Raw genomic sequence first — 144,179 nt, forward strand, 5'->3', positions numbered from 1 at the left:
TGTTCCTGCCCGCCCTCACTAACTCACTACCCACCCCCCGCCCCTCTCTCTTAAAACAACATACAAAATGCCTCAGTGGCAGCTGACTGTGGACGTGATCCCTCACCACTCTGCTAATCTGGGACGGGTTAATATTTTTCAACTTTTGAAAGAAGCCTGTCACCAGTTTAGTTCTGTGCTCAGGTGACTTTTTTTTTTAACTCTTTTAAGAGGGGACAAGGAATGCTTGCCTAGCACGTATAGAGGCAGTTAGAGACTTCACAGAGAGCAAAATGAAAAAAAACCTCTCGATGAGTCCTCAACCAGAGGAGACTCAGAAAGATCCAAGAAGCCCGTCATGATGACAAGGCACCCCAGATTGCAAGGAATATGGAGAGTCCATATTAATATGTAGATGTTTTTTGAATAAAAGAAATATCTGAACTGGGAGACTGACTCAAGTCCAGAACTAAAATCCAGGCAAGAAAGGTAAAGGAGTGAAGGAGCAGCAGTGTAAAACTGATCACGGCTTGTCACACTCAGGGGTCATGTGGTATGAGACGTTTTGAATAATAACCTCCCAATCCAATGAAGAGAGTCAGGAATGACTTCAATGACAATTGTGTGTCTTTCAATGAAAATGGCCAGAGTTTAGTCAAGCAGTTTTTCTCCTTTATTTATTATTATTATTATTTTTGTTAGATAAGACTCCAGAGAGTATAGTGCAAACACTCAGTAGAAAAGTTGCAGTTAAGAAATGTACATTCACATTAACATTTCAGTCCATTCACTTTTTAAATAAAAATAAGACAAATTATTCAATTACTTGTCTCAATTTAACAATCTTGAAAAAGACTGGAAGGTGCTCTACAGAGTTGACATAAAAATAGACCCGTATTGATTATACAAATCTATTGTGAGAGGTTACCAGTGCTATTGTTATTGTGAATATAACCATCGCGTTCTCATAGCTATGGACGCCTCTGGTGGGTTTTATCGTGTGGGAGAAAATGCCCCCCTTAGTCCATGCACCGTCCATCCCACTAAGGGACTCAAAGCTTTCTTGATAAACACAGGACACATGTGCATACATGCCTTTTTTTTTTCTTTTTTCTTTTTTTAAAATAAGGAAATCCAGATGTGGGTTTTGGGCTTACTTTAAATCAAGATGGAATTACTGCTAAGACGTGATCATAATGACATTCCCATTTGTGCAAATTGGTGAGCAATCAGCTTAAGTGAGAGGATGGTGGGGAAGGAAGCACGGGCTGAAGGGAGACGCTGGATAGTAAGTGCCGGAGCCATCTGGGGATCCACAAAAACTGGGGATTGGCTGAGAGGAGCGCTGTGCTCCCAACAAGCAAGAGGGGTGACTTGAGGACAAGCCGAAGCCCGTCCATTCTTTTGTGCATGCTGCCTAATGCCAAATTCAAACTAAGGTGCACACAATCAGGAATTTCACGGCATGCAATTCCATAGTGCAAATGGCTTGCATATACTCATTTTTAAAAAGGGATGAAGGCAACAGAGGGCAGGCCCCTCCTCCCCAGGCATGTGTGCTCCTGGTGGCCATTTGTGCCCACACTGCCAGTGGTGTATGCAAGAGATGCCGCCGCCGCCAGGGGGGGGAAGGAGGGGGGGCTTCCTTGGGCTCCCCCACAGCATGGGGACGGTCCCCTGAGACTTGTGCTTCATGTGCCTGGGGTCTGGGGCTTGAGTGGAGGTTGCTGGTAGGAGATGAGAAACAAGTTCTGGCTGCTGTCAGGCTCACTTCCCATTGCAATGCCATAGAGTGGGGGTCTCCACCCCCAGGAAGATCCATGGCCTGCAACTGTCCTTGCAGGCAGTTCTACATGTTTATTTTTTAAGTCTAAGAGATTTCTTAAGTCGGTCTCAGATAGCATCTCTATTGAAAGGCCAATTCTCAGCAAGTGGCTAGAAATGTTTGGAAAGCAATGTATCAATCAGAAGTGGATGTTGCCTGGTGTCAGCAGGGACCAATGCTTGGAGGGCCGCCATATTTCTTACCACCTATCCTGGTCCCTGCCTTGCTTTCTGTGCACTCCTGGTGACCTCTCTCAAAACTTCCCTTTAATCCCCGGGAAGGGCACCCTCACCGCTGTGCCTGCCGGAGCAGATAGTAGAAGTGGTTGTAGAGCACTGAAGGTAAGAGCTGTAACTGTAGCCAGGTCGGTTGGGTGAAGGGGAGAGACAGTCTATGGCTTGGGCTCTACAGCGGTGGCACAGCTCTGTCCCTGTTTGATATCAGGCCTTTCGAAGGAGATTTTTAAGGAGATTCCACTAGACACAATGACATTTCGTGTTTCAAACAAGTTTCAAACTAGCAAAGATGCTATAAAGCTGAAGCCAGGTGCTCTAATTTCTTGCTGGATATCTGTAATCTTGGAAGAACGCAGCTGATCGGAAAGGAACCAAATGGCTCTAATTTTGCATCAAGAAGCCAAGAACTACAGAACCAAACAGTGCTTGCGACATATTCCAAATCCAGGGTGCCAGTAAGCCTCGCCCACAAGGGGCCAGCTTCCCTGCGGTGCCTTGCACCACAGTAAGCAGTTGTGTAGACAACGCAGCTCTTACAGATTTCATTTTTGCCTCGCAGAGACCCTGACTGTAACAGAGAACACACAGCCTGGCCGGGACAGATGAGGAGTTGAGGCCTTGGCCCTTCCCTCTCTGGGTTGCAGTCTCCCGACAACCTGTATTGAGTATTACCAAGCCATTTGCTCAACAGGGAAGTCCATGGAGGTGGAAGCCACAGACGGTGTCCAGGAATGGCAAAGCTAGATGGGAGTTCTAGTGATGAATGTTTGATCAATTTACCCTCATTTATCAAAGGCCACCAAAGACGTTCATTAATGGGACAATAATGAATAACTCCCCAGTGGTTGAGTGTGGAACTGGACCGGTCTAGTAACGTGCTGAAGAAACCTCAGTACGTCCATTAGATTTTAAATGACTAATACTTGTCAGGACAGAGAATGTGGCACGACTCTGGCCAATTTTCTGAATTTTAAGACATTCCCCCCCCCCCCCCAGCCACTTATGAACCACCCAGATAGCCTCCTGAATCTTGCTCTTCCCACTATGCAACCTAGACAGGCAGAGGCTGGCAGGCAGTGGGTGGGAGACGCGGCCTCCGCGGCAGCTGCTGTAACATGGGGGGGGGGGGCAGGGAATGGCTCATGTACCTGAGGTTGATGCCACTTTGCTCCTCCCTCAGAGTTCTGAGGGACACTCACCTGCCGTCTCCGCACAGTACTCCACATGCACCCAGACTCCCAAACCAACAAGACAAGAGAAACAGGAGCAACGGTTTCTCGATGTGCCTGGCCCAGAATGATGCTATTATAGGTCCTTCTGCAAGTGAGACGTAGCAGTCCTTAGAGACAGCTCAGGGACTTTGTGCCCATCCTCCCCACAACCCCCACCCTACCCCTACCCCGGGGCAGTGGGGGGGGGCATGTGTGCTGGCGGGTGCTGCCTTGGTTTATGGGATATTTAGTATCCTTAATTTTGTGCCTTCAGTGAGTCATCTTAATCTCAGGAAGAATACTTTTATGTTGTATAAGACATGCATAACACATGTCTACATACATGCACGGGAACACACATTGATTTGAATTAAATGTGGCCTCTAGTGGGATAGTTTGTGATGGCGGTGGTAGCGGTGGTGGCGGTGGTGGCGGTGGTGGTTTTTCCAAGCTACTGAACAGATCTGGTATGTGCAGAACATAATGAATTAAGATGGTAAGAAAACTTAAAAATCCAAATGTCTTAGTCATTGCATGATAACCTGCCAATTAGACAATCGTTCTTGGGGGTGAGGCAGACCCTGAAGCATGCTGACATCTGCTTTACCTGACTCACTGTGTACCGGACCCCCTGAAACAGCCACTAACCCATCCCCCTTGCCCCTTGTCTAGTCCATGGAGCATCACAGATGGCCTCCAGGCCAGAATACCTCGTGCAGCTGTCATCAGCCAGCAGCAGGGCCAGGCCACCCCAGATCACCTGACTATATATGAAATCACACTCTGAAGAATTCTCCTTCTGATGAGGAGCAGGAGCCTCCCTGAATATGTCCCTCAGCTGTCCCCACTCCACCCTCCGGGAGGGGATTCTTTGGCCAGGCCACACACCTTCTGTCTTCCCCTAGGAAGGCTCCTGGGCTCTAGGCCTGTACCTCTGGATCCACACTGGTCTCAGTCCATGTGGCACCAATTGAGCATATAGGCACCAGAGTCACCATTTCTACCATATTGATCCACTGAGATCATCTCAACACTTTTCCTGTCTGGTGCCAAAGAGCTCAGAATGATTCACAAGCAAAATGTCTAGGAGTCTCAGCTCCTGGTTTGAGACCTCTTTCCGCCCGAGACAAGGAGCCAGGCCAGCCTAGGGCAGCCTAGGGCAGCTCCCATTTTGCCTTCTGAACTCTGGGTCCCATGTCACTCTCCAAACACATCTCTGAATCTAAGTCCACCCCAAGCAGCTTCTCTAACCCCCAGCCTAAGGAGCCAGGAATACAAAGTTAACTCCAGCATTCCAAAACACAAACACACACACACACACACACACACACACACACACACACACACACACTCATTTTTAACCATCAACCTGCTGCCACGCCTGAAGTTGTAATGGAAATGAGCTATTGGTTCAATCCCGCTACGGAAAACATTCAAAGCCAAGTGCAGCCAGAGAAGCAAGATGCTTCAGGCCCCACATAACATGCAAGCTGCCAGACTTGCTCTTTATTAATTTTTCCAAGCCAAACGCACTCTTCAAAAGCTGAGGGCTTTAAAAACTATGAGCGAGTCAGTCTCTGGTGGTTATGAATATACAGTCTCTTAAGGGTGTAAAATGGCAGCAGCCCTTCTGCAGCATGGGGCCGACGCATGCGCAGTGTGCCCTGCCGCTATCACACTCACTGTGAAGGAAGGGTATACACACACACACACACACACACACACACACACACACACACACACACACCATGCTTATTGACCGAACAAGATCCCTGGGACTTGTTCCAGCATTCTAGAACTTACCTTGCTGAGGGTAGTGATGGCTGCAAGAAATGAGTGAAAACCTTCCCTGATTCCCCAATCCAAACTGCCTGCCCCCTTACCCAGCCCATTAAAGCAAGTCATTTACAGTCTCTGCAGGTTGCTGTTAGGACTATGGCAGGAATCCTTGGGATCACACACAAACAACACGTGAAGTCTGGAGGCTACCCACACCTGCCAGCCAAGCCCACAGGCTGAATCCTCTATGCTAGTCAGGGCTCCCTCCCTAGCCTTTTCCCCATGGGCCCTCAAGAGTCCCCCTGTCTATTATTACAGGGCTGTCCTCCCACCAGGACTGCACTGAGGAAGGTGAGATGACCAACCTTGAATATTTCATTTTCCTTAGACAGCTTTCCACCAGTGCCTTGAAATGGTACCTCTGAACGCTCACAGCACTTAGGCAAGCCATCGCTAACTATCCTCAGTCATATGAAACAGCGCTATTCAAGGAGAGAACAGATACAGCGTCAGATGGCTGCCCTCACCTTTATTCGTTAGTGAGCAATAGTGCCCAGGACTGGTGGCTGGCTGAGTCTGCTCAGCTCTCTGGCAGGGACGGAGGGGGGGTGGGCAAGGTGTACCAATCTCCTGTCTCCAGGAACCAAGACGTTAGAGCTGGGCCTTCTGGGAAGGGTGGGAGCCTGGAATGTCAGTCCTCCCCAGCAAACTCCTATGCATGGATCTCTTCTGAAGCGTCCATCCGCTTGGGCCAGACTTGTCTCTACAGTATTGAGTTGTGGTTATTGCTTCTGTGACAGGAGAAGGGGTCCGGAAGCCCTGGTGGCTTTGGAGTCTAAGAAACAACTGGGTTGCTGGGTGTGTGTGTGTGTGGCGGGGGGCAGAGGGACACATACACCCGCAAGTATAGACACTCCAGGAGTGGACCATCCCGGGTTGGCACAGCCTCTGAAAGCATTTGGAAGCATTCTGGAGCTGTGTTCTATTCTACAGTGTTAGGCACGGGAGGCATGCTAGGGTTGGGGAGGGAACACAGAAGGGTCATTTCCCAAGGGCCACAGCATCACAGGCAGGGGCTGAAGTGGGTGCCAGGCTTTTCCTCTTTTTTTTTTTTTTTTTTTTGGTACAAGTGAACAGGAAGCACCTGTAACTGGTGCATTATTTACAGAGCATCTTAAAATAAATAATTTGGAGAGAATCCTACCCAAATGGCTCTAACATTTGTACATAGGTACTGTACAAGATTAAAAATAAATAAGGCAATATAATACATATTTTATCACAAATAAAAAGGAAGTTGTTTATCACCAAACCCCCAAGGAACATTATGGCTGCACGTGTGCTTCCTGACCTCACAGGAAGTAGGCGGGTTTGGAATTGCTGATGATGGAGATGTAGCCCCTGAAGAAGAGACCCAGCCCAGACTCCTATGCGGTCTGCTTCAGAGCGGCTCTGTGACCAGAGAAGGCAAAGTCATCCCATAAGGTTGCTTTTCTCTTGCTCGGAACACACCTTAGGTGGCTCTGCCCATGCGCCCATGCGATCTCCAGTTTGCACACTCACATGTGATGGCAGCGCTACAGTCAGATCCAGGTGTCATGGGGCCAGGCTCCTCCCTGATGGCTCTGGTGGTCTGCCTGCTGTTTACTCAGGCTGTGGCCAATTTCAGCTCCTTGTGGTTGTGGGAGTGACATCCTGGCTTCTTTGCTGCCTGGACCTGTGTTGTCCTCCTAAGGGTATCTTCATGTCCTCATCTTCAAGTCAGCAAGGAGGACTCGGTCCTGGGCAAACTATATACCTTTCCCATCCTGTCCATCCTCCTTTCCACTTCTGGGAGGCCACGCGTCTGCACTAACCCCATTGGTGCTGTCTAGCATCCTTTCTCATCCTTCAGTGCCTACCTGCTCTAAGTCCCCTTGTGAAGCTCCTTTGTGTGTGTATGGCAAAGGGCATGCACACGGGGCCTGGGGCTATCATGTGAGCATCTTTGAGAACCACTCACTCCTCTGTCTGAAACCTGGACAGCTCAGGGAGGCAGTAGCTCTGAGAGCCCAGAAGCCACTCGGAGGAACCCCAGACTATGAGAGAGGTCCCCCCGCAACCCCGCTGCAATGGCCTGGAAGACTAGGAACAACACCACAGCCCAAAAAGCCGGGGCCACCATGCATTCACTTGCTGGGTGCTCCTGCCTGAACTGACTGCTTCAAATCTGGTTAAGACACACAGACAGGTGAAAAAGTCCTAGTGAAAAAGAGACCCATGAGGAAAAGCCACTTGTCCCAAGAATAGAAAAACATGGGAGCCAGCAGGAGGCAGGAACTACAAAGAGCAAGTACTTGTGTGCCCTAGCCAGGTACTGGCTCAGATGACTGCACCCCCTTCTCAAAGCCCGCCCACCCCGCCCCTACCCCCAACACCGAAGCTTTGCTGTAAATGCAATCTCTGATGGTCTCCGGTACTCTTCCCCTGCCCTCAGCTCTACTGGGGGCAGTGTTCTCCCCAACACCGTTACCCTAAATACCAAGCCACAGGAACCAGACATGACCACCCGAGGAGGAAGAAGCTACCTGTTCTCCAATCCTGAAGGCTGCAGTGGAGAGCTGAGGTCACTCTGGCCCTGGCTTTGGGTTCTAGCCAGAGTAGGGTAACAGAAAGGCAGCAAATGATGGCCATGCCACCCTGCCTGATATCATCAGGAAGGCAACAAAGCAGGATGGGCATAGGTCAGAGTTCGTCTCTACAAGGTGCCAGCGGGTACCGCTACCACGAACCAGCCCAGCCCAGGAGAGTGTGCGATCTCTTCACAGCTGCCCTGCCCCAACCCTAGGGCACCTACAGTGCAGTCTACAGTCTCAGGTCCTCTGGAGACTTCGCATCCAGCCTCCAGCTCTCCCTTGCTCGAAACTTTCTTCCTACCCACACGTGACTCAGCTGAGTCTCCCAAGGAGAGGCGCTGGCTGACCTATAAAAAAAATACCCAGGTCCCAACATGGCCACACACTTGAAACAAAGCTGAGTCGGGGAACCAGGAACACCACACATGCACCCTGCTGGGAGAGGCCAGGCCTTGCTTCGCCCTATGCTAAGAAGACTGGACCCTAGGAAGGGAGAAAGCCCTTAGCGAGCCATGAGAAGATAGGCCTCCACAGCCAGGAGCAGGCAGAGCGTATACTCAGCTGCCCTGTGTCAAGCTGCGCCCCTTCTTGTGAGTGAGACTGGGTATCTGAAGCAGCCCGGTTTCATCTAGCTATTTCTGGCCAGTTGCTTCCTACCAGCGCTTCCAGAATCCCATCCCCCACATGCACAGTTTTCATCTCAGCTGCAGTCACGGGGGTGGGGGGAGCACACAAGTGGGAGGCCTAGGTGTCTGTCAGCAGGATCACTCTTTCCTTTCACGTTGGAGCAGGGACTCCGCACCCAGACTCAGGAACGCACACTCCACCAACTCTGAAACCCCCCCAAGAGGGGGAGGTCTGGTTATTCCCCCAAAAATGACATCTTCCAGCAAGAAAAGTGCTTGTGGGCGTAGTGGCTCAATCACTCAGCATACGTGAAGGCTTGATTCTTGTTAAACTTACAGTGTCCAAGACACCACAGAGAAGGCAAGGCAGCACACAGCCCTCTTCTCTAAACGTGCAGTAACGTGACGGCACAGGAAGAGGAGGGCCCACTGTCCCAGCGGTCAGGAACCAGCAGGCAGGCAGGGTTGGAAGAGAATGCACAGGCCAAGAGCACAGAAGCAGGGGCTATGGGATCTCCTGAGGCTCTCAGAAGACCTGCCTCTCTCCGGCTTGTTACCAAAAAGCCTGCTCTTGAGGAAAGCCAGCAACCTCACTCTTCATGCAGTAGGACGTGGCTTTTCAGTTCTTCCTCTACTGGCCTGACCAAGCCTCTGACCAGCTCTTTGCTGTGTCCATGGTATGAACGGCTCAACTGTCGTGGCCCTGCCCAGCGGGGCCAATCTCCCAGTCTGGCACTCATACTTGAAGCTGCTTCCCAGGGTTGGAGCCACCCATAAGCCAGGGCCTACCAGGGCTAGAGCCACTCACAAGCCAGGTTGACTCGAGGCTCAGTCATGCTGGACTTCTCCCACCAGCTGGACCCTCATAGCTTTCGCTACGACCATGGATGATATTCCCAAGGTCCCGCCACCAATGCCAACACTAGCCATGTATGACCAGATCACTAGGAAGACACATAGCTCTGTATGCCCCCAAGGGGTGGCTTGGGCACATCTCCCATCAGCCTCAGGCCACGTCTAGACACTGCTTGCTCTTCCGGCTGGTCCTGGCTAGAGCCATGGTGGCATGTGTCACCCTGGAGCATCCTTGCCTTGCATGCATCTTCAGTGGTCCCATGGCTTCCACTAGGCTTCCTTCCCCGCAGCTGTGGGTGGCAGGTACTGGCTAGTGGGGGCTGGGGGAAGCCCTGGTCTGACCGGGGGTCCAGCTGCAGGACACAGTGGGGGCCGTCTGGCCTGGCCTCCACCTCTCCCGTAAGGACACATCCTTCGCTCCAAGCGGAGGGACCTGCTGTGGGAACTGTTTCCGTCAGTCCTGCCTTCTAGAAAGTACGTTAGCATCTCTCCCTTGCCCTTGACGCTGACTTTGCCTCGGCACACAAACTGGTATGAGCATGTCTTCAGCAACCGGTGGACTTCCTCAGTCACCTGCCAGTGAAAAGGAGCCAGCGTGAGTGACTCTTGGTCATGGACAATGAGGGGGTTTTCTTGGGGTGAGGGAGCTCCCTAATGTACCTTCTACCCTGTACCTCGCTTCCCTTCCTGGCTGCCCAACCCTGGCAGTACTCCATATCTGGGCAAGAGAGGTCAACTGGAGCTAGGGACCCAGCAGGGCTTGAGTAAGCCACTGTGGCTGCCTTGTGCACTAGTGCGGGGTGGGGGTGGGGGTGGGGTGGGAATAGCTCCAATGTTAAAGATAGAGAGGAAGGCTTTCTGCCTCCGGGCTCCAGATACCTCAGCAAAGGTAGAGTCTGGTGCTTGTACCCCACCACTGGGATTGGCACCCTTAGTTACTGGGGTCGGGGTGCAGCTACCAGATGTGGGCCGTTGGTAGGGTTCATAAGCACATAGAAGACAAAGAAAGCTAGGAGAAAATGCCACTTCTTAGCTCCTTTGTCTCAGTCTTCTCTGCCTGCCTAAACCAGAGAAAAAATAAAGTGCGAACTATCCTGATCCCTGGTATAGTTCTGAGCCATCACGGAAGGGCTCTGTATGTCCTGGTCTCCTGGCTTCACCTCTCCCCTCATTTTAGGTTCAAACAATGAAGTTGTCTCCAGCTGCCTTCTCACGCTCTGGCAGAGCTGAGGCGGGTAGTCCTCCACATGGAATTGAGCACTCACGCAAGTGGTCTCAGAGATCGGGCTGCTCTATCAAATCCTAGAAAAATATGTGTTTAGGACAAAGAATTCAGAGCTTCTTGTCTCGTCCACCTGGCCAGACCTCTGTGCAAATGTTTTAATGCTCACAGCCTAGGTCTGTGGGCTAAATAAACCCTTTGTCCACCGAGGTGCCTTTGCGGGACATTTTACTATAGCAATGAAACTCGGGTGGAGGGGGACGGGCCTCCCTTGGGCGTGACCAGTCTGGGGAAGGCTGTAGGGGAGTCTAAGCATGTTCTCCAGGGTGACAACATACTACATGTGCTAGACAGGAGAGCAGTGGTGGCTCCACCACGATGGGGCTATGCTCAGTGCATGGAGTTGCATGCACTGGTGAAGACGGGTGCATTTTGTGTATAGTCCACCACACACACACACACACAAAAAAAAAAATCTGGAAAGAAAAAAACATTAAAGAAATGTCGTCAATGCAAAACTGCAGAGCTGGTGAGGGACTAGAACTCGGTGCTCGACACACACTAGTACCTCACAGCGGAATGTGGAGCCCTCATGGTGAGCTGAAGGATCAATGTCCAGCGAGACACGACTCTATACTAACTATGACGTCAGAAAGCACTCTCTGTGGCAGTGGCCGAGCCACATAGGGGACATCTCAAGTGTCCTGCGTTCACTGCTCTGTTCCTACAGGTCCTGAAACCGGGGACAACACACCAGAATAATAACCCTCCAAAACCCTGGACAGTGCAGTTCTCTGGGGGGCGACAGGAGGCCAGGGCACCCTTGACAAGCTCCATTGGACCCACAGAGCTACATCCAAATGGCAAGTCTCATAAAATTGGATGATCCCCCCCTCATGCTGATGAAGCCCAGAAGCCATCTTCCAGTGGCCCCCAAAAGGTATCATAGGTACCAAGTCTTGTCCTATGGGAAGCTCCTCAGAAGGAATGGGCGTATCTATCATCCTGCTCTTCAAAGAAAAGCATCACTTCCTTCCTAGGATCCTAGGGCAGCTCAGTGGTGACCACGGCTTCTTGTTGATGTCTGTTTGTCACTTCTGAGACAGGCTCTCACTATTTCTAGCCCTGGCTGTCCTGGAAATCACTCTTGTAGACCAGGCTGGTCTCAAACTCACAGCAATCCACCTGCCTCTGCCTCCCGAGTAGCTCACAGACCTGGGATTAAAGGCATGAGCCACCAAGCCCAGATGCGACCTGGGTTTTGAAACAAGGGCAAACACTGAGAAGCAAGGTTGTCACGCCACTTAGTGACCCCTGACTCACTGTGGTCCTCAAGATTATATCTGCTCAGTCAAGAGTGGCCCCAGTGATGCATGAAAAAGTCAAATACCAAAGCAATCTGCCAGACTTAGCAGTGTTAACCAGGTTCCCAGAAGACACTAATATACTCAGCTTACTCTGTCCTACCACTTATTGGCCACAGACCCAAAGCCCACCTGATGCCTCAGTTTCCTCACCTGGTGAATGGGGACCTGTGTCTTTGGGATTTTCTAGGTGATTTACCTGGATTCTTCCCTGGACCCCAGTGCTGTCCATCCGACTGGCCACATTGACTGTGTTTCCCCAGATGTCGTACTGGGGCCTGCGAGCACCGATCACTCCAGCCACCACGGGGCCAACGTTGATGCCTGAAAAACAACCACAGCAAGGCCTGTAGGCAGCTGGAAAAGTGTGACTGGGCAACCAGTTGTTTCTGGTGAAAAGGAATGCACTTCAGACTCTTGGTTTGAGGGCCACATAGAGCCAGGCTCCATTCTAAAGGAACCCCTAAGCCTAAAACAGGTGGTGGCAGTCCAAGCCAGTACAGGGTCCCCAGGTAGGCGGTGGGCAGCCCTCTCAGCTTTGCCCACTATACCTGCAGCAGCTCTGGGCACCACAGCAATTACTTATCCCAAGCAAAAGCCCCAGGTCCTGTGAATGCAGGAGAAACTCATACTCAGGTGACTGTTATTAATAAACTTGCTTAGAAGGTAAGCATCGTACTAACCAGGCTTCTTAGAAACTGCAGGAAGGTCATTTTTGTGCCATAATTGGAGTTTAGGGTTACTGAGAAAGTCTCTGAGGTTGGTTAACCAAGATTGACCTCTAATTAGGGTCCCATAACAAAAGCAGACAAGCCAGGCTTCAAACCAGCCATCCGGCTCATCCTCACATCAAAGAACTTGCCCCTCAGAGCAGCCCAAAGGCGCAGATCACAATCACCACAAAGCCCTGGTCTGCCATAATATTCCCCCTGCGCTCTTGTCAGAAAAAAGCAGAATTCTGCCAAGTGGGCAGTGAAAAGGACGCTGCTGTACTCAGGAAATTCTTCCGGCAATAGCTTTGCTCTATAAATCTCCCATTTGCCCACGTGGGACTTGCTATCTCCTGTCTCCCTCTATTTAAACTGTTCAAAGTATAACCTGGGGCAGGGCTCTGGAAGAGATTTAAGGATGACAGCATAGAAGGAATACATAAGCCTCAGGTCTATGTTAGCTCGGAAAAATCTATTCCTCGGTGGCTCCTCTTTGGCCATTAGCCAATGGCTGGACACATGTTACCGTTAAAGCAATTCCTCCCCTTATTTTCCCTGAGTGTCTGGAGTGCATTCTCACTGGGGAACATATTTCTGCATCACTGTCACGCTGTCCCTTGTGCAGGGTCCTACTCTGGGGCTACCAGACGTCTTGCTCTTTAGCCTTTTACGTCCGCAGTGCACCTCACTTCTCTGACCCCCTGAAGCAGTAGTAGCTTCTTAGCTTTTTCATATAGCACAGAATCAGCTACATTGCTTGGGGTGTGGGTTCTGGCACCAAGAACAAATTCAGATGCCCAGAGGGGAGGACACGCAGGTCCCCTCCTTCCACAGGTCAGGGTGCAGTTAGCCTCAAGGACCTGCACAGCTCCACAGCATCCCAATATGCTGCAGGTACACTCACGTCTGAGGCGCTGTTTGTGAGAACTTTGGCAAAATGCTCACCTTCTTTCCCTGAAAATACTATGTGCCACCCTGGCCTGACCCAGCAGCCTTAGTGGGACATCTGGTGCCTTCTCCGCACAGCCTCCAGGTAGCTAGCCCCTGCAAATGGGGCTGCTTGCTCTGTGTAGATGCTACTTTCTGCCTGTCTATCTGGACATGTAAAGCAATGTTTCTAAACCTCCTTTGAAGTCACTGGCATTAGACACAAGCCTGGAGGCTCATGGGTGAGTCAGGGAGAATGCTTGAGGGCCACTTATCAAATGGCTGATAGGATCCTGGCCACCTGTATGCAGGTGGGGGAACCTGAGCAGGGGCTGGCCTGCCGGGAAGAGCAGCCACAAGGGAAACCTCCTCCAGTCTCACTTTGGGACCAGCACAGCGACCAGGGGCCAGGGGAGTGGAATCGCCGAGATATCCTGCCTGGTCATGTTAGCACGAGTATAGATGAGAGCTAGAGACACAGGAGGAGACTGGCTACTAGGAAAAGAAGCCAGGGCTGCTCTGCCCTGCTCTCAGGGGACACCATGTGGAAACAGCTTGCTTCTAAGGACACTGACACACCACCTGCTGTGAAGCCATTCACCTCCCATCATCCTTGCACCCCGAGCACAATCAAGGGCCATTTTGAGGCTTTTGGACATGCGCATTGTAGAGTGGTCATAAGCCTCCTGTCAGCTGTTTCCTGAACAAGACAGAAAGATAGGCAAAGATAGTTCTTTGAGGGATACAAAGAGACAGGGAGGGAAACTCGGCAATTATCTAGCCGGATTCTAGAGGAGTGTGTGTTTTTCTGGCAGTCTACATCTCAGGTGAAAGCTGAATTCTTTTCTCTTCTTTTTTCTTTTACTGCTTTTTCAAGACAGGGTTTCTCCGTGTAGCCCTGTCTAGCCTGGACTCACTTTGTAGGTTGGCCTCGAACTCACAGCGATCCATCTGCCTCTGCCTACCCGAGTAATGGGATTAAAGGCATGAAAGCTGAATTTCTAATAAGAGTTTTTGCAAACACAAGAAAGAGACCTGGTATCAAACCGCTTCCCTTCTCAAGTCACAGGCGAGGAAGGAACCGATTTCCAAAGGGACCTGCATGCCTGGGGGTGGGGAGGGACAGGATGGAGGAGCCTGTGCCCAGGTGACCAAGGATGCAGACATGCCTCTGAATGACCACAGCAGTGAGTAAAGAGGTCTACAGTGTCTCCTGAACACCATAAGGAATCCTTACTCCTAAGTCCCTTTCCGCAGCAAGGCACCCTTAGAGACAACGCTGTCACCACGCACTCCTGACTAGCGTGACCCACCACGGGCCTGCACTGACCATGCTCCTGTGAGTGACAGGGATGGCTTCAAGAGTCACTCACCGACTCGGAGAACAAAGTCGTTGTAGGACTGGTAGTTGATTTCATCCAGGACGTCAAACATATCGATGGCGAAGTCGGCCAGTGTGCTCAGGTGAGAGGAAATGGACTTCTTAGCCTGGGGGTGAGGAGAGAGGGAGCGGTGAGGGTCTGGAGTGACAGAGCACGAGGACCAGGAAGGATGTGAGGGAGGGACCACCTGGGCAGGTCCTAGGACTGGGATTTAATTGCTACACAACACAGCGGCCCCAGAAATAGCAGGTGCTCTTGGTTTCTGACTGGGGACACACTCGGGGGGGGGGACAGCACACTCTTATTCTACAGGTAGAAACCAGAGGTGTCGGGGAACAGGTGTCGGTGATGGACCTAGGGCATCGGGTGCCCCAACACCTACTTGGACAACACTGCCAATACATGTGGCGAATAAGCCAAACAAGCTCTAGGGGCACATGTCAGGGAAGGTTACTAGCTCCCTTCCTGGAGACTAACAGTGCGTCTGTGTGGAAGTGACCAGAGGATGAAGTCCTTTCATTTGTAGAACAGTGATGGCCAGAAACAATATTGGACAGGCTTTATTTTATTTTTTTGTGAAGAACTTTAATTTATAGGCAACTGCACAGATGATACGGGGTCTCTATGTAGTGACAGTGACCTCCTCCGCATACAACTGGCTACTCCTAAATTCTTGCATCCCAGTGGCACGTCTGTTACAGTCGGCGAGCCAAGAGTGGCATATAGTTACCAGCCCACAGCTAGAGTTAACATTAGAGCTCACTCTCGGCATTGCATATTCTCTAGGTTTGATGAATGAACAACATCACGCATCCACTGGGTGCGTGTCACACAACAGTTTCCCTGCCCTAAAAGTCCTCCTTGCCCTGCCAAGCCAGTGCCCCATCTACCCCATATCCAGAAGCCACTAATTCTGTCTCTGTAGTTTTGTCTTTTCAGACAGCACCACACAGTACCATTTTTAAGGTCATGCTGTGTCTCTTTGTTGCCTGTCCACTTCTATTTTAGGACAGTAGTATTTAACTTTATGGACATCTCAGAACGTCTTTATCCGTTAGCCTAGTAAAGGGGCTTTTGTTTGCTTCCAGGTTTTGACTGACTATGGGTGACGCTGCTGTGACTATTTATGTACAGGTGTCTGTGTGGATACGAGTTTGCACCTCACTTTGGTAAGGACCCAGGGCTTTAATTGTTGGGGTGCGTGGGCAATGGAAATGGTCTGAGCGGCTTTGTGAGAAGCTGCCAAACTGTCTCCACAGCGACTAGAGCATTATGCATTCCCACCAGCAAAGAACAAGAGTTCCTGCTGTCCCACAGACTTCCCAGTACTCGGTGGTAGCAGGGTTCTGGATTTCATTCAAATACGTCAGTGTAGTTCTATGCCAATGCTTCAGCCTCCTCCCTAATAAACTAAAACCTGGGGGAGGGGTGTCTTTCCATGTGTTTCCTTCCTCTGTGGATCATCCCTGGTGAGGCAGCTGTCCAGATTGCCCACCTCTTAACTAGGTTGGCATTTTTCTGATTGTTTTAATCTTATACAGGGTTTTTTTGTTTTTGTTTTTGTTTTTTTTTTTTTGGTCTATTTTTAATTTTAAGTCCTTTATCATATAGATACTGTCCCAGCCTACGGACTGACTGTTCACTCTCAGCAATGCTGCTTACATAGTAGGGCTTTTATTTAATGAATCTTCTCCTTCAGGGACCATGCTTTTGGTGTTATATCTAAAAAGAGCCATCCCAGACTCAAGACCATCTGATTTTTCTCCCACGCTACTGCCCAGAAGTGCTTAAGAGTTTTATTTTACATGTAGGTTACTCACTTGACTCGAATTAGTCTCACGCAAATTAGAATATCTTTATCTTGGCTTTGGTTTTGCATGTGGATATGCAATTATTATATTGAAAAATAGAGATCAGCTGGGCGTGGTGGCGCACACCTTTAATCCCAGCACTCAGGGAGGCAGAGGCAGGTGGATCACTGTGAGTTCAAGACCAGCTTGGTCTACAAAGCAAGTCCAGGACAGCCAAAGGCTACACAGAGAGACCCTGTCTCAAAAAAAAAAAAAAAAAAAAAAAAGAAAAAGAAAAAGAAAAAAAGAAAGAAAGAAAGGAAGGAAGAAAAGAAAGAAATAGAGATCAGCTGGACGTGGTTATGGGGTCACAGTCTGGGCGCTCTGTCCTGTCCCGTTGGTCAGTTTGACATGTCCCCTAGCACACAACACTGCCATGGTGACTGGTGTAGCTCTCCATTATTTTCTGGACTCTTCTGGGCTCTTTGTTTTACAGTGTAAATTTAGGTTGGGTTTGTCAAGGTCACACAATATCCTGATACTATTTTGACGAAGACCGGATTAACTTCACACATTGGATTTATAATCACTGACATCGTGACAGCCGCCACCCTTCCCATGCAATGACATGGAACGCTTTTCCTTTTATAGACCTTGTCTATACCGTGCTATATTTATACCAAGTGTTATATTTTGGTGCTAAGGTAAATGGTATTATGTTTGTAATTTCAAACACCCAGTGCCCATTGCTACCACACAGGGAAGGGCTGCTTCTTACACATGAACCCTGTATACTGCAGTCTTCCTGTACTCATCTATGAGTTCACTGGTCACAAGAGTGGCACTCGCCCATGCCACGCCCATCACTGGTTATCATGCCATCTGCAGACAAAGACAGTTTTCTTTCTTCATCCAAAATCCGTATCTGTCCTATCTCCTTTTGTTGTCAGCTAGGCCTTCTAGAACACTGTTAAATCTTAGTGGTGAGAGAGTGGGTATGGTAGTCCACGCCGACAATCCCGGAAGTCAGGAAATGGAAGAAGGAATGGGGCTCTTCCAAGTAGGGCTACACGGTTGTTCAAGTCATGACTAGACTACTTAGCAAAATCCTGACTTTAATAATTAGTGATCTAGGACCCTCTGGATCCTTCTACTTTGCCATTCTCCCATGCTTCTCTCATCTAGAGTCCCAATAGGATGTCCTCCCCTACAAGAAGAGCATTATGATAGGCAGATTTGGGCCCAGGGGTCCCGCTCAAACTATGGCACCAGCCAAGGACAATACAGGCCGTAACTTCAAACCCCTACCCAGATCTAGCCAATGGACAGGACATTCTCCACAGTTGAGTGGAGAGTGGGGTATGACTTTCACACATACTCTGGTGCCTCATATTTGACCACGTCCCTTGGATGGGGAGACCTGGTGGCACTCAGAGGAAGGATAGCAGGCTACCAAGAAGACACTTGATACCCTATGAGCATATAAAGGGGGAGGAATTACCCCTCAGTCACAGTCAGGGGAGGGGAGTAAGGGGAAAAGGGGAGGGAGGGAGGAATGGGAGGATACAAGGGATGGGATAACCATTGAGATGTAATATGAATAAATTAATAAAATTTAAAAAATAATTAGTGATCTAGGGGGAGGGGAACAGGGTGAAAATGGGAGGGAGGAAGGAATGGGAGGATACAAGTGATGGGATAACAACTGAGTTGTAATCTGAATAAATTAATTAAATAAAAAATTAAAAAATAATTAGTGATCACACCAGTGTCAGTGCTGGTGAGAAGGGGTGTTCTTGTAGTATTCCTTATCTTAAGGTGGGGAGTTTTTCTCCATTGGCTAAAATGTCTAAAATGTTAAGCTATAGGTAGGGCTTATATGTGCTCTTTGTTGAATTAGAAGTTTCTTTTATTCAGAGGTTAATAATTTTTATTCAAAATCGGGCGTTGAATCAAATGGATTTTTGCATCGATTTTTAGGATCATATGTTGATAGGGTGGACTTCACAAATTCATTTTGGAATGTTAAACCAGTCTTGTACACCGGGAATAAATCTTGCGTGGCCCTTGTTAGAATTCATTTTACTTACTATTTGGTTCTAGCTGCTCACGTTTGGTGGTTTTCCTTTCTCTGACGTCTTTGTCTAGCTTTGGTACGAGGGTGTGACCTAAGATGAGCCGGGAAGCTTTCCCTCTGCCTCTGTCTTCCGGCAGAGGATGGAGGTGACGGGCATCGTTCAGTCCTTAAAATACTTGGCAAAATGGGCCTGCTGACTCCTGCTCTAGGAGGCTTATTGAATCAATCCCTCTCATAGCTGCAAACCCACTCCATTTTCACAGGTCCACTATGAGGGGAAAGTGTTCAGCCTTCCAAGGCTGAGAGCAAAGGGAGGGCGGGGGGTGGGGGTGGGGGGGGTGGAAACTTGAGGCTGAGGGCTTTTCCAAGCCTGGGTATCTGGATGGAACCAATCAATGGCAAGATAGCCTATCATCTTCTTCCCTGGCCCAACACGGAGAAACCAAACGCAGTATGGGGACACCTGCCCAAGGGTCCCGGATCCATCTGCAACAGAGCTAGACCCAGGCCTGAGCCACGTGACCTGGGACCGACTTACCCTGGTTCCTGCTGTGGGCGCCAGCCCCACTGCGGCCATATAGGTACTCCCAATGGTCTTGATCTTCTCCAGGTCCTTGTAAAAGTCCTTGTCCATGAGCTTTGTTAAAACAACAACAACAACAACAACAACAACAACAACAACAACACTGTAAAATACCACAACGCACTGCAGAGCTGTCATACAGCCACCATCCACTAGGGGGCAAGAGAGGAGGTGGCCATCAAATTGTGCACATCAGCTCCTCTGGTGTGTTGGGCGTGGCACTACGTATGAAAGAAGGAAGCATCCAGGAAGTACAGCATAGGACATGTCCCTGTCTCTGAAGCTAGTCCCTGGAGAGAAGAGGCTCTCCAGTGCAGGGGCACTGGTTGGGGAAGGGCCTAGCGGGTCCCCCTGGCCACCTGGAGTAGAAGGTGCCCAGCTCTGGTCCCCATCTCAGTCAAGATACTCTGCCTTAACTATCACCTCGGAAGGGTCATCCTTGCTACCCCGTTGAGTAGATGCTGTACGCAGATGAGGCCTCACCTCATCAAAGTCAGCAATAATCTCGTTGAGAAGCCGCAGACACTCAACCCCCATGTTGTTGCCGTCCAGCTCGATGTAGAAGTCATTGAAGTTGGGGATGGAAGCGAACATCACGCCCACCTGGGAGTAGGACTGGTAGTAGAGGTCCTGCAAAGGCAGAAGGGGTCAGCCCCACCACGCCATGCCAGGCGGGGCCAACCAAGAGGAGCAGCTTTTGGAAGGGGGAATGAGCCAGGCCCTAGGGACCCAGTTGGTTCTACAGGTAAGGCGAACACACTGTAGGCGCCAGGTCATGTGTGTGTGTGTGTGGGGGGTCACTGCATGGGCAAATCCTGAGTGGTCAACTTTGTCCTTGAGTCTCCAAGGTGAGGGAATAGCAGGGAAGGGAGATCATAGGAAAGCCACACATTTCGTGGCTCTAAAAGCTCAGCTGAGTGCACTGGGCACTGGTAGGGAGGCTAGGTATGGATCTGAACAACTAAACCAGGGATTTTCTGGAGGTCCAAGAGGCCCCCGAGTTGCAGGAGAAGCAGCGGGGCACAGCGTGGGGGCACGCTGAGCTGGCACTCCAGATGCGGACCAGGAAGCCCTGCCACCTGCCAGGCCCCAGGGAAGCCTTTCACACTCACCATGTTCCGAGGATTGGACATGAGGAAGTGCTGTGCGACGTGGGCTGGCAAGAGGTTGAAGAGGATCCTCTTGTTGTCCAGTTTTACCCTCTCCATGTCATCCCGCTCCTCTTCTGCCTGGGGTGGGGTGGGTCATAGGTCATAGGTCATAGGTCATGAATCCCAGCCACATGTGCTGCCCTCACCCTCCTACCATGACACCTTGATATAGGAAAGATTGGGAGTAATCAGTTGATGTGATAAAGGATTTACAAGTAAGCCTGCTTAGGCGACATTAAGTGGCACAAAGCGGACTTCTGCTGAAGGCGCTCTGCCTCTACTTTAGCTGGAAGATAAGCAGCGCCCTAGCCAGGCTTGTTAGGGACTATAGGATGGAGTGTGGCACTTCCAACAGAATGGAACTTCAGGCTTGCTGCGGATATGTTCCTGTGAGGATTTAGCTCAGTGAGACTGGCCCAATTAGGTCCTATTTCCATATCAAAGATCATGCCTCTATCTTCGTCCTCTCACCAAGAAGAGCATAATTCTGCCAGGAAGATGACCCAGGGTAACAACTACTGGGGAAAGAACAATATTGGTCCACATTAAAAGTAACGGCGACTGGACTAGAAGCTTTCTGTCTCTGTTTAGTTGCTCCAAGTGTAACTTAATATGTGGAATGTTGGATCCTATGACCTAGATAAACTGCTAAAGGTTTCTGCTCATGACTGGTTTCTCTTTCGGCGTTAGCCAGAACAGAGGAGATGCTATTAAAGGGCTTGTTTCTTATCCCCTGAGTGGCTAAAGGAAATTCTCATGGCAGTGGCGAGGGGAGGGGGGGGCAGCCTGCTGCTCCAACCTCACTGACCATCCGTGCACGGCTCTAGGTGCATGGATGGTCCACACGAATCCTCTTCATCTTTGACACCGGACACAAGGACAAGAGCCTTAACGCAGGGTTGAAGGAGTCACCACCCCCCATTATTGAAACTTTCGGTGCTTGACAAGGGCTCCCCATTTCCAGGGTCTAATCCACAGGTACAATTCCTATCCCTTGAACCTATATGTTCTTGGGAGCCTATATGTCTATCCCATACTGCGCCAGCCCCAGGCAGGCCTCTAGTGTGCCTTGCCCAGAAGGCACAGCACCTAGGGGGGGCAAATACCTTCCCCTCAGGACACCACATTACACCACCACCACCCCGGCACTTCTGTTCCCTCTACCAAGAACTCCCTCCCACCCACCGCCTATAAGAACTGGGCTGGGCTGTAGGAACAGGAGCTCACCCTGGGGAGCACATATTCTTTGAACCAGGAGCAGGGAAAGAAGTCTAAGGACTAGGCAGGGGGATTGCAGGAGCAACCAGTCATAGCCTGCTTACCATGAACTACGGCCCTACAGAGCTAAGAGTGTCAGAGAGGGCAGTGGGCCCAGAGTGACGTTAAAAAAAAAAAAAAAAAAAAGCCAAGACCAACGAATTAGCATGCAGCACTAGAAAGTGGGCAGACTGCAGTGCATGCAAACACAGAAAGACACCCGTGGGCCCCAGCCTCCAGGCCAAGCCAGAGGAGACACTGGCCACCACTACCCAGCCACGCTGGAGCCTGATCAGCAAACAGTGAGATATGGCTACTGGTAATTCTGAAGGGGGCTCGGGGTCCATGACCTCTGCTGGAAAGAAAAAAAACAACATAAGGGAAGTGGGCATGCGTCTGCCCTCAGCCACTGTCAGAGTGGCTCTCTGGCAGCTAGTTTCCATGGAGTGAGTCTGTGACTAGCTTTGGGTCTCTGTCACAGGTCAGTGGCCCCTGACTTCCGGCCTTGGTCTTTTCATCCCCCATTCCTGTCAATATAACATTGTAAACACCCTCCTCTCCGTGAGAAATGTATCACTAATTATATTTAACATGCTGGGGCTGGAGAGATGGCTCAGCCATTAAAGGCTAGGCTCACAACCAAAAATAATTAACATGCTGTGTACCAATACACCCAAAAGGAAAACTTTTAAAGGGTAGAATTAAAAGGGACATATATATTTACAATAATAGGTTGGCTGTATTAGTGACATAATAGTATTTATCCTCTCTAAAATAATTATTGTTGCTATCAATAATACTTTAATAAAAACAACACAATTGATTTTTTTGTTTAAATATAAAATCCTTTAACAACGCATGACTTCTCGAGTGGATGCCTTTAGGGAGATGGAATAGTACAATACAGGTAAAATGAAACAGAGGGGTAATAGTGGAGTCGCAAGGTCTCCAGCATGGGAGGAGGTGGACGATGGGGAGATGCAGGGTTGGCAGAAGGTTTAGCCAAAACAAATGGTGGGTTAATGAGCTATCCAGAAACCTAGGATGCTGCAACCCAAGGGAAAGGCTCAATTAGAGGCGACAGGAGAATGGAAAAGAGATGGGGAGACAGTCGGGGCTAAAGGTTTAAGCGTGGACAGGAGATGGGAGAGAGGAGAGAGATTTGCTGTTTTGTTTTATTTTTGAGACAGGGTCTCTCTCTATAGCCCCGGCTGTCCTGGAGCTCACCATGTACACCAGGCTGGCTTCGAACTCACAGAAATCCACCTGCCTCTCAAGTGCTGGGATTAAAAGTGTGTGCCACTACCCCCAGCCTGGCACAAAGGTTTAACAATACATGTTTCAAAGGGAAGTCAAAACTTCCTTTATGGTTGATGATTAATACACTTTGTGCACGTATATGAAACTTCCAAAGTCTAAAAACAGGATTTCAAAAAACAAAAATCAGTGCTAAAATGGAAATTTCTCCTGGCTTAGCATGCTGTGTTGAATGGTTTTATTCTGGGTTCTGCTTATACCAGCATGTGGATTTAGAGACTGCTAGGGTCTTTGTCCCTCCTACATTAACACGTGTCTTACTTCACGCATGGGTTGAAAGGTTTTTGTTGTTGACATTTGACTGACAAGCATCAGTCCTACTTGTAGCAGTTATTTTTATACAGTGAGCAGAATTTGGCTTATATTATTTTTAACAAGTCGAAAATCCACTGAAATGCTCCGAGATTTTCCAGTCAGAAAACTCAGATTTTTCAGGGTGACACATATTATTTTTGTCAACAAGGTCACACGAGATGAACACTGAAGTGTTCCCAAAATGTGCTCTCAGCACTTACTCAAAAGGCATTCCCTACGCACGTGTGTTACATTTTAGAATTTATTGACCAGGCACATCTATCAACTGTGCTTGTAGCATTTCCAAGGAGGTCAGAGCTGCTGTGCTTGAAATTCTGGATAAAGAACAAAACAAAACAACTAACACTCTAACCTGGCACCTTGCTGGGACGCTGACGCGTGGAGGGATAATGCTCACCACCCCCACCCTGACAAAACATCCTCACTTAGAGAACACCAGAACCCCCAAAACAGTGCCTGAAATAAACACCGTGTTCTTACAATGGAACAGTCTACAACACTTGCCCCATTCTCCAAGGTGATTCCTCTGAGGGCCACAGGGCACCTGCAGAGAGTCTGGCCACCACCTCGCTGTTCAATGGCAGGACAGCGCATTACTTGGTTTTCATATAGTCACTAGAAAGACACTTTCTAACGTCCTCTTCCTCTGAGTATGTTTCTTTGGAGACACCCCTAGCTCTAGAGGCCACCTCTTCTGAAGGGGACCCAGAGAGGGAAATGAACTATCTGTGTACACTGTGCTGGCTAGCCTCACGTCAACCTGACACAAGCTAGAGTCATCCGAAAGGAGGGAACCTCAATTCGAAACTGCCTCCATAAGATCCAGGGATTGATGTGGGGAGGGCCCAGCCACTGTGAGAGGGGCCATCCCTGGGCTGGTGGTCTTGGCTTCTATAAGAAAGCAGGCTGAGCAAGTCATGGGGAATAAGCCAGTAAGCAGCATGCGCACACGCGCGCACACACACACACACACACACACACACACACACACACACACACACACACACACACACACACACACACCGTGGCCTTTGCATCAGCTTCTGCCATCAGCTTCTAGCCTTGCTGGAGTTCCTACTTTGACTTTCTCCATAATGTGGAAGTGGAAGTCAAAAGAACCCTTTCCTGCCCAAGTTTGTTTTGGTCATGGTGTTTCCTCATAGCAATCGTAACCCAGTCCAAGATATAAAGGAAGCTAAGATCAAGCATTTCCCAGGGGAGAGGGGTTAAAAACGTACTGGGGGTAGGGGTGTGCTTAGCATCTCCTCATTAAATGACAATTAAAATGTCTGGTTAAGAGGTTCATCTCATTCCATCTAACATTTATGGAAGAATCAACTCTAATCCCATCACAGTCTCCCAGACAACTATGAGGAATGGAAGGCGTTCACCATTTTCACATGATTCGCTCCCAGGGTTTGTGTGTCTGGGGGGTGGGGTGAATAACTCAGTCCTCAGTGTGGTGGTGGTGAGAGGTGGTTGTACCCAGAAGCAGTAGGAATTGGGCCTGGTGAGATAGCTCAGCGGGTAAAGATGCTTGCTGCATACGTCTGACGCAAGAACCAGTGGAGAGGCGGAAGAACAGAATTAACGCCGCAAAGTTGTTCTCCGATCTCCCTATATATACATGCTGTGGCATACTCACTGCCCCCCCCCAGTCACATCCTACACTGCACAGCAGTACAAGTGATAACGTTTTAAGGGGTGGGGCCTCATGCTAGACCATCACAAATCCTCTGGACCCCATGTGCCCCCTCATAGCCCTGATGTAAGCCAGTGGCAAACAGAAGAAAAGGGGGATACATGCCGCAGCCCTGCAGAGTCTCAGGGAAAGGACCTTAAGTGGCAGGATGCAAGGTCCCTGCTGCTGCCACGCCTGTGCTGGAAGGCATGGGCCACAACTGTGGGCTGAGGTAAGAAACGCAACAGGGTCTGATTTAGCTCTACCGATGGAAACTCACCCTGCACCGAGCCCAATCCACAGGCAACCCTCCTCAGGGTTAGTGGCGGCTTCAGCACTGATTAAATTAAGCACTGACTGATAAACAAGCAAGCTAAGTGCCAGTACAGATGAACATAAACCTCAGAATTATGTTCTGATATGTCACAAGGATCATATCTACTGAATTCAATGGAAATAATAGTTGCTGGACATGAGGGACCACATCTTTAACCCAGCATTTGGGAGGCAGAGGCAGGTGGGTCTCTTGAGTTTGAGGCCAGCCTGTCCATAGAGTGCGTCCAGGACAGCCAAGGCTACATAGAGAAACCCTACCTTGAAAAACAAAAAACAAAAAACAAAAAAAAAGAGAAAGAAACTACTATTGGAAAACATTTTATGCCAATAGTTAAAGATCTTGACAAGCCAGAGAATTTCGCCAAGGGCAAAGCAAAGGCTATTGTTTATTTATGCAGGGTTGTATGGCCAACGTGGTCTCTAAAAATAATTAACCCAGCCGGTGTTTGTCCGGACAATGAAGCAATAGTTTCAGGTGTTCTTGTGTCTCTATGACCTGACTAAATACCCAGAGGGCAAACAGACAAAGTCCTGAAAGTTCCATGTTTTGCTGGGGTTACGGGAAAGCAAGGTGACGTTTCTTGTTGCCTATCTATGGAAAAAAAATGTGTCAGTGTGTTCCATTTAGCAACTCTTCCTTCCATCATGACTGTCACTCACGAAGACCACATGCGAGGGACATGCATTTGGGCCGCACGCGAAAAAGCTCGTATGTGATGAGGTCTGGTAGAGGGTACGGCTGGACGAAGAATCACATGACTTAACATTTAAATACTGCATTTAATAGAAAACACTGTAATTTAATAATCAAAGCCAAGAAAAGGCTACGTCAATCCACACAAGAAAAATGTCTACCCAAGGGGGTAAACACTTGCCCACAGAAGGAATTCATAGGCAGGCCTCAATTCCACTTGCTCAGACTGGAGAGCCAACTGGCTGCCCTAGCAAACAACTTTATAGACACCCCTTCCCTCCCGCCCCACGCCACCCCAACCTCATTGAACCAAGAGTCCTGGCCTTCCTGCCTCACCTATGTGCACTGTTCTCTGGTAGATGTTCGCTATGAGACCTGCAAACCCATGGTCTAACTGATGGCAGGGTCAGTGGACCGTAGCGGGCAGCCAGCTAGGTTACACCGGACAGAGAGTTGAGTACAACAAAGACCAAGATCGATGCCACAGGCTGCCATAGAGACCTCTTCCTGTTACCTGGTTTGACTCGTGCAAAATGGAGCTGGCCAGGTCTCCTTTCCAGGAACTGGCGAATGCCATCACCAGGAGCACACCCCCACCCCCCGCAACACGTGGACATTGCAAACCAATAGGTTCCTTGGTTCCTGCTTCTGGGTGAGACGGGTCAATGGTAAGTACTACAAAAACTGGCCACCCAACAGGACTCATGACCTGTAGCCCAGGCACAGGGCCTCCTGCTCAACCAAACCAAGAGAAGGCAGTAAGCTTCCTCATGCCGGGCCTGGGGGCTGGTAGCCAAGATGGGGAACCAAGCTTATTTTGAGCAACACAGGTTCGGGGGGTGGGGGTGGGAATTCTCACTCCACTTGACTGACAGCATGAGGAGAATTTGGCCAGTCACTGATGCTACGTGAAGCTGTTGGGATCAGCAACAAGGACTATGTGATGCCGCTGACCAGTCTCTGTCCTTCCACCGGACAGTCTGCTGTTCAACTCAGCCCCAGGAAAAGGCACGAGTCAACAGGCTCTCCCATTCCCCCGAGTGTGTCCGAGCTGGTTTCACACGCACGGCGGTCACCTAGCCTCCCTCAAGATTCCTCTATCCATAAGGAACCTCTGCGTCATAGTCACTGGCTCCTCCTAACTGTGCTCTGGCCTTCACTGGAGCCCCGACTCTGAGCTGGGATCCTTCAGCCATGGCTGCACAGTCGAGTCCCTGAACTGAAGATGTTCTTTCTTGGCCTCGCACACTGCCCAAGATGGGCTCAGAGCCTAAGCAGATAGCACGCAGACTGCAGCTATAGCCTGGCTTGGCCCCGGGCCACTGTCCAACACCTGCGGGTCCTTCTGTGGACCCTCGGTTTTCTCACTTCTCGTTTCCTGAGCAGTGCTGCTCTTATGACTGAGGAAACCCCACAGCTCCAAAGGCATGAATCAGAAGACGAGCTGACACCAAGGCTCAGGTTCACCAGCCGTCCTCCCTCCTGTCCAGGTAAGAAAGTCTCAGGGGACAATTTGTGGCCAGGGAAACCACTGGAAGTTCCGATGGGACTAAGCCTGGACAAGCTGCTCAAATACTTAAATACTTTGATTCTCCATACCCAAGGAAGGCACAGCAAGTTGGGGGGACTGGCACACACACAGATGCATACACTCAAAGACCAGCAAGCCCCAACCCCACCACGGACACTAATTAAACCTCCTCACGGTGTTCCAAAGTGGTTTCGTGAACACAGGCTCAAAAAAGGCCCTGTCAGTTGGTGCTTTCCTCACACTTGAATGGAAACCTAAGTACAAACCATGTGACAGCCTGCCTGGTGCAAAGATCTTCAGGGCCCAAGACCAGCTCACATGGCTACTTTCTACTGCATCCACAATGGTGGCCCTCCCAAATCTCCTGTCAGAAATACCCAGAAAATTACTAAATTACTAGGTATGGGCTGAGCCAAGCAAGCTTTGACATACTTTTTTTTTTTTTTAAAGAGCCCTGATGGGATCCTGGCACCATTTAATCCCCGCAAAGGCCCTAGGACAAGGAATTCACTGCCTCACAACAGAGCCACGCTAACCTCAGTCCCCAGCCCATGCACTCCGCAGCCATCTGTCCAGCCATCCCATGGGTGCCAGTCCTAGAACTCAAGGCTCGAGGACTGACAGTCTGAGTAAGTCCTCGAGTAAGCCACAGTGCTGGCTCTTCTGCACTACTGATCAAGGGCTTCCTTGTGACACGTAGCCAGTTAAGTGTCTCCGCTAGCCCCCCCACAGCTATGTCATGCCCCAGGAGAGAGAGGGCTTCACTTACCTGTGCGGCCCAGAGGTAGTCCAGCCTCAGTCGGACGTCCACTTGCCTGGCGTGCAGGGCCAGCGTACAGGAGAACAGCAGGATAGCCATGATTGGCTCATAGCTGCGCCCAGAGAGGGCACCGCCCCTGGGGAGGTGTTGGAGAAACCCCATCAGGTGTTGGCTTCCAGGCAAGACATGGCCATCAAACCCTAGGTCTGGGCAGAGAGCCATCTCTGGATGATGAGGCCTACAAACGACTTGTGGGCCTGACCCTGACTCTCATCTCAGCTAGACGTCAGAGGCTTTGCTAAAGTCTGGACTAAAGAAGAGAAATGAAAATAAGCCACCAGCCTAAAATAAAACTACAGAGTTGGTTCGCATTGGCTTGCTAATTTGGTGTACGTGGATGCGCCTGCATGTGCTGTGTGCATGCCTTGTGTCTGTCTGTGTATCTGTGTCTCTGTACGTGCCTGTGTGTGTCTGTTTGAAAGGGAAAGAGAGAGCACTGTAACTAAAGATTTAACAGTTAAGGGGATAATTAAGAACAACCGTGATTCATGTAAATTATCATCAGAGGATAATGACAAACCGCATCACCCCATCTAGAGTTTTCCTTGTGGGGGGGAGGGGGCGCCACACTCACCCAACCTTGGTGTATCCACTGAGCTCCAGGACAAGGATGTAGGATGTGGTCAGCCCGGACAGCAGGATCATCTTTGGCAAGGAGGACACCCGCAGGAATATGCATAGTGGGAGGGTGCCCACCAGGCAGCAGAGCAGGGCGTGGTGTGCAGACTCACAGGGCAGGGCAGGCAGCACAGTGCGCCGGCCACCAGCTGCAAGGACCACTAGGGAGCTGTTGGACTGAGAGCTCCAGGCCCAGGGCAGGCAGCCCACCTAGGAAACAAAGGCATGAAGGCTTAAGAGGGCCCAGGCAAGATACAGCAGCCTCTCAGAAGGCCCAAGTGTCCCAGTGTCACTGACCCCCTAGCCTCTGCCACTCCCCCACCTCTGATACCACCAGCAGGCCTCAAACTCTCTCTGTTACTTGCTGCCTGCAAAGGCTCCTGGCTATCCTATAGAAAAGGCTTAGGGTGAACAAGGTGAGCTAGGTAGTACTAGCCCCCGCCTGGGTCTCCAAGCCAGGCAACTCCATCCTGTGTCGCAGCCCCTGCTACTACTCCCGCCTCCCTGGCCATGTCTTCTAACTGCTGGCTCAGCCTCTTCATGGTGTTGCTCCTGTCCCTGTGCATGCCAAAAGTCAATGATACTCACCACACAGCCTTGAGCTACTGAGTAGATTAAGACCACTATGAACACACACAAAGCAGTTCGAATCTGGATCGTCAGGCACCCTGGAAAACACTGAACAAGAAGACCTCACTTTAGGGGCAAGGGGTGCATCTCAGGGGGGGAGAGTGTTGCCTGGCAGGTATGTGTGAGGCTCTAGGTTGTAACCCCAGTCACACACAGGAGGGTCTGGGGAGGAAGGAGAAAGGAAGGGGAAAAGAAGGAAGGTAGGGAGAGAAGGGTTTAAAAAAGAAAACGCTACACTGATGAAGGAAATTTGTGTTCACAAGACATCCAAATGAGGCAGGACGTGAAGAGCCCCTTGCCTGGTCCTACACCAGTGGTTCTCAACCTGTGGGTCGTGACCTCTTGAGGGGTGTTGAAGGACCCCTTCACAGGTGTCGCCCGAGACCCTCAGAAAACACAGATGTTGACATTAAAATTCGTCATGACAGCAAAATTATAGCTAGGAAGTGGCAGTGATAATAAACTTATGGTCGAGGGTCACTGTATTAATGAGCCACTGTCTTCAAGGCTTAAGGTCTTCATGTGCTATCTGAAGGTCTCGTATATTTTTATCTATTTATTTCCCATGTGAAGAACTTCCCAAACACACACATACACACACATACACATACACACACACACACACACACACACACACACACACACACACACACAGTGTTTAGAGGATAACACCCATGTCCCTCTCCCAGGCACTGAGACTTGATTGGCACAGAAATTAACTGAGCAGAAGCACTGCATTACACTGCATTCTCTGACCTCAGGAACTCCATAAACCTCTTTCCCCCCCCTGACCCTTACCCCCCCCACCCCCCACCCCTACCCCCACCTCTCTGTCTCTCTCATGTTCTCAAAGTTGATCACCACAGGCAGATTTAATATAATTCTCAAGTTACTAGAAAGTTTATTTTTAATCTGTTTTGCTTCAAATACGGCCTGAAATATTTAACAGGTGCCTTCAGGGAGGGCGTAAGGAGTTCTCTCTGCTCACAGTCCTCAAATCAAGACAATAGATTACAACATACACTCACAGCTCCTTGCAGATTCACAGACCGAGCCTGGGCCTGCGGGACTTCACGGTGGTACACATGACTGTCCTGGCAACCTTCCACAAGGCTGGAAGCATTGCTCTCCTAGCTTAGAAACTGAAGGGAGGCTGCCACCAAAGCAACAAGGCCATCGATTCTGGGGCCAGGACAGAGTGGTCATGGGTAGCACATTCAGCTGACGGGTCTCGGTCTGGGTTCTTGAGTCCACTGATTGGTGCCGTCAGGACCTGCTTAGGCTCCATCCCATAATAAATACCATGTCTATTTGATAATGAGGTGCTGCTGTGTGCAGCCACTTTGGTCATGTAACACCCTGTTCATGACAGGCAGCTCGGGTCTTGCGGCAGAAGAGACACCATTTGGTGCGAAGCCTAAGGCCTCTTATCTGGCCTCTCTGTCTCCCTCAGGATCTGACCTCTGCCACCGGAGAAGGCACAGCTGCAAAGGATCCTCAGAGTCTGTTCCCCCAGCTCCTGTCACAGCTGGGCTTGGTTGGTTGGGGATTCATCCAGAGGGGACTACAGACTCCACACACTGGACCTTGGGGCTAGGTCCTACCATGCTGTACAGATAACGACTTAAGAGCACCGCTTTCCCTGCTGCTGTGGAGGCAGGCCAGTGGAGGAGGAGGAAAAAGTGTGGTACCCTGCAGGTAGAATGACGCCGATTGTGTCCTCCCGTGACCTTGCAGGGAGACTCGCCTATTTACCATTTTCCGCCTCTGCATAATTAGTATGCATATGATTAAAGTCGGATATATTGCGGGAAGGGACAGGCTCGGTAGGAAAAGTGAAGGTACGACCGAATCTATCAACCAAAGCCAAGACCTGCCCACTTCACATCACTTCTCAACCAAACTTCTCCTCATACAAGGAAGCACTGAAGACCAACAGCCAGGCCCTGAGAACTGGCCCCCATGTGGTCGCTTTGAGAGTGAGGCCCTCTTTAACCTAAACCATGGATTTGCTCCAAAGAAATTACCTTGCTTCCCTTGCAAACCTGTGTGAATGCCTGTGTTCAATTCCCTGAATAAGAAGCCTAGAACCTGAGACCACATGGACCCTGATCACTGGTAACACTGGGACTTGGTAGAAATGCCTGACCATGGACCACTGAGCTGCCACGAGACCCGAGCTGCCTATCATGAACAGGGTGTTACATGACCAAAGTGGCTGCACACAGCAGCACCTTATTATCAAATAGACATGGTATTTATTATGGGATGGGGCCTAAGCAGGTCCCGACAGCACCAATCAGTGGACCAAATGCCTGTGTCTGCCAACCACGCTCCGCTGCCTTGTCTCCCACAGCCTGTTCCTATCCCCTCACGCAGGCATCTCCTACAATCTGTAGACAAGGAAGAGAAGGCTGAGGCCTACTGTACAGATCACTCTGCCTGACGTGAAGGTAGAGGTAAAAGGAAGTTCTTCTAGGACACAGAACTCAGTGTACCTGGGTCTACATTTCTAAGAGGGAACGGATCTCTGCGCAAATACATTCTGATTCCTGGACTGTGGCTAATACTTTGGCTGATCGGAAGTTGGAAAAACATGACACAAGGAAATTTGGGGGACCAGCAGGTAGACCGGCCTCCCTTGAATGTGCAAAGGACACAAAGACATCAGTATTTCAAACATGCTCTCATCAGGGTGTGACCTCACAGTGAGATTTCCACGAGAAGAGGGGTGACAGGCACGCTGTCCTGTGGATTCGGGTCCTCCCCTTCTCAGACCCCAAACCGCTCAATGGACTCACGAGCCAAGGGACCAGAGTGGCAGGGTCACGCCTGGGACTTGGTAGACATGGAATGTCTGAGTAGACCTGAGCTGCCTGGCACGGACTGGGTGCTCCCTGGCAAGAGTGGCTGCACACAACAGCCCCGCGTCGTGGACGTGGGGTGTTCAACACTGAACTCAAGATGCAGCAACACAGACTTCCATTCACTGAGCTCAGCCGCATGAGCAAAAACCATGCGGAGCAACATCAGTAATTAACAGGCAACATTAGGATTCTCCCATGACCCTTAGCAATATTTGTTAAACTGTCAAAAACTCTTATTAACTTCAAGGAGCAAATTACAGAAAAAAAAAAAAACTAACAAAATGGACGTTTATTCAGCATTTTTGGTATAGGCAGTGGTTCTTAACAGCCCCTGAGGTTTCTCACCCTAGTTCTTGCACCAATGACTAAGTGCCTATGCCTGGAGTCACATGACATTGCTCCACTACAGAAGGAACTCTATGTTTGCAACGAACCATTCAGATGGGAGTAACTCGTGCATCTAACCTGATCACGTGACATCTTTAGAAGCAGGAGGGTTTATTTGCTGAGTCAAAGCTCTATAGCTAGAAGCAATCCCTTTGCCCCTTTCTCCCCACCCGCAGGCTTTTGGGGCTACCTCCAGACAAACATTACTGGGCCACTGAGGGTCTGGAGAAGGAGGGCACAGCAGCAGCCAGTAAGGAAAGGATGTGAGTCTCACAACTGCCCGGAACTGAACTCTGCCCACCAGAATGGACCGGAAGTCAGCCATTCCCCGTGGCCTCTTGAGAATCCGTAGCACCTGCACTTAGGCATCAAGAGACACGCGTGGAGCGGCCCCTCTCTAGAGCTGGGAGCTCACGCGCGGATGAGATCTCGCATGTCTGCTGGCAGTGGCTATGTTGGGAGGCAACAGGAAACTCAGACGGCTTTTGACATGCTGCTCATCAATCAGGGATGCCTTGGGTAGAGTCCATCTTGGCTACTCTGTCAATAGTGTGGCTGCCAGCACTGTAATTCAGCTGCCCATTCGTGTTGATTTCCTTCCTGTTGGAAAGGACCTCAGCTGGAGGAACAAATGGGAAGGTCTCTGAAGAGCAGGCCAGAAAAGGCGCGCGCGTGTGTGTGTGTGTGTGTGTGTGTGTGTGTGTGTGTGTGTGTGTGTCCGTCCTCTTCCTCCCTTCTCTCTTTCTCCTTGGCCTGTAAACCTTAAACTCCAGCTGACAGCAGCTCTGCCGTGGCTAAGTCCCTACCAGGAACATCCTGTGCAGATGGACACACACACCTTCCATGTTCTGCTCCCCTGAGTGCATCCAGTCGAGCCTGACACCCCAAGCAGGAAGCTAGTGGACCCTTTGAATGGTGTGGAGGGCGGAGTCCCCTGTTCTAGATGTGTGAGCATACAGGTGGGACTGCTACCATATTTTGGCCAACTCAAGGGAGGGCACCACTGGACCGATGCTAGCACTAAGGGGCAGAGAGACAAGGCAATATGAAACAGTCATCCGGCTTGAAGCAATCCTGAGTTCGCCCTCCAATCCTCTCCATCCCGTGTTCAGTTGGCTGAGTCTATGAATGCACTTGATGAAATAAATAGGAGGTGAGATGCCTTCAGGAACTGGGGCCGGTGTAACTAGCACCACGGCCCCTGTGAGGGAAAGCATGTCTGTCTACACTGTCAACGCCCCAGGTTCCTTGTAGCGATATCCTGAAAGCTGTCCCTAATCCCACCTGGTTAGTCTGACTTCTTGCCCACTGCCTCGCGGCCTCCATCTCACCATCTGTTCCCACAACCTCTGACATAGTCTAGTTAGCCCCGACATGAAACACAGAGCCCAAGACAGAGCCTGGTGGACAGTGGTCACTGGAGGCTGGCTTAGCTCATTCGCCCTGACCTGGTGCATTCTGGGAGCTCAGATCCCTCTGTCGCAGCGGAAGGCAGGTTCCTCTCTGTTTCCTAGGTGTCAGCCGGCAAAGTGCAACCCCTGAAGCTTTGGGAGCTGCTGCTTCAAAACCACATATTTAGGAAACACTCTGTGATGCTCTTCGGTGAGGCTGCGAGTGGGCAGCAGAGGCCAAGCTGACTTTACTGTTAACACCCAGGAGGTATTCTGGTCTGAGTCCCACCCCGGGGGGGTGGGGTGGGGGGAGGGCAGCTGTGTTTTCAATAAACGGGGTGGTCTGAGGCAGGCCATCACAGTTTGATCTCCCTGCACATGAGTTTTACAGAGCCAGGTGGTGCGTGGGCTTGAACATTAGTTTTATGGACAAGATGCCAGGTCACGAGGGGAATGGTGTGACTCTGCTCAGGAGATTCAGGGGTTCCCCTGATGAGATGCTGGGTGGGGCTCTAGGGTCTCTGTGTTCCTCAGCTATGCCCTGGGCTACTGTCTCTCCCCTCCACACACATCTTCACATTCCTTGCACGCACCGTGCTATTTGCACACCATCGAGTACACACACCAGCTCCCATCAATGCAGACCAAACAACAGGCTTTAAAAATTACCGTCCCTGTGTCGTGCTTTCATTGATATTCTGTGACAAAGGCAAGATGGTTTGAAGCCGTAAATTTCAAACTAAATGTCACTCGGCCCACAGAACCGAGCAAGCTGTAAATGGGATCTTAATATAGAGTATCCTTTAAATAAGGAAGAAAGACAAGCTGTACCTGGGAATAATGACGGAGTTTAATGAGTGAAACTAGACAGAATCCTCTCAAGAGGTTGCAGTTTTTGATAATCATACCAAAGTAAGCCTCGATCTAACATGACCAGTGAGGGGTGTGCTAGGGATGGGGCTCTCGGAAATAGGCTGACCCTATGAGAAAAGAACGCAGGCCCAAGAGAAACAGAGCTCTAAGGAGGAGTGCCTAGGCAAGAAATATGATGCTCAGCCTTTGCTCCAAATGCCCAACATACGCATGAGCATAGAAGGTCATGACAGCACAGACAGCCTACAGGGAACATGCCCCCTTACATAAGGAGCTGCATACGAAACAAACTACCCTGGGCTCTCCAACCAAGTAACAAATGCCTGAAGGTCCTTTGCCATCAATATCTACCACCCACAAACTGTGCCAAGAAGGCAGCTCCCAAAACATTGCATAATGCACACTACACAGAACTCAACCAGCACCCGCCGAACTGACAGGTACATCTACCTGCCACTGAGAAGGAAGGAGGGAACCACTTTTGCCATGAGACCACTCGGGTGCATGGTCTCGGACACAGGCTCACACACCTGGACACCTGGAGAAGATACACAGACATACCTGGACCCGTGTGATGTGCAGGTACAGGGTACAGGCCACCAAGAAGCAGATAGAAAACACCAGCAGCAGCAGCACAGCCAGGCTCCTGGAGACAGAGAACACACAGGTCACTGCTGGGCAAGGGCCAGGTAAGATGTATCAGACGGGTACGTCAGAACTGGGCCTCGCCTCCCAGCCTCCATGCGCAGAACCTCAGGAGGAAGCACCGCCATTCTCCATTTGCCACAGGTCCCTGGTTATTTCCTAGTGAAGGCACCTGGGGCTCCTGAGTGAGGTTCGCAAGACCATCACACCCAAACGACCCCACTCCCAAAGCTTAGCCTTGGCTGCAGGTGACGTGACCTTCTAGAAGCCCTTTCCTCTTCATGGAAGAAAATGCCCGACTTCAAAGAGCTGTACTATTGATATCTGTCTGGGAAAGACATTTCTAGAAAAAGCCTAAGCTGTAGACAAGACCATCTGGTAAACTGCCAAGTTCACAGTTGTCTGTGCAGCCAAAGCCAGGCCTTAGCTGTGTAGAGAATTTCTGGGTGCTTTCTGGGAACTCTAAGGGGACACTATGCCCTCAAGGTTGGTCATACCAGGAAACAGGATGGAAGGAAAAGACAATTGGAGACTTCCTGGTATCTTCCTGGTCTCAAACAAAAGTGCCAAACTTACACTGACTCATATGACGACTAAATGTCATTTAACTCCCTACATTTGCTTGCTTTTCAGAATCTACTTTTTCTTCATCTTAACATTTTTTTAAAGTGATGTGGAACCAGAAGGCAGAAAGGCCATGAGTTCTCCTCAGAAGCCCCCTGGAGGACAATGGTGCCTGTCCTATGAATGGAGAAGCAAAAACCACACAACATCTTTAAGCTCAGCAAATTCACAACTAAAAGTAGTGACCCTGTGGTGCGCTAACTGGCTTGTCGAATTACTAACTAGAGTGCATGAAGAAAAAGGGCTGGTGGCCAATGCCCTCCTCAAATGCCAGACACAAGAGTTGGGGGTGGGTGGGGCAACTGAGAAGAGGCTTTTGAGCATATAAGAACCCCCCAGTTGGTTTCAGACTGAATGGGTTTGAACACTTGGTCCCCAGATAGTGGCACTATTTGGGTAGGTTGTCAAACCTTCAGGATGTAGAACCTCATGGGAGGAAGTTGGTCACAAACGATGAGCCTCAAGTCACCCCCCCCCCCCAGTTCTAGACCCACCCTGGTGCACAGGCAAAATAGCCTCATGCTTCTTCCACCAAAGCTGAAGGTCTGTCCTGGGGCCACACTGTCATGGGACACCTGCCATGACAAACTATACCTTCAGATTGTGAGCCCAAGTCAACCCTTGCTCCACCCAACTGCTTCTTGTGCATTATTCAGACAGACAGACAGACAGACAGACAGACAGACACACACACACACACACACACACACACACACACACACACACACACACTAGTAGCCCCCAGAGACCTGGGATTCTCGGTCACCTCCCACGTCAGTGGTTGGCCCAGGAGCAGCACTTACTGTGGGATTATCAGAAGGTAGACAAGTCCAAATAAGGCAGCCAGGATGAGGGCAAGGACAACGGCGCTGGTGAAGTACTCATCCTGAAGCTGGTGGTACTGTGGGGGGCGGCGGGGGGGGGGGGGGAAGGAGGAGGGCGGGGGAGGAAGAAGGAGCATGGGGCCAGGGAGGGAGAGAAAGAGACAACCACAGATTGGTCAATCCATCAGAGCTGCCAGCATCTCGAAGCCACAGAGCCCTCGGGGGACGTGACAAAGGATGAAGTCCCGGGTCACACTCACTTTTTGCTCTCGTTCGACGTGTTTGTACTTTAGGGTAAAGAAGTTCAGGTCGGCCATCTCCAGCTCTGTCTGGCGGGCCTCGAGAAGACGGCTGATGTACCTGTTGACGCGGGTGCCCGGGGTCGTGTAGACCACATTGTTAGAGAAAGACGAGCGGTTTCTGAGCTTCTCCGAGGCTGTTCTCAGGGCCCTCCGCTGCAGCCACCGCGGAAACAGAGGAAACCGCATCAGAAGCTTCATCTTTCTGAACGAAAGCACTGATGTGCACTCGCTAGTCAGCCATCCAACACGCTGCAGCCTGGGCTAGGTTCAGAACTCTGAGACAGCGTCATAGCCCTGCCCCCTGCTGGACAGAGACAGCCAAGGAGGCATTCTACCACACACTATTCAGTTCCCGGGTCTGTATGGCAAATTACAGAATGTCTGTTTGATACCAGTGTGCAGATGTCTATGGGATTCGGTGCCCAGGACAAGCCGGACTAGCCGCGTACACAGGAAAGGGACCCGGGACGAGCCCACATAGGTAGGAAGGAGTGCCTAGAAATTTGTTACAAGGGCAGGAGGTGAGGTGAGAGGTGACAGGTAGCCAGGGCTGAAAGAAGCAAAGCGTGAGCCCCTCTTCCGTATATCACGTGACAGGTACAAGGAGGCACCAGCTTGCGGAAAGGAAAGCAGAGCCCAATCTGAAGGTAGCTGCTGCGGTCTCATTGCCAAGGGTTCGCAGCGGGAACTCTGACGCTTCCCACATCCAGCAGAAGACGGACACCTGAGATACCGCAGTGCAGCCACAGCAAGGATGGAGTGAAGGGACTTCTCCACCATGCTCCAACCAAACACACACACACACACACACACACACACACACACGCACGCACGCACGCACGCACGCACACGCACACGCACACACACACACACACAACACAAGGCTACGAAAGGTGGAGAGGGAGAGTGGGCTTTCATCACAGCGGGACTCAAATAGAAGCCGTGTGTGTGACAAGTGGTCCTGTGGGACACCTTTTGTCATACCTATCCCGGGCCCCCTCCCCCCAACTGGAAACATAAATGGGTGCATGCCACGAGAAAACTGGCAAGGACCATGAAAAAAAGCAACTGCCTCTTGGCCAAATGGTCAGGAATGGGAAAGCAGAAAAGCGGAAATAACCACACAACCACAGCCAAAGACAATGGAGAACTCTATCCGGCAAGGATCCCTAACTTCTCAATTACACCAAACTTAGCCTGCTCCCTCAACCTGCACTAAAAAAATGACACCCCATTGCATCGTGTGAGGTCCGAGGACACTGGGGTATCCAGGTATAGCAGAGGCAAACACCCCTCGGCAGATCACTTGATCCACACGCAGAAGTATTTCCTAAAATACAACATCCGGTTCTTACTCAAGGAAAAAAAACGTAAACAGCAACTCGCAGGAACCACGTCCTAGGCCAGTACTGCCCGCTCAGAGCACCACAGTGAGTGGTTAAACCCTACACGTCCTCATTCACGAGTCAGAAAGAGAAAGAATGCCACGCTGCATGCTACCATCAAGCTTAACTATTAGATGGGAAAGAAACATAGTAGCGCTGTTTAAAGTACGTATTACTACTGACCAAGGAAATCCAAGATAGCTTAGAAAGTCATCACAACCAGTTAGGGTCAGTGTGGGCCAAACAAGCCATTATCAACAGTAAATTCATAGATGATCATTATTTATTTATTTTTTTAAGCAAAAAGCTCAAGGAGATGGTTGGATATGGTGTGATCGGACTGGAAAAAGGAAGAAAACAGTGTCCAGCACACTTGGCAAGACTCCACGCCTTGCTAAGTCCAACACTGCAGTGGTGGAAGGCAAGGTTTACACACACCATGGATAGAGCGAGATGCTTGGGAGAGCCCCAAGCTGGCAGCAGCAGTCCAGGATAAAAAGACACTCTATTGGCCTCCAGTCTCACCACTACCCCCAGGCTAGCCCTGTACCATTCGCTAAGACGTCCATGAGAATAGATGCGCCCAGCACCCATGGATACAGTGGTACCTAGAAATGAAGTCCCTGTTTACCAATAAGCTGTTTGGCAAGTCAGGCCTGCGCCTATCCCAGAAGGCCATTCAGCCACGAAGCACAGCCTTGGATCTGTGAGGGCCTCCACATGCCCAAAGTGCTCCCGGGGTGGAAATGTCTCAGGTCACCGTTACCACCTGCTCCACACACAAGCTGTTTCCAGAAGGAAACAGAGAACGAGGGGCAACCCAGAAAACTTGATTTCTATATCACGCACACAGGTGGCTTTTATGTTGTTTTAAATCAATAAGCTTAGGTTTAAAGCTGTACAACACATTTAAGAGAGACAGAGAGAGGGGGGAGGAGGGAGGGAGGGAGGGAGGGAGGCGGCAGGTGGGGGGAGAGGGAGACAGAGAGACAGACAGAGAGAATATGAATGAATGAATGAATGAATGAATGAATGAATGAATATGAAGAGGTTCCGGGTGTTGAACAGGGGAACAAATATATTTCAAATATCAGAAAACAAGAATAGAGAAGGCCCCCATGCTGACTGTGAGCCACTGCTGGTGATGACATCATAAACTCTGATCAGTGACACAGCCACTTGTGCAGAGCCAAGAGCTGCCGCACACATTTTTGCGAATGCCCAACAATAAAGATGTCCTCTCACCAACAAAAGGACCATGACTTGCTTCAGTTCATAAAACCAGCAAAGCCCCAAATGCCAATGCCACAGAAAGCATCTCTCCTTAGGCCTGAACACTCAGAGTGACGGGCAGTTACTGTGGTAAGGACAACCTGTATGATACATTGAGGCAAGACAAGGAGAGACAAACAGCCGGCCTGCTTCTACACCATCGTGAGGCTCCGTGAGGCATCTCCAGAGCCCACACTTAAAGACACCGAAAGGGTCACAGTGCCAGGCCTTTATCTGGGAGTGGTGGATGACAAATGCTTTTCATTTGCTTTTCTGGTGCATTTTTGTATGGGGGGGGGCGTGGAGGGGAATCCATAACAAATACCTCCTGGGCAGGAAAGGATCCAAAGGCCAAGTCTAAGTATATATGTGCTTGGGGGCTGGGCTACGCTGGCAGGATTCATCCCTGGAGTATTAACAGCCGCTGCAAGGGCCAGAGCAGAAACCCCAAGTACAGTGGAAGAGACGCTCCACTGGGGTTCATCCCAGGACTGGGAGTCCGGGTGCCATTAAAAGGACATTGTGGGTCAGGCTTCATCCAAGCCACTGGAGAAGCTGCAGGGGCCACGAGAACAGGCTCTTGGATTCACCTCTGAATGAAGCCCAGCAGCTGGGGATGCACAGTCAAGGAGAAAGGGGGCTCCATCAACAGAAAACTACTTTAGAGGTCAGAAGCATTCTGGCTAAAATGACCGGGATCCCTTCTGGGATTGCTCTGGGCAATCACACGTCTCCAGGACAGGGGATAGGATGAGGAGCCTGCCAGACACTGAAGGTGATGAGAGATTAAGGATGGAAAGAGTCTTGCCAGGGCAATTAATACCAGATCCCCCTGACACCTACTCTGACACCCCCTGACACTGTCTGTATGATTGGGCCTAAAACTCCTACTATCTGTGGCAGAGTATTATACATCTGTATACATGATTACCATATATCTTTGTTATATGTTGTATTATAACAATATTTTATAATGTATCTGTATAATATATACATCACACAGATAGTAGTATAATGTGACAGTCTCCAGCTGTCTGGCAAACATAGAGGCTAATCCTCCCTCGTGTGAGATTTATACATGATTACCATATATCTTTGTTATATGTTGTATTATAACAATATTTTATAATGTATCTGTATAATATATACATCACACAGATAGTAGTATAATGTGACAGTCTCCAGCTGTCTGGCAAACATAGAGGCTAATCCTCCCTCGTGTGAGACACCATGAACGAAGTTCTTAGAAAATTCTAAGAAAATGTTCTAGCAAAAAGGAACTCACATATACACAAATCCATATTACAAGGAGCCACCATAAGCAAGAGGAAACAGAGCCTTGCTTTGTCCTGGAAAACCTCTAATGGTGCCAGGAAGATTCTTTAAAAGGTTCAAAATTAGTGATGACCGAGAAAACAATGGTGGGAAAGGCAGCAACAGAATAGGGTTGAGCCAACAGACACAAGTAAAGCCAGTGTAACCGCAGAGAGCTAGAGAAAGTGGGCAATTGGAGCCAGGCACCTTCAGGCTCATGGTCAAGAGCCTGCTCTGGTCAAGAGGCATCCACAAGGGGGCATCAGAGCCCTAAAGTGCACCCTAAGCTCTTTGATATACCTCCTGTGGAAAACAATGTGGGGTCTTCTCCAGAAGGGAACTCAGGAGCCCACGACCTCACCACTACCACCACCACCACCTCCACCACCACCTCCACTACCATCACCACCACCACCACCTCCACCACCTCCACCACCACCACCTCCACCACCTCCACCACCACCACCACCACCACCACAGGCGTCTGCACTGGAGACCCGTCCCTGGCTCAGCACTTGTAGCCAGTTTTGCTATCCCTCTGCATCAAGAACAAAGCCAAAAAGGCTCTGCGCATCTGTGGGATTACAGGTGACGACGGACAAACTAACAGGAAAAACAGAAGCAAGCTGCTCAGAGGAAACAGATGTTTCTGGGGTAAGAAACTATTTTTTGAAAAACCTGAGAGGGCTAAGGAGAAGGTGGCTAAAGCACCTGCCAGGCAATCAGCAAGAGTGAAGGTGGGAATGCAGCTCCCAAACCCAAGTCAAAGCCAGGTGAGTGTGGCAGTGAGGCAGGGCTGGGCAAGCAAAGACAGGATACTTTGAGTCAGTTGACTTGTTAGTCTAGCAGTGAAGAATAAAGTGAAGAACAATTGAAGAAGATACCTGACATAAACCTTCAGCCTCCATCACACCAACCCACCCACGTGTGCGCATCCACACTTGCATGCACACAGCATGCACATTAAAAAATAAAGTAAAATGATTAAAAAACATCTTGGGCCAGAGGGATTGCTCAGCAGCAAAAGGCATCTGCCACCAGGTTTGATGACTGAGTTTGGGCCCCAGAACCCATACGGGGGAACTAGAAAGCCAACTCCCACAAGTTGCCCTCTGACTTCCACATGCATCCCGCTGAACACAGGCAAGTGTGTGCGCACCCACCCAGGAGTACTATAAAGTTAAAAAACAATCTCAGTGAGCGGTGAGCGCTCGGGCTATAGTGCGTGTTTGGTATACTTAGGAAGCCCTGGGTCGGATCCCCTCCATGACATAAAGCCAGATGTGATGGCCCACATCTGTAACCCCAGTGTTTGGGAGGTAGAGTAGGAGAGTCTGAAATCCAAGGTCATCTTCAATTGCATAGCAAGCTGTCAGGCCAGCCTGTGGTTTCTGACATGGGAATACGATGCCATAAGGAAAGCATGCATAAAACGACGGGTACCTGGGACTTTTTAGAATTTTGAACAGCTCAAGAGAAATGTAGGATGGTAACATTGAAAAGAAAAAAACTTTTCAGAAAATAGAAGTAAGGAAATAGGGACAAGGAGGAGAGAGAGCTCAGTCAGCTCAAGAGCTTCGACATCCAAATAAAAGGCCTTCCAGGAAAAACAAAGGAAGTGGGGACCGTGAGCTTAGACTTGCATAGATACAAAACACAAAGTAATAGAAAGGCTCCTGCAGTATGGGCGGTGAGGGGTGCTCTAGCCAAGAGGCACAACGGAGGAGAGACGGCAATGCCTGAGACCCTCAGTCGAATTCCCACCTTGTCATCGTCCTCACAGGTCATCACGTTGGAGAAGGGGATCTCGGCTTTGAACATCTTCCGGCAGTGCATGAGCTGCACCAGCAGGTAGCAGACAGTCTTGAACTTCATCCTCTTGGCTGGCTTTATATCCGACAGAATCAAGCCTGGAAATATCTATCCAAACACAAGAGTAGGAGAAAATATGATCAGTGACAGGGACCTTGACTTGAAGCTGGAAATACAGCCAAAATAGTGACAGGAACTCCGGGGCACTGAAATTAGGATGCCGGGCATCCAGGAATGAACAAGATGCAGTAAAGACTCTAAACCAGGAAAGTAACCATCAGGGCTCAGAGTAAACTTCAAAGCTCCCTTGTTCCGCTCCCAGCTTTGTTCTACAGACAACAGAAGCCACGGGGCAGAACAGTAGGAGATAGGGGCAAGCCTCTGCTAAAACTGAGGGACCTATGCCTTAGAGACTGTCATAGGCCCTGATCTGCACTATGGGGAACACACAATCTGCTCACCTCACGGCTTTCTGAAGACCAAATGAGCCAATATGGAAAGGAAGGCCCCCGGGATCAGGACTCACTCATTCTTGCATAGGTATCCATCACCCTAAAGTGAGCCCGAAACTGCCTCTCCCACAGCACCACTGATGTCGGGGCTTCTCCAGGATGCATGGTGATGTGCTCCCATCCTCATCTTCAGCAGCCCCCACCTCAACAACCTGACCACTTGTCCCAGTCACCTCCACTGGCCTGTGCAGGCTCGCCCTTAATCTCATCCCAGCCCACCACCCACATTGTCTTTGCCATTCTCCTCCTGTGTTCTCACAACCAAAGTCCTCCAAATAGAACTGTGCTCTTTTAGCAATGCCCATCTCCCGACTCACGCATGTGTGAACACACACACACACACACACACGAAAACCACAGGATCCCGAAGTTGTGGCTATGTGACGCAGCCTGGGGGCAGCATCCACTTGAGGTGCCTAGACTCTTTCCTTCTCAGTGCTCTGGGCCTCCCAACTATCTTTGGGCCTCTTCTCAATGGCTGGCCCTTCAGATTCCCTCATCTTTGCCCACGCATTCCAAGGGGCTGCTGCAGAGTGCCTTCTGGAGGGAGCTGGCCCACAACCAGCCCTGCCCCTATAGACCTCTTGTCCTCACTGCCCCTCCATGCCAGTTAGACCAAGAGGAGTGCTGCCCCACACTGGTGAGAGTCTCTCAGGCTGACCACTGACCACTGCAGCCCCAAGCTTCAGGGAGATGCTGGCCCAGGCAGCTGGACACACGTAGCTACTGGATGTTCCAGCGGGGCTACTTCAAGCCTGGAGGCTCTTCCTCATATTCCAGCGTTGTGTCCCAGTGAGGTGCTGGTTCCTCCAAACTCTAAGCCCTCATGTCTACTTAAGGCAAACAAAGGGCTCCAGAGAAGCAGTTATTTAGAACTAAGTAAGGGGGTAGGGCTCTGCCTTGAACAGGTTAAGAGAGAAAAGGAGGAGATAGGGAAAGAATTGAGGGGGATGAAATAAGGGGTGGATTTAATCCGAATACATTATCTGCACCTATGAATACTAAATATTAAAACTCTATATCCAACTGAAAAATAAGGTGAAGAGTGATCCAGGAAGACAACCAATTGACCTCTACCTCCATTCCCATGCACACAGCACACACAGTGCACACACACACACACACACACACACACACACACACACACACACACCACAAAACAAACAAAAACCATAAACACATGTCCTACTTTCATACTGAGCCTGCAAGCTAAACAGGGCTTGCACCCCATTTGAACTAACACCTTCACCTGAACCAGCACGTTCATCAAGGCACACACCCTCACCTCAATTCACACCTCACCTCAGCTCACACCTCACCTGAGCCCAGATCCTCACCTCAGCTCACACCTGACCTCAGCCCAGATCCCCACACTCAGCTTACATCCTCACCTCAGTTCACACCCTCACCTGAGCTCACACCTGACCTGAGCCCAGATCCTCACCTGAGCTCACACCTCACCTGAGCCCAGATCCTCATCCTCAGCTTACATCCTCACCTCAGCTCACACCGTCACCTCAGTTCACACTTCACCTCAATTCACACCTCACCTCAGTTCACACCCTCACCTCAATTCACACCTCACCTCAGCTTACATCCTCACCTCAGCTCACACCCTCACCTCAGTTCACACTTCACCTCAATTTACACCCTCACCTCAGTTCATACCCTCACCTCAATTCACACCTCACCTCAGCTCACACCCTCATCGTAGCTCACACCTCACCTGAGCCTAGATCCTCACCTGAGCTCACACCTTCATCTGTGCTCAAATCCTTACCTGAGTTCACACCCTCACCTGAGTCCAGATCCTCACTTGAGAATACACCTGAGCCAGATCCCTTGCCAATCTACCACCCTCACTGAGCCAGCACTGTCATCTGAACAAGCACAGTCACTTAAGCTCACCCCTCAACTGAGTCAGCACCCTCATTTCAGTCCACACCATCCAATCAGCTGGAACTGTCACCTGAGCCCTGGAAGCATCTGCCACCCTCAATCCTAACCTCCTCATCTTTCTCCTGGGAGGGTGACCTGAAGCGTCCAACATAGGACTGTCAGCGCTCCCTGCTGCACAGCGTCTGTAAGTTCACAAAGGTCTGCACCCCAACCCTTGCAGGAAGCTCACAGCCTCTATATAAAGTAGTGAGTAAAGGACCTCAGAAAGGACGAAGGACCCAGAGTGGCCCAGTCACCCCCAGATCCTAACTCCAGGCTTCTACCCAGTCTTCTCTCTTACAGGTCCCGTCCTATCTACACAAGGCAGAGCCTTGCGCACAGAATCTCTGGGCCACACCCAGAGGAGCAGTGACTGAGCTGGGGGTGAGAACTACAGTCTCTCTAATGAGGAGGACTGGCTGCCCACCTTTCTCCGATGGGACGGCACGATAAAGAAGGTCTCGATGTTGTGAGTTCTCAGGAAGGTGTTCCTCTCGTGGCCGTGACCTGGCTCTACCTCGTAGTCCCCGTTCAAGCATGCGAGGGTCGTCTTTGTGATGTGAACCTTCCTGCAAGAGAAGAATTCAAAGGTGAGTGTGAACTCACAAGTGTTCACTACACAGGGTCCTGGATGAGGCACCCACTGGGGTCACAACAGAGGCTTCCCTGTTCAGGGCAAGACTTCTGAGGCATACACACTCATGCTCCGATGCACAGGTAAACCTGGGAAGGGAGAACAGGAAGGCCCGGGTGAGCCAGGTGATGGGGTACTCACCCAGGAAGGCAGGATAGGAAGGATGAAGGATCAAGAAGAAAATCAAAGGACAGAAAGATTTTAATAGAGGGGATGAAAACGAAACCATTAGAGTGAAAAGCTGCAGCGCGGGGTGGGGGGGTGGGGTGCAGGAAGGGGGGCGGAGAATGCGCACAGCTGGTCCAATGAGAAGCTGGAGGTCAAGGATGCTGGCGGGCAAAGGGCAGAGAGCTGTGGGGATGAGGTGGGAACCTCCACCTGCCTCCTCCGCCTCTCCGACTCCCGGCATTTCCTCTGCCAGGCCAGCTCTTCCCTGCACGTCTGAGTTCCCTGTAGGAGAAAGCTTTGAGCTCATGCTCAAACTCTGCAGCTGACTGAGAGGTGGGGCAAGTGGGCAGGGCATGGAGGAAGAGGGAGAAGGCTGACAGCCACTAGGGGAGGCTCTGAAGCCACGGGGTTTTCCACGAGCAGTTCTGAGAAACTACACCACAGAAGTAATGACAATAAGACATGAGGATAGCCCGAGTCACCACGCACATCTGGTCTGATGCACACTGGTTTTCTGCAGATGTGCACTGGACCTCAGCTGGGTCCCACCGAGGATCAAAGCAGAACCCACCCAAGTACCCTTGGGACCGAGGGCTGAGACGAGGACTCTAGCGGTCACTCGGTCACCTTCCACCCAAACTCCCACTTACCCGGGTAAGCCAGCAGCCTCCATGACGTTGGCCAGGGTCACGTCATTGGACCATACGTCGTACTGCCACTTGCGTAGGCCCAGGACACCACAGAGGACCCTTCCGGTGTGCAGCCCCACACGCATGTTCAGGTCCACTTCAGTAGCCTCAGCCACAGATCTGTAACACAGGCATAGGGCGTGGAGCTGAAGGGCTGCCTGGCAGCTCGCTCAACGGGCTGCACCATGAGGCCACGGGCACAGGGGAGTAGGGCTGCGTGGTTGTAATGGGACAGCTACGTGGACGTCTGCTGAGGGGACAGTGGCACATCTCTGCCCACCTGTGAGGTAAAAGTCAGCCACATCATCAACCTGCCACCAGCTCTGAGCCCTCTCGCTCCTCCCTACCCAGGGAAGTCATCCCCAAAGGGAAATGAGTCCAGGACCTCATTGTAGGTCTTCTCTCCCAGGAAACAGCCCTGGGGGAAGCGGACAAAGGTAGATCAGGCGCAGAGAGACCTAAGGACTGGGAACCCAGACAATCTAAGCAGCTGAAGCTACGCCACCACTGGTCACTGAGACTCAGCGTCCTGGCATGTGAGCCAGGCTCTGGCCATCTCTGGGATTTCTTCGGAGATATCTCGGTGCACGTCAATGCAGGAAGTGTAAACCACCTCCTGCCGGCGTGTTCCATTCCACTAACAAAGAACACCAAGAATGCCCCATGGAGGACTCTGCGAAGTACTGCCACTCCCTTGTCACTGAAGGCGTGTGACCATATGACGAACAGTGCAGCCTTCATCGCACCTCAGCCTGCTCCACCCTCTGCCCTTTGGTATCACCTAAGAGAACTCCGTAGGCCACATTCTCAGTAATAAAACTGTACGTATGTACTGACCCTGCCCTGGGTGTGCCTAACCTTCACCCTGACATCTGTTTACAAACTGCCCACCAGGTTCCCACCTGGGACACCCACACAGCATATCCACGCTCCCTTTGGGCCCCAGAAGGTGCTCCTCTGAACTGTCTTCCAGACAGGATAGCCCCTGCCTCTGTGCTTGTGTAGGCAAGATGCCAGAGCCAGGTGCAACTTAAGAGCAGGGTCCTGACTTCCTAGAGCGGTGACCCCAGAACTGCATGTAGAAATCAGACTCTTGCTGTCTTTAAGAGCCGTCTTGCTTTATACATTTTGAAGAAACTTTTAGAATTCTAACTTTATTCCCAGTAGCCTGCCAACCTCCACTAAGGGACACTGAAGCCAAACCCCCAAAGATTAAAATTTGAATTTCAAAACCAACATGAGCAAACATTCAGCAAAGACACCTGCCCTTTGTGCTCTGGGGTGCAGTCAGCGACACTTCCGTTTCTGCAGCCACGAAAGGCAAGGCAGCCTCGGGACTGCTGGGGCATACACTTGCCCTGTCCACCATTGTCCACAAGCTCCCTTACGCCTTCCAAAGCAGCCATTTTGGATCCGCCAAAGCCCACAAGGCCCCACATGCCTGGCACCCAACATCTTCTGCCAGCATTCAGTCTTTCCTGGCAGCCTCTGCCTCTAGTATGTAAAGGCTAGCACCATCAAATCCATAGCACCCCAGGGAGAATTTTCTGAAGAGACGGCCCATCCAGCTGTTCATCCGTGGCTCCTCTTGGCTCCCTTAAACCCAGGCATGTGCTTCCCAAACCGCACAAAACCTTTCACTTCGTCTCCAGGACACCAGGATATCCACGCCCCTGCTGCTTTACCCAATCTGCATTTCTCTCTTATATATGATCTCAGAGCTACTTATTTATTGCAAGTATCTTCTAGGAAGAAACAGTGCAGCCCTGACCCTGACCTGTGCGCGCGCACACACACACACACACACACACACACCCCAGAAAAGAAATGAAAAGGGATGAATGGGCACTCTAAAGGGGGGGGGGTCTGTCATGTAGGCAGAATTTTCCAGAAGCAACGACAAGCCTGAGGCAGCCTCCGACCTCCATCCTCACCTGATAGAAGCATACAGCAAACACTTTCAACTCAATGTGTTCAAATGTGTGCCCCAGACACATGGGCTCCTAGCTTCCCCTCCAAGGCCTTGGCATTCGTCACCTATAATATACAGGCTTGGAATTCCCAGGTCTTCCAAATGTTATGACAGATTCTTCGTGGTGAGTGCAGGTTCAGGAGGCCACACAGCATCCTCCACCCCGAGAGAAAACTCCTTCTTAAACATATCCACGAGGCTGGCTCTAAAATTCACAACCCAGTACTTAGATAAAGTACTCCTCAGGGCTAGCCTGTGCTGAAAAACTGCGGTGTGTGCTGTGGCCACCAAAAGGAAGCAGCTAACTTAAGAAAGGGACACCTGGGTATAAGCACTTCAGCCTAGGGGCTGCGGGCATCCACCAATGACTTGCCAGTGGCACAGGCTGTCCTCACCGGCTCCGAGGTAGGCTACTGGGGGGAACCTGTGGGCATTTCCTGCACACTTCATTCAGCACAGGCGTTGAAAGACTCACAGCTTAAGAGCGAGGCCATCGCTAGATAAAAATCTATTTAGGAAAAAAAAAGGTATTTTGTGCGCTTGGCGGGCACGCAGAAGAATAATGAGGTCACTGTTCCTATCTCACTGTGCCAGCAGGGGCTTCCCTGTGACGTGGACAGGCTTGTACAGGACCACGGGTAGCGCGGCAGAGGGAATCCTGGGGAAATCCTGCAGCAGAGGGCCTCCCTCTTTGGGGGGATGGCTCCTTCTGTCTGGGAGCCGGTGAATCACTCCCTGCAGAGGCTGCTGAAGTCCTCCCACTCAGCTCTGGCATCGGGGAGACTCTCAGGCCTTCCTCACAGCCACCGTTTCTCCATTCACAGGCAAAGGATGAAGCGTTCAAGGCGAATGAAGCTCAGCCAGGCTGGGGACCAAGATGCTAGCTCCACTGCATCCTCTGCAACCAGAGGTCCTCGGATCACTCAGAAATATGGAGGGGGAGGGGCATAAGCAGAAAAGGGAGGAGGTAGAGGTCACATGGAGGGGGGCGTGGGGGTTAGGGAAAGGCCTCACCTATTTCACAGGTATTGCATTGCAGAGAAGTAAAGGTGGGGGAAACACAAACGCTCTACAATTTAGGGTGCCTCGCCTTGCAGAGCTGTCTCTGATCATAGGCCTTGGACAAACAATGCCCTAAACCTCTGAACCAATCAAGGAAAAGGGAACAGACAAAGGTGGCCCGGGCTTAATGGTTAAAAAAAGAAAAATAAAGTAAATAAATGTCTGTGTCTATCTTCCCTCATAGGAATGAAGAGTCTAGGAAGTGAGCTAACCAGATTGTTACACAGTTGTTGAGGAGGAAAATGACCTGACTCAGGCGAAATCAAAGCCAGTCTGTGGTTCTCACAGTGACTTGTGGCCTTTCTTTTCCAGTCCGTGCTCCATTCCCGTGCTAGCCCATCCTACACGTACAAGTGTCGAAAAGGATCGCCATGCTTTAAACAGTCCACATGCAGATGCTGCCAGCAAAGGCTCAGCCAGATTTAGCAGCTGATCATGGAGCTCCGACCCAGCAGAGTGTGGAGAGAAGTGGCCTCCCCACTACCCTTCATCTTCTAAGAGATGTGCAGGAAAGAGTTCCGGGAAATAATTCCAAAATCTTCCAATAGCCATGCTGGTCTTTGTGTCGCAAGAAGCTTTCTGCCTCATCGGAATTCCAAAACCTACAGAAAGCCTGTGGCCCCTGAAAATGGCCACTTCTGGCCCACAGGCTCAGCTATTTGCTGGTCACTGGGACACCCTGTCTATCACTCAGGGAATTTTTTGGGGGAAAAAAAATGAGGTCATTTCAGAATCAACAGAATCCAAACCGTTGAAGCCCTTGGGTTTTCTCTACATACTGGGTGGCATTCCTGGTCTGGACAGCTCCAGACAGAAGATGCATCTAGGGACATAGGCACTGCCCCACACGGGTGCACACGGCAGCGCAAGGCCCAGCAAGGCACTCTGCACATGGGCGGCCTCCAGCGCTTCCCGAGTTCCTCTCCAAGTACCTCACGCAGTGTTTCCAACATTCCCAGACGCTCCACTCCAAGGTCAAGGAACAAAACCACATGAATAACCTGCTTTGCCTGGGCGTGCCAATCCTCTCAATAAACATGTCTGTCTTGTGTGTTCCTATGCACCCCTCATCAAACAGGGACACATGGGTTTGTGTAGCCAGCAAGGAAGGTGCCAGTTGCCATATGGAGCCTTCCTGGGGAATCCAGAGGCCAGCCAATGCTGAGTACACATGGGCCATCCCCGGCTCTGTGCAATTCCCACAGGAAGAAAGGCTGTCAGGAGTCTCCGGATGAACCGGGCTGCCTGTTCCTTCCAGGCCAGGCCAGAAATTCAGGCCACATAAAGACTCTCGGACTGTATGATCTCGAGGCTATAGGAATTTAATACGAAGTGGAGAGCAGTCCAGGAAGGCTAGGACAAGGCTGCACAGCCCCGGGCCTCACCAGTCTCTCACGACACGGCCAGAGATGCAGAATCTAAGAGTCGCACCTGAAGCGATGGAGAAACAGTGAGGAGACCATGAGGAAGAGCAAGTTGGTCAGGGTGACAGGATGCAGGCTCGGCCTCAGAAGGCAGATGTGGCATTTCCTGAGTAGCACCCAGAAAGGGCGATGTCACAGAAATGCCCTAGAACCTAGGCACACGCCAGTCTCACAAGAGAGACTTGTAGGAAAGGAAAGGCCTGGGCCCCGTGTGAGAACTAAGGCTCCTGAGAAACCACGTATAGTGGAGCTTTTGGTTTCTTGTGAAAACTCAGTTACGTTACATAAACATGTCTTTGTTTTGATCCCAGGTGTATAGGGGTGTTGATCATGACTGGCTTGTGCCCGGAAGTGACCTTTTGACAGCTGCAGAGAGTTTCATTCTGAGGACTCTGCGAGGGTATAAATATCAGAGCCAGGAGGGAGACTCGGGGCTCCGGGAAAGAAGGAGGAGGCCGCGGCTCCTGGTTGCTGTTGATGCCGTTTGAGGAGAAGAAGTTGGAGACATCCTGAAACAAAGATTGGACTTGCACCAAGAAACTACTACATCCCTAACCGGCAGGAAGCAGTAAAGAGACATACTTCACTCCTTTCCTCTCTAGCCTTTTTCTCTTACCTAGTGTCAGGGTGGAGTGGGGTGGGGGTGGGGGGCGAGAGGCATGGGGGGTGGCGGGAGGCACGGGGGGGGGGGAGGGGCGGGAGGAGGTATTAGAATAGCTAAGGGTTCGAAGGGAGGTAGAGATATAACGACCCCATTAAAATAGATTTTAAAAATATACGCCAACAACCAGGTGAAAAGTAAAGCTGCCCGGGAGAAGGAGCAGGAAGGGGCCTCGCACCTAAGGGACACAGAGCCACTGTGAGCTGCCTGCCCAGCCCAGACAGCGGGAGCACCTACCTAACTCCACCTGGATCTGTGTAGCATGCCCTCTGCCTCAATTAAATCACACAAGACAGGACCCGGTAGAATATGTGACCTGTACATACATGACGTATGATGTGAAGTGTTACGCGGAGCCATGTACCGTTGGCCATGCTGTGCTTCGGAGGGTAGCGTGGGCTCACTGCCACACTGAGCCGGCCTTCAACATTCACAGAGACACCCCCAGTGACACAGCCGCATCAACCGCAAGGTCTGAACTAGTGGCGCGAGGTGGGGTGACCCATGTGACTGCGTGTCAACTCCACAGCTCACCAGCCACCAATTGCTTCTCCTTTTTATTCCCCGCTTTTGCTATTAGTGTATATAAATGTAAAAAAAAAACAATAGGTCCCATTATAATAATTTCAAACACAGATGGATAGTACGCTTTAATTCAATCAATTGTTCCCTAATTTAAACCCTTGCCGGAAAAGAAAGGGTGGCCTAAGGATTAGATAAATATGGTCAGCCAGGATGCAAGTCTGCCCTCTTCTTGTTTTTGCTGGCTTTAGACACTACATATTGCTCCAGCCCCAACAACCTGCCCTGGATTCATTGGGCTCCTGTTGAACAGAAAATTAGCATGCCTGGGGTCATTGAATATTACATTATGTGGCATGTGCGATACCTGATATAATATATAGTACATTACACTGATACACACATGATTAAATATGACACGTGGTATGACGTAAAACATAGTTAGCTGGTATAGCATGTGATACAAGATACAGATGAGGGGCGGTGATTATACGGCAGGACAGGTGGCACGCCGGGTGAAATGTGTGCTGCCACCTATGACATATGACATGTACTAGCGATTCTATAAATTTTTAATTTATTTTTATTATATATGTAGGGGTGTTTTGCCCGCATGTTACGTCTGTGGGCCACATCCATGCAGTGCCTGTGGAAGTCAGAGGAGAGTCGGTGTCAGAGGCCCTAGAACTGGAGTTTCCAACCATTTGTGAGGCACCATCTATCTGGGTGCCAGGAATCAAACCCAGGTCCTCTGGGAAGAGTCAGTTCTCTCACTCACTGAGCCATGGCTCCCGCCCTATAACGGTGATTCGATGTGACATGTGACACACGACATAACATCCTTCCAGGGAACAGAAGATAGTCATTGCCAGGACCTTCCCCATTCTTCCTTCCTTATCTTTACCCAGCAGAACACTTCTCCCAGTTGCTTCTACCCATAGCAGTGGAGTCTGGGGATTCAGTGTAGGCACCCACCAGGGAACTTTTCCACTCTACGTCATAGAGTAGAGCCTAGATCAGCTCCCAGGGGCTTTTTGGCAGGAGCAACCCTGGAGAGCCATTCCCTGGAGAGCTGAAGTTGGTGTTCAGGGCACCCAAAGTGCAGGCTCATTACTTATGCCTAGTCCAAAGTTCCAGCTGTGTGGACGGATGGTCTGTGTGCATTCTCACATCCGGCAGCCACTTTACCATACCTTCCTCACACGGCCTCTCTGCCAGCCCTCTCCACTCTCAGCATGACGTCACACCAATCCCTGAAAACGCATCTCATGGAAGCGAGCTGCCACTCTGGGCTGAGGTGTCCGGATTTGAATCTACCTTCGCCCATCAGTCAGCCTCCAGCCCCACACCTGGAATCTGTCTCCATCTCTAACAAGCACAGCCCAAGGCTGACCAAGAAAAGATAGGCTGGGTCTCACAGGAGAGCCCATCAGCCCTCTCTCCTTACAGAGCACCGGAAGTGATCAGCCGCCTGGAAGATACACTCGCGGGCTTTTAAATGGCCTTGTGCCCTCAGCCTTCCTCTAGTGCCACCCCAAGCTCTGTTACAAAGAGCCCTTCTGTTTTCCATAGTCCAGGCCCACTAGAAATGCAAAGGATTTCTGCAGACAAGGAAATGCATCGTGAACTGTGAGGCGCCCGTCACCAATACATCACCTCCCCGTGTAGGCGGGTCCCTGCGAGCCAGGCCCCTCCTACTGCTGCCTCAGCCTCTGCAGCCCTAGACAGACCTCTTAACGGTGCAACACTCACGTGATGGTATCGATCATGTCAAGCCCCATCTCCACACAGCAGTGGGCGTGATCGGTCTTGGGCTGGGTGAGGCCCGACACACAGTAGTAGCAGTCTCCGAGGATCTTGATGCGGCGGCAGTGGTTTTCCTTTGGGGAAGAAAGCACAGTACAGGATCGTTGACAGGGTTGCTGCTGGCGAGCATGTTTGCGTATGGCCTCTAGTGGCCATGGCCAGTCTCACTCACAAGGACACTTCCCCTCACGGCCCCCCAAAAACCCTCACCACTTTCTATTGGAACTGTGCATCTTTCCCACCTTCTCCATTTAGCCAAACCTTCAAGGTCTGGGACTTAGGCCTTCTGTTAGGAATGTACCCCCATGATGGACATTCTCCACTGTTGAGTGGAGAAGGAGATCTAACTTTCACACAAACTCTGGTGCCCCATATTTGAACATGTCCCTTGGACGGAGATGCCTGGTGGCACTCAGAGGAAAGATAAGAGGTCACCAAGGAGAGACTTGATACCGTATGAGCATATTCAGGGGGAGGAGGTCCCCCTCAGACACAGACTTAGGGGAGGGGAGGGGAGTAGGGGGGAAGTGGGAGGAAGGGAGGAATGGGAGGATACATGGGATGGGCTAACAACTGAGATGTAATATGTATAAATTAATAAAAATGTATTTAAAAAAAAAAAAAAAAGAGTTTGCCTCGCCTCAGCAACGGTCCAGCCCTCCTGTAAGCCACGCAATCTAGAAGGAGGTCCGAGCCACACCCATAAAAATGCTCCTGAAGCTCTGATCTTCCCGCCCCCGGAGCACACTTTCTTCCTTTGTATTAAGGTGTGAAGAGTGCATGCCGAGTCTCCCAGAGCCACTTCAGACCTTATTCTCTTTATTGTCAAACTTAGAAATACTGTCATAGACTTTGCTGGCTGAGCACACCCAAAGTAAAAGCTTCAAATTTCTCAAGTTTCTGAGTGTGTCGCATGATGCTCAAAATCTTAGCTTTGAAAGAATTCTGCAGTTCGACTGTGAAGGTTAAGACTGTTCATGCTAGCCCGGTGTGGTGGTGCACGCCTGTAATGCCAGTACTCGGGAGGCAGAGGCAGGTGGATCTCTTTGAGTTTAAGGCCAGCCTGGCCTACAAAGTGAATTCAGGACAGCCAAGGCTACACAGAGAAACCCTGTCTCAGGGGGAAAGAAAGACTGTTAATGTTGTCATGGCACCTCTAAGGGGGACTCATTCACAGTGTCCCCTTGAACATCCATGAAGGTAGCCTGGACAACGCCTTGGGAAGATATGAGAACCTCCCTCCCAGGAAGGCTGCACGGATTTCAGGAAGGATCAGAACCGCCAGTCATACACTAGTCCAACACGCTGACAGATGCACACTGGGACCCACAGGGTGAAAGGAGAGAACGGACTCCTGCAAAATGGACACACACACGTGTACACACACACACACACACACACACACACACACACACACACCATGGCACTCTTCCCATACACATACAAAATAAAATTTTAAAAGGTAATTCAAGTAGAAGGGGGAAAATACTCCAGATTAAAGGTTTAAGTGGAGATAAGGAGACTGGGGAAAGGAAAGAGTAGGGAGTAGCTTAGAAAAACTAAGACTATGTGAAGAAACCGTATGAAATCCAGTAGTTTCTAAACTAACTTAGAACATATAATATATATTAAAGGATTTGAGCAGGAGTACCCTGCATAGGTAGACACGAAGCTTCTGGAAGGCGTGAGTTATTAAATGAAAACTCCAGTGCTGAGCGCTGAATACCACTCTATGAGTTACGGGTCAGAGAGGCCTCAGGGGCACCCAAAATAATACATCCCGAGAGAATGGCTCTTGACGGCCCATAATAACTAGATGGTAAGACCCTACTGCTGATCACTCACTTTGGATGCAGGACACAGACGTCAACCTTGTCCAGGAAATGCTCCCCGATGGCTGGCTTACACAGTGCCAGAAGGAGTTACGCAGGCTGCTGGGGGAGGGAAACGTCAATGGTCTTACCCACTGCCGGATGCACAGGCGGCAATACTGACCTGCTTGCAAGCTGTGTCCACTAGTGCAATAGCGGCACAACGGTTATACAGGTAACCAACCACTTTCTGACTGACTAGGAGGCCTGCTCCACAGCAGGGAATTCATGCCTGGAACTCTATACCTTGTCAAAAGCCCATGACTTGGGGAGACCACAGGCTCAAGAGGGAACTTAACTGTTGCTGTTTTCCTAAATGGTCATACTACCGAACTGCAGTGTATTCTAAGTATCTGTGTATTTATACCATAGATTTGGGCTTCTCTCAACTTTGGTCGAAGATGCTTCCCTTTACAGTGGGTAGTGGTTAATGCAGAGACTCATAGCTGGTCAAAGAGATGAGTGTAAGTAACACTGAGTGCTCATCTGTGAGGAGACCATCTCTTAGCCTCCACCACCCAAGGCCCAGGGACCTCACAGAAGAGGGGCAGAAAGAACGCAAGAGCCACAGAAGAGGGAGGAGAGCTGTGAGATGCTGACTCGTACACAACAGTCATGTCACAGCTAGATCGACGAACAGCACCTATGGTTGTCTGTGTAAGATCAAGATGGTCTTTGAGTGGGTCAGAGGCCCCAGAGGCTGCACCTCTATGGGAGGAGATATTGGTAGTTAATAGCTGTAGAGGCGGGTGGTCACTCTTCTCTGGGGACATGGCTGCAGATAGCTCGCTCATGCTGCAGCTGATGGCTCCACACAGATGCGCATATGGGCGTCACTAATTAGATGGGGAGAGATTAATAGCAGTGAAAAGAAGAGAGCATGAAATAGGGATGGAGACGGGTTGGGGTTCTAGGGACGTAGTGGTAGATGGGTATGATCATTATCCATTGTATAAGTAAAACTTTCAAAGAATAAAAAAATAACTTTAAAAACTTTTCCAAGCACGGTAGGTCTCAAACAGCTCCATTTCAGGACCCCTTAACAACTTGAAATAATCAAAGCTATATCAAAATACAAAACAAACAAACAAACAAAAAAACCTTTGTGCAGGTCGGTCGTAGCTGTTGACATTTGCCCAGAACCACACACACTGAGAAATTCTAAATAAATGTCTTTTAAAGTAATAGTTGCCAAACAAACCATTTGCAGTGTTAACTAAAATCAAATGAGAACCATGCCTCTAATGACCACTTCTGAGCGTCTCTGATGCCAGTTTTCAGAGAAGGCAGCCAGATCCACGGTTGCTTCATGCTACAACATTCAAGAAGACAATGGCCGCAGGGCACTCAGATGGCTTCACAGACCCTAAGACAACTGCACCATGTCTCACAGCTCCGTGGAGTCCACTTTGAAAACACAGACACCATCCCAATCTAATTGTATGCTTGAGTTTACTCACCGACTCTCTCTTGCACCTTTCTCAAGTACTGTAAATTAACAAATGCCAGGCTAAGCAGGGGTCAGCACTGCACCTGGACAGAGAGGGGTCCCTAGGTCTGTCCATGGGAAAATGGTACCCGAGCTGTCCAAAGCTGCACAGGCCCCATGTTGCAGAGACTCTACAGGGTGTCTCCAGCCACCAAGGATGATCTGAGAAGAGAGTGCCATCAGCCATGCCAATGGCTCCATGCCTGCTCCTTCCATCCCTGGGCCTGCCTCAGTACATGATGTCTCCAAGGAAGCAACATCTCTGATAGAACTGACAGATACAGAATCTGATCCCAGCCCATACAGGACTGGTACGGAGAAGACATGTTCACTGTGGAGAACAAAGAGACACCACAGGGATGCTGAATGTGACCTTTACTGTGTGGTGGGGCCACCAAGACCTGTATGGTGACACTGCCTCAGGGGCTGAAGCCAAAGTCCTTGAGTGCTGAGTACCACAGGTGTGCACATAATCCACATTTGCACACGTGCAAGGGCCTCCAGAGAAACTGACCAGAACCATCATTTTAGAACAGCTAATGTCACCTTAACCTGATTGGCAAGTGCACAGGTCACCACATGGTCCCAATTCATCCATCAGCACTCTGGAGACTTGGCCCCTCCTTGCTCTTCCTCTGCCTCTCTCACCTGGCAGACAGAGCCTACAAGCAAATCTCACTGGGTACACTGCTTTATTTTTAACACCAAAGTCAGCAATTTTAAGGGCACCCAAAGATGTTTTTAGTTGTTATTGGTAATTTAGATCTTTAGAATCTTCTCTGTAAATATGAAAAGTCTGTGTATGGAGTCACTGTAAGAAACCCAGGGTGGGGTGAGGGGGCATTATGATGCCTCATGGCTCTGGATTCTGACTGGAAGAAAGAAAAGAAGGAGGAAGGGAAGGGGGAGGGGAAGGGAGGAGGGGGAGAGGGAGGGAGAGGAGGCACATTCAATTCTTGGAACCAAAAGATGCCTTTTCTTCCCCAGGCTGGGAAGGCACAAGCCTGCCAGAAAAAGAAAGAAGCCTCGGGCTTAGCTTCCCAAGTGTGGCCTGGAGGGCCCCAGGCAGCTGACACTCTCACCAATGATGGCCTTGCCTGGGTGGATAGCGCAGGGCAGTATCTAGAATGTCAGATGGCCCCAGAGCCCTGGCAGGTTCCAGCAACTGATAAAGTGTGGGGAAGTATGAAGGTCATAGCAAAGCTATGAATCCATGCAGAAACTATTAAATTAAGACCTAGAAATTTGCAGGTCTAGAAGGAAGCAAAGAGTTGGGAGGCAGGCTCTGCTAGAGTCAGTCCTAAAACAACCTACCCAGTGGGGGCTGGACAGATGGCTCAGCAGCTCAGAGCACGGGCTGTCCTGCCAGAGGACCACAGGTTGATTCTCAACATCCACACGGCAGCTCACAACCATTGGAACCCCAGTTCTAGAGGCTGGATACCCTGTTCTGGCCTCCATGGGCCTGGCTGGCACACAGATAGGCATCCAGGCAAAATGCCCAGACACATAAAATAAAATATGTATTTTTAAATTTTAATTATTAAAACCCAGACTGGCCAAGTCCTACTAAGATTGTAAGACTAGCTTTGTTTGGAACGGGACATTTGAGCACACCATTTCTGTATAGGAGAGTACAGAGGACAACTGGGGCAAACACTCACCTGCTCCACCCACCATTAGAGGGAAAGCCACTGGACTATCCCAGTGGATATATTAAAATGCATGGGAAAAAAAAGAAAAAAAGAATGCATGGAAAACGAGTAGCAGAGGGGCTTAAAAACCAAGACTGTTACTGACGTCTGCTCATCAACAGGAACCAGACCAGCCAAACACAGTACCCAGGGGTCTCCCTGGTGTCAGGAAGGATAGGGAGGAGCAGGTCTGCACTGCACTCAGGAGGTGTGTGTGTGTGTGTGAGAGAGAGAGAGAGAGAGAGAGAGAGAGAGAGAGAGAGAGAGAGAGAGGGAGAGGGAGAGGGAGAGGGAGGGAGAGGGGGAGGAAGGAAGGTGAGGGAGGGAGGGAGGGAAGACAAGATCAAATCCAGCACTGATGCTTAAGCACTTCTGTAGGAGGAAGGGGGCAGAGTGGCCTCTTGCAACGCATCTGAACAGTTTTCACTGTGGAACTGGACTTGGCAAGTATTTTTGTATATGTAAAAAAAAAAAAGTGGACAAGGAAGTGTGATATCTAAAAATACAAACCAAAAATGAAATAACCTGTTAGCGCATGGCAAAGGTGGCCACCCAGAGAAGAATTACGTCGAGGCACATGAAAATCCTGCCTCAGCATGCAGCTGGTAACCTCAGTCGAGGACAAAAGTAAGCACCAGGAGACAGGAAGGTGAGCTCAGTAGTCTTAGTCTTGGTAGCTGGCAACGTCGTTTTGAACCTACTACATGGAGAAGCATGAAACAAGTAGCGCCGCCCCTCTCCGTTCAGCTCAGGCTACAACAGACCACAGAAGACTGAGTAATTTAGCGAAGTACCGAAGTTTATTCCTTACGGTTCTTGAACTGGCGGAGAGAGGCCCCACGATCAGCAAGAGGCTTCACGCCCCCCGGCATGGAAGGCAGAAGAGCAAAAGAGTGTTTGAGAGACAGAAGTCAAGAGGGGACAAATTTGCTTTATAACACCCTGCTCCTGTGATAATCAGCCCAAGATAGCGTTAATCCACTGGAAAGAGGGAGGCCTTTTGGTCTAGTCACATATAAAGCCCAGCCTCATCCTTCGCTGAATAAGACATTAAGTTCCCAAGACACGGACCCTGGGGTGTATGTTCAAACCAAAGCCCTTCATCAGAATCTGTTGCATCAAGGAAAATATACAAATACATAGATGAAAGGAATGGTTAGATAAATTTAAAATACCAATATAACTCCTCTTCTCAGAGACAAAAACATGGCACTGCAGAGGACAGCACACTGTCTCTCTTATCTCAGGGGTTGTGAATATCAAATGACTTTCAATGGCACTAGCTTCTATTGTGTTTGCGTTCAGTCACTCTAGAAATTAGAATCCAGGGGGACAATCAAGACCTCTGTCCATCTCCTTTGCAATGCTGAGCGGAGCACACCAGCTGTAAATAGCCAAACCCAGACAGAGTGCTGGGAACGGTGTGGCTGTCACCAGTGTGGCTGGATTTGATGACGGAGTCCTGCTGGTACTGACTGAATAATGTCAGTTGACAAATCTGTGAGCTGCCTATGAAGCCAGGTGATGCCTAGAGAGCAAATACAGTGGCCACAATTAGTCACTGCTGTCCACACACCATGGGCTCATGAACGCATTACACTGTTCTCTCTAGCCTGATGCACATGCCGATGTGTCCCCGAGGTTTCAAATGTCAGCATCCTGAGGTCGGAGTTGGTGCCACACCAGTTAATACTGTATCCATAATCTAGAAAAAAAAATGTGCAGTCCACAGGAGGGACTCGGTAGCCATTTTCTGGATGGACACTAGATACCTTTGCCTCCCCCACTTCCCCACTGGTGGACTGAGGGATGAATGCCTCTCCCCCTGTGCATGGCATCAACGTCTGCCCTCAGTGAACTCCTCTGCTTCTCAGTCTGTCCTTGCCACCATTTCCCAGTCAGCTCCCGAGCTCAAGTCACAGTTCAGTGCAATTCTCCCTGATGTCCATCTGTCTTGCACACAATCCAACCCTACTCTCCCCCCGCCAGGAGGGCCTTGGATGCTGTATTTATACACTGATCATACCTTGCAGCCACCTTACTTAGCAAAGTGCCAGCTTTGCACAATTACTTACAGAAGACTCTACCCTAAGCTGGAGGACCAACACTTGGTCCACTTTACTTTTCTCTCTCTAGGCCAGCCCCATCTGTGCTTGACCATCCATGGACCACAGCAGTTTGCTCTGAGAACACTACTGGAGTGAATACAGCTGACCAGCTCTCTCACCTCAGCCCTCCATGCCTATGGAGGCTCACAGAGCCAGGCTGTTAAAGCAAGAAGGAATGGCAAGCACCTTCTGGTGTCTTCTCCACATTTTCAAGAGAAGGGAAACTGAGGCATGACAAGTGAAGGTTATGTGACTGAATGCCTATGGCTGCAGGTGAGTCCTGCCTCTGAGCTGAAGCCGCTGAAAGGTTCCATGGGGAGAAAGGCCAGGGAATGGCACAGGACAATGGATGGCAGTGAGCAGACCACTGATGCTCCTGGACCCTAACAGACCCAGTTCTGGTTCCCCATCTAGCTTGCGTGAGTCCTTCTGGAAATAGGCAGAATCGACACAAAATGGGGAACAGTATTGTCCACAGCGCAGACCACAGTAACATCAACTTGTAGTGACTAGAGTGAAACACAGGGGCCATATTGTATCCCAGAGCTGTGAACCTAAGCCACCAGCCGGCAAGCAGATGCCTTAATTTGGCACAAGTGTCTTACTTTGCCCTAAAGCAAAGTAAATTGACGCAAGTGGCCCTAACTCAAGTTCTGGTATCAGTCAACACGCTTGCCTCTGTGACAGCTCCCGGAAGAAATGCTGGCAGGGATGAGAGGCTTATTTTGCCTCACGGACTCAAAGCTTTCCATCGAACGTCCACCAGCTCTGCTGTTTGCAGACCATGGTGAAACAAACCATCATGGTCGACAGGGCAGGCAAGTGCGCTACTGGGCCACCTGTCATGCCAAGAAGCAGAAAAGTAGACAGATTCGGACACAGGACATGATACAGTTTTCAAAGGCAGTGTGACCTCCTTCTACTGGAAAAGTTTCAAGAAACACCCAAAACAGCTCCACCACCTGGGAGCCAAGCCTTTGATGCATCAGCCTTAAGCACACTAGTTCTCAACCTAAGGGTCAAGACCCCCTTTGGGAGTCACACAACCTTCTCATAGGGGTCACCTAAGATCATCAGAAAAGATAGATATTTACATTATGATTCATAAAAGTACCGAAATTACAGTTGTGAAAATAATTTTATGGTTGGGGACCACCACAAGATGAGGAACTGCATTAAAGGGTCACAGCATTAGGAAGGCTGAGAGGCACTGCTTTAGGAAAAAACGGTGCCTGGGCACTCACTATGCTATCGTCCAAACACTTCTCTGGAATCCCCGTGGATCAGAAAGTCTCCAAGTATGTCCATGTTCGGGGACAACTTTGACTACAACAGGCCATCAGCAGACCCAGCATGCACCAGGCACTGCTCAGACCTGGGAGGCGGGGTCCAGGGAGAGGGACTGTTTCATGAGGTGAATAACTTTGCTATGCCGTGCAGCAGCCAACTGTTGCGTGAATCACTCAGCATCTGTCAGTGCAGCCCCTCGCACTACCTTAGCTCTGAACCGCTCTTCCGGCCTGAGCCAGGCAGTTGACAACCAACCACACCAAGATAGGCTCCTCCTGGGGGCAAAGGGTTCCAGGAAGGATTCAGACTGAAGAAAGGTACCAGTGGGCTCAAAATGAGCACCAGGTGGGCCCAGGAGGTAAGAGGTCATGCTTAGAGTGCCACATCCCCCTAGCCTCCAGGATAGAGCCAAAGGCACTGCGGGAATATCCCAGCCAGTTCCTGTTCCCATTAAGACAACCAAAACCCAGAGAAGAGTCCTAGCCTCTTCACAGTGGGTGTGCAGTAACAGTGGGCACCAGGGCACATGTGTTTCCATCATATCAGAGAGGGGTAGCAGTTCCTCAAAGACACAAAGGACCAATGCAAATCTAACAGGATTCGATAACTGGGGGAAAGGTTAAAAAAAAAAATTGCTCTCATCCGGAAGCATCAACTGTGGCTAAGAAGGCAAATAAACCATCAGCTAGTGTTGAGATGAAGGCAAACACGCCCTGTGTTTGCTTACCTTTCAGCAGAGACCTTTAGAGGGAGAAGGTGTTTGGGCTGCAAAGTGTGGGGGATTTTTCCAACACTGCACTTCACAGAGGCCACCCTGACTGGGATCCCAGACAGCCCTTGTGAGGAAGCCCGCAGGCTTCTCCAAAACGGCTCTCACACAGATCAGAGGAAACCATCCGAGAAGATCACAGGGCGCTCACAGGGAATGGAGAGGGAGGAACAATTTGTACAGCAGGGGGCCGTTTCGACCTGAGCTTTCTAGCAGCTACTCTAACAAGGGAAATGATCAAAATTGAACATGTTAGAGAAAACTCCACTGGATAGGAAAACAGGTCAGACGCCCGGCAGAAGAAAGCAGACACTGTTCGAAATCAAGTAGAAATAGAAAAGGCAGCCACAACTGTTTTAGAAAAATCATCAGTGACTACGGGATCCCCCTTCCGAGAACCTCGTTAGGCTGAACGGAGGCCACCCGGGGAGAGAAGCATTTGAGAACAGCAGCCTGGCTTATTTCATTGTTTCTAAACTTGCTATAACTGTTACAGCCACAGATATAAGAGGTTGGGTAAACAGCAAGTACAGGAAGCGAGGAAACTGACATTGGCAGACATCAAAAATCAAACCTCTTAGAACCAGTGACAACGAGAAAATCCTAAAAGCACGTAGAAGTGGGGTGGGGGGACTTCTAAAGGGACAAAGAACTGAGAACCACTTTGTCATCAGAAACGTATGGGAAGGCAGCCCAGTGCCCTCAGTGTGGGAAGGAGGCCAGGGAAACTGGACAGACAGCCTAGACGTCTATACCCAGGAGGAATACGCTGCCCCAGCGAGGAGCTTTTCCCAGACACCAAAACTGGGGGAAACCCATCCTCAGTAGCCAGGCTGTAGGAGATCCCTTAGGCAGAGAAACACGGCACACAGAACTCTGGAGCACATAGCACACAGTCACAGAAATGATATTATGCACAAAAACAGCAAGGCTTGGTGCTTTTAAAATCTCTTTACAAGAGAATTCAGCGCACAGACAAAAATATTAACAACGCAAAATGGACTTAATTCTACATAACAAGATAAAGTATACACATGTATATATGAGTATGTATGAATATATATATGAAATTGTTGCTACATATTTAACTTTTCATATGTATGCATGTAACTGTATTGTCCTTATGAAAATGTTGCCATGAGTTTAACTTTTCACATATGAACGATAGAATGACCAGACCTGAGCCATTCTCAGCCTGTAAATCAGAAGTTACGTGATGGTGGGCTCTTACCAAGTTAAAAAAAAATCTACTTAAACCCTAAAGCAATGATGAAAAATAGCTAAAAAAAAACATGGAGCGTATTTAATAAGTCTGTAAGCAGGTGGGGAAGAGGGGGTAGACAAAGACCAAGTGGGGAAAGGAAACTATGTAGCAAGGGCCAGGTTCCGCTGGAGCAGCCACTTAAAGGAGGGATTATTAAATCAGAAATAAAAAGAAAAGCAAAGCCAAACTCAAACCACTCTTCACAGAAAAGGCAAAGTAGACCAAAACGTATGGTGCAGGGGAAGGTGACCTCCTGACCGTGGCCAGAAGAGAAGTCAGAAGGACACTGTTGGCAGGCAAATGAGGCTACAAGGCAACAATTATTTCTAAGACCAAGAGGGTGGTTTTTTTTAATAATAGAGAAACCAGTTGATCAAGAGGAAGCAAGAATTCTGTTGTTGAATAAAAAGTGAAATTGCGTACACTGAGAAGGGGTGAGGCGACACCTTCAGAACATGGAAGCGGAGCTTCTGTTTATTCAGGAGACGTTAGCACATGGCTCCCGTGATGAAGAGAGCACAGCCAGAGCAGTCATCATCAAGATGGAGAAGATAAGGCATGATCTGTCCCATCAGCCCTCGGGGCCGGGTGTATTTATAGAGCACACTGTTGACAGGAACATTCTACAAGAGCAGAACACACCTTATGTTCAAGTGTGCACAAGTCCTTTGCCAAATAAACCATATGCAGGGCCAGGAAAAAAATTTTTTTTTAAATTCAAGTCATAAAACATGTGTTCTCTGGCCTAAAGTGTATCCAAGCAGAAATTAAAACCAGGAAGACCGGGCTGGGGGGGATGGGGGTCTCGTCAGCGTGTGCAACCTTGGCTTCAATCCCATCTGGCATTGAGAAACATTAAAAAAAAAAAATAGACTCTAAAAAGAATCAAGAGGTAAATTTAAAAGTATTTTGAACTGAATAAAAGTAAATACACAACAGGTCATGTGGTATCATACACTTTTAGTCCCAGTGCTCAGGAGGCCGAGGCAGGAGGAGCTCGGTCAATTAGAGCTCCAGGACAGCCGGGATTACATAGACCCTGTCTAGGTAGGCAGGAAGGTAGGTAGGTAGGTAGATAGATAGATAGATAGACAAACAAATAGAAATATACAGCATATCAGAATATTTGGCATAACGCCAAAATAGCACACCAGGGGGATTTATATCATGAAAAACTTACATTAAAGACCACAAATTACCAATTAATGGTTTCAATTGCGCCTTAGGAAGTTACAAAAAGAGGTAAATTCAGCCCAAAATAAGTAGAAGCAGCACAGTGGTTAAGTCTAGGAGAAAAATTAATGAAATTAGAGATCAATAAAAACAAAAGCATATCCCTTAAGAAAATCAGCAAAACAGATTAACCAGCACCATCAGGAGGGAAGAGGGCTGGAGAAAAGGTGGGAGGGAGACAGGAGAGGCAGAAAGGGGAAGGGAGAGGGAGGGAGGGAGGGAGGGAGGGAGGACAGAGAGAGAACATCAAATTACCAAAACCTGAAACATTGGGTCTGCAGAGGTCCCCCGCTGGGGAAGGAAATGGAAGTGTGACGAAAACCTTACTCATCAATTGCCGCCAGGCGTGGTGGCGCACACCTGTAATTCCAGCACTCGGTGAAGCAGAGGCAGGTGGAGCTCTGTGAATTTGGGATCTCTGTGAGTTCGAGGCCAGCCTGGTCTACAAAATGAGTTCCAGGACAGCCAAGGCTACACAGAGAAACCTTGTCCTTGGGGGGTGGGGGGGAACAAAAGCAATTGCTAAAACTTGTAGTGAGTTGACAAACTCCTTAAAAGAAATACAAACCACTGAAGTCACTTCAGAAATATGACCTAACTGTCCCTTCCGTGTTTGTAGATTTCTCATTCTACCACATAATAAGAGGGGAAAGGCACCAATTTCACTCTGGCTTCCAGAGCACCGAGCAAGAGGACGCACTTACAAACTCAATTTTGAGATCATACTTGACAGCATGGAGAGACAGAACAAGAAAAGCCACAGATTAAGATCTTCACACAGATGGGGAACGCTCTAGAGGAAATGTTGACCAATCAAAACCAAAGACGCCTAAGAAAGAGAACACACTGGGGACACAGGTCCCAGGAATATGAACACAGAAAACCGGTACCATTCCTATCAATGGATAAGGGGAAAAAACTCAACAAAACACAGCTGCATTTCAGAGACAAAAAAAAAAAAAAAAAAAATCAGCGAAAACTAGGAATAAAGGGAGACTTGTTCAACTCAACAAAAAGCCTCCACAGAAAGTGCAGTGCTAATAGGATTCTTAATGATGAAAGAATGCAGACCGCCTCCCCGGAAGTAGAGAACCGGACAAGAATGCGGCTCTTGCACTGTCACCTGACATTATAGCAGAAGCTCTAGCTAGTAAAATTAAGCAAGAAAATGAAAACGTCTCCCGATGGAAAGAAAGAAACTAAGCTCTCCTCATGTGCATAACTGACTGATTATTCAGAAAGCCCAGAGGAAATGTCAAAACTGTATTAGAAACTGGTTTGTGGGATCACAGCACCTCATTGCAGATGTCCATGAAGCTGTAGGACCAAGGTACAGTTTGGGTGTCAAGGCAGGCACATGGAGCAGTGGAACAGACTGGAAAAATTTACAGATTCCTGCCGGCCTAGATATGTAAAAGAGAGCTTCCTAAAAATTCGATAGGGTAGTTTATCGAATTTGGCTAGTCTTCTCAGCAAATGTTGAGATCTATAGGCAAAATAAAAAGCTTTGACCTATACCTCACATCACACAGAAAAGTTAACGCAAAACAACGTATTGTAAGCAGTTTCAGGAAGTCTGTGGGACCCTGGTGAGGAGAACAATTGTATTCGATTTATTTAGTGCTACTGGATGGTGCAGATTCAGCTTAGGTAGCTGGCAAAAACAAAAACCCCAAAGGGTCACGATTAGCTGCCCTTCCCTTGCCACGTGTGCCTCCCTAAGAACAATGTCTTTGTGAGGTTATGGGGGACATACACAGACAAACAGCTTATAAGAACTACACTGTACTTGGCGCTGAATCTGCCTGGCCTCCTGAGGGTGGCTGCTGTCAGTTCGGCTACAAACCTCACGAAATGAAGAACAACTCCATTCATCTCCGCTGCTATCTGTGACACAGTCCGAGCCTTACAAAGGCAGTCAGCGTTTAAGGAGCACTTGTTCACCTGATGTGTGTGGGGTGGGCGTGGGGGGTGGGCGTGGGGGGGAGGGGTCTATCACAGCTGGTGAGCAGCAGGGTGACTGAACCTCTGCAGCGTTGGAGACTGACTTACTTAATCATCGTGGCACTGAGAACAGTTAATTGACAGTTCTCTAAAACAGACCCGGCTCGCAAATGGGCATTTTCTGCAGCGAGCATTATCTGGTTATGAATTAAGGGTTTGATGAGATTAAAGAAAAATGAGCTAATATCTTTGGAGAGAACCCGGATTTTTTTTCACCCTGACCTTCCAAATGTGCGTGCTATTCTACCAGATGAGCTCCTTTGTGCGTGGCTCCCTGGCGAGGACAGTAGTTATGCGTGTCACCCCTGAGCTAGGCACCAGCCTAGATTATTTTAGACTTCACGTGGAACTTTTGTAATTTAGCTTCTTGCTACACAAATCCCTTGAAACAGCCATAGCCTGTCTCATTTCTTTCAGCAAAAGACCAAAATCCAGAGCAAGGAGTTCAGTGTGTTGTGTAATGTGAGCATAATATATATGTTATAAGCAACAAATGTGTGCTGATCAACATATATATAGTATGTATGTGTGTTGTGTGAGCATAACATATGTGTTATGAGCAACATAAGTGTACTGAGCAACATATATATTGTGTGTACACATATATATTATATATATATATCCCTCAAAAATGTCCATAAAATCACCTTAACTAGGCAATAAAAAGATAAATCTCCATATATGTGATTTAGTTAAAGATCTGAAATAAGAAAGCGCTCCAGGATGAGGGTGGGGAGAGACATAAGGAAGGGGAGGAGGCAGAGCAGGAAAGAAGACCACATGGTGGCAGAGGGAGCTGGTGGTCTGGCAGGAGCCAGCAGAGGCGCAGGGCATTGTCTCGGAGCGCCTGGAGGGAGAGCAGCTCCGCCAAGCAGTGCTGATTCAGATTTTAGGCTGCAAACCTGTAAAAAACAAAAAAACAAAAACAAAACAACAACAACAAAAAAACTCCTACTGGTAAAAAAACAAACTCCTGCTGTCCGAGCTTACAGATCTGCACAGGACTCTGCCACCAGGGCCCTAAGAAGCCAGGGCAATGACAGACACTAGGCAAAGACGGTTCAGACACAACACAAAAATGGCATTCCTTACTAAACAAACAAACAAACAAAAAACAAAAACTAAGCTGATAGATGATTTAAAATTTCCTGCTCCGGAAGCAATACTATCAGAAGGAACAAAACCTACAAGAAAACGAACTTGCTAGCCGTGTATGTGAAGGAGGGCTTGCTTGTAGACCATTACAGATTCTTAGGTGGGGCACAGTGGCACACGCCTGTGATCTCAGCATTCTGGGGGCCATGACAGGGTGATGTGAGTTTGAGGCTGGCTCAAGCAACAGAGCGAGACCCTAACTAAGAGAATTAAAACTTGAAAAGATACACATTCCCAAAAACTCCACAGTGAAACCAATCAATCCAATGGCGAAAAACACCTGAACGGAGGAGGATGCTCATCCAATGATGACACATGGATGGCCAACAGGCAGTTCTAAGATACAGCTTGTTATGAGGGAGACCACGCACCCATTTAAAAAACCTTGCCACACAAGCAAACAAAGACGCAGAGAAACCAGAAGCCAAACGCCGTCGCTGCGAACAGGAGATGGCAACGGGCGGTCTACAAAGTACTGGATTTGTGTATTAAAATGTTAAAGGTAAACGCAGCATATTTTGTCATCAGCCACTCCTACTTTTTTTTTTTTTTTTTTTTTTACAGGAGACAACAGGAAGCACTCATCCGCACAGAGTCTCATACACAAATGCTCTCAGCAGCTTTATTTGGACTAACCTAAGCCAGAAATAACCCAGATGCCCATCAGGCTGTGAACAGACAGCAAGCTTTGATCCAGCCGGACCATGGGATGCTTAGAGGCGAGGAGAAGGAGTGGAGTATTTTCTCTTAAGGGCTCTTCACGCCACTAGAACGGAGGAAACAAGAAGCCAAAAATCCGAAAGGAGAGCCAGGTTTGTTCTTGAGGAGGCGTGCCCCCAAGAGAAAGTTGCTGCAGGGCAACGTGTGAGGTGAGGCGGCACCCAGAAGTGAACGTGGCCTAACGCCCAGGACCACTCACTGTGCACATCAGGCAAGGGCTGCCACTCAGGAGCCACTCAAGCGTCCCTGTTTGTTGAGGAGAGTGAAGCACATCAGGATGAGGAAGATGGGCGTTGTGTAAACCTCTTCTTTGTCCACAAAGTCTACACGAGGCAGACTTTTCTCAACAAACATCGTTCTCCAAAGCCACCCAGACTCAGCTCACAGGTGCTACCCCTCCCTTGGGTGGGGATGGAGGGAGATCTCATCTCTCCCTGTCCCAGCAGAGCCTGGCAGGGCTACCCCCATGAACAGGCAGGAAATGCAGCAATGCCAGGAACTGCAGGGTCCCTGGAGACTGTGGCTAGCGTGAGACCAGGAGGGGTTCTCGGGACCAGGACGGATTCGAGAATTCAGAGTCTTAGAGCAGTGAAGGTGAAACTCAGCTAGGTGGGCAGAAGATTCATGGGGTCCCAGGCCCAGTGTTCTACACGCAAGCATATGCTTTGGCAAGTTGGTCCCAGATGCTGGCAACAACAACAACAACAACAACAACAAGTAAAATGAAGATTTCCAGGTATTTGAGACTCTAATGAGCGGTTCCCGATCAGGCTCTTGAAGCCACCCTTGATGTCCCCAGCAAAGTAACAACAAAGAGACCCCTCATATGAGGAGAACTGTCAGGAATGATGTGATCTTTCCAAGGGCTACCATGTCCTCTGCCAAGGATGGACAACCGCAGAATGGTTACCTCAGATTGGGAGCACATGCCGGACATATCTGTGAGCAGCATCTCCACTGACTTTCCCTCCAGAGGCCCACCCAGCCAGACTCCAAAGACTCCTTAACACCCAGAGGGAGGTGAAGGTCTGAGCAGGAGCTCTTAGTTCAGGTCACAGTTGGGAAACAGAGCCCTGGAGAAATGCAAATGCAAGCGGCCAGCAAGCTGGTTCTCACCAGTGCTGGTCTTCCCCCAGCCTGCTCAAGCATCTTTACAGGAGGCTGCTGAGGCCACAGATGACAGGCTCAGAGATCTGAGTCCTTTTTTCTGATGCCCCTAGTCCGCATTTATGGGCACTCTCAGAGGTCCACTGCTCTCAGATCCCAGGCCAGTGAACCCAGAGGCCACTGAAGCAGACACATTGCCTCCCTTAATAAATTCATGGGGACTCTGCTGTGTGCCAGGCTCCTTAGTCATAACTCAGACCTCAGTGCTAACTTGGAAACGAGGGTGCCTTGCCCAGTGACAGCCCCTGTCTTAGGGATAAACTGGTGGGCCAGGGGCACCTCCACTCCACAGATAACTGGAGAAAGGTCAGAGGCCTAATGAGCAAGCCTTCAGAGAGACGGCCTTTGGAACTTTGAAGGAAGGGTACCAGTTCTCCCCTAGGCCAAGGGAGTCTGGGAGTGTGGCTTCATCACGTAAGCATCTCTTGTCTTGGAAATGAACACGACACGGTACCCTGCCCTGCCTGTCACAGAGTTGTAACTAGGCCAACACATCTTACTCTTGTCAAGTACAATCAAATTCAACACTTTTTGCCCATGCTACCTTGATTCTGAGGACACAGTCACAAGTCACATGACAGGCACGCCCAGCCCCAAGCGGAAGGCATTATGTCTGTTCCCACTGGCCGATCTTCGGCCAGTTATGGGGTGCTGGTGTGCCCCACACACACACCACAGTCCTCAGTGTACCCACAGCCATTGCTGCAGTGGCATCAGCACACCGTGACACTGCCCACCCTGCCTCCCACCAGCCTCTAACACCTCAGAGGCTCTTACCTGCACCCTGGTGACTGGGTGCTTCAAGCTCAAACAGATCCCACTGAAGACATTTTGTCTAGAAAATTTTTGGAAAATTCTCTCTCTCTTCTGCTCAGTCACATGTCCCTGAGAACAAACTAGCACTTTGCAACACGTTTGTGTTATAGGAGGTGGCTCTCCTTACGCCACTAGAGAGCTGAGTCAGCCATGGGGACCCTGCAGTTCTGAATGACCTGTTTCTTACGGATGCCTGGGGCTCTCCCCACTGGCCAAATCTAGGGTCATTCGAAGGCACTGTAAAGCCAGAATGACACGTCTGGTCACTGTCTAGCACTGTGAGTTCTGCTACTCGAAATAGTGTCACCAAGGACAAGAGCTGTGGAAGATTGGCCGGGGGTGCTATACAAGGTGTTCCATGGGCACCCCAACAGCAGCGCTGATGTAAATAGTCAGAGGACACCATAGCCAGGGAGGCCAGGGGCAATCACCCAACATGAAGCTGCACTGCAGCCCCTTTACCACAACCGAAGGCTGCAAAGCAAATGGGGCTGGAGTCATGTGTGCTGATGAGGAAGTGAAAGCCGAAAGGACAGAGCCACAGGGTTCACGCTGTCCTAGAAGGCGCGACACATAGGTATGTTTCAAAGTTCACACTCAAACTGGGTCCCTAAGGAAAGCCTTAAAGTACAAAGTTCCCAGAGGAAAACGCAGGTAGGTGATATGTACAGCCCTGGATAATATAATGATTTTTCTAGGTACAACACCAATGTGATAATCTTTAAGTGGTCCATGAAAAGTCAGTCATCCGCCCTTTGCAAGACAGTGGCCTAAGCTCGACAGGAAACACTGTCAAGTCATCTAGGCCTGTGCAGCAGCCATTGAAGACTTTTCCAGGGATGCTGTCCTGGAGTCCTAGAGCTACCAGTGAGGGCAGGGGACACAAGGCGGGTGCCTTGCAGGAGAACTTGCAGAGTTTTGGGGAAGTCCTCAAGGGGACCAACAGACATCTGGAGCTGCCTGAAAGTGGCTCCTTCTGGGGGCCTTCTGGAGGACCTGCATAGTGGGGGTGGAAGACCTAGCCCCCCAACAGTTAGGCAACACAAGCTCAGGGCACGAGAAAGAAAAAAAAAAGGGTCCTGGTCGAGCCAACTTTGACTCTGATCAGAAGCCTCCAAAGAATGAGGTTTCTCATAAAGAGGAGAAAAGTCAGAGACAGACCTAAGAACACCACAAGTTCTATCTGTGGGAGCTCCAGGCTGCAGTGTCAGAGCTACCCTGTATATTGTCAAAATGTGCTTTCTGACATGGAGGGGCTGCAGATCCGCCCTCACTGCGGTGAACTGTACGCGGGCCACGCTCTCCTGCTCTCCCCCACAGCAGCCCTCCATCCTGTGGGACGAGAAATCCTTTGCACCACAGCAAGATCCAGAAACTTACCTCAGAGGGTGAGACTGGCTTTTATGAGGACAGGCACTACACTCAAGGGGATAAGGCCCAGGGACAACCAGGCAAGGCTGCAGAGGCCTCACAGACAGGCAGCCTCAGCACCCAACAGAGACAGTATACCTCTCCTCAGAAGGAGAAGAAGCCTTTCCCACTTAGGGGTCTTACAGCACCCTGGTTAGAACACCCTTGGGTGTCCCAGAATGCATTTATCCAGAAGATCTCTAGGAACATACACAAACGAACTTGACCACTTAAGTCAAGGATCTCCACTCCAGCAACACCCTATGGGACCTCATAAAGGGAGTGTGGGCTATTTGTATGTCAACTTTACACATCTGACGTCATCTGAGAGGAGGCAACTTCAATTAAGAAAATGCTTCCTTAAGAATAGCCTGTAGGCAAGCATCCAGGACATTTTCTTATTTGGTGATTGATGGGGGAGGACTCAGCCCAGCTGGGTGGCACCATCCCTGGGCTGGTGGCCCTGGGTTCTATAAGAAAGAAGACTGAGCAAGCCATGATGAGCAAGCCAGTAAGCAGCACCCCTCCCTGGCCTCTGCATCAGCTCCTGTTTCCAGGTTTCCACCTTGCTTGAGTCCCCGCCTTGACTTCTCTTTCGATGATGGACTATGCTGCGGAAGTGTAAGCCAAAGAAACCCTTTCTTTTTGGTCATGGTGTTTATCACACAATAGTAGCCCTAAGATAAAGGAATATGATCTAAAAATCCTTGCTGCTCATCCATCCCACCTTAATCTCCTTTCTGCCCCACTGCCTGAACACTGAACCTGCCCCCCTGGTGTTTGCCAATGACCTAACCCATGCCCACTGAGTTGGCTCACCCAGCCTGCACTATACTGCTCTGACCAGTGTCAGCTTTGGGCTACTACACAGCCAGCCCTGGCTGCCCAACCCCATGTCCCTGAGAACTCTTTCCCTGCTGCCTCCACTGATTGTGGCAGCCTCCACCCGTCAGTTCCTCAGCACCCATGTGTAGACTCAATTTTCTTAACCAAAATATTTTATTAACAACTTATTGACCGAGCCTACGTCAGTTATAACCAGATTAACCAAAACAGTAGGAAATGAAGATTAATTGACACAACAACAAAACCTTAAGGATATCAGTCCCGAGAAACAATTCTCCGACCGGAAGCCGCAGGATTTCTTCCACTGGAACTGGGAGTAATAAGACCTCAGAGTCTCAGCAGGAGCCGGAGCTCTGAAGCCTTCCCTCAAGCGGATTTCTCTAGGAGCGTCTTGAAGGGCAGCGATGAACAGCCAAATCTATCCCAAGTCGCCAATCCGCCCAGCTGCCAGTTCTGGGCTCATTTATATATCTCCTCCCAGAGTCCGTTCACAGGATCTTTTTCACCTGGTAGCAATTAAGCTCCTGCACGAGGTGGTTGCTCTTCTAGTGAATTAATATCACCTGTTCTCTTACTGGACCGTTCGATCCCACACTTGGGATCCTAAAGAACAGGTTTCTCACCTTCACCCATGTCTCAGCCTGGGCAGAGGCTGGGCAAAAGAACATGACGCCAACCCGTATACTCTTTCATCATCTTGAAGGGCGTCAGTGGTAGGGCGTAGGACCTCAAGAAGCAGTAGCACCCCAACACATTGTGTGCCCTGGTGCTCCCACCTACCTTCGGCTCCCTTCCTCCCACCTTTAGTGGTTCCCACTCTTTCTAGGGTACAGCTCGTATCCTGTGGAAGCTGGCCCCTGCCTACACAGGCTGGAAGCCAAAATCAGTGTAGATCTACAAGACGGATGCCCTACAGGGGACTTCTGCCTACACGATAAAGTTCCAGCAGCGCAAAGGTCTCTTAAGACTGTAAGCCAGACTCTCACATAGGGACAGGGAGCCTAAGGGCAGAGCACCACCCTTCAGCAAGGCTTGCCGGTCACGGTCACAAGCACCAAATGTTAAGAATTCTAGCAGGAGGCCCACTGTGCACTCCCAACATTCTTAGCATCCACAGAGACCCGGGGAAGGGTAAGCATCAGCAGGAGCTTCGCCATGGGCTAGAGGAAGGAGTAGCTGGCATTTTCCAGCTCAAAAGGGTGACAACGCTAGAGCAAGGCCAGCCCCAGCAAGGTCTGTGGTTGTCCTAGGTACACAGTGGCAGGCCAGCGAGGGCTGAATGCAACCTGTAGGACACGGTCTGTGTGGATGCCTCTTGGAAGGGGCCAGTGGAGCCTGTGACACGCAGGTGAAGGGCTCGGCCTAAGGTGAACTCGTTAGCCTGTGACGTTTCCATGCTGCCGATACAGAGATACAGAGGCCGGCTTGGCGGAGCACCACTCCAGAAGCGGCCTGGCTTACGAAAACAGAAGCAAACGCTGAGCTTACCGTGGCTAACTCGTCGAACTTGCCGAAGAGTTCATTGAGCAGTTTCACCAGCTCCTGGGCTGTGCACTGGGACGCCAGACCTGTGAAACCCACGATGTCTGCAAACAGGATGCTGCAAGAGGAAGGGCATCCAGGTCACCTTCTCTTGGTCACTTAGGAAAGCATGACCTAAGAGCTGCATAGCCTTTTCCATCTGTCCCCCACCCCACCCCACCCCCACTTACTCCTCAGAGCAGACTGGGCGACTTCCTCCTTCCCTTACAGGCAAGAGGTCCTAGGCTTAGAACAGCTGTAAGGCACAGCTCTTGGTCACAGAGGGATTAACTAGCTGCTGGGCCCTTTGAGCCTTCCAACCCTCATACTGGCCTATCATCCCCCACAGGGAGCTTCTGCTAGCTGCCCAGGAGACCTGCTCCCTTCCCAGGGAGCTCACACGACTGCATCTACACCAAAGCCAGGAGCCGGAAGTCAAGTGGCCAGCTTCTACGTAAGGAATGGTCCCTCCCTACCAACCATCTTCTTCTCTTCCTGCTACCAGGACGCATGTGGCCACCAGAGCACCAGAGCCAAATCCCGAAATCACCGTGTGGAGTCCCCATGACAGGACTTGCTGTCTATTTATTGCAGGGCTGGGGTCAGCCTGGAACATGGTGCCTGTTCAATATTCTACAGAAGATAAGATTCTAAAGAGGTCTTTCCTACTGTTTTCTCTTTCAAAACTAGCACGTATTCTGCAAATATCTGAAAGGTGAAAATCATACAGTGTTTGTCTTTAAACACTGTTTAGCTCTAAGGTCTGTCTTAAAATATGCCGCTCGAACATTCGGAGCTTTCCTGTGACTCCGGGACAGTACCCATCCAGCACCCCTTCTATGGGAGCTGAACACTCTTGTGAACAACAGAGGGTGTCACCAAAGATACGCCAAGTTAGGCAACACTGAAAGGAACCAGGGGTTAGTTAGCGCTGGACTCTAATAGGACTGTCCCACACATTAGCTATAGCAGGGAGCCTTCCTGGTGCCCAATTCTCATCTGTGTCATGAAAACGAGAGTTTACACGTTTATAACCATGTACAGTCACTTTTATTAATTTTGCTTCTAGATTTTTTTTCATACAGTATGTTTTAATCCTGTCTTTTCCCTCTCCAAAGCTCCTCCTCCAACCCACCCACCTAATTTCACGTTCCTTCTCTCTTTAAAAAAAATCTAAAACCAAACCATTTTTTTCCTTAGAGTGCAAGCACATGTGCACCCACACACATATAGACACACAAACATGGAGTCCATTTTGTGTTGGCCAACTACATCTGAGAACACGGCTGGACACTCCACTGGAGAAAACTGATTTCCCCTCTCCCAGCATCTATTAGACCTTGTGAGCACTTCCCTTCCTCCACGCTAGGATTTTGTCTGGCCTAAACTTGTGCAGACATTGCTGTGTTGTCACAGTGTTGAGTCCAAAAGTGCGTCGGTCCTGTTGTGCCTGGAAACACCATCTCCTTGCGGCCACCCACTCACAACCACCTAGGTGTTATTTATTTACCCGAAGGTTGCTCCTGAGGACTAGCTATGCTGGGCAAGGTGCTTGGGGTGTGGCATAATCAGGAGATTCCAATAAACATCTCTGCCCTCGGGGCTCATTCTGGCCGGCGGGAGGCAACATTTGAAATATGTCAAGGCAGTTAATTTAAGTGTGGCAAAAACAGACAAGGAGCTGGGTGAGGAAAGTGGACTGCCCACTATGGCCGGGCCAGCTTTGCCTGACAAGAAGAGGGCAGTGTGGTGAGGAGACTCTGGAAAAACAATGAAGTGGGGCATGCTGTTGCTCCTGTGGCCCTACAAGATCCAGAACCCTTATCTTTTTACCCCGGCATCTGAATGTGCCTTCTTGCTTATTTCCGGCTCTTTTTGCCTTACTCGAGGCATCATCCCACCCGAGGTCGCATCATCTCGCTCGGGGTCACTTCTGGTCAGAATCCTCTCTCTCACATTGCTTTCAGATTCTGCCCACAACCCTGGCCACTGTCACTTGGACTAGGATGTGCCTTGGTGTGGGACTATCAGTTTTATCCACTGTGAAACATACTGAGCTTCTTGGATATACAGATTAATATGCTGTAGTTGTTGTTGTTGTTGTTGTTGTTGTTGTTGTTGTTGTTTTAAGGAACATATTTGGCCATTGTTTCATCAAATACCCTGTCTCCTTCTTCCCTTGCCTAGGGAGCCTCATCACGTGTGTGTTGCTAAACTTGCTGGTACCTCACAGAGTTGGGAAGCTCTTCCCATCTCTCCATATTCCTCATCTTTCTGTAGCCTGGAGACGCTTATTCTTACGTTGCCTCTCGAGTCAGCCCCTGAACCCCTCCAGAAACGTCTTTCACTTCACTTGTAGATCTTAAATTTAGAAGGCCTATTTGATTTGGTTCTTTTTAAAAAGTCTGCTTCGCCGGTATTCTCTGTTTGGCGAGAAAACATCGCCATGGTTTCCTTTAATCACACAGACGCAGTTTGCTCTTTGAGCATTTAAAAACCGCTGACTTAAAATGTTTGTCTAAGAATCCCAATGTCTAGGCTTCCTTGGGACAGTTTCTGCTGACTGCCTGCTTTGCCCATGCATGAGCCGTACATACTTTTTGCAGTGCATTCAACACATTTCTGTTGAGGACACAGACAGCAACGCTTGAAAATCTCCGTCTCACCCATCCTCCGCCTGAGCCCCACCCCACCCCCCCAATTACCACTGTCTGGTTTTGATGCTATTTGGTGATGTGTGAGCTAACGCTGCATATGCCTGGGCTTCTGAAATCCCCACAGTTGCACCTCGACCTTTTCAAAGCACCCCGTGCTCACTCGGTGCCAACTTTTCCTTTCACCCTTCCCATCGCCTTGCGCCGAGTCAGGGGCTGCTGAAGAGGGCTTCCCAGGGAATTCCCAGGCCAGCAACCCCGCTGCTTCCAAGCAAAGCTTTGAAGAGGCACCTTCTCAGCCTCCAGGGGCTGTGGAGCTGAGGAGAATGAGCGTGGGTCAGGCACAAAGTCTTTATACCCACTTCTTTCTCTTCAGGAAACACTGCTGGATGATTCCAGGAGTTTGAATCACCAAGCTGGATCAAATTCCAGTTATTCCTGCTGGTAACGCTGTGTAATCATTGCGGAAAAAAAAAATGTTATAGAACCTAGCCTGTGTTTCTAGGATCTTCTACATTTCAGGTTAGAATCTATTTGAATTGATTTGGGGTATGGTATCAGAGGAGGGCCAAATTTCATTGTCTCATGTCTGGATGTTGAGTTTTTCTAGCACTATCTTTATTTTATTTTCGTCAGTCTGGAAGACAGCTTGGGTAGACGTATGTAAGGTTCCTTGTTCTATTTTATCGTGTCTACGTTTATGCTTTCATGCCATGCTGTTTCAATCATGACAGCATTGGAATATGATCTGAAGTCAGGACGTACGGTGCCAACGGGTCAGAAAACACGTATGATTTACTTCTCTCAAATTCATTAGGATTTCTCTGCAACTGGATGTGGCCTGTTGCTAGAGCAAGAGCAATGGACGCTTGGGAAGGATGTACTGTTGAGTGGGGTGGTACGGTCTGCTTTATCTACTAGCAGCCGCCGATGGTGCCATCAGAGTCCTCTCTCTCTCTCTCTCTCTCTCTCTCTCTCTCTCTCTCTCTCTCTCTCCCTCCCTCCCTCCCTCCCTCCCCCCCCCCCTCTCTCTCTGCTCTTCTGTCTGGATGCTCTGTCCAACATCCAAAGTGGATTACTGGTGATTTGATGGACATTTCCCCTTTCAGGTCTATGTATACTTGCGTGGCATATCAGTGCTTTTATGGGGTGTGTCTGTGTATATGTGTGTAGTGTGTGTGTGTGTGTGTCTTTTATGGCTGTTGTAAACTGGCTCTTTGACCGTAATAAAACGCCACCTCTTCCCACGGTTTTGACAGGAGTCGAGGGCGTGACCACCACTGCCCTTCCCTGCCTCTCTTTCCCACGGATGTTCTTTTCCATCTCTGTCTAACCCTCCAGCCAGAGGAGCATCTTCAAGTCTCAAGCAAGATTCTCACACCTAAGCTATGGTTGGCTGGCTGCTCACCGTGGCTTCACTGGTGTGTGTGTGTTTGACTGATGCTCCCATTCAGCCATTCGGCCTTTTGATTGATGAGGGATTTACCTGTAGAGTGTTGACCGGCAGGAAGAGCTCACGCCACCTTAGTGCTATGTGCTTCCTCTTAGGCTTGGGGCTTCTCATTTGTGTCCTCTTCTGCGCTCTGCTGCTGTTTGTTGGGTTTCTGGATTGAAACACTTTGCTTGTTTCTCTTTTTTTTTTCCCTTTGGTAAATTTCTTGAATTAGTTACTTGTCCTATTGCTGTTATGTCTTATAGAAAAAGGTGTATGTTTTCATACCTTTTCCATAATTTACTCACCACAATATACATGTACTCATGTCACATATTAAATTATTTTCTTGTTACTTTTATTTTAAAACCTTTGACTTTTAACTTTCTTACATTTATTTATTTGGCGCATGCATGTTTCTGTGGGCCTCTGTGTGTGTGTGTGTGTATGTGTGTGTATATGTATGTGCATGTGTGTATATGTGTGTATGTGTATTTGTGTGTGTGCATGTGTGTATGTGTGTATATGTGTGTATATGTGTGTATGTGTATTTGTGTGTGTGCATGTGTGTATGTGTATATATGTGTGTGTGTGTGTGTGTGTGTGTGTGTGTGTGTGTGTGTGTGTAGATACACGCATATGCCACAATGCATGTGCGGTAGTCAGAGGACAGCATGCAAGAAATGGTTCTCTCCTTCCACCATGTGGGTTTTGGGGATACAACCTAGGTAATGAAGCCTGGCACCAAGCACCTCTACCTGCTGTGCATCTCGCTAGCCAGGCTTTTAGATTTTGTGCAACCACATTTAGAAAACTATTTGCCTTTATGTACACACATATACCATGTCTGTATTAATATATGTTCCTCTTTATCGATGAGTTTCACAGTTTCTTATACCTCTGTGTTGCTGTGTAGGAGTCTTTCACTTCTCCCTGGTAATCCTTTTGTTTGTTTGTTTGTTTGTTTGTTTGTTTTTAAGCATGTTTTCATAATGCAGGTCTGGTGGCCACAAACTCACACAACTTTCAGCCATCTGACAGGCTCTCTGTCTTGCCTTTACTACTGAAGGAGAATTTTGCCAGGGCCAGCACCTTTGGTCTGTAGAGGTTTGTCTACTTGGTTTAAAGATTTGGACAATGTCACTTACTCCCTCTACCCTGCGTGGTTTCTGTCTTAAAGATCCGCTGAAAACCTAATGGGGGAATTCAATTGTTTACAGGAAAATACTTTCCTGCTGTTGCTTTCAAAATCCCCACTTTGTCTCCACCTTTACAGAATCTTAATATGTGAATTTCTTTAGGTTCATCTTATTTCATATCATATATGTCTCCTATTTTTGGACACCTATGTCTGTCTCCACATGTCTATCTGGAAAGCTTTTTTAAAACTTCATGGTCTCTTTTCCCACATGTTTCCTTCAGCAGCTCCTACAATGTGTGTTTTGGCCAATGCTGACTTTCCATGTCCCCTCACGCTTTCTTCTTTCCATCCTTTTTTCTCTTTTTGACCCTCTGACTGGGACCTTCCAGTTCACTGATTTTTTGAGTTTTCTTTGTTTGCCTGATTCTCTATTCTCCTCCAGGAAATTTTATACTTGGTAGCTACAGTCTTGAGTCTTCTGGTTTGTTACTCCTTTATGCTTTTATTTCCTTGTTGAAATTCTCACTTCTTTTCTTATGTGTAATTCTTTTCTATCTTCCTGGGAGTTATTTTTATTCTCTTGGGCAGTAATCCACTTAAGTGTGCGTCCTTAGATCAGTGTCTGCAGGTCTATTTTCCTTCTTTGTTTGGAGTGCCTCGGCCTGGCTCTTCTTGGCCCAGCCCTTAGAGACCAGCCTCGCCTAAGAGAGGAGCCCCATTAGCTATTTCAGCCATGACGCCCGGGCCCTTTACCAACTCTCTGTGTCCCCGGCACACAGTTGTGGGGTCTGCGTGTTCACTCTGTCCTTAGCAGGGGACACATGTGTGAAAGTTGTGGCATCTTCCAGTGCACACCCCCACCTCTGTTTTCCTAGCAAACCAGACTGAGTCAGGCTGCTCAGAAATTTAGGACCGGAAGGCAAATGTTATTTGTTTGGACAGACCCAGAGATGTCAGGTCACTGGCCACCCTTACCACTGCCCTCCATGCCAGCGTGTGCTGGATAGCTCTATGTCCATTTGACACAGCTCAAGTCATCTGAGAGGAAGGAATCTTGATTGGGAAAATGCCTCCATAAGACTGGACTGTTGGTAAGCCTGTAGGGCATTTTCTTAATTAGTGATTCATGGAGGAGGGCGCTGCCCATTGTGCATGGTGCTAGCCCCTGGGCTGTGTGGTCCTGGGTTCCACAAGAAAGCAGGCTGTGCAAATCACAAGGAGCAAGCCACTAAGCAGCATCCCCTCCATGGCCCTCTGCATCAGCTCCCTGGCCTGACTTCCTTTGATGATGGACCACAGTGTGGACAGGTAAGCCAAATAAGCCCTTTCCTCCTCAACTTGCTTTTGGTCCTGGTGTTTATCACAGCAATAGAAACCCAGACTAAGACAAAGCAGGAGGCTGCAGAGCAAGTTTGTGTACTTGTTTCTCCTTTTTGCTTTGTTGAGCAAGCACAAGGCCAGTGACGCTTACTCACTCAGGGTACCAAAAGGCCCTCAACTGTGACTCCATCCTCCAGCATGCCCTCCAAGCTCTCTCTGAAACACTCTGGTGCCCGGTGCTCCTCAGCAAACAGCTGGGGCACTGAATTATGTCCTTTCCAGCTAACAAGGAGCAGCAGGTGTGATGAGGGAGGTAAACTCGAGCATCAGCTAACCCCGTGTCCAGCCCTCTACCCACCGCCCAGGGCACCCCGCACATTTGTTTCGCATGGCCGAATCTCAATTTCCTGACTTATATGAGGCAGGCAGCAACGCCAGCTGCTCACAGGAGTGAGGGGATAGCAAACCACCAAGAACTCAGCAAGGAGCTCCTGAGCTCTAATTCTGGAGCCACCGAGGCTCAAATGCGGCCTCTGCAGCTACTTCCCAAACAGCTGGGCCCTAACCCCAAACCATTTCAGCATCCTCCTCTGAGGAGAGAGGACACAACTGGTCCCTATCAAACCACGTGATAGCAAGGGGTGAAAGAATTCCCAAATGTGCACAGAGCAGTATTTGTGTGCTGATTAGCCACCCTGGCTCCGCCTCCAGCGATGGCTTCTACCTGGATGGTTCATAATCCTGAACTCATTTGGGATGAGCCAACCTGGGCTACCTACCCAAGATAAAAGAGTTTTTGTTTGTTTGGTTGGTTTTTTTAACCACATGCTTTTGTGTCTTCAGGGGACAGAGGCTGAGAATCCTGACACCGAACACCCAGAAGAGCCAGCAAAGACCACCTGAGCAGAAAGGGCTCTGTGTCTACCCAACCATCTCCTGAGCGGCACTTTGGTGGTGGCCAATCCCCAACAGACGACACTCAACTATCCCAAGAGCATTAAACTATAACGAAAAGTATTTTTTATAAAGACTACGCAATACATTAGGACAAACAGTTTCAACAGACTCTCCCTCAGCAGGCGAGCCAGGTTCCAAGTATTCACAAGTGGGTTCGTATGGAAGACTCAGGTCCTGTGCCTGTAAAACAGGAGCACCAGCTCCAACCTCCGAGGACTGATGAGCCGAAGAGCATGACTCTGCCATTATCCAGAAATGGAGAAGCCCCACTCTAACCACCACTAAAAAAAAAAAAACCCAGTCATTGGGAGACAAAGTTCTGTTTCCCTATCAACAACAGGAAGTACAAGCACCAAGGGAAGAAATGTGAAAGAGAACTGACATGTGCCACCTCAGCAGCCTTCCTCCACATGGGACCAGCTTCCTTGCGGGGCCGCTGCCCACGTGAACATGACCATATCTCCTTTCCCCCCCCATACTATAGAGATCTTCTGGCTGCCCTCCCCTCCTCCTTCAGCTGTCCCTCCCCACTTCTTCCACCCACTTCCCAGTTCCTGTACCCACCCCCCCAACCCCCGACATCATCCTCACCTCTGTCCTGCTGTCCCCCCAGCACACCCCACTGTTGAGCTGGGCTCGTGCCATCCCTACCTCACGTTGTCATGTCTCTGGATGTAGATCTTGTGAAAAATCCTCTCAGGGGGCTTCAGAAAGTCTTCCTTCATCTCCATGGCGACATTCCGGGGCAAGAGGCTCATGAGCAACCGCTCCTGAATAGGAGAGACATCCTTTGTCAGACAGCAAGGACTCCCCTCCCCCCATTCCTGCCGGCCTAGGAGAGGAGCTGCCGTAAGTTGGGGCCTAGAGACCCAGCTCAGGCAAGCCAACACATGTCCATGCCTGCAGACACTGCCCAGTCCCCCCGGAGTCCTGTGGACGGATACTAAAACATGGAATACTATTGAGTGAGTGAATGACTCCAAAAGGCCAGCGCGTAGACACGCGTGCATCCCTTGCACGCTACTCTTCCGGCCTACTGTGCACTCAACTTCAGCCCAGCAAATTCCACTATCCCCAGCCGAGGCCCCCCTAGGTGCCTCTCCCTTCCCTTCTGCTGTTCTAAACTGGATCCAGAAATAGTCTTCAAGATTGGCTTATAGCAAGTCTGTCTTCCCGGGGCACACAAAGACTCCTCGTGACACAAAGAAAAGGCCTCGGGGACAAGCTTCGTCGTTGTCTTCTTGTGTCTCCGTGAGTGGTGTAGGGTTAGCATCTTTTCCTCTCTCCAAGAGAAGAGAATTAACTTATGTTTTCTGTTGTTGGTTTTTATTTTCAAGAAGGGATGAGGCACACTGGAGAACCCATCCCTTCACCCTCCCGGGGCCTTTGTTTCCTGCCTGGCTGCACAGTGTGACTTCGACTCTGTCTCTCATCTTCCAGATGTGACCTTCCCTGACCTGAGCGCTGGCTTGTTCTGCCCTGTCAGGCCTGTGTGGCTGTGTGCGAGAGCTGACATATAAAGGGCCCCATTTTCCCTCCGGCCTCGCATGTCCTATCCCGTGTTGCCTTGCAAAGGAAGACAAAAAATGGTCTTTACATCGCAAGAATTGAAAAGAACATCCTGCAGACGAGAGAGGATGAGGCTGAAGGAGGAGGCTCAATGCCTTCTCTGATATGCTGCAGGCTCTTCCTCTGGCCCCTGGACTTGTCCGCTGTCCTGGCCATCCTCCCTCTGGGGAACTGCAGCAGTCATGCTCATGGGATGCACTCCTTCCCTGCCACTCTCTCAGTCTCTCCTGGACCGTGGCCCACGGTGACTGTGAGAGGCCGCTTCTCTGACTGGAGGCAGTGGCAACCGTGGATGACTTTCCCAAGGACCTGAGCCTCTGGCCATAGAGCCCATCAGGGCAACAACTAAGGGGGCAGCCACAGTCCCTGAGAGCCTAGTGACTCCAGGAAGTTGTGTAAGGGCCTCGCTCTCCTTCTCTTCCACACCATGGGCCACAGTGAGTGTCCACAGAGCACACTGGGCACACTGGGGAAGCTGCTAACATACGCAAGCATAAGGAAGAAGAAAACCAGGCACAGCAGTGGAGGGCTAAACCTGTGCATCAGAGAGAAGCCACCAGGGTCCAGCCCCCAGAGTCATATGTATTAGCAAGGTCTGGTGCCATATTGAGGACCTACCCACACAATCTCCCACTACAGTCTACATGCATCTCCTTGCTAGATGGGCCCAGACATACAGGAAGGGAGGCTGTAGAAGGCAGGACTACCTGTTTGCAAGTTAGGCCACACAGAAAGAGGACACTGCCCCGGTCACACTCTCGGGGACAGAAAGGCATCGTGCGTGCAGAATGAAAGGCGTGGCGCATGACAAGGAGGCACCAGGTCCCTTCCTATACTATAGGCCTCTAGGGAGGCTGCAGGCAAAGATAAGGCCCTCAAAGGTAGGCACCTGTCAGCCCCGAGGTACACTGGGCTGAAAGGACACCCCCGGGGGGGGGGGCCGGATTCGTTGAGACGTCAGAAATCAACAATGCATCAACGAATGTTACAGCCCTGAGAGTCCAAAGCACAGGCCAAATGGGAACACAGAGACAGCTGCACACTCGGAAGGCCACAGGGAAAGGCCACCAGAAAGGAATGGGCAGATTCTGTGCCCTTCAGAGCAACCTCAAGGGCATGGAGAAAATGGAGGACTCCTTGTTGCTGATGAGGCAGAGGCAGGCTCTGGAGGCAGCACCTAGACAGCCTGGGAGATCCACACAGGAGTCCCCTCCCCAAGTCTTAAGCCCAAATCCTAGCACAGCCTCCCTCCTCAGTGTCATCGTGGAAATACATGGTGGAAAACACACAACTGCAACTGGGATCATGGGCCGTGGCTTGGGCCTTGCCCTTGCATGGCGTATCATTCAGTGAGGGGTCAGTGCTCCCACAAGGCACCCCCACATCACCCCAGCACTCAGCTTGCTGCCTCCCATATATGTCACTCATCAGCAACTCCTAAAAGTGTGAAAGTGATCCCAAAGTGAAATAGGGCCCGGAAAACTCTATCCTGCACCCAGAACCCACTAACATCTTCTTTCACAATGAATATCTTCCCCCACCCCTCCTGGCAGCCCCTCAGTACTCTCACCTTAAGCCTCGAGAAGGCCTTAGGCTGTTGCATCACTGCCTTTCCGTTGCCATCAGAACAAGGAAATGGAGTCACAGGCCAAAGGACTGAAGCAGTCAGACAGAGGGAGATTGCCCTCCAAGGAGCTGGGGTGCATCGGGGCCACAGGTGCCAATGCAGAGGGAAGACAAAAAGGTTGCTGAGCCGAGCACACAGCCCCTAGCCCTAGAGTAGGGCCCTGAAGCCATTCACATGAAAGGCTTCACCACGGCGCAGTCACTGTAAGATGTAGCTATGGCAGTCAGCGGTCAGCTGGCGGTCCCATTATCCTTGCTCTATCACTGGCATCATTTACATCAGTATTCCTGGTTACCGGGGTTTCCCAGACTCCCGAGCTGGTAGATGTGGGTAAGAAGAGATGATTCTGACGCAGAATAAATCTCCTATGATAAAGTAGCCCATCCACATTATGAAGACGCAATTGCTATCTTACGTTAATTTCCGATCTCAAAGCCAACCCTGAAGGCCCAACATCAGGCCAGGTTATGACAGAAAGAAAAAAAAATCTAACAAATGAGATAAGAGCAAAAGCAGAAACCAAATAGGCGAAAGCTACTGTCAATGTGAACCATACAAAGTGTCACAGTATCTCATGAAAACTATATTGAAACCTTAATGTGTGTACCTTGCTTGTGACCTACTATTTTATGTTACTCTCAATAAAAATTAGATACTTACTTTATTGTGTGTGTGCCTCCTGCATGTGTGTGCAGAGGCAAGAGGCCAGTAGTGTGCTTTCTTTGATTATTCTCCACTCATCTCACTGAGCCCAGCATTAACCAATGGCAAGACTAGATAGCGAATGAGCTCTAGAGATGCGCCTGTCTACTCCCCAGTCCCCGTTGCCAGGGTTACAGAGGCACTGGACCACACCCACCGTTCTTACATAGGTGCTATGAATCCAAACTCAGATCTCCACACTTGTGATGCAGGCACCTTATCCACTGCATCCTCAATCCATCCCCAAATCAGATTCTTACAGGGTTATAAGGGCTTTGTTTCTGGGGAAACGGAGAAGGATTTCTCCCTGTTTCACTAAGGGAACACCAATAAAAACTGTGGATACCCCACGTCTATCATCATGAGATCGAAAGCTGGAAGGAAGAAGGCACAGAGTGCTGGCCAAGATGTGCCATGGAATGAGTCCTCCGGCCTTTGTGCTCCTGTGTGTCCCACACATAGAGCTGGAAAAGAAGAAACTCGGGATGGCATTGGGCATAAACCAAAAAAAAAAGACCAACAAAAGCTGCCATCTCTAGACGAGCCCAGAGCATGGCAGCTCTCAAGAGAAAACCTTGTAAGTGTGCTGCTCCAGGCCAAGGACGTGGAAAACTCTATGCTCTGATCCACTCCTTATGGCAAAAGTTAAGCACCATGGCTAGACCTCCACCTTAATATGGGATGGTGTCAGAGAAAGCCAGTCACCTGACACTATCAATACATCTTCTCTTCCCTCACCAGTGTGATGTCACAGGAAAGCAGCCCAACACAAAACCCAAATAAAATAGAGCTTTATACAATATAATCTAGATGTCTGGATCCAGGGGGACGTTCTGATACCAAACCTAGGAAACATGCAGTCATTGTTCAGTGAACAAAGACACCCAATACATGCTGACATCAGGAGGACAGATGCTATAATAACGAGAAAACACTCTAAAGCAGCCCATGGCAAGGATTAGAGGGAGGCCAGACGGTGGCTCAGTAGGTAAAGGTCTCACTGCACAAGATTGAAGATCAGAGCTCAAATTCTAGTACCCATCAAAAAGATAGGCATGATGGCATGCATCTCTAAGCCCAGCAGTGTGAGGGGTAGGGAAAGGAGGGGCAGGAAACAGATTCCTCCACCCCCATAAGGGAGGGTGAGCTCCAGGTTGAATGAGAGAGCCTGTCTTAAAAAAATAAAGGGAATCAAAAAATAAATAAAAAATTTAAAAATTTAAAAATTAAAAAATAAATAAATAAATAAAAATAAAGGGAATCTGATTTTAGACAGAGTCCAGAAATACACATTAGAAGAAAGAGAGCATTTTCAACAAATGGTGCTGACCCAACAGAATACCCACATGGTCAAGAATGAAACTGGATCCTTATCTCTAACCCTGTATAACATTCAACTCCAAATGGATGAAGGACTGCAGCCTAAGACCAGGTAGTGTAAAATCCAGGGAGTGCACTGCAACTTACATGCACAGGAAAGGACTTTATGAACAGGCCTGGGCTGGTATGGGCATTAAGACCAACAACTGACAATTGAGCTCCTGAAACTAAAGGCTTCTGTAGAGCAAAGGACACCATGATTCAAGTGAAGAGCCGGCTACAGAATGGGAAAAATTTTTTTTTACCAGTTCTACATTTAACAGAAGTTAGTATTTGGAATATTTAAAGAAGTAAAACAAAAAAAAACTATATACCAAAACATAAAAAAAATAAAAAATAGAATGCAAGGAATAAAACAGAGTTGTCAAAATAAAAATACAAAAGGCTAAGAAATACATTTTTTAAGTGTTCAACATCCTTAGCCGTAAGATTAGTGCAAATTGGAAAATTACTCTCAGATATCATCTTACCAAAGCTGGAATGGCTTAGATTAAAAACCAAATTATAACAAATTCTGACATGGAAGAGGGAAAGAAGAGCACAGACTGGTGGGGCATAAACGAACACAGCCGCTATGGAAATCCATGCGGATGCTAAAAAATGGATCTACCATATGATCCAGCTATACCACTCCTGGGCATAGTCTCAAAGATGCTAATATCCTCCTACAGTGATGCTTGCCCACACCCATGTTCATTGCTGCTGTACTCACAATAGCCAGGAAATGGGAACAGCCCAGACTTCCACCAACTAGTGAATGGGTAATGAAAATGTGGCACGTATACAGAATGGAATGTTACTAAACTATTAAAAAAAAAAAAGTGAAATTACGAAGTTCCCAGGCCAATCGATGGAGCTGGAAATAATCTTTCTAAATGAGTTAACCGAGGTCTAGAAAGACAAATGCCATGTGTTCGCTCTCGTATATAGATGCTAGCTTTAGATCTTAAGAAATGTGTGTTGAAATTGGAATGCTTACAGAAGTACAGAAAGAAGTAGTAGGTTTCTAGGGAGAGGGGCAAAAAGGAGGATGGAGAACAGTGGTGCAGAAAGGGTTAAATGGTGGGGGAGGGGCACAGTAGAAAAGGAAGTAAGGGAAGGTATAACTAACACTAAAGCCCTTTGAAGAGACCATAGAGAAACCTGCTACTGTAGACAGTTCTGAAAATATACGCATATATTAATAGTTTAAAGGAAGTTGCCCTATATCAGAGAAAGGACACCTCTCCTAGACATTATAGGCAATCAAATAAAAGCCCAGTGCCAGCTATAGGATGATTCTTTTCAAGTTTGGGGGGTCAATGGGGTTCCATAGATACCCCCCCAAAACATTACAGGCTAACATTTTTTTATTCTTGGTTAACCTCTAGAACTTCACAGTAAAACCCTATTGTTGAAGGTTGCGAACACTTGCATTGTAGGACATGAAAAAACCAAGGTGGTCCTGACCTGAAATTTTCATCTCACCAGGGGAGAAAGGCAATCAACAGTCTTACCCAGCTCTGAGCCCTGAAAGATACAATAATGACTGAGTGGCCTGACAAGCTGTGCCCACTGGTACAACAGTGGCACGGCCGTTTCGGGAGTAACCAACTATTTTCTGTTTGTATTTAAAGCCTGTTTCATAAGGCAAAACTCATGTCTGGTATCATTAACTAGGCCAAGAACCTGTGATTAGTACATCATAGGCCTTAGGGGAGAAGTTACTCCTGTTTGGTAAATGAACATAGCATTAAACTGCCCCCCCCCCAAGTGCTTATCTTTATACTCATAGACGGGCGCATCTCTCAACCTTCATCAAAGAGGCCCTATCTCTGAAGCGCATGGTTATGATTACAGAGATCCATAACCGGTCAGCATGCAGACACTAAGACTGCAGAATTCTTAGCCCTAAATGAGGCATCTAGATCACACCCCTTCCCTTCAAGACTCGAGGAATCATCAAAAGGAGGCAGAAAGATCGTAGGGCCAGAGGGAGTAGATGACTACAGAGAAATAGTATTTTCTGGACATGAGAAAGTATTACACACATGAACGCACAGGTGCTATGCCTACATACACGTGACCCACACAGGGTCAAGCCAACTAAACTCCCAGCACTTATGAAGTCCCACCCTTACCTGAGGAAGTACTGGCAATTGATGGCTGCTGAGGGAGCAAGGGTGAATACTCTTCAGCGATGTGGACTGAAGACTACCCATGCTCCCGTAGACAGCCCTACATCCGTGCACAGGCCAGCTGCACTGAACTCAGTGTAAACAAAAGTGATACAAAGAAAGCACATCGAGCTGGGAGGAATAGGGGTGATGAGGCTAGGGAAGGGGTTGGAGATGAAGAAATGAGCTTGATAATTTACTTTTTTAAACATAAAATATTAAAAATAGAGAACAATAGAAGAAAGACACACTAATCTCTGGCCTCCACATGCACACACACAGATGTGTGCCACATACATATGCATATATGCATAAGCACACCAAAAAAAGGAAAACAGGTTCCAAGAATCCTTAGCAAGATGTTCCCAATTTCCAACACATAAATTATGTATCCTACCGAATGAGTTCTAACCCAAGAAGACATTGCTAGTTCAGTACTCAAATATCAATGCTACATTCCATAACAGCAGGATAAGGAATAAAATAACAGCAATTTGTTAACGCTATTTTTTTTACAAAACTGGGCTTGTTTCTCTGCTTCTCTCTTAACCCAACGATCACACAAATAATTGAGACTCTTTCATATTTGTTTGCTAATAAGCTTCACAGCACAAGAACTGAGCAGTTATTACTCTATTCTTAACCCTCTAAGCTAATTTGGCTTCCTCCTAGCGTGCATCTCAGTGATACTTGCACTTGGTAGCTTTTCCTGATCCAGCTCCAGAACAAATAAATGAGCTCAGAGAGTCACAACAGACAAGCCAACACTCAAGATCCTACTGCGTTTCCATAGAGTGGCAATGCCCACGTGTTCAAACACCAACCACTACGCTGCTCCCACGTGCTCAAAAGTGAAATGCCACGATGGACATCTAATCTTAAGAGTATAAAGTTTGTGTCCTGAAAATCATGGCACTGAGTAAAGAATCAAAGAAGAGATAAATCATCTTCATCCACGGACAGAAGTCTCAATTCTGTAAGGATGCAAATCCTCTCCAGACGATAGCCCAAACTTGATTAAAGTCCAAACCACGTTTTTAGTAGACAGAGGCAAGTGCATCCCAGCAATGATATGAATAGCAGAAAGAATAGTAAGAGCTAACATTTGAAAAGGGACCAAGAGATGGAAAGAGTTACCCTACCCAATCCCAAGACCTACCACAAAGCAACAGTACTCAAGATAATGTGGAGGAAAAGTGAATACCGAGGATGGTGTGATAATAAAAAACCCAGAAGTAGACCTACACAAATATACCCAGATTTGTTTTTTACAAAAATCCAATAAAGATGATGTTTTCAATAAACCACAAAGCAACTGGACAGCCATCCCATAACCAAGAAAGAAACCTTAACCACACCCTCACACTTTGTTTAAAGAGCACCTTAAAATACATGTCACAGATTTATCTATTAACTCTAAAACCGTAAATCTGTTAGAAACACAGAGGCAAGCTTCAGGAATTAGGGCTAGGCTCAGCATTCTTAGGCTTGACTTAGAGAAACAGAAAGAAACTTTGATCTAGCCAACAACCTGAATGGGCCCATAAAACAAAACAAAACAAAACAAACAAACAAACAAAAAAACAAATGATAAACCAAATCTCATCAAAATGTAAAATGTTTCCTCATTAGCAAAACAAAACAAAAATCTTCTAAGACAATGAGATGACAAGACACAGGATGAGAGGAAACGCTTGCAAGTCATATCGCAATAAGGACCAGCTGCTAGCACATTCAGAGCTTCCGGTGCTGTGTCGCAATCATTTGGAGAACAGTTTTTGCTATATCTCAATATTTTTGCAAATACCATATGCCCCGATGCTATTTCTAGGCATTCAGTCCAGAGAAATTAATATTTATGCTTATATGAAAACATATACATGGTGTTCAAAACAGCTTTATTCACAGTCATCCTAAATTGGGAGCTACCGGGCTGTCCTTCACAGACAGAATGGTTAAACACACTGAGACGGTAGCCACACTCTGGACTACCGTCAGCAATTAGAAGAAATGTACTGATATTCAGCAACCTGTATGAATTTCCAGGGAATTATGCTAAGTAGAAAAAAGCCCATAAAATAGATATTACAAATTTATAGATATTAAAAAATGTATGGCTCACAGCACCCGCTTAAGACTGGAGGTGGGTGTGGCTCTGGCGGGGGCCATGAGCGGGGTCCTTGTGCCTTGTAGCTGGATGTTCTCACTGTGATGCAGTACCAGGTCAGTAAGACGGTACCAGTGGGAAACAAGATTTCTGTCTTCTGTCTATACTGTACGTGGACCCTCAAGTCATTGAAAAATAAAAAATAAACCAAAACAGGGCTGGAGAGATGGCTCAGTGGCAAAGAGCGCTTGTTGCTCTTGTAGAAGAACCAAGTTCTGTCCCTAGCACCCACAAAGTGGCTCACAGCCATCTGTGCCTACAATTCCGGGGGATTCAGTGTGCCCTTCTGACTTCTGCAGGCACCAGGTACACAGGTGGTGCCCAAACACACATGCAAGCAAAACTCTCATAATAATAAAATAAGATAAACCAGATTCAGCCGGGCGTGGTGTGGCATGTCTTTAATCCCAGCACTCAGGAGGCAGAGGCAGGTGGATCACTGTGAGTTCGAGGCCAGTCTGGTCTACAGAGTGAGTCTAGGACAGCCAAGGCTACACAAAGAAACCTAGTCTCAGAAAAACCAAAAAGAAAAAAAAAAAAAGATAAACCAGATTCTAATATGGAGGAAATAGTGCCTTTTACATGTTCCTGGTGGGAACAGGAAATGCTCAGGCACTCTGAAGAACATTTTGGCAGCCCCTCAAAATGTTATAGTTACCCTGTGGCCAAAAATTCCACTCCTAAAATTCCCCTACCACTTTCCCAAGAGAAATAAAAAGGTTTAGACCTTTACGCACAGGTCTAAACAATTTTCATAACACTAACATTTACAATACAACAGAAGCATGGAAGCAGCCCAAGTATTTGTCAAATGTTGAGTGAATAAACTAAATGGCCAGGCATAGTGCCACACACCTGTAATCTGAGCTCTAGGAGGTTGAGGCAGGAGGATCGCGAGTTCAAGGTCAGCCTTGGCTACATCGTGAGTTCAAGGTCAGCCTGAGCTACCTGAGACCCTATCTCACTTTTTTAATTAAATGAAAATGTGGTTCATTCTCCCATTCTCTCCCACTAAAATGTGGATCATTCATACACTGGAATAGTCCTGGGCCCACGAGAAAGAATGAAGTACAGGTGAGACATAATCCACTGGAGAGACCTTGAAAGCCTCATACTTGGGGAAGTAGACATTCACTACGTATCACATGCTATATGACTGTATTACAGGATAACTAAAGCCATAAAGGCAGAAAGTGTATTTACGTCTAGGGGAGGAACAGGTGGGCTATAACAGGCATGGCTGCTAATGGAGAGAAAGTTGCTTTGAGAAACAAGAAAAATCCTAAACTAAGTTCTATTATAACTCTACACTAACACTATTGAGGTTAACTCAGTTCATAATAAATGCCCATGTCAAATAAAGTTAATATAAGGTTAAGATTATATATAAATATATTAAATAAAATTAACATGTAGCATTGAGACATAATTCTATACAATGAAAATAAGTGTGTAAATTTAAAAAAAAAAGCATTTAATTGCTCTAAACGAATGGCCATGGTTTGCCAAACAGCAGGTGTAGGGGTTTGAGAACTACACTGAGAACAGATCAGCCTATTTAAAATGCTGTCCAGGGCCTAGGGTTGTAGCTCAGTAGGAATAATGTTTGCTTAGTAGCCACCAAGAGCCCTGGGTTCTGTCCTCAGAATCACACAAAGCTGGGTGCAGGCCTGTAATGCCAGCTCTAAGGAAGTGGAGGCAGGAGGATGCCAAGTTCAAGGTTATCTTCAACTACATAGCAAGTTTAAAGGTCGGCCTGGTATACACAAGACCCTGTCTCAATAAAAAAATAAGTTAATTAAATTAAACTAAAATCCAAACTATATTATTTAAAAGAAGGTATCCTTTTTTTTTTTTTCTTGATAATTTTTCTCCCACACCAAGAACTCAATTGCTCCATTTACCTTGTTAGGATAACAAATTGAGTGTGCTTTAAATAGCTACACGTTTCTGGAGGGTTCTGATTTAGCAGTGGCACCTGAGGAACAATTAGAGTCCTTAGGGAGCACCCACTACATCTCAGAAGGGAAGCCGGGCTCAAGACTGACTTCCTAGGTGGGCTGTGGGGGCAGCTGTAATGAAGACCCAGGAGACGATGGTGACCTTCAGATGCCACTTGCCCTGTGATCTCCAGCTGTTACAGGTAGAAACTGCAGGAGCGTGCTCCAGGGGATGGCTGGAAGCCCAGAGCTCGCTTGAAGCTGGAGGGGAGGTGATGCTGGAGGCAGGAGGCAGACGCAGAGGAATAAGAAACGTGGACCCTGCCCTGCCCTGCTGAGACTCTAGGTAAGAGGAATACAGGAGATGGGGAAATAGAAGGATCCAGAGGGTCCTGGAAACCTACAAGAAGAACATCGTGATGGGTGGATCGGGGCCCAGGGGGGTTCTGCTCAAACTATTGCACTAACCAAGGACAATACAAGTAGTAAACACCAAACCCCTACTCTGATCTAGCCAATGGACAGGATATTCACAACAGTTATGTGGAGAGCGGGGACTGACTCTGCCATGAACTCTGGTGCTCCATACTTGACCACCTCCCCTTGGTGGGGAGGCCTGATGGCACTCAAAGAAAGAATAAGCAGGCTACCAAGATAAGACTTGATAGCCTATGACCATATAGTGGGGGAGGAGTTTCCCTTCTGGCATAGACCTAGGGGAGGGGAATAGGGTGAAAGTGGGAGGGAGGGAGGAACAGGAGGATACAAGTGATGGGATTAACAATTGAGTTGTAATCTGAGTAAATTAACTAAATAATAATAAAAAAGAGCATATAAAAAATAAAATAAAAATCTAAAAAAAACAAAAAAAGAAGTGTGGACTCTCCATCAGAGGACGCGGCTTCTCTGTCAGCACAGGTAGGCAGCACAAGGCCCATCTTCCCCTTCCGTGATCTCTCGTGCTGGGCACTTGGCCTTCGGTCCACTACACTTCAGGGAGTCTCTTGAGCTGGATGGTCATAAGCCAGGACATTGGCCACCCAGGTGCTCAAGGCCTGCCCACATTCCACACACATCCTACGACTGGGATTGGCTTTCCTCTCCTTGGTCTACTCAGATACTTGTTGAACTCTCCAGCTGGTCTTCACGGCTATAGCAGCCAGCTAGTGCCCTCCACAATGCCTCGGGCCTGGTAGGCATCTACAGCAGCTACGCTCTACCTGCCCCAGGAGTTGAGGCCAAGCCCATGCCTTCTCTTCACAGCAACTCCAGGTTAGACTTTCACATCTGCAAGTCATGGTCTGTCTCCCACCAACCTCACCCTGACCATCTCAGGTTCACTGCTAATGTTCAGCCTGGTCACGGGATCTGAAAGCAGAGGGGACATAGGAGACAAAGGAGACCAGAAGAAGAGACCCCACCCCATTGTCACGTCCCAGACCATTTCTTAGAGAGAACCATTCTGTGGGACAGTAAGAGAGGACCATTCTGTGGGACAGTAAAATCTGCCATACTAACTAAAACCAGGAGGAAACAGGAAACATCTAGACTCATCCTCTCTGAAGACATGGAGTGCTGAGAATGCCTGGTTCCCCTGGTATGGATGGCTCACCCCTAGAATGACCACTGAGCGCATGCAACATGGCTGGCTAAGATTATTTGCCCAATTATCCTGAAGGGAAACACATGCCAGAGCTGGTGCATCCCAAGCCAGACATAGCTAATGAGCTGCACACAGCCACTACAAGTCAGAGTGAGTGGAAAGCCTGCTTGGGATCGGCTCCTGAGGCTGCTGGGAAGCCCTGGTCAGAACCAGAGGAATGGGCCAGAACCAGCAGGGAGAGGCCAATCATCAGCCCAGGCCGCTTCTCTGCCAGCGTCATGGAAGCCTAAGCTTGTTTCCTCTCTCTGTGACTGACGTTATGGAGGAGAAAGACAGGTACCCTCCATCATTGGGTCCCACCTAGGCTCACAGCTAGGCACACATAGGTACCCTCCCAGGCTCACAGCTACCCTTTCCTCACTCTTGGGTCATACACATGGCTTGTTCCTGGTACACAGTGCGGATGGAACTATGTCCCTGACAAGGTAACCTCCCAACCCCTGGTGGCACGGTCGAAGATAAGCTTCTACAAAGCTGAGGGGCTCTGCCATCTATATAGGATAAGGAAACTACTACCTCTGAAACCTCAACATCATGGCAGCCTAAGCAAGACCTGAATAAAACACCAGTTAGCATGCCAACATGCATGACGAAACTCTCACAAGGTCCCACGCCTACGTGAAGAGCTACAGGCAAGTAATGACTGCCGAAAGGAAGAGACTTAGTCTTCCCCAGGGATGAGCTCCTTAGCTGATTACACAATAACATGTGAGCAGCACTAAAGGGACTCAGAAGGTTATAGTTACATACTTATACATATATGTAACAATAACGACTAAAGAAAAAGAAACAATGAAGGTGTTGCATGAAAGTAGAAGGTGGCTTGGAGATAGGAAAGGGAAACCTTGGGGCATTGTGGAGTGACACTGATAATAGGGATTGAAGATGATCAAAACATACTTCGAACCCCTACCAAGACCTAGCCGACGAACACGATATTCTCCACTGTTGAGTGGAGAGTGAGATCTGATTCTCACGTGAACTCTGGTGCCCCTTTTCTGACCATGTCCCCTGGATGGGGAGGCCTGGTGGCACTCAGAAGAAGGATAGCAAGTTACCAAGAAGAGACTCAATAATCTTAGAGCATACATAGGGGGAAGAAGTCTCCCTCAATCACAGACATAGGGGAGGGGAGAAGGGGGGAAGTGGGAGGGAGGGAGGAATGGGAGGAAACAGGGGAAGGGCTAACAATCAAGATGTAATATGAATAAATTAATTAAAAAAAAAAAACATACACGTGTATGAGACGCCATAATGAAATCCATCATTTTGTACAATTAGCAAATGCTAATAAAAATGAAAAGATAAAAAGGATCTAATTTTTTTAAAAGGATGTGATAAATGTATTTTTTGGACTTCCCCCCACCCACCCAAAAGTGGAGTAGAAATTAGGGTGTGCCTTATGGTCCAATTGCTGTTTTTATTCTTTTTCTTGATTTACTGCTCTAAAAACTGGGTGCATCTTATAGTCAGTTACATCTTATATTCCAAAAAATACGGAAGTCACTGGGGTGGGTCCAACTAGACTCTAACTGGCGTCCTTTGAAGAGATTTGGGCACATAAGACAGCAGAGTTATACACACAGACGGTCAGCCTCCACAGACGGATAGCCACAGCAGGACACAGCTGGGAGGCGGCTTTCCTCAAGCCTGGAGAGAGCCCCCAATGTCTCCATGTTGGATTTTTCTGGCCTCTAAAACTAAAAGAATAGAGTTCCTATCCGTGGCAGTCTACCATCAGGTCAGGGCGTGACTTCATCCTGTGCTGCTGCAGTCCACCTGCTGTTCCCTTTGCCTAAGCCTGGTCAGACAGCAGACATTCCCAGAATCTGTGTTGCCCAATCCTTACCCACCAGTGGTCTCTAGCTCCCATAACCTGCATGTAACTGTACTGAACACAGCCAGGACTGGCTGTCCAATCTCTGCAAGCCATACAGCAGACACTACCATAGCTGCAGACCTGACCTCCCTCTAGACCACCGGCTACCCACAGAACAGCAGACCCACTTTCTCACTCGCATGGCCAGAGCACCCCAGTGGAGTCCAGAGTCCCTTACTCATCAGACACACTAGGGTTCTACAGTATGGTGTCAGTGGCTCCCGCACATGGGTACCATCAATGGGAGAGCTAAGAGGAATAGCCTGTCCAGGGACAGCACATTGGTCAAAACCACCTAACTGTCGTGCCGATCTAAGGGGACCGAGGAACGAAACAGCTGAGTCAGTCACCTAAGGTCCATAGGAGCCTCCTGCCCAGAGAGAGGCTCTACCGGGCACTGAACCTCCCTGTCAATGCTGAGACCCACAAACAGTGGAGAAAAGCAAATGGATGACGATGAACCCTGTGGCTTCTGATGCCCAAATTCTGAAGCGCATGGGGACAAACAGTGAAAGGAACACACTCTTGCCAGTGCACGGTCCAGCTGGACAGACATATAGACATATAGATTCATCTGCTAACCTGTGTCTGGGATTAGGGTATAGCTCAGTAGGAGAGCACTTACCCGGCCTATGAAGTCCTGGGTTCAAGCCCCAGCCTTGCCTTATAGTCATAAAACACAATGTGACGGATAGAACAATAAATAAAAGAATTCCTGCTCAGTGCTTGTAATTGCTGCGGGGCTTTTGGCTTTCTTTCTAGGATCACCTTTGGTTACTGATGCCTTTCTAGGAATGTGCCTGTTTTATGTATTGAGGTTTTCAAGTTCTCACAGGCACCAAGTGATCCCTGCGTGGCCCCGGCTCTATATTTTGGTCGGCTGTTTTGTCTGTAACTACCCGTCCCAGGCCTCCCAGCCCGCGTGGGTGTCTTTCTTGCTTGCTCCATCTCCCACAGGCTTTTCTACTTCAAAGAGTGCACTTTGACACCTCTGCTGTAAAGCAGGACAAGCCTCAGAGCCTTTCAGCTCTGTTCTCTGCGAACAGGCTCCCTCTGAACACGCTAAAAGTGACACAAAGAAGGGAGTGGCCGCAGCTCCCTGGGGCAAGAGATGCTCTGTTTGGCCAGGGCTCCGCCCTCACTTCTGCACTACTCTTTCCATATCATCCCTGAGTTGTTTAAAATCTCTGAGGCCAGGATCTCAGGCTAGCCAAACAGAATCGTCTTCACAGGCTGATGTGACAGAGGCCATTTTACAGATGACTCTTAGTTTCAAAGGGGTTTAACTACTTCTTTTACCTATAGGATGAATAAATGTGTAGCTGACTTTCTAGTCCATGCAGATCATGCAGGACAGGACTTCCCTTTGTTTCGGTCCCTGTTTATTTAGTTGGGAATATGAATCATTTACTACATCCAAAATGCCAGCCAAAGAACAAGCCATGTTGACCATTCAGACACTCCTACACACACACACACACACACACATACACACACACACTTATACATGCACACCCCCATATACACATACTCTTACATACACGCATACACACGCATATGCTTACACACACATGCAGTCTCCCCGCCTCTCACGCACACTCGCACACACATTCCCCAAAGAGGATTCAGAGAAGACAGAAATAGGCCCTAGCACATTCTTCCACGTGAGGCTGGAGCTTTCCAAAGACGCTGCTTCTCTGTTAAAGACTAAAGAGCACTGTGACTGGGGAATTGGAATACTGCAGAATGCGAGCCAAGATTTCTCTGGGCCATCATCAGTCAGACTCTTTAGAAAAACAGCAGCTTATCTCTAACCTTGGTATCTGGCCTAACGTTCTCATGACTGTTAAGACAGCTTAGCTTCCCCAACCCTAAAGTGCTCTACGAGCATCTCAAACCTACAGAAAGACTTCTCCATTTGGCTGTTGCCTACCTACCTGCCAGTCCACAGCTGTACTTGTTGTGTTCACTGGTTTCTGACTCTCTGCACGTGACGGGGCGTGCCATTCCACACTGAACCCCGTCTTTGCCTTGGTCATTCAAATTGGCCTCAAAATAAACTACCTTCTTACTTGATTTAAAGCAGAGTGAACTACATTCTGTTGACCGATGCAACGGAGGCCTCGCACCCTAAACCGTTGGATGGAGACAAGTTTGGTAGCACTAGCAGAAGCATGACCAGCCGAGCCTTGCCACCAAAGGCACAGGTTCCCGGGGGCTGCATTTAACAGTCCTATTTCACGAGGCTGGGACAGAAAGCCATCCCAGGTAAGTACCGAATACCTCAGTGGTCTCAAATGGCAAATTCTCACATGGCACCACCACCCGGGGACACTCAGAGGTTCACGCAAGGCACAGGGCCAGCACACACTGCCAGCACAATCGACATTACTGACGTTGGATAAGGACAGCTATGGCAACAGGATCGAGGCGGCCAATGTGAAAACAGTGGAAAAGGAATCTGGTCCTGTAGCCTGCACTGCAGCCCTGAGCAACTGTGCTGGGGCCACTAATGTCGCTGAAATTTCTGTCTGTTCCACACAAGTCCCTAGGACAAAATGGCGGGGGTGGGGCTCAGAGGGGAGGTTGGTGGTGGCTGATGGAAGGACAGTCACATAGAGGTTTGTGTCTTAGAACAGCAGCCCAACACTCTGCCCTTTATAGACCCAGGATGTCAGGATGAGCCACAGACAGGCCACATGGTCTCTTGAATACAGCACTGGCTTTGGAAACTGAGCCAAATCTTCTCCTGGCCAGAGTTACAGACTCCTCCCCAAGGAAGAAGAAGAAAACCGAGATCTCCAAATGCCTGGTAGTTCACCTTACTGCATCCAGAGTCTTGCCTGGGCACTGGCTCCTCACACACTCCATGTCTCCTACTTGTGCCAGGGACCTTGTTGTCCGGTCCTTGGGGCTCGCCGTGGGTGAAGACCCTCCCAGTGCAGTCACAGTCGTTCAAAACCAGTTCAGCTTCTTCTTCTATGCTGAGCTGAGGCCACAGGTGGTCTTAAAACACAGCACTGCCTCACTGCTGCCTTTGCCTATGCTCCTCCGCCAAGGCTCCATCAGCTCAGACCTTCTAAACAATCTTCTACCATTTCCTACAGATGATACAGAACATCCCCATCCCCCACCCCCAACCCACATCCCCAAACCCCAACCCCCTTCCCGACTCCCCCAGGCCCACCACCCCCAGAATTCCCTACTGGAGCCAAACTGCAAGCCTGGATCCCTCACAAAATCAAAGTGAATCCCAAATCACAAGGACCTGCAGGGCCTGCTAATTGCACTCCCCAGGGTGGCTGATGCTGTGGCCCTGGAACACCCAGGGTACTGTAATCAGGTGTCACTTAAGGAAACAAAGGTGCACTCTGCTGAGGAAACCGCTCCAGGCAATGTCAAGCTCACACCCCTAAAAATATGAGGAAATACTTTAACTCTAGATGCCTGCTTGAAGAAAAACCTTCTTAAAATGCGAACTCTACACACCAGGGGCAGAGACTGCTGGAGCAACGCACAAAGATCAATTTACTCAAGTGACAACTTGTGGGGTTCCACCAGAGCAAAATGTCCAGCCACAGTAGAGAAAATGAAGGTATACGGATGAAATTGCAACTGTGTAGTTAAAAAATACACACAGAACAAAACCCTTGGACGTGAACAGCGTTCGGCTGGGTTGATGAGGTTGATGACGTTGCCAGACGGAAATGCCCTCTGAAGATGCCAAATTCCACCAGGACTGGACCTGTCCTCGTTTGCCTCCCTCATCCATAAAGCCGGAAACAGCCTCGCTCCCCCGGGGCTGCTACAAAACCAAGAGAAGTGACACTCAAGCAGTGATGGCACAGGAGCTTACCACAGCACCAGCCACAAGGGCTAAGACAGGAACGCAACCAAGGTGACTGCCCGTGGCCGAAGGGAAGGAGGGTAGGAATATTATTCAGCCATGGAAAAGGGCACAGTCATGTCATCTGCAAAATGAATGGAGCCAGAGGACATCAAGTCAAGTTAAATAGACCAGTGCCAGGCGCCAGGAGGCTACAGACTGTATGCTCCTTCTCTCCCCTGCGTCGAAGCTGAAACAAGCCAGCATAACTGCAGACTAGTGATGGCCAGAGGGTGGAAGGCAGGTTACAGATGAAGGTCGGGTAGTAAATGCCGAAGCACAGTGAGGTGAAAGGAGTGTGTCCCAGCATAGTGGAGTCACTATTCCACAACCTACTGCTTATTTTATGAAAACCTAGCAGAAAGGAGTGCAAGGGCTATGAGATAAAGAAATGGCCAGGAAAGAAATCCTAACTGTCCTGTCCTGGTTGGTGCATCCGCGCCTGGACACACTGAAATATAGCATTGCACCTCTTAAATTAGCATATCCAATTGATACATATTAACCGAAATAAAATTAAATTATAGATAAATAAAAATAAAATCACCTCCATGAGACCATGAGGGGAAAAAAAACATATGAAAGGGAAAAATTCTATGTAGCAAAAGTGGTCAATAGAAAAGGCAGCAAAGATAAGAGAAATGAAATCAGACAAAAGCAGAGGGTGTAGGAAAACACTGAACAGAAGATAAAAACGGGAGGCAACCAGACAGAAGCCACGGGATGCTCACTCGGAAACAAACACACACAAGTGTGGCCCACAGAAAGCCTGCTGCTCCCGCCCTGCAGGATGCCTTGAGGGAGACAAGAAGATCTCCCAAAAGGCCACTCCTCGTTCCTGTGCGGTAACAAAGCCAAGGGCAAGCCAGGCACAGCGGTGCGTGGCTACGCTTCCAGCATTTGGGAGCTGAGGCAGGAGGATCAAGAGCTCCAGGCCAGCTTGATCGGGCTACACAGCAAGATCTTTTACTGAAAAGAAGAAAGAAGAAGAAGAAGAAGAAGAAGAGGAGGAGGAGGAGGAGGAGGAGGAGGAGGAGGAGGAGGAGGAGAAGAAGAAGAAGAAGAAGAAGGCGGCTACATTCAGGAATTTCTTAGAAAGTACCATGAAACTATCAACACCACCATGATGATTATAAATGCCAAAGAGGAAGCCTCTAAAGATGTCTGATTCACATATTCATACATGCAATATACAACACATATACATGTATGCACGGACATGCACACCTGCACACACAAATGCCAATACACGGATACGCACATAAACACATGTACACATACATACATTCTCATAGCTCCATGTGTGCCCGTGTGTGCAAATGTGTAAATATCCACATATGCATTCCCACAGGCATGAACACACCCACGTAGACAAACACTGCCCTCCACATGCTCATCCAATATGTCCACACACTCGTTAGCACACACACGATCTAAAAATACGTATGTGATTTATTCTTCAATTAGATCCAACCTTTGCTATAAATACTAGATTTCATTACAGTGTCTAGACATGAGAATAAATGTTTTGAAATTAACGTGGATATAATAATAACACTTTTTATTGATAAGGAAGGTACAAAAAAAATGGTTGAGAAACGGATCCTCCTGCCCCGTAGCCTGGAAAAACCACTAAGAGGTACACAGAGTGCCTGCAAGCCCCTGGCTGAAAGAAGATTCTGGATTCCTCTGGTAAAGGCACCCATGATGCAGCAGGCTTCACTCTTAGGCTTCCCTGATTCACCCTTTCACGGCTCACCCAGTGGGCCCAGTTTCCTCCCTACACCAGCCAAGGACACACAAGTGACAAGCCACAGGTAGACGATGGGGCTGATGTGGAGGTTCCCTTCTGGCCTATGTCACCTGCAGAAGAGGGTGACAGTTACACGGCCTCAGCAGGCCACAGTAAAGGACAGGATAGTTCTCAGGCCACGGAAGGTGAACGTCTGAGAGCAGAGGTCAGGCCAGCTGCCCATCTATGTTCAGCTGAGGTGTGCCAGGACCCACCTTGCCCTCCCAAGCCTGGGTAGACCCACTACAGATGCATCAGAAAGATGAGACACCCACATGCCACCCACAGTCATCCACAGCTTACAAGCAGCGGAGCTCCTTCAGAGAAGCAAGGCCAGGTTGTCTGCCCAGCAGATTCCTCTCTCTTCCCCGGATTCTGCCGCGGAACACTGAGCGCTGCAGCCTTGCCACTGAAGCATAGACTGAGCCCCAAGGGGAGGAGCAGGAGGCACAACGTAACCACCACTGCCCGTTGTTACATAATGCACATAGCTCAGAGAGGGGCAGAGCTGACCAAAAGGCCGCCTTGTACTGAACACACTGACCTGCTTCTCGTTCTCATCCTCCAGCCGCAGCCGGTCCTCGATGCAGCTCCGAGCCTGAAGGAAGGCTTTCCTCTGGGAGCGCTCCGTCAAGATCCGCACGAAGACGCCATACATGTTCACACCCACGAAGAGCAAGGCGTTGGCACCAAGCTGCAGGGAGAGAACAGGGGCAGAGTGTAGGGTTCATCCGGGCTAGTGAGGTGCAGGAGGGCCTGGGCCGCCGCGGAAGCACACAGAGATGCTCTCCCTCCGATAACCCCTCAGCTGGCTCCCAAACTCATAGCCACCCAGAGACATCCAAGCACAGGCCAGACCCACAGTGAAGTCGTGCAGGGGCCATATGGGGGCAGATGCACACCTCTGCCCACACAACAGACAGCAGTGTTACAGGCACGCCATGGGATTAGAAGGGCAGCTACATCTAGGTTGAAGTTTGCCCCCTCCCGATTTAACCAATGTTAAAACATTGATTCGAGAACACCCCAGAATGTCACTGTATTTAGAGGCAGGTCCCTAAAAGTGGTAATTAAGGTATCATTAGGGTAGGGTGAGCCTCAATCCAACAAGACTGCTGAGATCAGGGCACAGAGGACTGTGAAAGGCCCCCGAGGAGCCAGTCCTGCCCACACTGTGGCTGTGGATCCCAGCCTCCAGCACTGCAAGAAAATACATTTCTGATATATGAACCACAACCGCCACCACCACGCCCACTCTGTGCCACTCTGACAGTCCCGCCAGAACAACACACCTACAACATAATGTGAAACGGGTGCTTTCAACCCTACATGGAAGGTTCTAGAAAAATTCAGAGGAGCTAAGTTGACAAAAATGAAGCTCAAATAATTGATTTGGGCACAAATTAAACTATAGCACAAGAAGGCCACGTCCTGCTCTGTAACCCCTTCCTCAGTGACAGCTGAGACAAGGAGGGGCTGGCAGGGAGGCCAGACTCTTAGGCCTTCTTTGAAGGCCTGAGGGACACTGCCTGTTTGATTAGATGGAATCTGAGGAATATAGCTCTTGACCCTGACCCAGCTCTACTCAAGACTCCACAGGACTAGAAGACTTCACACAAAATGCCAATGGCCAAAGAACTCAGACAGACCATGACTACTTCCCCCTGAAGTTCGTTTCCCGTGGCCTGTCCCAGGGCCTAGCAGACCACAGGACCAAAGATGGACAGAGACATTTGTCATGAGTCACAGGGGAGCAGGGGATGTCACCCCAAGCCAAGGGAATGTGGGCCCGTCAGCTGCCAGGGTGAAAATTTTCTATGTAGTTAAACACAGCATTTCCACATCTGCATGAGGGAGGAAGAGGATGCAGACTTCAAATGGCACCCTTCCTCACAGATTATCCTCAAGGAGTCTAGACATAGCTGTGCCATACTCTATACTCAGAGAACAAGGGCAAAAGATAGAGTGAAGTCTCCGTCCGGGAGACTTTAGAAGCATCCTGACCAGGAGGGGTTACAATGGATAGGAGTAGGCCTGAGACAGCCTTGGGACAAGAACTGGCAGCCGCTGACACTCCTGAATGCTGGCCTGGGATAGGTGGAAGATCCCAGCCTGGGATACCACAGAGGACAGAACTGGGCAGCTGAGAAGGATCTAGGAACCTTCAAACTCGGGGCTGTGTGAGATGACCTCTTTTAGAGTAAATTAAAATGATGACCACACGTGAGGACTCTCTTAAAGCATCCAGGCCTCAGGAGTAGCCTTCACCTTGATGTGCAAGCACGGGCAAGCCTGACTGTGGGTTGCTTCTTGCAAATGCCTTTACCAATGGAAATTAGTAGCTCAAGCAATAGAAGCAGCTGTTAATTTGGAGCTGTGTTGCAGCGACCTTCCAGTGCGTTGCATCAAATAAGGTAACGGTGAGACTGTAACCAGACAAGTTCTTTAATTTGCTTTTGCAATCGTCTTCTAATTACTTACACCCCACACATTACCATCGAACAATAAATCTCTTCTGGTTTGGTACCTCTAACTTCATGAATCACATCTGTCATAAATAAAGTTTTGTATCTCAAAAATCATAAACCTTAAGTGGTGATGTGTACTCCAGAAACAGAGAGAGCATCTCACTGTGACTCTGACCTCACCACGTGAGACTGAGAACCCCACTGTGACCCTGACCCTCATGGAACTCACTAAGGATAATAACACGTGTGTTCTTCTGTGTCCTCAGTAGCCATACTGGAGCCCAATCCCACTGTGCATCATTTCCTCTTGGCCCTTACTCATCCCCTCAGAGGGTCACTGGACCACGTGCTGAGTGGTCCAGGGTATTCCAACAGCATCACTGAGACCCTTCCCTCTCCCAATCAGAGGAAAATGCATTAGCACACTGGGTGACTGTTCAAGCCAGTGGGACTCCAGGGGTTGTGGGACAGTACAGGCCAGAAAGGGAAGAATACACACAGAGTGTGCGAAGTCACATGACACAAACAGCAAAGATAACCAGCACTACCAAGTCCCTGAGGGTGATAGAGCTCTCTAGAAAGCACCTAATGTTAGAAGTCATGGTATAGGACTCACAATGACTTCAGCACAAGGACCAGGCCTACTGTTTCTAGGACTCACAAAACCCTGAGCAAAGTCTGCCACTGTCAACCAAGACTTCTTTTCTTTAATTTTTTTTTACATCCTAAACAGTTTGCCCTCCCTCCTCTCCTGACATCCCTTGTCCCTTCCTCTCACCCCACTGCCCCCATCCACTCTGCCTCCATTTCTCTTCAGAAAAGGGCAAGTCTTCCATGGGTATCAACCAGGCATGGCATATCAAGTTGCAGTAAGACTTGGCACCTCCTCCCCTCTGTCACAGACCTAGGGGAGGTGAATAGGGTGAAAGAGGGAGGGAAGGAGGGAGGGAAGGAGAGAGGGAGGGAGGGAGGGAGGGAGGGAGGGAGGAACAGGAGGATACAAGTGAGGGGATAACAACTGAGATGTAATCTGAATAAATTAATTAAAATTAAAAAAAAAAAAGACTTGGCACCTCCTCTCTATAAAGGCTGAACAAGGCAACCCAGTAAGAGGTAAGGTCCCAAAAGCAGGCAACAGAGTCAGAGACAGCCCCTGCTCCCACTGCTAGGAGTCCCACAAGAAGACAAAGCCACACAATTGTCTATCAAACCTTCTAAAGAACACTGATTCCTAAATGCAAAACGGGAACCCCGGGCTCAAGGTCACAGCAACACCTCTAGTTCTGGACACTGGGTAGGCAGAACATCAGGACCTCCAGCACACACTGGTTTGGATAGCATGGCCACTACAAAGATGACCAGGTATGAGATGCTCAAGGTCACATGGAAAGGATAGATGGCACAGCGTCACCCTCCCCTTGCTCTCAACACAGGACAAGAGCCAGGGGTGAGGGCTGAGAGACCAGGCCTGCAGGGTAACAGCATCTTTCAGGACAGTGTAACACACTAGGCACTAATGGGACATCTCACCCGTCCCTTGACAACATGGGGATCTGCAGTAGGCCAAAGGCCAGAGAAAAGAGCCATGCTATCTGCTGAGCTGGCGAGACCCAGGGAAGGGCCCGCCAAGAGACTGCCTCCGCCTTCTAAAGGAAGTGAAAAATCAGACAGACACCATTCCATAAAGTACAAACTACAATTAAAGTGATCTGCCCACACCGTACCTTCTTTTCTCCCAGGGCATCCACCAAGAACACGTGGGCTCAGGTTGAGGGTGTGTGAGTGAAAGTGGGTGAGAGAGGCAAAACCCAGTACACTCACTTGTCAGGGTGCTAGGCCTCCTTAAATGCATCAGAGCCCTTGAACATGGAGTGGGGAGGCTGTGGGACTGTGAGAACAGGCTGCCTACCTGTCTCCACACAGCACAGGGGCATTCCTGGGAACCCCCTGGTTTCTCAGCATCCCTGATCAAAAAAGGATAAGCCCCCCACCCTTCTCCGTGTCCACCAGCTAAAACTCCGCCCACTCTAGAAGGCTACCCAGCTACCCTGAGGACATTGGAAAGGGTGCAGCATCAGTGAAGCCAAAATTCTACAAGATGCTGTGCTCCTATGAGCTACCAAGGGAAAGAGATCAGTGCGTCAAACAGCCGGTCCCCCCACAGACAAAACGTGTAGAGAAGAGCTTGTAGTGGCGAACTGACCCCACAGGAAGACTAAGGCATGTCAGCTAAATGCCTCTCCCCTGCCCAGCCCTGGCCCACCTCGCTAGGCCCGGAACCCCCACCTCTTACTATACAGTGCTACAGTTGCATTCAACTGACTGGCACAAACTCGGCACCTATGGTGTCCATGGGGGTCCTGATCCTCAATTCTCTCCATGAAGCCTTCTCAACTTCTGGACGAAGGGGCATTTGGACCCAACAAACCCATTGCTCTGCACATGAAACTGATAAAAAAAAATGGCTGAGTTCCTGCTCGTAATGGTAAGAAGGAAGTGGCTTAGGGTCATTGTGAAGACTATCAGAGACAAAGGAGCCACAGGCTACTGGATCTTTGCAGGGGGTGAGGGAGGCTGGTTCCCACCCTACCTCCACCCTCCCTTGAGGCATCTTGGTCTACCACTGCCACTGCCCACACTGGCCTTGTGCAAGCCCAGCACACTGAGAAGCCAAGGCTTCTGGTCCTAGTGTGCTCCCTCTGGCTTTCCACCCGGTCCCATTCTTATCCTTTTAAATGATCCCTTCTCTCCTCTTCAGTTGTAGATTCTTCTCCCTTCTGATCCCTTCCAAGAGTCTGAGTCTTGAACTGCGGACTCCATACCTGTCTCAGGAGTGGATGTGGCAAGGACGGGGGCGGCACTCAAGGCCTCTCAACTAACCTCGTGTTTCCAATAGCCCCAGTCTCTCTATACACACGGGTACACTCCACACCAAATCCAATCATGCTAATGTCACGCAATGTCGTGAACAGTCCTCATGGACCCCCACCCAGTCAGGCAGAAGGCAGAAGTAGCAGGACCTGTGAGAACAGGACCAGCACCAGGAACCGCTCCACGTCGTCCCCGCATGCCCAACTCACTCTGTTCCACTGACCCCATTCCTCAGACAGACACAATTAGGACAAGGAAGAAGACAGGGTTTCCCACATATTGCAACGCACACACAATCCCCTGCAGTGGCCCCGGGCCTGAATGACGCCCTAGTGATGTCGGCAGACCCTGCATTTGGACCAATGTCCACCCCGCAGAAATTAGAAAGCGGGTTAACTGCAAGGAATCAGTCATCTCTCCCATTAAGAGGCAGGGCAGGCTGGCATCAGATCCCCAGAAGACCAGCTGCAAATAAGTTCAGAAGCACTCATGGCCCCCCAGCTGGCCAAGCAGAATCCAGAGAAGGGGGTGATCTCCCAGGGACCCAGAATCCCAGGCATCAGGGTCCAGGAAAGAAAGGACAAAGGGTGGCATCTCCATATGCTTGAAACACCACCAGAGCCAGCCCCTCGGGTACAGAGAGGGGTTAGACCTCTGCAAAGGAGGAGGTGGGGTTGCCCATGGAGTAGTACACTGGAGCCAGAGGCATCAGGATGAACTTGCGTTCAGCTTAGCTCAGAAACAGATGGGCTCAGATACAATATTTACAGGACTGTGCATACTTGTGAATCTGTTAGCGCTGCTGACAGAAGCAAAGGTGCCCCCCGAGGAACAGCCAGGGTACCCAGAGCTCAGACGGTGGTCTCTAATGAGAACTGCAGAGGAAAACCCAGGGCTCAGCCAGGTGTGGTGGTATACACCTCTAATCCCAGCATGCAGGAGACTGAGGCAGGAGGATGGCAATCCAAGGCCAGGCCAGGCTATCATGAGACCCTATCTCAAACAACAAGAACGGATCCCTGGATGGAAGGGGCTGCTTCTCAGACTGGGATAGAGCTATCATGTGAGTGAGTTTGAAGCATCCTGCTTGTCAGAGTAAGGAAGAGGCATGTGTTAAAGGCCACATAGGGAGAGAGGGGAGGGGTATGTCAGAGTGCACAAGAACACACGAAAGGCCTCCAAGCAGCCATACTAGGACCACAGGAGCAACAAAACCAAGGGATACTGAGCTACAAGCCAAGTATAAGGAGTCATACCGACAGAAATCAATGGCTGAGTAAAACAGGATGGGAGCCAGCAGACACTGGCAGCATTCCCAGCCATTCATGGCTACCCTGTGCTCTGCGAGGTAAATTTCCCACTCCCCAAATAAGGGGAGGTAGCAGCCTCCCCCCTCCAACCCCCCCCATCAAAGACCACAAGGACAAAGAAGACAAAAAGAGTAACTCAGTGAGAACGGTGCTCAGCAGCATCCCTTGGCCAGATGATGACAAGCCTGGCAGTGACAAGCCACACCCATGGAGGTGAAGTGTTTGCCATTGAACACCCAGTACCCCAAAGAGACGGGGAAAAAATCGTCAGACCTGGATGGGTACTAGACAGGTACTGGGAGGTCACGACAGTCACACCTGGGAAAGCCCTGGCCTTCATCTTACTATCCTAAAGAAATGGCCCATCCCAACCTACATTATCCTACATTTCTAGGAACCAGCCTTTTCCACTCTGTGCCACATACAGGGACAGGTGCTCCCAACCAAGGCCAGGAGCTGTGACCCTTCCCTTGCCCCTCTCCTCATCAATTCCTGTCCCTGAAGCCTCCTACCTCTATATCCACCCTCTCTCACCACCTGTACAACCTATGCTGACTAGAAGCTCTCTCCCTACCACAGGCGTCTCTCCACCCCATCCCAGCCGGGTATCTTATGCTCCAGAAAGAGCCTTAAAACTTGAGCATGCTGGAGGCTGCCGTGGCCCAGATCCCGTGCCCTGCCTCCTGTGTAGCGTGCACAAATGCACAATGCATGCCCTGCCGCGTGTGCAGCATACGGCTCTAGGCAGCTTACAGTCTCAGGATTGCTTCCCTAGCTGCAGCCTTGACCTGGAGGCCTTTCTGACCCCTAGATAGGGTCAAGGGGCCCTCTGTCACCCCATATTTATCATCATGCCTATTTACTATGCACACCTGTCCACTGAATTTGCACCAGCTGTCAACCTGTGGTGTTCTGGGCTGCCCCTGCAGCAAGCACCAAGCCTGGGCATCAGTCAAACTGTCTGTGAGGGCGGAATACTGTCCTCAGGCAGCCCCGGCTACAAGGACGCGTGAGGCATGAGCACAGGGCCTGCTCCGAGAAATCTTCTCTCGCATTAGTTTATGGCATTGTTGTCATTCCAGAGAAGGAAGTGAACCCACACACTGCTCCCCACACAGCCCGAGGCACATTTAGTGGCAAATCCACAGGCAGCTCTCACCTTGTACAGCCACGCACGAGGGGTGGGGGAACAAGTCAGTCTCTTGGGTCCGCCAGGGCCTGGGTGGGGAATGGATGTCACTTTCTTCCAACCATGGCTGGGTTTTTTTTTCCCCAACAGCACACACAAGTGTGTTTTTAAATTAATGTAATTGCTTGCTCGATCTCTGGTTCTGAATTAGTAAACGCTTTAGAATTAGCATTATTTGAAAGAGGACCAACAGAGTGCTGGTCTTTGCTGAAGGCAGTGATGGCAATCTAGGAGCCATGGTGCTGGGCATGTCTGAATTTCCCATGATTAAAATAAAAACAGTTCAAAGAACTAGAAGGTGGTGACTCCTCGCAAGCTCCTTCCACCTAGTTTCCAACTTATGAAGTTGTGGTCACCAGGCCATGAAAGGACTCCCACGGGGACCCCAGACACATGCCGCTTGGTGTTTCCTGTTTAACTCTTTGTACCTCAATACCAAATGGCTCCCAGGTCTTAGGGCCCCCACAGAGAAGCTGCACTGACCCACCCTCACAGGACCCCTCTCCCAGCAAATGGGGCTTCTCCTCCCAGATCACATATACCATGTCTTCAGATGGCAAGGGACACCAGCAGGGATGCTATGAACGAAATGTGGGATGGAAGGAGCCACGTGTGAGGCCTTAGGTGGCTTGGGACAGTTCTCACCGAAGATCACCAAAGACAGAAGCTTCCCCAACACAGTTGCGCGCACCCTGCCAAGAGAATTAATCAAGAGCAACACAGCGGCCATCTAAGCCTTCCAGACAGGAGGCTCAAGTTCACCCACAGGAGCCTCAGCCAGTACCACTTCTGCCTTGCCCAGCCCCTAGCCCTAGTACCTGTGATGTCACTGAACCTCCAGCCTCTCTGGACACCTGAACACCAGCAGAAGCCATTAAGAGGTAAGATCGATGCTAAGCTCTTGGCTCTCATCTTTGGATGAGACCATACTTGGTACTGACTTCTTAGTGTTCAGGAAACATTTTGAAGTGCACACAAATGAAGGGGGTTCTTTTGTTTATAATTTTTTTTTTGTTTTGGATGTTTGTTTGTTTGTTTTGGCTCAACCAATGATTCCTAATACATTATCACTCAATTGACCCCTCATACCACAGGGAATAAAGCACTAGAAAAATAACCGCCACAGAAAAGAAGTTCAAGGGGGTGAGTTTTCCAGCCCTTTTGAGGCTGATGTTGCTTGAGATAGCAGCAAGTCAGCCATCTTTCCGGGCAAACATACCTCCCTCCCACAGGGAGGGCGCAGGTTAAGACATGACGCAAAACATACTAAGCATCCCCAGAATGACACCTCACATGTGAACTCCGCGCAGCACCCTCACGATGGCAGGTGCCCAGCACATCTCCATTGGTATCAAGCAGAATGCTCATGACGTATCTCTCCCCGGCAGGAGGAGACTGTTCGGGGAGTGGGCTGCCCCTGCTCCTGGATCTCTCCCACCTGCCACTTTTCCAGAATCTCCTGGAACTTGCCTCTGCCCTCCCGAGAAGACTCACTCAGCTAACATGATAAACCTGCTTCTAGGTTTTGCATGCCCCTCCCTCACGGGGGGGGGGGGAGGGGGGGGAGAGGGCAAGCCCCTCTGCTGCACAGGCAGGTGGACAGGGAAGCACCCTACAGTAACAACTCTTGTGGAAAAAGCTTGGTGCCAGCCACAGACTAGGGGCTCTCAACTTAGCTCCAGATCGTGCAGGTGGGCAGGAAAGGGGAGATGCCCTCCAAAGAGTTACAAATTAGATCGGTTTATGAAGAGCACACACAGGTCTTGTTGCATGGGGGGGGAGGGGACACGAGGGGGCATGGGGGGAGGGGGGGTGGACACAGCACTAAAAGCACCGTGTGCAGGGTCAAGAGATCAAGTGGACCTTGGGGACTGATGGTCCAGTGCTGACCCAGGACCACGATTAGGTCCAGACAGTGGGAGGTGACCTGGTGTTCAACCCCAGTAGTGGCCCTGCCGGGAACTGGCCATGTTCTTTGTTCAAGACATACGTGCCACACCTCCTCACTTGGAGACTACTGTGTGAGGAGAAAAAAAAAATGACCCTTCTATCTATCAGAAACATCATCAATGCTCCAAGAAAGCAGAGAACAAACCAGCAGGTAAGCGGGCACCACACGCATGGCATGAGAGCAATCAGATGAGGCACAATGCTAAGAAAAGGGCACAAAAGAAATGGTGAGCTCTGGGGAACCAGGCCAGCCATACACTGTGTGGGAGCATTGCACCCAGGGCTGGAGCCACTTTGGAAAGCTGGATGTTTAAGGGCTGTTCTGTGTTCTTAGAGTGAAAGCAAAGGTTGCGTGCAGATCTACAACGTGTTGCTAGTGTGGAATTCCTCTATGGAGCTCAGAGGCTGAATCTCTGTGTCAGGAACGCCAAGGGGGGGCCCTCTCACACCACAGTTGTTACCTGACCCATCTTCTGGATGCCACCAACTCTTCTTCATATGCACATACGCACACATATGCAAATATATGCACATGTATGCACACCCAAGCATGGGTATATACAAATGTACACACAGACAGTGTGCATTCCTGTGGGCGTATTTACGTAAGTATGTACCTACGTGCACACATACATGAATACACCTGTGAGTGGGCACACACATGAAGGTGGCCAGATGGGGTTGACACTCACAGTGCTGCAGCCAGAGTCTCCTCAGTTCTGAACCCTGGGGTTCAGGCAGCATGACTTCAAGTTTTCTTCTTATTCCTAACTAAAGGCAGAGCAAACCCCCACCTTGGACATCAATGCAGGCCCTGCCTTTCTCCAGCCCAGGGACAGATCAGTCAGGGTCTATGCTGCCTTCAGTCAGGCCTGGCCTTCCACCCTCCTCCTGAGGCTGGTGTCTCAGCAGGGTACAGCGTCGGGGGGGGGGGGGGGGGGGAGGCGGGGGGATGGGGCTCCTTAGCATAAGAACACACAGTAGGTCCCTACACGACTGAGAAGAGGACAGAGAAGTAGGAGGCTAAAAAGGACAGAGAAAGAATCCCAGCAAGGAGGACAGGAGGGGCCACTGCCATAAGTGGGGGACACAGGACACAAACCCGTATTGTCATATTATCATGGGTTAAGGTGTTGGGAGGTCCCACTCCTCACTGAGGGCTCTCGGATCCCGGACTTAGTCATTGTTCCTGTGGCACACTGGCCTGACACAGACACGGACAATCTCACTGATCCAGATGAGGTCTGAGCTTGGACTCCATAATCCACAATTCAGACCCTGAAGTGACCCAAGGTCAAGGATGTAGGGGTGAAGGAGGTAGGCCTCAGTCAATGACTCTGCCCGGGCACTGCTGGGACTCTACCCTGGCTGCCTTCTTTGGGGCTCCATCTCCCTCCTGGCTGATTGCATCTACCCACCCACCCCCCAAAATGCATTTGAATAACCCTGTGGCATGAGTGGCTATGAGCATGCACAAATGTGCAGATGGGCATGTTTGAGTGTTCATGTGTGTGTGTACAAGAGTAATCACACTCCTGAGTGTGTGTATGAACATGCTTTGTGTGAGCACAAAAGGGCATGAGGCCCTGAGGGCAGGTGAGCATGCTGTACCAGTGTGTGAGCAGAGTGTAAGAAAAGGAGCTAAACGCATATATTGGTGAGTGTGTGTTGCATCAAGTTGTCTTGAGTGTGTGAGTATGCACTGATTTGTGTTTGTGCTCCCATGTGCATGCACACAGGTGTAAAGGGGACAGTGAGCTTGAGTGTGCATGTAGGTGTATCTGTGTGGGCTTGTATATAATAATACGGGTGTGTCTACATGTAAACATGTGTGTGTGTGTGTGTGTGTGTGTGTGTACATGGGAGAATGTGGCAGGGTGCACACGAAGCATTTGTGTAGGTACTTGCAATGAGAGTGCTTGGATGTGCCTCTGAATGGGCATGCGTGCTTGCATGTGAGGGGCAGGTAGGACTCATGACCCCAGACACAGTACACCAGTGTCCTACAGAGCGGGTAGGGGGGGGTGTCTTTTCTTGCCTCGCTCAGGCCCTGAGGAGAAGACAAGAGGCCACAGCCTGTGGGGGACCACCCTGCTCTTTCTGTCCATACTGGGGGTGGGGCGGGCTTAGCCCTGCTCCCTCAACCCCCAAAGCTGCAAGTTCTTGTTTCAGAGGTGCCTGTCAGGGAAGGTGAAAGCACAAAGCCCCAGACCGCAGGAGCCACCACGGCCACATGTCCCTTATGCCCATACTCTGTGCGTGCCATTGCAGTTCGTAGAGAACGGGCAAAGTGTCCTGTCACCCACACCCTAGCAGTACCCAACACATCGAAAGCACCTCACTCCAAGCAATTCTGTTTCACAAAGCTAGACACAAACTAAGAGATCACTGGCTTCAAGCAGCTGATTAAAGTGACAACATCCATGTCACTGACTTCTGGATAGCTGACCGGACAGGGTACGCCTGACAGACACAGTCCACATATGGTACCGAAAAAACACAGCTGTCCTAGGACACTGTAGACCGAACCACCTCTCCCTCTGGCACTGGGAAAAACTGAGGCACAGAGGTCCGCCTGCAGCCCTGCTTACGAGACTATGTCATACCCCCTGAAGTGCTAGGGGACCGTTCACTCACAAGCCCACCTGTACCCATCTAAGCCAGCACCTGAGCCACCCTGCTCAACACCAACAGCCACCTGTGCACCCAAGGGGCTCAGGCCTTACTCCTGAGACATCAGGGGCATTCCAGGAAAAAAAGAGTGCACCCGAAGTCATCGAGCGCCCCAGAGAGCGGCGCTGACAGCTTTGATGGGCAGAAACAGGAGCACATATATTCCCTGCCAATCCTAGTTTCCATCACCGGCCACCTATGGTTAAGAACCAACAGAAACTGAAACTCCACCCTGACAGGCAGCCTAATTGAAAACACACAGGTGGAGTGGGGGCTGGCGAGATGGCTCAGCGGTTAAGAGCATCGTCTGCTCTTCCAGAGGTCCTGAGTTCAATCCCCAGCAACCACATGGTGGCTCACAAGCATCTATCCCTTCTAAAGCCTTCTTCCAGTGGATAGGTGTACATGCAGATAGAGCACTCATATACATAAAATAAATAAAATCTTTTTTTAAAAAAAAGAAAAAGAAAACACACAGTATATACACATTCAATGGACCTGGGCTATTTCAAAGAGATAATAATAATAATAATAATAATAATAATAATAATAATAATAATAACAACAACAACAACAACAACAACAACAACACTAGCAGCAGTAATACAGACTCATGTGGGGGCAAAAAAAACATGTGCACGGGGACGATGAAGAACACTAGGTACAGAAGGAAGCTCAGAGCCAGTGGACACAGGCTTGCCTGCCTACTCTACTCCAGGCTCAGGAGGGGACCACTGTGGGTAGGGACCTTTTCCCAAGAATTCCCTCCCCCTCAATAGCACTCCAAGGAAGTGACCTTCTCTTTGCTGCCTCTATTTCCCCAAGGCTCTCAGAACATCTCTGAAGCCGGGCAGTGGCTCTGGAAGACACCTGCTCCCATGTACAGAGTAGGTTCTGGAACCCAAACCCCAGGACAGTGTGTAGGTTTGTTCTGAGCCTCTCGACAGGAAGCTGAGCCTGTAGGTCTGAGCCTGGGGTGTGCACCTGACTCTGGAGTTTTCGCTGGGACTCAGCCCCAACAGGCTCCTGTGGAGACCTGATACCCTAAAACGGCATCCCTTGTGTGTGCAGCAAGGGCAGGACTGTCCCCATTACTCAGTCTTTCCACTTCGTCTGCACATCTCCCTCATGCCCTCTTGAGTGCTGCCTGCCTAGAATTTGGAGGTGAGGAGACACTGCCATGAGCAGAGGTGACAGGGTCTGAAGGGAGGGGGCCGTGAGGCGCAGCAGAGACACCAGCGTCTCCTCATGTGAGTGGCACCTTCCTCGGGCATCTCAAATACGAGTGGCAGAGTTCACGGACAGCCTGCAAGGTGCCTGGGATTTTGTAATGGTAAGACATTTGAGATCCTTGGGGGCTACCAGCTCCTCTTCACCCCAGGTTTCCCTACCTCATCCCCATTTATGTGTCAAGATAGGAGTACAAATACTGAGGAGGATAAAATGCTTTAGAAATGACAGGTGTTCGGTATGTGCCTTTCTCATGGGCACCATCTCCCCCAGGGGGAGCAGGCCAGAGACTGAGTTTCACTGAGGGAGGGGTTCACACCAAACTGAAGGCTAGTCACAGGGAAGGCTGAGGACCAGCTTCCTTCCCCAGCAAAGTAGTGGGAGCTCCTCTATCCCAGAGGGAGGGGCATTGGCAGACTCCGCCCTCCTTTTAAATCTCTTCTCTAAAAGGAAATGCCTAGAGGCTGTGTAGGGGGAAAAGAATTACTAGTTAAAAATAAAATAAATAAATAACAATGCAGTCACCCAGGGAACCCACAATGGGCCTGAGCCTATGTCTGATTCTCCTGCCCTACAGTGCATGCTCAGCAATAGATCTGCCATCACCGCCCCTGGACCAAATACTGCCCCTGCCATCAGAGTCTGGGTGTGGGTGTTTGTCCTATAGTCAGCAGGTACCGACAGCCAGCCCTCTCTCTGTCTCTCTCTCTCTCTGTCTCTGTCTCTCTGTCTCTCTCTCTCTCTCTCTCTCTCCCTGTCTCTCTCTCTCTCTCTCTCTCTCTCTCTCTCTCTCTCTCACACACACACACACACACACACACACACACACACACACACAGTTATTCTCCTCCAGCAGTTTGGATTCTAGGCCCAGCCCAGCCCCCGCCCCCACAGCCTCCCATATGCTCCCTTGAGCTACCTTCTTTCCTTAGATGGGCTTCCCCACCTATCTGCCTCTCATCTGCCTCCTGCTGTTCTGTAGGTAGACCTAGAAACAAAACCCTCCCTCAGCTGCCAGGCCTGGGCAGGACCAGTTGCTGGGGAAGATGCCAAACTCCTGGGAACACTCTCCTGGTCCACCTCCCACCTGGTTGGCTGCAGTGGTCTGGGAGAACAGGAACCTCTAGAGTCCAGGAGGAGCCTCGAGGGGAGTTAAGTCCTAAGCCCTAGTCCCGACAGCCACCTCACCCGCCCCAATTGAAAGAGACAAAGTTGAGGCTCTAGGGAGCCAGGGTTGGGGCTTTCTGGGAATAGAAGCTGAGGAGATCAGACTGTGGGTGACCTTGGCAAGACTCGGGCTCACAGCAGGCTGGTTAGCAATACTAGAGGTGTTCAAAGTCCTTTCTTCCCACTAACTGCTCCCTCGGGCCCCGCAGAATTAAGAAGAGAGCCCCAGATGCACTCCAGGCGAGCTGGAGAGGAGCCCAGGGGCTGTGCGCTCCTCTGCCAGCATAGAAGCCTGGCCTGTAGACCGCGCACCCTCCCACTTTTCAGTCCCTCAACTGAGATGGGTGCAACCCAGAGCAGCGGATCAGGCTTGAACCCCTCCTTGGCCACACAATTACTGCCTGACCTTGGGCCTGTCACCAACACACACACACACACACACACACACACACACACACACACACCGTCGTCTCCCGCCTCCACCCTAAAGACGCTCTGGACTCTTTATCTCCGAAGAAACCCCGAGTGGAGGGTGCTAAACCCGACTGCATCCCCAGCTTGCTGACTGACCTTGAACACCTGTCCCCCTTCTTCAGAACCTCACTTTCCCCACCTTCCCCATAGGAGAAAGAATCTTAAACTCCTGGCACCATCAGTCCCGCTGGCAGATATGTCTCCATCCCAATGGGGGGCGCGAGGTGCCACTTACCGTCCTCCAGAGACGTGGGCGCTTGGCAGGGACCAAGGCGGCTGTGACCAGTAAGTGCGAGGCAGCCACCACCAGCCCGAAGCCGATGGCCAGTAGGCTGCGCACGGGCAGCAAGGCATAGGATACGAAGGTGACCAAAAGGAGTTGCCAAAGCCCCTGCTCGGCGACCGCGGACCCCATTGCGCCTCCCGCAGAGCTCCTTGCCGGGCCGCCCAGCGCGAAGGGGCAGCAGAGTAGCGCGAAGGTGAGGCTGAAGAACAGCGCCAGCTGACCGACCTGCTGCAGCTGGGATACCTGCAGGGATCGGACATTGGTGACCACGAACAGCGCCAGGAAGAGGATGCAGTGCACTGGGTGCGACCCCTTGGCGAGGCCGGGCGCTGGCCCCGGCTCTCCCAACAGCTCGGCCAGTGCCAGGGCTCCCGCCAGCAAGCTGAGCACCGCCAGCGCCTTTAGCGTGGCAGCCTGCTCCAGCCGCAACGTGTAGCCGCGGAACAGCGCCTCCAGCTCGGGGCACGCGAACTCCTCGCCACACGCCCGGAGCCCACGCCGGCCGCCCGGCCCGGCCGCCCGCTCTGCGCCCCCGGGCTCGCCCGCGCCTCCGCCGCCGCCTTGGCCGCGCGGCGCCCCCGCCATCTCAGCGCCATGCAGCGGCCGCGGCCACGGGCGCGCCCCTCGCCGGCCCGGGGCGCCGGGGCGCGGGCGGCGGCGCCGGGGCGGGCGGGCGGCGGGCGGCGAGGCGCCGGGGCGCGGGGCGGGCGGAGTTGGGGCGCCGGCTGCCCAGCGCGCGCGCCCCGAGCGCGTCCCCTCCCGCCCGCCGCGCCTGCGCACTGGCGCCCGCCCGCGCCCCGGCAGTGGTCCTCCGCCGCGACCGCGCTGCGACAGGAGAGCCCCAAGAGCCCAGGTCCTGGGCAGACAGAGTCGGTGCCCAACTCAGCGCCCCGGGTCCCTCTTGCCCAAGAGGGCCACGTGACCTTGGGCACCACTCTCGCTTCTCCAAGCTTTGATTTCTCCACCTATGTACAGTGAAGCCCACCCTCCTATGAGTCTTTGGAGGCATTAAAAAAAAGCTGAAATTTCCAGTAGAGGGAGAAACAGTCCTGCCAGATGTGTGTCCCCTCCCCAAACAGAACCAGGTCACCCGAGAGGACCCCGCACTCAGCCTTAAACCCAGTCAGTGCCCACCGAGAAGCCTCGAGGATCCTTGGTCACACATGCAGGACGCTCTAAGTGGCTGGTTTGCCCACCGCCTTGGGTGGGTGGTGGAGGCTCTGCCTGTTGACCTGAGTAAGAGTAGAGCCCTGCAATGTCCAAGGAAGCTGTGAGGTCTAGGTGCAGGGATGGATGAGGGCTGAAAGGAGAGATAAAACAGCTCAGCAATCTCCCTAAATAGGAGCTGGCCATGCAAATGATGGCAAGATGTTTTCTTCCAGCCGAACAAGTGGCAGGGACACCGCGGATGCCTGATGTTTGCACCTAGTGATGTCCTTTCACTAAGCAAAGAGCCCCTACAGAATTCGTTTGGTTCTCAGGATGGCGCCCTGAGGTCGCTGTCTCTTCTTTCCTTTAGAGAGTGTCCCAGAGGACCCTGACAGGAGAATAGATGTAAGGATGCCTTCCCATCTCGGAATCCCACCGGTGCACCAGCAACTATGTCTCACAAAATTTTGCAGCCCAGATGCTGTTCCTCCTACTGGAAGCCCCTTCTTCCAAATTATCAATTCATTCCATCCTGCCTAGACTCTGTTTTAGAAGACCCCTGGGAATCCTCGGGGGTCTTCTATTATGTAGGTTCAGGGATTATAATTTGATATAACTCCTATTTTCTCTGGAGTTAGTGTTAGTTTGAGCCACATGAACTTGTCATTTTTATAAAATGTCCCCACTCAACGTCTCTAATAGGTCACACTCAAGGTCTGCTGGAACCACTCGATAACCAGCTAATCCCTGTTCTTGGAGCAGCCTCCCCAGCAAGAGAGCCCCCCACCCCCTGCCCAGTGCAGAGCCTGCCTGGCCCCAGCCTGCACCCAGGCTAATTGTTTTCACCCCAGTCCCTGTTCCTTCCATGAAGGTTCACACCTACCACTCTGCAGCCTCATTTTCTGGTCATTTTTTTTTCCCTCTGTGTTCTTTTGGCTGAAACCCATGGAGAGCATCAGCTGATGCTGAGAAGATAGTCTGGCCCCATCTTTAGGGCACTGCCTTAAAGCACCGTTGTCATCACCTGATTCCCAATTGTCTCTAATTATTAAAACCTCTGCAAGATTTCTCAGGTGTCCACACCGAGCATAGAGTCTCTTGTTATTTAGTGGCACTTGGTTGTTTTTTGTTTTTGTTTTTGTTTTTTATCCTAATGCTTTTATTAAAGTGCACTTGAAAAATATCCAAAACTGTTCTGACTACATGAAAAAGAAAGACATGGTGAAGTCATTTAAAGGCAAAGTCCATAAGTAAACTATACCCCTCCATTCAAGGCCCTCCCCTCCCCTTTGGTGAGCCAGCAACAACCGCTTTCAAGAGACCCTGGAGGAACCTATATTTGGATTTAGGAAGAAGGTGGGTCATGTCTCGGTCCTTTTGCTTGCTGCCACAGCTGCCCAACTTCTTACGTCTGGCTGTTACGCTTTCCAACACACCACCTCAGAATACAGCCGTTGTCACCTTTGTTTTGTTGGTAAAGAACCAGACTCCTGAGCTGCTCAGTTGCTGGCTGAGTCTCATGGTCTAGAGAGGGCATAAGGCTCCTCACTTCAAGCCCTGCTACAAAACCTTAGAAGGCAAGGGAGTCCATAATTGCTCTTATTGGTACACTAATGTGTTAACACCCTCACACTGTGGGCCGGGTTGGAAGAAAGGCTTCAGGGGGCAGTTTGAAGCCACAAACAAGAATGTGCTATGTAATGCGGTGTGAGTGGGGGGGGGGGGTGGACCACCCACATGAAGGGCTGCTGTCCTTATAAGAGGGGGAAACCTGGACACAGACTCATACACAGAGAGCAGCACATCATGACTGACATAGTCACAAACCAACGACCTACTAGAGTGTCCCCGAGAAGGGCCTAGAACAAGTCTTCCCCCACAGGGAAGACTCCTGTCGGAGGTCTGACTGTAGATTGTGGATTTCAAACCTAGCAAAAATGTAGGAAGAGGGAGTCACAGACACACAGATTTGCCCTTCCTGTGCAGAAAACAAAGATGTTTTGCCTCTACCAATTTCACTGTCCCTACATGCGCACAAGTGGGTGAGGGTCACTCAAACTCTTGATTTAGTCATTTAGACAGCGGGCCTAGTAGCCAGAGAACTCACCTGGTCCTGATTTTTTTCCTAATTGCAGTCAGAGGTCAGCACTTAGAAGAACGGGTACCATAGTTTATTCCTCCTTCATATTTGGAGACCACAGTTCCCTGTGAACCTGTAGGGAAATAACTGTCTGCTTTAATTGCTTTTGAACCACTGCCAACCAGAGCTTGGCCAGGAATGAGGTTGCTAGCTCTAAGACCATAGGCTGCTCGGTAAAGTCAACGTCACCACGCTAATTTTGAAGTGATCAAATGCGCAGCGAAGGTCTCAGAATAGTGGAGCCATCAAAGTGTTTGAGGTGGTGGGCTCAACCCTTGCGCAAGCTGATCTCTGCTGCGGATCCAACATGGTTTGTCTCTGCCAAAACTCATGTTGTGGGGGGAGGGGTGCTCAGTGAGTCCGTGTAGTAGCATTCTGAGGCAGGCTCTAGTGGGAGGTGTATGGCTGATGGGTGTGAAGCCCTCGTAAATGGGCTACAGGGACAGTTAACTGTTGCCTCCAGCCCCCATGCACCCACACCCGTCCCCTCACCCACTTTTTGCCATGTGTGGATCAGCATGAGACCTTCTCCAGCAGCGGAACGGAGTCTCACATTGCGTTCTTAGAGTCGTGGCTTTCAGAACTGTGAGCCACACACCCCCTCCTCTTTTATGAAGTCTTCATCCTTGGATATTCTGTTACAACAACAGAAAATTGACTAGGACAGGTCCTCTTGCTGCCTCAATCCCATTTCTTCCAGCTTCATCTCACACACACACACACACACACACACACACACACACACACACACACACAGTGAGAGAGAGAGAGAGAGAGAGAGAGAGAGAGAGAGAGAGAGAGAGGCTCACTCTCGTGCGAGAATACACACATGCACACATGCACACATGCACATCTCTGCCCTTTTTTCAGTGTTTCCTATGTGCTGTTTTGGAGCATCAGGGCACAGGAAGGGGTTTTCTACTTCACATGACAACCATTGGAAACCACCTTGTGCATCTGTTTAGGACTCTTCCTTTCAAAAGGACAAAAAAAAAAAGCCTTAGTCTACCTTCATCCAAAACAGAGAAGGGCTCTCTCTTATGCCTTAAGGTCTGCGATGGTCACATCTGTATCCATTCCAGAGCCCCAGAGCCTAGAACATATTACAGATGGAGTCCCACGGCCACCTGCCAGGCCTGGACATGACCACATTAAGCAGATTAAAAAAAAATATGTGCTCTTGATTTTTTTTTTCTCCTAGAGCTGGGGACAGTGCCCAGATAGCTGGAACTGAGAGTCAAGTGTTCCCCCATGACAGGCAGGACTGCAGCTGCACAAGGGGGCATGCCCAGCAGTCAGCAGGCATCAGTTAGCACAGCAGGCAGGATCTGCCTCCTTCACTGGCCACTTCAAGCATCAGCGTCTCGTGATGTTCCCTGTGGCACAGAAAGAGGAAAAACCAGCTGTGGACGGCCGGGCTTATGTTGGATCATTAGTATATCCCTGGAACTTGTCATCGGTTTCATGAACTTTTCCACGGGAGACATGAACAACACCTACGCACTGTGGTCGGGCACCAATTTCAGACCAAAGAGACACCAGTCCCACACAAGCTCAAGGTTGGTAAGCTTGTGGATTGGTTGGGCTTTACCTGTAGGAACATGGCTGACCCCAGACTGCACCACTGGAATGCCTTACCCATAGCTATAATGGGTGGAGTCGCCACTTCAGTTAACCTCCCACCCTCCCTATATTCAAAGCCTGGACAACTACAGCTAGAACAGAACTTCGTAGAGATGGTAGGGAAGTGTAGGGGATGGTGAAAGCTCAGGTAAAGGTCTAATGACCCCCTCCACCACCTCCTTCTAGAAGGGGACACTAACAGGCTTTCTCTTAAGACCTTGCACATAATCAGAGGGCTGGTATGCTCTGAGTGCCTAGGATCCACTAGTCACGACATCCCCTCACAGGATTGACCATTCTCTACCTAAGAAGTTTAAAAGCATCATCTTAGGCACTTGCTTAGATTTCAGTCTTGTGATCGTCCCTGCGTACAATGTAAACTTCACCAATGTGCCTGGTTTTCATTGTTATTAACTACGACCAAGGAGCCCGGGTGAAAGGACCCTCCCTCTCCTCTGCCTTAAGACTTCTCTTGCCATGACTCCGTAGGCCCCACTGTGAAGTCTCCCACAAGCTCCTCTGTGACCCTTCCTCTCTCCAGGTCTCCTCTTCAGAGCAGCTGATGTCCGGGGCTCCTCAGCCGTGCAGCGGCAATTGCAACCTCCATTATTATTTGTACACAGCGCTGTGGCCTGTCTGTCCTGCCCATGCTCTCAGATAGAGACAGTGACTCATTCCAGACGCCTTCACACGCCAACTCAGATTTTCCTAAGGCAGGGCCATCTTTCTGGGTGTACACCACACACCCCACAAAGCCCAAGGCTAGTGCACCCAGATGCTGCATTCTTATTGTAATTTGTTTCCCTTGAATTCAAAAGCAATTGGAGTCATTCAAGTGTATTATGAACCTCAGATCTTCACTCCCCTCTTTTCTGATAACAAAGGTCAGATCCTGCGTGGTGAGCAAGGTGTGTGGTACACACCCCATCTTTCCTAAGCCCTCTGGAGCTCTTTGACATATCCTAGGGGTGGTGGGGACTCCCAGAGGATTTGCTGGCTACTGTTTTCCAGGTCTGTCCTGGTGTGTGCCCTGCAGTGCTCCCTGGGGGTGGGGTGGGGGTGGGGACACAGTCTTCTGTCCTTGATGCGGACTACTGTGGGGATGACAGCCAACTTCACAAAAGGTGCTTAGTTTTTGCAAGATGTCCTCATGGGTATGTTTTCATAGAGCAACGGTGCAGGGAGGGATTAGACTCTAGACTTGGAGAAAGGAAGCATCTGTCTCGAGGCTCTTCCCTTATTGAAAGCAGCCTGGAACATTTGCATCTGGTCTGCACCTGCCCCGCTTCGTTCCAGTACTGCCTGCCCTCTACATCGTCTTCCTAAGAAAGGCCAGGATGTGGCTGTGTTTGAAGTCTACTGGACAGAAGGACTGTATGAACCAGGACTTTTCAGTAAAACAGGATACGTGTATTGCTTATAGACACACATACACACACACTGACATACATATAGCATGCTCATAGAGAAAGGTATATTTTGTCCATACAATGATAGGGCGTGTTCAGTTGTTGAGTTCAGGATCTGCAGAGCTGGTGGGCACCTAGAGACCCAAAGAAGAGCTCGTGTTGGTACAAGTCCAGTGACCATCATCTAGAAAAGTTATTTATTTATTTATTTATTTATTTATTTATTTATTTATTTTGTATACAGTGTTCTGCATGCATGTATACCTGCAGGCCAGAAAAAGACATTAGACCACATTATAGATGATTGTGAGTCACCATGTGGTTGCTAGGAATTGAACTTGGGACCTCTGGAAGAGCAAACAGTGTTCTTAACCTCTGAGCCATCTCTCGGAGGTCTTTAATTCCTGGATGCAGGCCAGTTTTTGTTTGTTTGTTTGTTTTGTTTTGTACTTTTATTCAGGCTTAGCTAAGCTGAATGAAGCCATCCACATTATAGAGAATGTGCTGTTTGACTCAGAATCTGCGGGTGTGAATGTAAATTTCACCCCCAAATCACCCTTGTAGATTCAAAATAAGGTCATGTTACCTTTCTAGGGACCTGTGATCCAATCAAGACACATGACATCAACCTCACAGAGAGGTTGGCCGAAGTTACCGGCAGTGGAAGGATAGGGTGTGTTTACTTGTGGCAATCGGTGACGGGCCACATGCTCTGCCAGTGGACAAACTAGAAGCCAGGACGCAGAGCCTGGAAGGTATATTTGGTGCTGGGCCAGATGCCTTTCTTTTACATGTTCTGTGGGTGCAAGAAGAAAAACAGAATCTTCTAGAACAGAATTTCATTGTGCAGAAGGCACATAACTGTCTTATAAAGATGGAGGCTTTGGACAAAGAACCTGTACGGGAGGCATTAAACCTCAAGCGGCCCCACTGTCGTCTCCTCTGCCAATACCTTTGCTTTGAAGGAACTGGAACTGGTATCCGCTAGTCAGTCACACATCATAGCGCCATGTGGTGGCAAAGGGCAAGGAGACTCCAGAGGCTCTGCAGCTACACCACACCGGCCCTCCCTGTAGGCAGTGACTTCCTCGTCCCCTCCCCCAGGAGAAATGAGATATGTACTCTTCAAACAATGGTAGGATCAATTTCTTCTCAGTAGAAGCCCCTTGGGAAATGTTCTTGTACTCCCCTGAGGCATTCTGTGGGTTTTCTAGGGTTACAACGGTAGAGAGCTTCATCCTGACCCCAGGAAATCACAGTCCTGTACTTGACCTGAGGAAAGGAGAGCAGGTAGCCTCTGAGGTTACTAGGCCCTCCTGGGTCCAAAAATAAATGAAAGAAAGGAAGGAAGGAAGGAGGAAAGAAAGAAAGAAAGAAAGAAAGAAAGAAAGAAAGAAAGACCCACCAGAAGGCATCTGGAAGAGGGGAAGGCAGGACAGGAGCATCCTAAGACCAACAAGGTCCCCTGGCTAAATGACGATGGCAGGAATGGAGTCTCTAAATCCCCCTAGTGACTGTTGCAGTCAGCATGTGCCCCTGCCTGCCTGTCCACCTGTCCCCCAGCTGATTCATCTTCATCAGAGCCCAGGTGCGTCCCCAAAGCCGCCAGGACCCGATTATTTATAGCGACACTGGAGATCTAAGCTGATGAGCGCTAAATGGATTTGTGTAAAGCATCCTGGAGCTGCAGATGGGGAGGAGGCCAGAGGGCTGGGTGGGCAGGCTTGCCCTGAAGTGAATAGGGAAAATATCGAAAATCGAGTCTGGCTCTGGAGAGCACAGTGTGGTGAGAGTCGTCAGCGCTGACAGCTGCGCTTGAAAGGCCCAAGGAGCTTCAGCCTGAGGATTTGTGCTAAAAATAGCATCACTGGCTTGTGGGTAGAGAATTTGACCCAATTAGAGATTACCAGTTTCAGGAATTACTGGAAAAGAAATCTCATTAAATAGGTTAAATATAGGAGCCAGAAGCTTAAAAGGCCATTTGGGACTAAAAGGAAACCCAGAACTCCAGAAAGATTTAAAAATAAATTTTGCTTCTCCTTTAAGAGCAGGGGTCTCAGTGGGCTACCTAAACACAGCCTCTGTCTGGAAGGTCCTGAGATTCACGTTTCAGGGTTTGGATTTGCAGACAGAGGCAGAGGCTCCTGCAGAGCCACCCTGCAGCCCTGGAAATGAGCCCAGAGTCATTCCCGCTAGCCACTGTCGGAGTGCTAGCTGTGAAATGGCCAAGCACAAGAGGCAGAAATGGGGCAGGGGTTCTGATCACGCTTGAAGCTTATACGTGCTAACACTGTCAGCATTCAGCGGATACGTGCCAGGCCCCGCCCACTCTGGATTCTCCCTAGCTCCACGCACCACCTAACCCGGGGCCAGGAACACAGCTCCCCACCTCCCTCTCCTCCCCACGGCCAATCTGTCACCAAGTCCTATGGATCCTGTCCCCAAAATAGCTTCCTCCTCGTGTGCATCTCCACACCAGACCTGTCACTGCCTGAATTCAGGTCCTCACAGATTGTTGCCAGGACCCTTAGAGCTAACCGCCCTCTGTTCTCTTCCTGCAGCGCTGCGCACACGCACCTGCTCAGGATCCTGCAGTGTGTTTTCTCTGAAACATGAAGCTGGGCTTGTCATTTTCTGGCTCTGAGAAACTCAGCAGCTTCCTAGTGCCTCAAAGCATCCCCCCACAGTCTGTTTTGACTGTGTTTGTGTCCCAAGGAAGCCCCAGCCCAAAATAAATAAAAAATTTAAATTAAAAAGAAAAAAATTACTGTCTCTAAACGCACCCAAAGCTCATGAGGCAGAGCAGAGGCTCCTTCGCTGAAGGCAGAGCCTCCAGTTCCTCACCAGAGAGCACCCTAGGTGTCCCAAGGATGAGCCAGGCCACCATGCTAGCCCTAGGGCTCTTCCAGCTGTGGTTTCCCTCTTTTATTTATTTATTTATTTATTTATTTATTTTGGGTTTTCGAGGCAGGGTTTCTCTGTGTACCCTTGGCTGTCCTGGACTAACTTTGTAGACCAGGCTGTCCTCGAACTCACAGAGATCCACCTGCCTCTGCCTCCCGAGTGCTGGGATCATAGGCGTGCGCCACCACCGCCCGGCTCGGTTTCCCTCTTTTAAACACACCTTGCTGCCAGTTCCCTGTGCCACTCCTGGAGAGTCTGGACCTGTTCCTGTGTTCTGCTCCTGTAGCATGCCACCTTTTAGGCCATATCCCAATCTTGGTTCCTCCTTGTAGAGAACACAGGGAAAGCCAACTGTCTTTCCTTTCAGTTCACACTCCACACAGGACACTTCCAGTCACGCAAAAGTGAAGGATTTCCCAAGGTAACCAAAGCTGACCGCCAGCTGGATGCTCTACAGTGTCACTCGGGTCTGACACTGCTAACCTAGGTTAGTCAGACCTGACAGGTTAGTGCTCAGGACTCTCAACTGCCTCTTTTTTCAGGTGCCACCTGCAGGCAGGAAGTCCCCAGGTCATCCACAACTAGACACAGCCAGACACAGTTGCAAACCCAAAGTTCTTAAAAACCTTGTCTAAGATTCTACCATTCTTAAGTACACCTCAGAAACCTCCAGAAAGTTGGTTCGCTGGATTACCAGTTCATTACATAGGACATTAAAGGACACAGTTGAAGAGCCACAGAAAGAGATACACAGAGGTCTAGAAAGGCCCAAAGCATGCACATCTCCAAAGCACCAGGATCCATATAGGACTGGGCAACAGATTGGCCATGGGGAGGAGAGGGAGGTGGGGTGTTTGCTGCTGGGTTCCTTGCTGGGGTTAGCTGGTGGGTGGAGCTTGGGAGAATCCAGAGTGGGCGGAGTCTGGCATGTCTCCACTGAATGCTGATAGTGTTATGAGGTTTTGCACCATTATCCCAGAAACTAGATGTGCTTTGCTCACTAACCTATACGCTTAAGTTCCATCCTTCGGGGTATTTAAATCATTGATCATTGGTGACCAATTAAAACATCCCCTCATTTTTCCTCTCCCAATGTCCACAGGTAAGACTGAAAGTTTCAGCCCTATCTTCTCAAAAGCGGTTTCCCCAAGCCTGAAGCCGGGCGCACGTGATAGCGATTGCGCGAGATGACCGTCTCACCGACATACAGAGAGATGCTCGACTTTGGAGACTGAGGTTTTTAAGGGCTGTGTGCTATATAGAATGCGGGCAGAGATCAACTACTCGAATCATTCCAGCCTGTTCTGTCCACCAAGCAGGAAACACCCTGGGAAGTCCACAGCCTCATCTTCATTACTATGATTGAAAAGGATAAAGCCTCTTCCAGCATGTGGCTCCAATCTTCAGAGGTCTTCCTGGACCTACTCTAATCATGTGACCTTCCATGACAGTAGCACCATGGGGGGGGGGGGCCAATATCATCCCTCAGGTAAGAGGGTATTGAATGGATGTATAGGAGCTGGGAGTGGTGGCGCACACCTTTAATCCCAGCACTTGGGGGCAGGAGTTGGGGGGGGGGGGCAGGGGTTGGGGGGCGGGGCAGAGGCAGGCCGATTTCTGTGAATTCAAGGCCAGCCTGGTCTACAGAATGAGTTCCAAGACAGCCAGGGCATGTATACGGAGAAAATCTGTCTTGAAACAACCAAACAAAAAGAGACAAACAGGAAGTCCAGTCTATAACAGCATTTTTTGGTTGGGAAAGAGCAGGAAGCTGCTACAGTAAAATGTGGCCAGTACTTACCAACCACGAAGCAATCCAACTGCCCCTACATTGAAGGGCAGTCCCTCATTGCCCTCAGTTGCCTTTGCCCTCCTTTCAGCCTCACTGTTTGTCCTGGTTAGTTTTATTTAAACTTGAAAAGCTAGACTCATTTGGGAAGAGGGACTGTCCATTGAGAAAATGCCTCCAGCAGATTTGGCTGTAGGGCAAATCTGTAGGGCATTCTTGAGATTAATGATTGACATGAGAAAGCCCAGCTCACTGGGGCCAGGGGGTGAGGTTCAAGCCAAAAAAGCAGGCTGAGCAAGCCATGCTGAGTAAGCCAACGAGCAGTGTTCCTCCATGGCCTCTACTTCACTCCCTGCCCTGACTTCCCTCAGTGATGGACTGTTACCTGGAAGTATAAGTTGAAATAACCCTTTCTCCATAACTGACCCACAGTGTTTCATCACAGCAACAGAAAGCTGGGACAGAATTTGGTACCAGGTTCATGGGGCTCTATGATCTGAACCCCATGGGGGAGGGGGGGGCAGATCTGACCATGTTGTTAGGACAAGGATTATGGAAGCATTTGGAACTTTGGCCTAAGACTCCATTGATGCTCATAGCTTAAGGGGTTACCATGGGAACTTAAGAGATAAAGATGAGGAAATGCCTATGGTGAGGGCCTGGCTTGTGAAGTTTCAGGAGGAAGGTGAAGAGTCTCTCAAAGATTCTATCAGTGCCATTTGGGTGGTGTTTTGAATTAAGTAGCACTAATATGAAACATCTGCTTTGCTGGGACAGCCAGTACTGGTCAGTTAGGGCTGAGGAGTAAGCTGTGATCGAGAAGAGGACAGCATCAGTAGGACAAAAATCTTCTGTGAAGCATTTCCTGACGGTCAACACCGAGAGGCTGTGGTGAGTGGGGCAAGGATGCACCTTGTGCTGGAGGCCGAGCTTGGTCTTGGGTAGGAGTTTCTCGGTACTTGTTTTGAAAGCGTGATGGGGTCATGGAGAACAAATGAAGCTTGGAACTGTGAGAAGATAGGAGAAACCATTAGTGAAGGGGCACCTGCAGTTGCAATAGATTGAAGGGGCCATGGAGAGAAGTTGAGGGTTGGCACCATACAGCAGAGCTAGAGTCCTTGAACAGACATCGAGGGTAGAGGAAATATTGGTGAAGATACGACCAAGTTGCTGTGGAGACTCCAATATATTGGAGATGCCAGTACAATGGGACAACTGCCATAGCAGCAGCTGTGGGGCCAAGAAGACCTATACCTACAAGTCAAACTGCTTGTGCTGTGAATGACAAGGATGAAGAAATGGAGCCCTTTGGAGAGCCCCAGAAGATTGTGAGTGAATTACAGATGTCTGTCTCTGAGCTTTTAACACTGTTGGACTTTGGTTTTGCTTTAGTCGGGTTGGGGGGAAAAAGGTGTTCTGGCTCTTCCTTTTTGAAATAAAAACTATGTAACTTTAAAAAAAATTTACGTGTCTACAGTTAAAAGACTTGGATTTTATAGAGGCTATGGATATTTTAGAGAAATTCTGAACTTTGAAAGAGGCTTTGGATGTTTTAAAGAAACTGGATTTTCAAAGTTTTTGGATTTTACAAGACTGAGACTTTCACATTTTTGAATGTTTTATATTGTGATATTAACATTAACATGCCATCTTGGGGACAAGCAAGAAAGGAAAGGTTATGGATTGGTAAGTAATGTGTCCGCATATCAAGTAAACAAGGGGTCATTTGTTTTGCTTAGTGTTATTTCAACTTGATATGAACAACAGTTATTTTAGAAAAGGTACTTTCAAGTGAGAAAACATCTCCATAACATTTACCTGTAGGCAAAATCTGTAGTGCAATTTTTATTAATGATTAATGAGGAAGGACCCAGCTCTCTGAAAGTAAACAAGTGATCATGGGTAGCATTAGAAAGTAAGCTGAACATGCCAGAGCAAACAAAGCGGTAAACAGTAAACCTCTGTTTCTACTTCAGGTCCGATCTCCATGTTCTTGCCTTGAGTTCCTGCCCTGACTTCCTTTAGTGATGGTGTATGACCTGAGGGTTGTAAACTCAAGTAAACCCTTTCATCCCCAAATTGGTTTTGGCCAAGGTATTTTATCACAGCAGCAGAAACCTAACTAAGACACTACTCTTCAGTGTTGTTATCATTACATGAATAGGACCCTCTAAAGCTCACATCTATCTGAAATATCAGAAAATGGCCTTAGAAAATTGTGTGTTCACAGATGTCATTTGTCATGAACAAATGATGCCATCAGCATAGACTAACACTTCTGTGTCTTTCTACAATTTCCGGAACTTATTGTATGTCAATGGATCATAGATGACACCTGCTCCATTGGCCTTTCATAACCAATCTTACAATTATTAATATCAATAGTAACTATAACAGCCAATCAGATATTGTACCACACACAATAATACATAGGTTCAAAGAAGCTGACTGGAGGTAAAGAAATTATTATAGTGCAAAAAGCAATGGAAAAGAGTCGGTATGGTCAGGTCTGGACACAATAAATAGACCACAGAGATACATGTATTACATCAAAGTGTGGTGTCAGGATGAGGTTTGATCACGTGGAGCTGTGTCTGAGGATAGCCAAGAGAGCATCATCTGACAATTTCTTGGATAGAGACTGGAATGAATATTACAAGGTGGTCTATTGTGGGTAGAGTCTTAAGTAATCACAGAAAAGCATTTATTGCTCTTTCAGAAGATTACATTCAGCTACCAGCTCACATATGGACTGTCCATCATTTCAGTTTCAGGGGATCTGACACCCTCTTATGACCTCCATCTCACCAAGCCTGGTGCACAGGCATAGATATGCTTGCTACATAGTCATAAAATAAGAATAAATGAATCTTTAAAACAAGAGATGTTGGTGATAAAGTACCTAGTTGATATGCTGTGCTATGCTGCAGGCTGGAGTGTCTCTCCTTATATATGTCTGTGACTCTGGGCTACTCTAATAAGCCTGATATGTTTGGTGCATCCAACATCAGGTGGTTGTTTTCCCATCGTTTGCTGCAGTGCTGTGAATCTCAAAGACCCCCCCCAAAGAGTTCACATGTGCTTGCTTCCTTCAAATAGCTGATGGCTGTTAAAGTACTAGATCATTCTACCTTAACTGTGGTTCCGCAAGTGAATAACTGACAGGCTTAACATTTGGTTAGCATCCTTGTGGGGCTATTAACTTAGATATAGTATGGACACAAGAAAGAAGTCAAGGAAAAAACCAAGGCAGAGTTTGGTGTGATGCTAGAACTAGCCTAAGAGCCTCGAGGCTTGGTGGTCACCATCTGCGATGGAAAAATCCCTGCCCCCCCCCACTACCTCAGAGCCTATGCAGGCACTTTGAGTAGCTCAAGGAACCAAATTACCATGAGGCAGATTAACAAGGGAAAAGGAGACATCTTTGATTAATTTTTCACGTACACAGGCATCTCCACAAGAGTATGAAGTCCAAAGAAATCATCGGAATGTCACCTCTGATAGTTCTTCAATGAAAGGTGACAATTTTTTGAAGAAGAACAGAGAAAATGGATCTCTAGACTAGGGTGATGAATTCTAGCTCACGAATGGGAGACATGTGCCTGAATGAAGATGGTGGAAGATGCTCACTCCAGTGAGTCTATTCATTCAAGTGTATTGCCACCCCCAACTTCCAGTTCTGCTGATTAAAGCTATTTTTTGCCTTTGTAGGAGGACCCCCCCTTTCCCAAAGAAAATCCTCATGGATTGAGGCACATGGAAAAAGATAGTCTAATTTACCCTTTCTGAAAATAAGAGCCAGTGACGTCAGTCTGAAATAATCAATATGCCAACGAGAGTCATGACATGTCCTTTGCACTTTGTGGTATAGTACTTAATTTTTCTAGATGTGGCAAATGTACCTGAAAAAAATGGGTACCCTCCAGTTATAGACAGCTTTAGCGCTCCTCACACAGCAAAGCAAGTTTGTTAAGGATGTTAAAACTTGATCTTTACTAGTGTCTTGTTGCTTCAGCCTAATAATACTTGAAAGAGATTGATTGAAGTTGATTAAAGTCATCCGATCTGATAAGAAGCTTTCAGTGTCTCCGTTATAATCCTTCCAGTTTTTAGCCCAGTCTTTGGAGACTAGTTTTGCATTGATTAGGTTGCAATGATCTCTTCCTGGAAAACGGGAGCTGTGCTCTTTATGGCAGGGTATTCTCTTTCCTAATGTTGCCTTTGGTGTTTAAATTTGTCTTGTCTGCTTTTAATATTACCAGTCACCTCCCTGGGCTGCTCTTGACTAGCCACCATTACATGTCTTTGTCTGCCATTACCTGAGTAGCTCTGGTGAGCGGTACCTTAATTAGTGTTGTTGGTAAGTGCTGTGTTTGTCATTGAATCAATCCCTCACTTCATATCATCTCATTGGGCCCATTTCTTTCCCTCCTAGAACTCTCGGGATGCTTCGATGAGTAGGGAGCTATCACACATCTTTGCTCTTTGGTTTTCTTGAACTGTCTTCATTTTGTCCTCTTTCACAACAGATTGCTTCAAATCGTACAATGCTAGCATAGAGACTAGTCGTGTCTCAGTCCTTTAACATTAGAATCCATGCTGGCTTTGCTCTTCTGTATGAAGTCTGTTCTCGGAGCCCCTGTTCTTTGCAGCAGACCTGTTCCTACCCATGCTCCAGCTGCTCTTACCGTCTTTCTTCACTATTGTCTGGTGCCCACTCACTTTTGAGCTGCCATGTTAGTTTCTTTAAGGTGTCACTCATCATTAGATTACACTGTATCTCTGAGCACTGCCATGTCTCCAAGTCTCATCTGCTGTTTTTCCTTATTGAGTGCTAGTCTCAGTCTCTTATGTCTTTGATCATCCATAAGTATGAATCTTGGGATTACTGTTTCCTAATCTATGAAGGGGGCTGGGGGCCTAAATTCCAAGTGTTTTCCCACAACAAGTACTTAGGCTCCTTATGACAGTCAAGAGTACTTCTGTTCAGACTCCCAGATTGGGAGGGGGTTCCTTTCTCTCTCTCCTTATTTTCATAACTTTTGATATTGAAACTTTCAAGTATAAAGAAAAATGGAAATTGTCTTTGGTTCAGTAGAAGGACAATTACAGACACTAGAACTTCATTCATTTCCTAAGAATGGAGGCTCTAGTTTTTTTTTTGTTGTTGTTGTTGTTGTTATAGCTCTTGAGAAAATTAAGCCGATTAGGCAATTAGTCATTTTCCTCACATGATGATAGCCCCAAGCACTTTTACATTTCCCTCGTTGCCTCCTCCACCCCCAAACACCCTTTCAAGTGTTTGTTTTCTAAAGTAAAATCTAACCAAGGCTCACCTGTTGTAACCAATCAGTAGTTTTCTTTTCTTCTATAACTGCCCCTCCCTTTTCTTTTTATACATATAATTACCCAAAGGGTGTGAGTGCACTAGAACCAGCTCCTACACCAGACTGTCCGTATTCCATCCCAGGGCCCTCTCTAGCTGCTGCTTCTCTGGGCCATCAGAGTGGACGACTCACCTCACCCCATCTCAACCCTAAGTACGTACCCTCTTCTCCTCCCCCTGTCCCCCTCTGTGTGGGGGTGGGGGTGGGGGTGGGGTTGGGTGAGGGCAACAACAGACCTTCTTCTCTTCAACACTCCTGCCTCAGCACAGAAATCTCTCAGAACCTCCTTAAGTGCGATCACCCCGTTTTTTTTTTTAGAATCACCTCTTCTTTACAGATAAAAATGTAGAGGCTTGGAGGCTGGTACCCCTGCAGGAGATTTTACCTACATAAGTGGAGCTGAGATAGTTCAGGGGGCAAACAACAACAACAATAGCAACAACAGCAACAACAACGCCCTGAAGAGTATGCCTAGCAAGGTACTGAGTTGGCAGAGTTTTGCAAAGTGAACACAGCCACCATATCATATGACTGATTCTGGGGACAAAAGAGCAAACGTCTGTTCACTCCAGATATGGAACCTGGACAAGCAGCTCTGATCCTCCCTTTCTCCCTCTCTCCCCCTCCCTCCCTCTCTCCCTCCCTCCTTCCTCTGCCCTCCCCCCTCTGTTATTGTTTTTCAAGATAAGGTTTCTCTGTGTAGCCTTGTTCATCCTGGACTCACTTTGTAGACCAGGCTGGCCTCGAACTCACAGAGATCTCCCTGCCTCTGCCTCCCCATGTCCTGGGATTACAGTAGCACATCACTGCACCTTTTTAAAAGTTGTTAGTGTTTATATTATCAGAGGAAGGGGCCTTGTGAATCTTGCTAGTTTCAGGAACTTCCAGAGACTTGTGAAATTTCTTTACTTCCAAAGGGTTAGCAAGCCTCTTTCCATTATAGGACACTCCAGTTTGTAGGAAATTGCTACATAAAATTCCATCCATTTCTCCAGCTCTTTCTGACACCTCTTCTGTAATGTTTCTGAGCCTTGGGAGTGGAAGTTGCTATGGATGTGTGAGCCACAGTAAGTCACTTAGTCTCTGGAGCTAAACCAGTTATGGGCCTCTGCAATATACCTCTCACTGAAAAGAAAAAGAAAAAAAAAAAAAAAGAGGAATTTCCTTCCACAACCAATTGAGGCTGATAGCAGTAGTAATCTATAGGCTTAAACAGAAAAGTGAGCCACATCACATCCATTTAACAAAACAATAGCATTAGCCTGCATATTGAAGAGTATGGGTTTTTTAATTGGCTTACAGTATCAAATATGAGGTCCTTCCTGTAGCACAGCCATGCCACTATTAAACCCATGGCACATCTTATCTGGTATGTGGGTACTCGGACATTCAGAGTCCACACCTGAACAGAACTGTTTTTGACAGTCACCCACCAGAAGCCCATATAATGCCTTACAGCATCATAAAACTCAGCCAGCATGGAAGGAACTTTCAGTTCAATCCCAGTCTGGTTTCTCCATGTCCTGTGGTCAACCCATGCCATGCCTTCAAAAATAGGGGCTTAGCATCTAGTTCTAACATTGAACCAATAGCACTGGCAACTCTTTTTATGCTTTGGGGGAGCCTTGAGGACCTTCCTGGCCAACAACTCGTAAGGATTTAACTGGCACTGGGCTTTTCATTCAACTACCGTACGGCTCCCGGTAGGGCCTTCTCCCACTCATGATGGGTGTCTTTACTCAAACAACCTACCTGTTACCTTTATTGTTCTTTCAGATGCTTTGATATATGTCTGTAAGACATGCAAGAGTTAGCATTATATAATAATACCTTTTAACAGATGGTAGGCAGAATCTCTGACCAGTCACTGCCAACCCAACGCAAGTGCCAGCTTGGTCTTGGACAATAAAATACAGAAAACAAAACCAAAAACAAACAAACAAAAAACTCAACCTGTTATAAAGGTCCACTACAGTGTGAAAAGATCTCATAATTGTTAGTAATCTTTCCACTAGAAGATCAATATTTGGAATAATATTGTATGATGTACACCAACCCCTCAGTTTGACATGATCACAGACATTTCCCATGAAACACCTAGCCTCCTCAAGCTGGCCTGGTGCTTCTGCTACAGGACAGACCACTGTCCTGACAGGCTCAATGGGCTGACCTATGCTGCTTAGCCCCTGTACAGGTGCAAGGGCTGCACTCTAGCCTTCAGTGCCTGCCGCTAGAGCCAACTCTCCATTTCCATCTGCCTCTGGGCCAGCACCAAAGGACTGCTGACAGGGCTCTGGGGTGAGTGAAAAATCCTCACCCCTAGAATACTTCATATCCTGTACTCTCAGGGGAAAACCGTCCACCTCTTGGACAAGCCCAGTCTTTTAAATCTATGTTGTTTTATTGCTTATGTCTTCTGTGAACCACTGCTCAGATCTGAAGGCCTTCCAGAAGCTCGTGAGCACAGCACTTGGCCTTTTGTCAGTTTGTCGCTGGGTACTCCAGCTAGAAACAAATCTTAATCACATTTGCCTTTGAGTAGCCCAAACAGCCTTTGTGTCTTCTTTGCTCATCTTCATCCATTTTTTTGTTGCTTTTGCACTTTATGGCTCTGGTTTGTGTACTAGGCTGCCATTCAGACTGACCAGAACCTCCCCTACCCCATAAAGATGGGGACCAGCTCCCAGACTCAGTCAAACCACAAAGCCCCTCCACCAGCCTGAGGTCCTAGCTGAATTCATTTGTCTTTCTAGCTCTCCTGTGAGAATTCATCCCTACCTGCCCCAGGGAACTGGCCATCAAACATTGCCTCTCTAATTGCAATTCCCTCAAGAACGCCCTTCCTTCATCTGCTTTCCTCCAGTCCCTGATAGTCACAGGCACCTCAGCAAGCCATAGCCCAGCAGCCCTAATGGCTTTTATAAGCCACCCCCACCAGGGACTGATTTTCCTTGTATTGCCTCAGGTTGTTCAGCCTTTGCCTCAAGAAGGAGCTGGTGCTTTTATTCATCACTGTCTCTGCTTTCACAGCAGTCAAACTGATCCATTCCCCCCCCCCCCATCTGCCGCATCTGCAACCTCATGAGCTAGGTTGTCAGAAGTTCTTGTAAAGCTTTTCTCAACTCAAGCAGTTTATAGGCAGAATACTCCCAGACCATCACAGTTACCTATGTCAGGCGCCCGCTAAGCCCTCTATCTGAATGCTGAATTTTTCCTTCTTCTTTCTCCTCTAAAGGATATAGAGGTAGTTTGTCTATGAATGCCCAAGAGGCTCAGCAACTTGAACACGTGCTCCCCAGTTGGTGACACTGTCTGGGGATGTGATGGAACCTTTGAGAGGTAGAGCCTTCCTGGAGGAAGAACATTGCTGGGGTGAAGTGTGAGGTTTGGGTGCTTACCATCTCTCTGTTTTCTGTTCTTTCTCGGCTTTGTGCTCGTGTTTCAAGACGTGAGCTCCCAGCTTCCTGTTCCTGCTGTCACGTCTGCTGCTTTCTGTCATGCCTTCCTGCCATGTTAGACTCTTACCACTCTGGAACCATGAGCAAATATAAAACCCTTTCTTCCAAAAGTTGCTTTGGGTCATGGTGTTTATCTCGGAAGCAGAGAGTAACTAGTAAAAAGGCTGGACCTGAGCATCTTCTGCCGTGTTCTCGTCCTCCTTGCTGTCCGATTCTTCCGGTGGGTTCCAAGTTTCTGGATCACAGGAAAGACTCTTCAGGCTTAACTGTTACTCTCCTTCTCTTATATTCTGACTGTTGTAAAAAAAAGAAAAAAAGAAAAAAAGAAAGAAAAATTACAAGCCAACGCCTCCATCCCATCATCCCCCTTTTCACTTTTCTTTCCAGTCTGAGGCTAACGTAGAGTATAGAGAGCATCCATATGTCCCTTTCCCCACAGGCACATTCTTTGAGGACAGAGAGCTGAGACACAGTCTCACGTTTTATTATCAACACCAAACGCCATGAAAAAAACACTGCCGCGACAATCCCAACCAGTGTGTTCTACTTTCAGGGACTTTATAGCACATTCTCTCATCCAACAGTGGGTTCTAGGCACTGCCACGCCTTGTGCTGGACCCCATTCATCAAGAGGGCGTGCTACACCATACCACATAGGAGAATACAGCCACCCCGGGATTCTTCCCAAGGATGCTCCATGCAGCCGCCACTGCAGCAAGGAGCCACAGCGTCCCCTGCCACATAGGGAAAGGTAGAAATGTTAGAATCCCCCTCTTCCAACATGGATGTTTCATCCGCTTACAGATCAGCTTGAGTTAACTCAACACCCATCGCGGTTGCCGTGCGACGGTTCCTCCCAGCTCATCTTGGTTCGTATTGGTCCTTGTTCAGGTGCCAACTAGGTTGTGTGATTCTTTTCCTGGGGAGACATGAACAAATGTCTACCCTCCCCAGTTAGAGCAACCAATCACAGACCAAAGAAACAATCCTATTCATTTAGTAAACTAGTGAGCTTGTTGGGGGTTACTTTGCGTTGGTATTATAGGTGAGGAGTTACTTACAGGGGTGTGGATCACTCAAAGGCAGCTGTGTCACCAAAAGGCCCAACCCAGCATGGGTGACGAGTCACACAAAAAACTGTTTTCCTGGGAATAAAAAAACTTAGCTGGCTGGAGAATCTTCTCTCCCCACAATTGTTACCGGCATGCAAACTTGGGGGCGTGGCTTTGTGATTCTTGTTAGTTTCCAAAATTTCCTGAGACTTGTAAATTCTGAGCCTGGTTCAGTTTTATTTACTCCCTGCATCTTAACAGCCCTTTCCCCCCTCAAGAATGGAATGTTTCAATGGAGAGAAAATCCTGTGTCAGTTTTCATCACTGCCATGCAATTCTTTCCAAAAATGTAGGTACAGTGTTCTAGAGCACTCCAAGGCCTACTAGAGCAGCTGTGGCATGGGGCTGAGGAGTTAGGGCAAAGTACAGCAAGGCCAGAGTTGATCCGAGGCATTCTCTCACACACACAGCAGCACCTCCTTGGAGTTTTAATCCTCTCTTCCGACTTCAGAAGCATTTTAACTCTGTTTCTCCCTGTGAATGACAATTAGTAAGTAATAACTAAGACTTTACTCCCCACCTGTGTAAAACACTGGGCATTAGCTGTTAGTGGGGAAAGATTAAAATGTTTTCTGGAAAAAAGAGCTTTCCTGAGACATTCCAGTTTTCTTTTCTTAAAGGAGCATCTAGCCAAAATAAAATGTGTGTGGCCAGACCCCCTGGCTGGGAGCTGGAGGCCTGGTTTGTGGAAATATCTGGCTTGCCCTACAGGGCTGAGCCCCCAGCTGATTAATAATTGCATCTTCCTCCAGCAGGGTAGCAGCAGGGATTTAGCGATTGTGAGCTGAGTAAATGACATGGTTTGCTCTTCTCCTGCCTTGTAATAGCATCAGAGTTCTAATGTAGATGCCTCGCCCTGTACAACTGCCACAGCCCCTGCTCACGGAGTCTCCCTTATTCGCTGATGTGCAGGGTAACCTGTCATGTGTCAGATCTCAAACCTTACCATATTAGGTTTCATTTTTTTTCCTGATTATAAAAATAGGTCCTAGAGAATTTGTAAGTCACAGAAGCATGTGCCGAAGAGGACAAGTGCAACTATTCTCACCCGCAAAGCCTCCGTGGGCAAATGGCTGGGCTCTTTACCATTGCCACTGCTGGTGTCCTTGAAGCCTTTGGATATAGATGACACTATGGTGCCTCATGACTCACAGACAAGAAGGCAAGCTTGAGGAAGTAGCAGCTCTCTTGTGCTCAGAGGCACTTCCGCTTAAAAACCCTGGACAACCCCTTGTTGGACGCATGCACGTTCTCTAATCCAGTTAGCCTCTCTGGATTGCCAACCTAGGCTGAGTGCTGGGGAAAGAGAGAGAGAGAGAGAGAGAGAGAGAGAGAGAGAGAGAGAGAGAGAGAGAGAGAGAGAAATAGTTTGTAAAAGTCAGACATAGATGAGCCATCTAGGAACCACACAGAGGAAGCCAAGTGATCACCATGCATGGCTATGTTTTCCCTTGTTTGTTTGTTTTTTCAAACTTGACACAAACTAGTGTCCTTTGAGACAGGGGAACCTCAATTCAGGGACTGCCTCCATTAGATTATCTGTAGGCAAGTCTGGGGGGCATTTTCTTCATTAATGATTAATATGAGAGGGGCCAGGCACAGTGGGTAGCGTCATCCATGGGCAGGTGGTCCTGAGTGGTATTTAAAACACAAATATAGCCAAACATGAGCCAGAGAAGCAAACCTCTGCTTGAGTTCCTGCCCTGCCTCAGTTCCTGCTTTGGCCACCCTCGATGACAGGCTGTAATTGGGACTACTAAAGCCAAGTAAACCCCTTTCTTCCCAGGTTGCTTTTGGCCATGGTCAGTAGCTCAATAATAGAAAGCAAACTAGGACACTATTCAAGACCGGAGATGTTTCCTAGAGCTTCTGGTAGCTATTCTACAACAGAAACACATCCTCTCATAATCTCGAAACCAGAGCTTCACAGTCAAGGTTTCAGTGAGACCATGTTCGCCCGGGAGCATGAGAAGGAGGTCCTCCTCGCTTCTCTGGAATCTGTGAGAAGGGGTCTTCTTTGCCTCTAGTGGCTCTGGGTACGAGGACTAAGGAGATGCCCATTCTAGGGCTGGGGAAACGGTTCCATTGGTAAAGTGTCTGCCTAGTAAGCATGCCAACCTGAGTTTGCATCCTCAACAACCATGTAAAATCCAGCTGCAGCAATATACATCTGTGACCCCAGCTCTGGGGGACATAAAAACTAGTGGATTCTTGGGAGTTCATTTGTCATCCAGTGTATAGCCCTGCTTAATCAAGCAGGCAAACCCACTGTGTGTTTATCGCTGAAGCAAAGGGGTCCTGTGCCTCGCTCAGTGGCCAGAGCACAGCCTCGCATTCTTAATGGCTGGCTAACTGAAAGCCTTGAAGTTGATAAGCCAACGCAACCAACCTTCAGCTTCTTCTAGGACCTTCGGAAAATCAGAAGGGATTGTTTATGAAATAGTAATTATACAGGTTTTTTTTTGTGTGTGTGTGTGTGTGATGGTGCTTTCTTGCCTAATTTAACCCTTTGATGGGAGAGGGTGCATTTCTTTCAAGCCCCACTCAGGAAGCATGGAAATCTCTGCTGTGGGCACCAGGTGCTGTCTGATGGTGCTCTTAGCTCTTGGCTTGGTGGAAGTTACTGTTCTACTAAGTTAACCCTTCAAAAGGTCTCATGTGAGAGTCACAAGGATGTGAGGTCAGATTTAGACGTAGTTGGTAAATGGCTGTTAAAGGAACTAATGGTAAGTCAAAAAAGTCTTGGCTGTCCATCTCCATCATCACAACCCCCCACAGTCGGAAGATCTAATTAGCCATCCATGGGTGTGGCTTTTCACCTTGAATCTCTTAGTGATGCCCCCACCCTGTTGTCTTCACTGCCTTACTCTAGAGAGCCATTTATTCTGCCATTTCCTCACAAATTAGTTGTTCTTTGTCCAAGCAGTATCGGTGCATCATATTTTGGTGCAGGTTTTAGTCTTTACTTTTTCAGCGCCCCCCCCCCTGTATGTGTAAAATTTAAAAAACATGTATAGCATTTGATATTTGGCCCTGTACTAATTTATTTCCTCCATCCAGCCAGGGAGCACCCCCTAACCACCAAGGAGGATCAGACAGATCAGACCCCCTTCTCCCTATAAGCAAGCTTCAAAGCCCTCAACAGAGTCAATTTCATACTGACCAGCTATTGGCGACACTAAAGTTAAGACAAATGTACTTTTGAAAATTTATTAAGATTTCCCCACATGTGTATCGTTTCAAAAGCATTTGAGAAGCCGACGGGGCAGCTCAGTTGTAGGACACTGAGATTATCTTGTACAGGCCTGGTGCACCCCAGTGCCACCGACAAATAAGGAACATGCACTTCTAGC

At 49.1% G+C, this 144,179-nt stretch overlaps 1 protein-coding gene across 1 annotated transcript; it reads right to left on the bottom strand.

Annotated features, from left to right (window-relative positions):
* Positions 1–629: 629 nt before the first annotated feature.
* Positions 630–120,455, bottom strand: ADCY1 (adenylate cyclase 1). The gene is made up of 20 exons (XM_084799737.1): positions 119,805–120,455; positions 104,782–104,931; positions 84,128–84,246; positions 75,940–76,051; positions 54,562–54,689; positions 47,130–47,288; positions 46,105–46,246; positions 43,180–43,335; positions 37,403–37,597; positions 37,122–37,219; positions 35,611–35,695; positions 29,490–29,579; positions 28,858–29,111; positions 28,233–28,359; positions 20,294–20,410; positions 19,665–19,811; positions 19,137–19,235; positions 14,723–14,837; positions 11,912–12,036; positions 630–9,699 (listed from the first exon to the last, which is right to left on the bottom strand). The coding sequence occupies exons 1-20, from the start codon at positions 120,438–120,440 to the stop codon at positions 9,397–9,399; spliced, it is 3,357 nt and encodes a 1,118-aa protein (XP_084655863.1). The 5' UTR covers positions 120,441–120,455; the 3' UTR covers positions 630–9,396.
* Positions 120,456–144,179: the final 23,724 nt, after the last annotated feature.

The sequence above is a fragment of the Acomys minous genome, assembly GCF_964271855.1.
Source record: "Acomys minous genome assembly, chromosome: 10".
NCBI classification, from domain to species: Eukaryota; Metazoa; Chordata; class Mammalia; order Rodentia; family Muridae; genus Acomys; species Acomys minous.

Excerpts from the sequence above, each read along its gene's own strand:
- ADCY1 (XM_084799737.1), bottom strand. The coding sequence starts at position 120,440 with ATGGCGGGGGCGCCGCGCGGCCAAGGCGGCGGCGGAGGCGCGGGCGAG. Across the intron at positions 84,247-104,781 it reads AGGATGAGAACGAGAAGCAG|GAGCGGTTGCTCATGAGCCT; the intron begins GTCAGTGTGTTC and ends TCTCCTATTCAG. Across the intron at positions 14,838-19,136 it reads CGCCCACAGCAGGAACCAGG|GCTAAGAAGTCCATTTCCTC; the intron begins GTAAGTCGGTCC and ends CCTCACCCCCAG.